Source organism: Salvelinus fontinalis, chromosome 12 (genome assembly GCF_029448725.1).
Source record: "Salvelinus fontinalis isolate EN_2023a chromosome 12, ASM2944872v1, whole genome shotgun sequence".
In the NCBI taxonomy this organism is placed as follows: domain Eukaryota; kingdom Metazoa; phylum Chordata; class Actinopteri; order Salmoniformes; family Salmonidae; genus Salvelinus; species Salvelinus fontinalis.
The window spans coordinates 20,238,748-20,362,846 of NC_074676.1; the positions used below are offsets into that span (position 1 = coordinate 20,238,748).

At 43.5% G+C, this 124,099-nt stretch overlaps 2 protein-coding genes across 3 annotated transcripts; one reads left to right on the forward strand and one right to left on the reverse strand.

Moving 5' to 3' along the window:
* The first annotated feature begins 5,865 nt into the window (after positions 1–5,865).
* LOC129866948 (ubiquitin-conjugating enzyme E2 H-like) lies at positions 5,866–30,807 on the forward strand. Its single transcript, XM_055940005.1, has 7 exons — positions 5,866–6,157; positions 25,315–25,391; positions 25,542–25,616; positions 25,750–25,789; positions 25,956–26,008; positions 26,808–26,936; positions 27,021–30,807. Exons 1-7 carry the CDS (start codon positions 6,105–6,107, stop codon positions 27,140–27,142), a joined length of 549 nt encoding a protein of 182 aa, XP_055795980.1. The 5' UTR covers positions 5,866–6,104; the 3' UTR covers positions 27,143–30,807.
* Positions 30,808–33,780: 2,973 nt separating this feature from the next.
* Positions 33,781–70,950, reverse strand: LOC129866932 (genetic suppressor element 1-like). 2 transcript variants are annotated; one of them, XM_055939978.1, is made up of 15 exons: positions 70,788–70,950; positions 50,701–50,877; positions 48,608–48,810; positions 43,844–44,016; positions 43,413–43,607; positions 39,251–39,412; positions 38,357–38,586; positions 37,860–38,136; positions 37,024–37,655; positions 36,791–36,903; positions 36,416–36,698; positions 36,057–36,170; positions 35,361–35,963; positions 35,025–35,128; positions 33,781–34,753 (listed from the first exon to the last, which is right to left on the reverse strand). In XM_055939978.1, exons 2-15 carry the CDS (start codon positions 50,873–50,875, stop codon positions 34,430–34,432), a joined length of 3,588 nt encoding a protein of 1,195 aa, XP_055795953.1. In that variant the 5' UTR covers positions 50,876–50,877; positions 70,788–70,950; the 3' UTR covers positions 33,781–34,429. The 2 variants fall into 2 exon arrangements, with proteins under 2 accessions (XP_055795953.1, XP_055795952.1); XM_055939977.1 differs by lacking the exon at positions 70,788–70,950 and adding an exon at positions 51,761–51,976.
* Positions 70,951–124,099: the final 53,149 nt, after the last annotated feature.

Genomic DNA, 124,099 nt, shown 5'->3' on the forward strand with positions numbered 1-124,099 from the left:
GGCTGCACTGAAATCTAACAGTACAACTATCTCAATCTTCTTATCAATTTCCTTCAGCCAATCATCAGTAATTTGTGCCAGTGCAGTGCGTTGAGTGCCCTTCTATATAAGCATGCTGAAAGTCTGTTGTTCATTTGTTTACAGAGAAATAGCATTGTATTTGGTCAAACACTATTTTTTCAAGTTTGCTAAGAGCTGGCAGCAAGCTGTAACCACGGTGAGGGTTCGCTGCTTCCCCAATAAAAGCCCCGTATTAACACAGAGGTTGGCACTAAACTAAAGGACAGGGCTACCGCACACAGAGCTATCGTAGACAATCCTGAGGCTACGGCCGAGGACAGGAATAAGTACAAGAAGTCCCGCTATGACCTTCCCAGAGTCATCAAACGAGCAAGAGGATAGTATAGGAATAAGGTTGAATCCTACTACACAGGGTCTGACGCCCGCAATATGTGGCAGGGGCTACAGTCCATTACGGATTACAAAGGAAGACTCAACCGTGATCTGCCCAACGATGCTTCTCTACCAGATGAACTCAATGCATTTTATGCACGCTTTGACAACAACAACATCGTGCCGGGTGTGAGTGCCATCACCAACCCAGAGGATTGAGTGATCTCGCTCTCCAAGGCCAACGTGAAAAAGGTCTTTAATCAGGTCAATACCCTCAAGGCCGCAGGGCCAGACAGAATTCCAGGGCACGTTCTCAGAGTATGAGCAGAACAGCTGGCAGGCATGTTCACGGTAATTGTCAACCTCTCCTTGTCCCAGTCTGTAATACCCACATGTTTTAAGATGACCACCATAATTCCTGTCCCCAACAACTCTAAGGCTTCATGCTACAATGACTACCGCCCTGTAGCACTCACTTCTGTAATCAGGAAGTGCTTTTGAGAGGCTGGTTATGGCACACATTAGATCCATAGATGACGCAATCTCAATCGCTCTTCACACTGCCCTCACCCACCTAGATAAGAGCAATACCTATGTGAGAATGCTGTTCACTGACTACAGCTCAGCGTTCAATACACTTGTCCTCTCCAAGCTCGTCACCAAGCTTAGGACTCTGGGTCTGAACACCTTCCTGGACTTCCTGATGGGCCGACCCCAGGGGGTGAGGGTAGGCAACATCGCTTCCGCCACACTGACCCTCAACACAGGGGCCCCCAGAGGTGTGTGCTTAGTCCCCTCCTGTACTCCCTGTTCACCCACGACTGCATGGCCATGCACGAATCCAACAAATTCATCACGTTTGCTGACGACGGTGGTAGGCCTGATCACCGGTGATGATGAGTCAGCCTACTGGGAGGAGGTCAGTGGCCTGGCAGTGTTGTGCCAGAACAACAACCTCTCCCTCAACGTAAATAAGACCAAGGAGCTGATCATGGACTACAGGAAATGGGAGGGCGAGCACGCCCCCATCCACATCGACGGACCGCAGTGGATCAGGTCGAGAACTTCAAGTTCCTCGGTGTCCAAATCACTAAAGAATTAAAATGGTCCAAACACACACACAGTTGTGAAGAAGGCACAATAGCGCCTCTTCCCACTCAGGAGGTTGAAAAAGATTGGCATGGGCCCTCAAATCCTCAAACAGTTCTACAGCTGTGGCTCTACAGAGGGTGGTGCGGACAACCCAGTACATCACTGGGGCCAAGCTCCCTGCCATCCAGAACATCTACAGTGCATTCTGTAGATGTATTCAAAGGTCTAAATACTTTAATGCACTGTATTTCAGGTAGTGGAATAGGAAGGCCCGGAAAATCGTTAAAGACTCCAACCACACTTGCCATACACTATTCTCTCTGATTCCGCATGGCAAGCGGTACTGGTGCATCAAGTCTGGCACCAACAAGCTCTTGAACAGTTTCTATCCCCAAGCAATAAGACTGATAAATAGTTAACAAAATAGCTACACAGACTGAGTTCTGTATCCTCATTGACCTTTTTATTTTTGTCTCTATGCACACTCACTGGGCCCTACACACTCACTCCATCATCTCCTCACTCACACTATCACGACTCAGGATATGACCCAGATGCAGATAGTTTGATTCTCAGAATATTTATTATAACAAAGGGACAGGCAGAGGACAGCTCAAGGGCAGACAGAGGTTCGTAATCCAAGGCAGAGTCAATCAGTGACAGAACGGCAGGCAGGCTTAGGGTCAGGACAGGCAGAAAGGTCGGAACCGGGAAGACTACAAAACAAAACTTTAGAACAGGAGAAACTGGAAAAAACGCTGGTAAGACCTGACATAACAAGACGAATTGGCAATAGACAAACAGAAAACGCAGGTAAAAATACACAGGGGGTAATGGGGAAAAAATAGGAGACACCTGGTGGGGATTTGGAAACGAGCACAAGACAGGTGAAACAGATCAGGGTGTGACACACATAACATGCACACATTTATACTGAATCTACCCACAAGCACACCCACTCACATTCAAGCTGCTGCTACTCTGTTTATCTTATATCCTGATGCCTAGTCACCTTACCCCAATACATATCTACCTCCATCACCCCAGTATCTCTGTACATTGTAAATATGGTATTGGAACTGGCCCTGTATATAATATGCTTACTTAATTATTGTGTTCTTCATATTTCTTTTTATTTCTCATGTGTTTTTTTCTAGTATTACATTGTTATTGATTATTGCATTGTTGGGTTTTGAGTTTGCAAGAAAGGCATTTCACTGTACTTGTGCATGGGACATTAAAACTGTCAACTTTAAACTGTTAGAACCAGTAAAGGCTGCTTTACCATTCATGGGTAGTGGAATGATTTTGGCTTCCCTCCAGGCCTGAGCACAAAGACTTTCCTACAGTTGTGGCCAAAAGTTTAGAGAATGACACAAATATACATTTTCACAAAGTCTGCTGCCTCAGTGTCTTTAGATATTTTTGTCAGATGTTACTATGGAATAATGAAGTATAATTACAAGCATTTCATAAGTGTCAAAGGCTTTTATTGACAATTACATGAAGTTGATGCAAAGAGTTAATATTTGCCGTGTTGACCCTTCTTTTTCAAGACCTCTGCAATCCGCCCTGGCATGCTGTCAATTAACTTCTGGGCCACATCCTGACTGGTGGCAGCCGATTCCTGCATAATCAATACTTGGACTTTGTCAGAATTTGTGGGTTTTTGTTTGTCCACCCACCTTTTGAGGATTGACCACAAGTTCTCAATGGGATTAAGGTCTGGGGAGTTTCCTGGCCATGGACCCAAAATATCAATGTTTTGTTCCCCGAGCCACTTAGTTATCACTTTTGCCTTATGGGAAGGTGCTCCATTATGCTGGAAAAGTCATTGTTCGTCACCAAAATGTTCCTGGATGGTTGGGAGAAGTTGCTCTCGGAGGATGTGTTGGTACCATTCTTTATTCATGGTTATGTTCTTAGGCAAAATTGTGAGGGAGCCCACTCCCTTGGCTGAGAAGCAACCCCACACATGAATGGTCTCAAGATGCTTTATTGTTGGCATGACAGGACTGATGGTAGCGCTCACCTTGTCTTTTGCCAGACAATCTTTTTTCCGGATGCCCCAAACAATCGGAAAGGGGATTCATCAGAGAAAATGACTTAACCCCAGTCCTCAGCAGTCCAATCCCTGTACCTTTTGCAGAATATCAGTCTGTCCCTGATGTTTTTCCTGGAGAGAAGTGGCTTCTTTGCTGCCCTTCTTGACACCAGGCCATCCTCCAAAAGTCTTCGCCTCACTTTGCATGCAGATGCATTCACACCTCCCTGCTGCCATTCCTGAGCAAGCTCCGTACTGGTGGTGCCCCGATCCCGCAGCTGAATCAACTTTAGGAGACGGTCCTGGCACTTGCTGGACTTTCTTGGGCGCCCTGAAGCCTTCTTCACAACAATTGAACCGCTCTCCTTGAAGTTCTTGATGATCCGATAAATGGTTGATTTAGGTGCAATCTTACTGGCAGCAATATCCTTGCCTGTGAAGCTCTTTTTGTGCAAAGCAATGATGACTGCACGAGTTTCCTTGCAGTTAACCATGATTGACAGAGGAAGAAGAATGATTCCAAGCACCACCCTCCTTTTGAAGCTTCCAGTCTGTTATTCAAACTCAATCAGCAGGACAGAGTGATCTCCAGCCTTGTCCTCGTCAACACTCATACCTGTGTTAACGAGAGAATCACTGACATGGTCCTTTTGTGGCAGAGCTGAAATGGAGTGGAAATGTTTTCTGGGGGATTCAGTTCATTTGCATGGCAAAGAGGGACTTTGCAATTAATTGCAATTCATCTGATCACTCTTCATAACATTCTGGAGTATATGCAAATTGCCATCATACAAACTGAGGCAGCAGACTTTGTAAAAATGTATATTTGTGTCATTCTCAAAACTTTTGGCCACGACTGTATAGGCTCAGATTAAAGATATGACAGATAGGAGTGGCTATACCATCAGCTACCATCCTTAGTAGCTTTCCATCAGTTATCAATGCCAGGAGGTTTTTCCATTATTGATCAATAACAAACAAAAAATATTGTTAGGTCTCTTAATAGCAAAGTAAACAAAAGAAACATGTATTTGAAAGAGTGGAACGGTGGACACATGGGCCACATCCAAAAAACCTTATGGTATCGCAGTGCTGTTAGTGAAGGTCACTGTTCTCCAGAACCCCACATTGTGATCAATCTTACCTGTATAGCTGTTGTTTTTTAGGCCAACACTTCTCTGTTAGTACCCTTATATGTCAACAGAAGGCTTGTGGAAGAGTAGCCATAGCTGTCATGCCCATGCCCATTGAAAATTAAAAGGCATATGTCCCCTTAGTTTTGGAAACACACAAAAAGTATAGCATATTTTACCATCATTATAACATATTTTATCAGGTGTGGATATAGATTGTCGCGCCCCAGGGTCCTTGGGTCACACTTTACCTTTAATGAATGTCATATATATCTATACAACGTTAACCACACTGCTACAGGCTACAGGAAACCCCATTTAAAGAGCTTGCAGTAGGCCAACAAACAGCCAGCTGCATCATTTTTTAAATTTAACCAGGCAAGTCAGTTAAGAACAAATTCTTATTTATAATGACGGCCTACCCCGGCCAAAACCTAATCCGGACGACGCTGGGACAAATGTGCGCTGCCCTATGGGACTCCCAATCACAGCTGGTTGTGATACAGCCTGGAATCAAACCAGGGTCTGTAGCGACCCCCTTAACACTGAGATGGAGTGTCTTAGAACGCTGCACCACTTGGGAGCCCAGAGTTAATGAGTATTTTGTTTTATGATGTGTTTTCACCCGGTGCCGTGGTTCATAAGCATTATTTATCATAGTAATTTTCATTCGCCTGTGTAGAAATTCTCCTTTGCATCTGTGGGAAGAAACCGATGTCGATGGTTGTACTGTCTATTAAGTCTATTTCTATGTTCCAATGCCGCTTTCAAGTGATTTTTGGAACTAGGAAACTCGGAAATAGCTAACTGTTTGTAGTTATATACATGCGGCTTTTTACAAATCAGCAAGTCGATCATTTCTGAGTTTCCTAGTTCCGAATAGTATATGAACACGACACAAGCTCTCCTCTCTCGTCACTGAATGTTGCTTAGTTGGGAATGATGTCACTGGCGGAGGGATAGTTTTATTCAGGACAGACATTTGTACAGAATTAGGCAGAGAGAGAGAGTAGACCTGATGTGCGCTCAGTTCGCTGAACGTTTGCTACGTTGCGGAACGGTTTGAACTGAACGACACGTTCCACAAAATGTTATTGTACGTTCTTGAACAGACTGAGGTACATTTGCTCCGGTTATGTGGGTGTGGCTTGAACCAACGAGTGACGTATTTGAAGGGCAGTGGGCAAGCTGACAGCGCCCCCCTTCCCGTTTTCAACTGGTCGTTCAGTACAGTACTGTTTCCGTTCAATTGAACGTTCCAGAACGTAAAAGCGTAGTTACTGAACGCAGCCCTGCAGACATTTGCTAGTGTTGTTGAGAGAAAGCGAGGAATGTTGAAATATTTCGTTCGATGGACAAACTGAAAAGGCAGAAGATATAGTTAGAATAGCTTGCCTCATCGAAGTAAAGTATCGAGCTAGCCAAGGAATAACGTTACAAAAATGTCTTCGCCAAGTCCAGGCAAGAGGCGAATGGATACCGACGTGGTGAAACTGTATCCTTTTCTGAGCAAAAACAACAGAGACAGGCAAAACAATCTTTGTCGTCGTTAGCTAATCATAAATTGTAGTGACAACTATCTACAACTATTGTAATTACATGTATTGGTTACTGATGACAACAAATAACTAGATAACACAGAATGTTGTGTAAGCGAACAATAACGGCTGTTGTTGGGTTTTCTGACAAAAGTAGGAAACATTTAGTTTTGATCAGGCATCACACGATTCGTTTGTTAGCCATAGCTGGGTCAGATCTAGGCTAAATATTTCACCCTCAATAATATCTGCTATATAGTTGTGTTTGCTCAGATCAGAAAACTTCCCAAATGTCGTCCAATACCTGTAGTTATCATTTATCAAGCTAATTAGCTTGCTTAATGTTAGTGATGCTCTCATCAACCCTTGGTTGTTTTCCACAAACCCTGATTTATTTTATGCAACACATAGCTAGCTAGCTGTATCTCTTGAACGACGAGGACTAGAAAAGCTAAACAATGACGATGGCCTTGTAGGCACCATTTTCTGCGTGCAATCGGTCGTCCGTCCTTTTACTGGCCTTTCTTTCCTATCTAAGCTATTTCGCTTGCTATTATATATCGACCTTGTGAAGTCATTCATGCTGACAGTTCTGCTGTTATAACGTTAGCTGCATGATTAACAATCAGTAATATTGCATCGCTCTCTTGTTTACAAATCGTTTACATGTCCCCTGCTGTGTCAAGTTTGCCAGTATTTTTGTTTTTAACCAGCTTGATTTTCCACCCTTGAGTCATGTGGAAATGATGTACTATAATAATGGTAAAATGTTTGCGTTAAATGTATTCCCATCCTAAAGTAGTAAATGTTGTAACTTAGTGGATAATGTTTTGCATTTCCCCAACGCTAACTATGATGCAAGTTGAATTCCGAATTTTATCAAAGTTCTAATTGATGCTAGTTCTTAACGTTTATTGTATTTTTTTTATTTAACAAATTCTTATTTATAATGACGGCCTTGTTCCGGGGCAGAACGACAGATTTTTACCTTGTCAGCTCGGGGATTCGATATAACAACCTTTCGGTTACTGGCTCAACGCTCTAACCACTAGGCTACCTGCCACCCCAAATTGTAGCCCATTTTACCAAATTATCAGAAGGTAGATGGATTTTTTTTTTTTAATCTAGCGCTTAGTTTTTGAAAATTGCCTGAAAGGTTAGGTTTAGACCGCGTGAGTTGAATTGTTTTGTTTTTGTGCTCCTGCAGCGACAGCTAGCGCCTTGATTGGTCAGCCTGTTACTATCCGGAAACTGGTAGGGGGCGGGACTAGATAAACAGCTGCTCGAGTGACAACAAATGGGTGGTGCTATCGGGGCTCCTTGCCCCCCCCCCCCCTCCTCCCATTGACGTTGACAATTAAAATGGTTCAAATAAAATTAGATTTGTCACGTACACGTTTTTAGCAGATACTTGTGCTTCTTGTTCAGACAGAGCAGCAATATCTAACAATTTCACAACAAATACCTAATACACACAAGTCTAAGTAAAGGAATGGAATTAAGAATAAATAAATATATGGATGAGGAATGTCATAGATTGAGATACAGTAGATAGAATAGAATACAGTATATACATCAAATGTATTTGTCACATGTGCCGAATGCAACAGGTGTAGACCTTACAGTGAAATGCCCTTAAGCCCTTAACCAACAATGCAGTTTTAAGAAAATACCTAAAAAAATATTTTAAAAAGTAAGATAAGAATAACAAATAATTAAAGAGCAGCAGTAAATAACAATAGCATATACATGGGGTACCGTGTGGTGAAGATGTGGTGAGATGAGTAATGCAAGATTTGTAAACATTTTTAAAGTGACTAGTGTTCCATTTATTAAAGTGGCCAATGATTTCAAGTCTGTGTATGTAGGCTGCAGCCTCTCTGTGCTGGTAATGGCTATTTAACAGTCTGTTGGCCTTGAGATAGAAGCTGTTTTTCAGTCTCTCGGTCCCAGCTTTGATGCACCTGTACAGTCGTGGCCAAAAGTTTTGAGATGACACAAATATACATTTTCACAAAGTCTGCTGCCTCAGTTTGTATGATGGCAATTTGCATATACTCCAGAATATTATGAAGAGTGATCAGATGAATTGCAATTCATTGCAAAGTCCCTCTTTGCCATGCAAATGAACTGAATCCCCCAGAAAACATGTCCACTGCATTTCAGCCCTGCCACAAAAGGACCAGCTGACATCATGTCAGTGATTCTCTCGTTAACACAGGTGTGAGTGTTGACGAGGACAAGGCTCACTCTGTCGTGCTGATTGAGTTCGAATAACAGACTGGAAGCTTCAAAACGAGGGTGGTGCTTGGAATCATTGTTCTTCTTCTGTCAACCATGGTTACCTGGAAGGAAACATGTGCCGTCATCATTGCTTTGCACAAAAAGGGCTTCACAGGCAAGGATATTGCTGCCAGTAAGATTGCACCTAAATCAACCATTTATCGTATCATCAAGAACTTCAAGGAGAGCGGTTCAATTGTTGTGAAGAAGGCTTCAGGGCGCCCAAGAAAGTCCAGCAAGTGCCAGGACCGTCTCCTAAAGTTGATTCAGCTGCAGGATCGGGGCACCACCAGTACAGAGCTTGCTCAGGAATGGCAGCAGGCAGGTGTGAATGCATCTGCACGCACAGTGAGGCTTAGACTTTTGGAGGATGGCCTGGTGTCAAGAAGGGCAGCAAAGAAGCCACTTCTCTCCAGGAAAAACATCAGGGACAGACTGATATTTTGCAAAAGGTACAGGGATTGGACTGCTGAGGACTGGGGTAAAGTCATTTTCTCTGATGAATCCTCTTTCCGATTGTTTGGGGCATCTGGAAAAAAGCTTGTCCGGAGAAGACAAGGTGAGCGCTACTATCAGTCCTGTGTCATGCCAACAGTAAAGCATCCTGAGACCATTCATGTGTGGGGGAGTGGGCTCCCTCACAATTTTGCCTAAGAACACAGCCATGAATAAAGAATGGTACCAACATATCCTCAGAGAGCAACTTCTCCCAACCATCCAGGAACATTTTGGTGACGAACAATGCCTTTTCCAGCATGATGGAGCACCTTGCCATAAGGCAAAAGTGATAACTAAGTGGCTCGGGGAACAAAACATTTGATATTTTGGGTCCATGGCCAGGAAACTCCCCAGACCTTAATCCCATTGAGAACTTGTGGTCAATCCTCAAGAGGCGGGTGGACAAACAAAAACCCACAAACTCCAAGCATTGATTATGTAAGAATTGGCTGCCATCAGTCAGGATGTGGCCCAGAAGTTAATTGACAGCATGCCAGGGCGGATTGCAGAGGTCATGTAATTGTCAATTAAAGCCTTTGGTGCTTATGAAATGCTTGTAATTATACTTCAATATTCCATTGTAACATCTGACAATTATGTCTAAAGACACTGAAGCAGCAAACTTCATGAAAATTAATATTTGTCATTCTCAAAACTTTTGCCCACGACTGACCTTGCCTTCTGGATGATAGTGGGGTGAACAGGCAGTGGCTCGGGTGGTTGTTGTCCTTGATGATATTTTTGGCCTTCCTGTGACATCCGGTGCTGTAGGTGTCCTGGAGGGCAGGAAGTTTGTCCCCGGTGATGCGTTGTGCAGACCGCACTACCCTCTGGAGAGCCCTGCGGTTGTGGGCGGTGCAGTTTCCGTACCAGGCGGTGATACAGCCCGACAGGATGTTTTCAAATGTGCATCTATAAAAGTTTGGGAGGGTTTCACCACACTGTGTGGGTGGAGCATTTCAGTTTGACTGTGACATGTATGCCGAGGAAATTTCCACCTTCTCCACTGGTGTCCCGTCGATGTGGATCTGGGGTTGCTCCCTCTGCTGTTTCCTGAAGTCCACGATCATCTCCTTTGTTTTGTTGAGTGAGAGGTTATTTTCCCGACACCACACTCCCAGAGCCCTCACCTCCTCCCTGTAGGCGGTCTCATCGTTGTTGGTAATCAAGCCTACTATTGTTGTGTCGTCTGCACACTTGATAATTTGGAGGTGTGCATGGCCACGCAGTCATGGGTGAACAGGGAGTACAGGAGGGGGCTGAGCACGCACCCTTGTGGGGCCCCAGTGTTGAGGATCAGCGAAGTGGAGGTGTTGTTTCCTTCCTTCACCAGCTGGGGGCGGCACGTCAGGAAGTCCAGGACCCAATTGCATAGGGCAAGGTTCAGACCCAGGGCCTCGAGCTTAATGATGAGCTTGGAGGGTACTATGGTGTTGAATGCTGAGCTATAGTCAATGAACAGCATTCTTACATAGGTATTCCTCTTGTCCAGATGGGATAGGGCAGTGTGATGGCGATTGCATCGTCTGTGGATATATTGGGGCGGTAAGTAAATTGGAGTGGGTCTAGGGTGACAGGTAAGGTGGAGGTGATATGATCCTTGACTAGTCTCTCAAAGCACTTCATGATGACAGAAGTGAGTGCTACGTGGCGATAGTCATTTAGTTCAGTTACCTTTCCATTCTTGGGAACAGGAACAATGGTTAAGGTATAGGTTTAGGGTATCGGCGTCCGAAGGACCTCGGATAGCACTGACCTACACTAAACCCTGCTTGCACAGGGAGCGGATGGGGGCCTGGGAATAGACAGGCCTAGCTACTGACTTGTTAGTTCCATCTATCAGGCCATAAGCTGAGGCCCACCTGCCATTATGAAATCAATCCATTAGAGATGATTCAGTGTGCATGTCATATTTTTGGAGAAAACATTAGATTTTGTTGTTGTTAACGGTTGTTGTCTTTTGGATGATAGCACTGTAGGGTTTACAAATATCTAGTAACGTAATCTCTGATGACGGTGTGTGTGTTTTCTGATGTCTACTCACTCTATAGGTCAGGATTGACTACTTTCTAAATACACCTGGGAAAACATGCACAATGAGATTTCCCCTCTGGCCTTGAGGTCTTTAGTAAAGCTATTACGTCCTCCTTCTCCCCTCCCCCTATCCACCTTCTCTTTTTCAGGCTAGTTCTTCATTGTATATACATACTGTCTGGTTTGAAATCAATGCATGGATATCATGAGTAATTAGCTGCCTTCCTGGGCAGTTCTCTCAAGACATGAATATAAATGGCATAACATTCATCCACTGGATAAATAATGAACAGTACAGTAGGCTAAACATAAAATGAGCAGTGGCCTATTGCGTGTGCCAGAGGTCTGTCTGGGGGGGGGTCTGTAGATGCAGCAGACTGGCTGATCTAACGTGCAGCTGCCATCGCTGTGAGGAACATGAATGTGTTGGAGAGGGAGAGATACTCTCATGATTGTGTGTCATCTTGAGATGTTTGTTTTTTGTCTTAGCATGTTTTGTGTTTGTGTGTGCGCGCATGCAGGTATGTACTTGTGGGTGGGGGTTTGGGTATTGTGGTAAATCTTTCTTTTCTTTGTGCCTGCCAAATCAGCATAGTCTGTTGTCTCTGGCACTGGATCTTGTATGTTAGTATGTGAAGCCTCTGCTCTCTTATCTGATAAGAGAACATTGTAAAGCCTGGTAGAAAAACCTGTACACTGTAAATCCAGTGTTTTTAGCCCAGTACCAGTGGAGAAATGTGGGATGTGCATGATACACTATATACACAAAAGTATGTGGACGCCCCTTCAAATGACTGGATTTGGCTATTTCAGCCACACCTATTGCTGACAAGTGTATCAAATTGAGCACACAGCCATGCAATCTCCATAGACAAGCATTGGCAGTAGAATGGCCTTACTGAAGAGCTCAGTGACTTTCAACGTGATACCGTCATAGGATGCCACCTTTCCAACAAGTCAATTCGTCAAATTTCTGCCCTGCTAGAGCTGCCTCGGTCAACTGTAAGTGCTGTTATTGTGAAGTGGAAACATGTAGGAGCAACAACGGCTCAGTTGCTTAGTGCTCACAGAATGGGACCGCCGAGTGTTGTAACGCGTAGAAATGGACTGTCCTCGTTTGCAACACTCACTACCAAGTTCCAAACTGCCTCTGGAAGCAACGTCAGCACAATAATTGTTCGTCGGGAGTTTCATGAAATGTGTTTTCCATGGTCGCGCAGCCGCACACAAGCTTACAGTCACTATGCACAGTACCAAGCGTTGGCTGGAGTGGTGTAAAGCTCACTGTCTTTGGACTCTGAAGCAGTGGAAACTCGTTCTCACGCTTCACCATCTGGCAGTCCGATGGACAAATCTGAGTTTGGCGGATGCCAGAAGAATGCTACCTGCTCGAATTCATAGTGCCAACTGTAAAGTTTTGTGGAGGAGGAATAATAGTCTGGGCATGTTTTTCATCGTTCTGGCTAAGCCCCTTCGTTCCAGTGAAGGCAAATCTTAACATTACAGCATACAACGATATTCTAGATGATTCTGTGCTTCCAACTTTGTGGCAACAGTTTGGGGAAGGCCTTTTCCTGTTACAGCATAACAATGCCCTGTGCACAAAGCAAGGTCCATACAGAAATGTTTTGTTGAGATCGGTGTGGAAGAACTTGACTGGCCTCCACAGAACCCCATCGAACACCTTTGGGATGAATTGGAACGCCGACTGCGAGCCAGGCCTAATCTCCCGACATCAGTGCCTGACCTCACTAATGCTTTTGTGGCTGAATGGAAGCAAGTCCCCGCAGCAATGTTCCAACATCTAGTGGAAAGCATTCCCAGAAGAGTGGAGGGTGTTATAGCAGCAAAAGGGGGGACCAACTCCACATTAATGCCCATGAATATGTAATGAGATGTTTGACGAGCAAGTGTCCACATACACAGCCACTCAGTGTGAGGGCATGTCTGGTGTTTACTCCAGGCAGCAGAGGAACAGGTGAATGTAGAGCATGTTCAATGTAGAACGCTGACTGTTTGTCATGTTGACCTCTGGAACACTGGGGCCTGGTTCCATTTCAGGCCTTAGTCCCTTCCCTTTGTACCTACTGACTCTTTCAGTGTTTGGTATTGTCTGCGTGTGTGTGTGTACGCAACAGGCCTGGGGCCTATATCTCTCAAGGCAACCCCCTGGGGAAAGACAAGACAGAGATGCACCATTCCACAAGGCATTGTAGCCAGCCTTATTTATTGGTCCTGTCTGTTGTAGGTCACAGTCACTGCTGCCTGCCCTGCTCCCATCCTTTAGTCTAGGCCAGTGTTCTTCAATCCTGCTCCTGTTCAGTTGTTCCTAAACCCAATAAAAAACACATTCTCTTGATGTTGGGACTTAAGCTTAGCTGGAAACCAAGACAGACTGAAGATCATAGATAGATAAACCAATAAATACATGGCTGACAGCTGCATAGGAGCGACTCTGACATTGGGGGGGACAGTTTTTGCTACCGGGGTCCGAGAGCATGCCCCCAGATTTTTTGTTGTTGAAAAACAGGTTTTAAATGCTAATTTCTAGTGACTTGAGTAAAGGATATTGACAAATCCGGAATTAGCCTTGTAAAGTTGCCCATTTGTAAGGGGGGCCTTGCAGAGGGGTACTTACTCTGGTACAGTCCAATCAGTCTTAGGGCCATGTCCATTCATACTGTACTGAATACCAGTGTGACTGTTAATGTGGATATATTTAATTAAACAATCTCCAAAATGTTTTGAGTGGACAGGTAGTCGTTGATGCAAAAAGAGAAGAATAAGATCAGGGTTGAGGGACATCAGGGATAGAAAACCTACAAGGGGTGGCCAAAAATGCAAACAAATAATGGAAAAGAAGATGACAATTGGGTGACTAATCATGCACTTTCAGGTGAGGGCATTGTTGTCTTTCATTCATCCAGGTTCAGCCATTGTTTAGGTCTACCACCTGTACCTTTTTAACACACAGTAGAGAGGGAGATTTGAAGCGGTCTTCAGATAGGCTTTAGGAAGACAAGTTGGACTAATTAACAAGAATAGCAGAACAGCAAATCAGCTTTCAGAGAATTTATTGAAAGTTGTTTGCGTTAGGGCATGGCTGTGCATGCTTCTTATCCACAGAGGGCCAGTGTGGGTGCAGGGTTGTGTTCTAACCAAGCATTAACACCTGATTCAACTAATCATTTCTTGATTGAAGTCGATGATTAGTTGATTTAGTAGAGTCAGGTGGAAGAAAAGAAATGATTCATATAATGCTAAATTCACAATCGACAAGAATATAAAATGTATAAATACATAGCATGTTTCATCAGTCGGCAAGTTGGCAAGAACAATAGCCAAAGTCCAAATTTCTCTGGATACGATTAGACACCCCGCTGTTATGAGTGCTACATCTGTGATGAATAGCAATGATCAGTTTATTTTAACTTTTGGGGAGATAATATGATCAAATATTACATAAGAAATGTCAGTTTAGAAGTTTGGAAATTAATTAAAATGTATTATTTAAGAGGTGGACTTATTTGGAACACCCAGGGGCCTTTAAAGGGTACACTTGGTACCCATTAAGCCCACTCCAGACTTTTCACACATTTTATCAAATATTTGTATGTCTTTTTAAACAAAATTGTATGGAAAGTCAACTTCACATGAGATATTATTCTTTCATTTGCTTTCCACTTTCCTTACAAACATTAGGGCAGTATATGTTAGAAATGTCTAAACCTATATTTAGTTGGGTTTACCCTACTGGTGCTCTACATACTGTATGGTTTAATGTCTAAACCTATATTTTGTTGGGTTTACCCTACTGGTGCTCTACATACTGTATGGTTTAATGTCTAAACCTATATTTAGTTGGGTTTACCCTACTGGTGCTCTACATACTGTATGATTTAATGTCTAAACCTATATTTAGTTGGGTTTACCCTACTGGTGCTCTACATACTGTATGGTTTAATGTCTAAACCTATATTTAGTTGGGTTTACCCTACTGGTGCTCTACATACTGTATGGTTTGAAACTTAATGTAATATTTCCAACTTATAATAGTTGTCATACTGTAATAATAACCAGCAACAAACTGTTTTAATTTGAAAGAAGTTAGGCATGAAACAGAAATTATTCAGTCTCCACTCAACACAAAATAAAATAATGGCTGCCACTCTCCTGCATGAAGCTAACACATGCAATACACCCTCTAGACTTAAGATGCTAGAGCATGCTGATGAAATGATTCATCAGAGATCAGATTGATTGACACTATGACTAATCATCCGTCTCTGAACTCTATGAGCTTGAAGAGGTACTTCTCACTATCTGCCTGTCTGTCGGTTCATGGCTGTCACTATCCTGCCATGACCCTATGATGGAGACTAAGATAGTAATTGCATAAGTAATTATGTAGCTAGCAAGTATTCTTGGCTTCAAAACTTTCACTATCAGTTTATCACACAGCCAGAACTATCCAAACCAAATAGTATTTGTCACATGCTTCGTAAACAACAGGAGTTGACTAGCAGTGAAATGCTTAATTTCGAGCCCTTCCCAACAATGCACAGAGAAAAATATTTTTTTATTGCTCAATCTAATTCATGCTGATACATTTTTTCATAATCTATACGCCTAATGGACACATGCTCAAACTTGCACACTTTCGATAGACTTAAAGACTACTGTACGACCAATAAAATTTGATTTGATTTGAAGGGGAAAGCTGTAGTTGTACCTTTATTAATGTAAAGATATAAATTAATCGTATTATTGTATGTAGTAGAAGCGGTGGGTTACGAGAAGCCTACATAACCAACCCATAAAGTGACATTTTACATTCATATATGGCCAGCTATGTAAACTGTAACATTGATTTATCCTGCAATAGATGTCGTTAAATTGGTAACATACATTTTGTTCTTCTAATCTAAAAGTCTAACCGAATGTAATCAGATTACGTTAATGAGTTTGGTTAATCCAAAAGTTACATTAGTGATTACAATTTTGGACAGGTAACTAGTAACTTTAACGGATAACATTTAGAAAGTTACCTACCCAACCCTGGTGATGAGTCAAAAGAGTTAATGCAAAAGGTGGTTGATGCTGATAGTCCGGGTAGCTATTTGGTTAAATATTTAGCAGTCTTATGGCTTGGGGGTAGAAGCTGTTCAGGGTCCTGTTGGTTCCAGACTTTGGTACCGCTTACTGTGTGGTAGCAGAGAGAACCGTCTATGACTTGGGTGGCTGGAGTCTTTAAAATGTTTTCATGGCCTTCCTCTGACACAGCCTGCTATAGAGGTCCTGGATGGCAGGGAGCTTGGCCTGACGCATTGCCATACCAAGTGGTGAAGCTTCCTGCCATCCAGGACCTCTATACCAGACGGTGTCAGAGAAAGGCCCTAAAAATTGTCAAAGACTCCAGCCACCCTAGTCATAGACTGTTCTCTCTGCTACCGCACGGCAAGCGGTACCGGAGCGCCAAGTCTAGGTCTATGAGGTTTCTAAATAGCTTCTACCCCCAAGCCATAAGACTCCTGAACACCTAATCAAATGGCTACCCAGACTATTTGCATTGCCCCCCCCCCCTTTTACACAGCTGCTACTCTCTGTTGTTATCTATGCATAGTCACTTTAATAACTACCTACATGTACACATTACCTCAACTAACCGGTTCCCACTGCACATTGACTCTGTACCGGTACCCCCCTGTATATAGTCTCGCTATTGTTATTTTACTGCTGCTCTTTAATTACTTGTTACTTTTATTTCTTATTCATATCTGTATTTTTTTTACTGCATTGTTGGTTAAGGGCTCGTAAGTAAGCATTTAACTGGAAGGTCTACTACACCTGTTGTATTCGGTGCATGTGACTAATACATTTTGATTTGATGCAGCCAGTCAAGACGGTCTATGTTACAGCTATAAAACTTCTTGAGGTTCTGAGGGCCCGTGCCAAATCTTTTCAGCATCTTGAGGGGCAACAGAAGTTGTATTGCCTTCTTCACAACTGTGTTGGTGTGCGAGGACATGTTAATTCCTTAGTGATGTGGACACCAAGGATCTTGAAGCTCTCGACCCGCTCCACTACAGCCCTGTGGATGGGGTCGTGCTCGGCCCTCCTTTTCCTGTAGTCCACGATCAGCTCCTTTGTCTTGCTGACATGGAAGGAAAGGTTTTTGTCCTGGCACCACACTGCCAGGTCACTGACCTCTTCCCTATGTCTCATCTTCATTGGTGATCAGGCCTATCACTGTTGTGTCATCAGAAAACTTAATGATCGTGTTGGAGTTGTGTGCGGCCACGGAGTTGTGGGTGAACAGAAAGTACAGGGGACTAAGCATGCACTCCTGATGGCCCCCCGTGTCATTTAGACAGGTTACCTTGGCGTTCTTGGGCTCATGGACTATGGTGGTCTGCTTGAAACATGTTACAGACTGGGTCAGGGCAAATGTTAGTGAAGACACTTGCCAGCTGGTCAGCGCTTGCTCTGAGTACCCGTCCTGGTAATGCCCCGCTGCCTTGTGAAAGTTAACCTGTTTAATGGTCTTAGTCACATCGACTACGTCTGGAAAAGTTGGTGCGCTCATGCACGGATCAGTGTTGCTTGCATTCTATGCTCGCTTCGATGCATTTAGCTCATCTGGTAGGCTTGCGTCACTGGGCAGCTTGCAGCTGGGTTTCCCTTTTGTAATCCGTGAGAGTTTGCAAACCCTGCCACATCTGACAAGTGTCAGACGGGGTTCGCACAAGGTGCTTAAAGTACTTGAATTTGGCACTCTAAAATTAAAGTACTGGTATACCTTGAAAATCAGACATTTTCTCAAGTTGGTACAATAAAAATACTTGAAATAAAATGAGAGGAGAACAGATAATGATCAAATATGTTTATGAAAACGTATTGGTCTTGCAAATTTAATTTCTAGGCAGACAACAGAGTTTTATTTCCTTACGTGTTTCGCACTGTGGTTTCCAGGCAAGCTCGCTTATTCCACCCACACTGCCACTCAGCCAGGCAGGTATAGAACTGACTGATTAGGTGCTGCCAAACGTCACATCAATAGTTAAAATGTAGATTCAATCCTGCCTTTTGTACATTTTTAATTAAAAATATATATTTTACTTCAGTTCATGAAACATGATTGCGTTCTATATTTTTGTTCAGTATAGTTTACCCACCTTTTACCACTACATTATTGGACCCAACCAACCCACACCGTGTAAGGTGCAGAAAATGCATCAGACTTTGACATTGCGAGCATGGGTGAATCGGCCCTGAAGAGCCACATGAAAGGGGAAAGACACAGCGCTGCATCCTGCGCTGGCGGCAGTTCTACATTGTGACTTTTTTCTCTGCAGCAAACTCCCAGAGTTTTTTTTTTTTTTTGCCAATCGCCTCAAGGAGCGCAAACGATATTCCGCTTTATCAAGCAGCAGCCATGCTCCTGCTGTTCTGGTGGCCGTTCACATGCTGTTTTCCTCACACAGCCCACCTGCCCTTCTCCCTTAAGCTGCCAGTGGGAAGCAAGACACTTTTTTTGTAGCTATTGAATAGTAGATTCCTAAATGCCAGATTTTAAAAACAGTCATTAAGCTGGAATTGTGTAGTAATGCTAATATGAAATGTGTTCACCAGAAGGCATGTACAAAAACTCTGCTCATCACTACTCAAATTACAACATCATCAGTACTGACTTACCACTCATGTATGTAGTAAAACAATGTATTATTGAGTAGAACTTGTCAGGTAGTGTTGAATACTAAGTTGTTTTTTTCATGAGGTTGTGGCAATATACTGGCATCTGGTGGCGACTAGAAACAATTGCATAATATGAACTATTACAAATCGATAGTCCTTCAAAGTAAATATTAGTGTTTGAAAAAGTACTTGAAAGTCCTTGAATTTGACTTGCCACTGTTTGTACGAACCCTGGTCAGAGACGGTGTAGTAGGATTCGCTCTTAGTCCTGTACTGGTGCTTTGCCTGTTTGATGGCTCGTCGGAGGTTGTAGCGGGATTGCTTATAAACGTCCAGATTAGTATCCCGGTCCTTGAAAGCAGCAGCTCTAGCCTTGAGCTCAGTTTTTATTTTAATTTTTTTACACCTTTATTTAACCAGGTAGGCCAGTTGAAAACAAGTTCTCATTTACAACTGTGACCTGGCCAAGATAAAGCAAAGCAGTTGACAAAAACAACACAGAGTTACACATGGGATAAACAAACATACAGTCAATAACACAATAGAAAAATCTATATACAGTGTGTGCAAATGTAGTAGGATTCGGGAGGTAAGGCAATCAATAGGCCATAGTGCCGAAATAATTACAATTTAGCATTAACACTAGAGTGGTAGATGTGCAGATGATGATGTGCAAGTAGAGATACTGGGGTGCAAAAGAGCAAAAACAAAATTACAGTATGGGTATTAGGTAGGGTGGGCTATTTATTATTGATTCTGTCTCTTCGCAACAAAATCTACAGAGCTGAGATTGTTGTATGCCCCATATACAGTGGGGAGAACAAGTATTTGATACACTGCCGATTTTGCAGGTTTTCCTACTTACAAAGCATGTAGAGGTCTGTAATTTTTTATCATAGGTACACTTCAACTGTGAGAGACGGAATCTAAAACAAAAATCCAGAAAATCACATTGTATGATTTTTAAGTAATTAATTTGCATTTTATTGCATGACATAAGTATTTGATCACCTACTAACCAGTAAGAATTCCGGCTCTCACAGACCTGTTAGTTTCTCTTTAAGAAGCCCTCCTGTTCTCCACTCATTACCTGTATTAACTGCACCTGTTTGAACTCGTACCTGTATAAAAGACACCTGTCCACACACTCAATCAAACAGACTCCAACCTCTCCACAATGGCCAAGACCAGAGAGCTGTGTAAGGACATCAGGGATAAAATTGTAGACCTGCACAAGGCTGGGATGGGCTACAGGACAATAGGCAAGTAGCTTGGTGAGAAGGCAACAACTGTTGGCGCAATTATTAGAAAATGGAAGAAGTTCAAGATGACGGTCAATCACCCTCGGTCTGGGGCTCCATGCAAGATCTCACCTCGTGGGGCATCAATGATCATGTGGAAGGTGAGGGATCAGCCCAGAACTACACGGCAGGACCTGGTCAATGACCTGAAGAGAGCTGGGACCACAGTCTCAAAGAGAACCATTAGTAACACACTACGCCGTCATGGATTAAAATCCTGCAGCGCACACAGGTCCCCCTGCTCAAGCCAGCGCATGTCCAGGTCCGTCTGAAGTTTGCCAGTGACCATCTGGATGATCCAGAGGAGGAATGGGAGACGGTCGTGTGGTCTGATGAGACAAAAATATAGCTTTTTGGTCTAAACTCCACTCACTGTGTTTGGAGGAAGAAGAAGGATGAGTACAACCCCAAGAACACCATCCCAACCGTGAAGCATGGAGGTGGAAATATCATTCTTTGGGGATGCTTTTCTGCAAAGGGGACAGGACGACTGCACCGTATTGAGGGGAGGATGGATGGGACCATGTATCGCGAGATCTTGGCCAACAACTTCCTTCCCTCAGTAAGAGCATTGAAGATGGGTCGTGGCTGGGTCTTCCAGCATGACAACGACCCGAAACACACAGCCAGGGCAACTAAGGAGTGGCTCCGTAAGTAGCATTTCAAGGTCCTGGAGTGGCCTAGCCAGTCTCCAGACCTGAACCCAATAGAAAATCTTTGGAGGGAGCTGAAAGTCCGTATTGCCCAGCGACAGCCCCGAAACCTGAAGGATCTGGAGAAGGTCTGTATGGAGGAGTGGGCCAAAATCCCTGCTGCAGTGTGTGCAAACCTGGTCAAGAACTACAGGAAACGTATGATCTCTGTAATTACAAACAAAGGTTTCTGTACCAAATATTACGTTATGCTTTTCTGATGTATCAAATACTTATGTCATGCAATAAAATGCAAATTAATTACTTAAAAATCATACAATGTGATTGGGTGTTTCTCAATATGAGACATTGGGTGTTTCTCAATATGTAGACTAGAATTAATTTGAGAAGCAATCACACTTCCCCTACTGTATTACCTCACACTGCACCTCCCATTCACTAAACCTTCTTTTAGCCAGGACAATGGCAACAATGGAGAAGAAACAAGATATACACCAGGGGTGTCAAACTCATTCCACGGAGGGCCTAGTGTCTGCAGGTTTTTGGTTTTTCCTTTCAATAAAGCCCTAGACAACCAGGTGTGGGGAGTTCCTAACTAATTAGTGATGTTAATTCATCAATCAAGTACAAGGGAGGAGCGAAAACCCGCAGACACTCGGCCCTCCGTGGAATGAGTTTGACACCTGTGATATACACAAAGCAAACGTTTTACTTTGTAACTATCAGCTAGCTACATGTGAATAATAATCTAGCTAGCCAGCTTGTTAAACAGGCTAAAATGACCTAAAACTAATGTTATGCAAGGTTGATGTCAATTTTCCGTGTGTAGCTAGCTAGAAATTTAGCCCTATTGACATACTATGGACTTACCCATTCACTAAACCTTCCATCTCGTAATTGAGGTTAGCTCGGTCTTCTCTCAAACCTTGGCCCTCTCGTTATCGAGGTAAGCTGGTCTGGTGATAGAAAACCCGGGTGGGGATTTTATTCGGAAGAGCAGAAAAGGCTGTCAAGTGACGCCAGGTCCTGGCTGTGCCCCTGGGGGCGTGCCAATGACTTAGTGAAACTTTTTAGGGAATTGGAGTTTCCTTCATTAAACAGTCCCCAGGGGCACAGTTAACACAGTTGGTCCTCCACGGCTCCTATGCCCTTGGTGGGTGATACAGAAATTAATGAGATTTAAATAAAAACCTGAAGTTAAATCTTCTTGATGTGGACTGGAGTGGTGAGTTAGATCTCTAAACATATCATGTTATCTCGCTATCTCTATGGTCCTATTCCCACTACGAGATATGAAGGAGAGGAGCGGAGTGGCAAAAGAGAATTCTACTTTTTAATTCGCATTACATCCTTGCCTTTCGTTGTCACCACAAGATTCTTGTTCTGCAGCTCAAATTAACCGTAAATATCACAGTAGGCACTAGCCAGCACAAACTATTCAACAATGACAAACTTTTCTTCTAAAACATATTACATTATTAAATAATGCAACCAAACCATATTACGCTATTGAATAATGCAACAATTCACAAGCCTGTATGTGCAGTCAATTAAAGGGTTTATCTTCTCATATGTTGGCTACACTCATTACATTTTAGCTTCAAGACAAAAGCACAGAGTTGCTGTAACAGCATGGCTTCATCAAGTCACGTCAGCCTATCAAAAATGACAGATTAACCCTTTGACTTGCATGTAAAAGTACAGCAGGCCTACTTTACAACATTACAACAAACCAGGCTTCATTTTTATCAATATCATGCAAATCATTACGTGGTAAAAGCAAAATTCGACTGAAAATGTGCATATAAGGGAATTCACCGCGACCAAACTTTTTAATTTGTAAGCCCATACCCACCCAATTTATTTATTTTTACTAAAATGCTACTTGATTTGTCAACATGCACAATTAGTCTGTGCTTCAGTCTGATCAACTGTAGCCTACTGATAACATCCACAGCTGCAGGTAGCCTAGAGAAGCCTATGCGCTCTGATCCCATCTGGGCCTGGGGAAACATAATGTCATGTTTTTGTAGCCTAAGCTATGAATTTATAGCCTAAAATAAGCACATTTATTTTTGTTCTGAAAATTTGAATTTGATCAAATTTTATGTATATTCACACTTCAGGTGGCTAGGCTACCTACAGCTATATATAAAAAATGATTGACTGGAATTAATACACTGCTCAAAAAAATAAAGGGAACACTTAAACAACACAATGTAACTCCAAGTCAACCACACTTCTGTGAAATCAAACTGTCCACTTAGGAAGCAACACTGATTGACAATACATTTCACATGCTGTTGTGCAAATGGAATAGACAACAGGTGGAAATTATAGGCAATTAGCAAGACACCCCCAATAAAGGAGTGATTCTGCAGGTGGTGACCACAGACCACTTCTCAGTTCCTATGCTTCCTGGCTGATGTTTTGGTCACTTTTGAATACTGGCGGTGCTTTCACTCTAGTGGTAGCATGAGACGGAGTCTACAACCCACACAAGTGGCTCAGGTAGTGCAGCTCATCCAGGATGGCACATCAATGCGAGCTGTGGCAAGAAGGTTTGCTGTGTCTGTCAGCGTAGTGTCCAGAGCATGGAGGCGCTACCAGGAGACAGGCCAGTACATCAGGAGACTTGGAGGAGGCCGTAGGAGGGCAACAACCCAGCAGCAGGACCGCTACCTCCGCCTTTGTGCAAGGAGTAGCACTGCCAGAGCCCTGCAAAATAACCTCCAGCAGGCCACAAATGTGCATGTGTCAGCATATGGTCTCACAAGGGGTCTGAGGATCTCATCTCGGTACCTAATGGCCGTCAGGCTACCTCTGGCCTGCACATGGTTAGGTTAGCCTGCTACCCCATCAAGGAAAATTGGGCCCCAGGAAAACAATTCAAACACTCCAGGACCTGTGGTGCCACATCTGAAATCACCAAACAATGTTATAAAACATATCCTGTTTTACATGTTTTTGGTGGTGGGGATGGGCTTCCATAGTTTTACATGGCTCAGTGCATCTGGCAGCTACTGCGACAATTTCAGAATGTAACTGTGTGTGAGAACTTCATGTTGTTAGACCCAACTGACCCAGGTGGAATTGAAACAGACTACTAGAGCCATAGTAGTTTCTCATCTCTGACAACCCTAACACACACAGCATGACACGCTGTTGTTGCTCTGGATGAGAGAACCACAGAGATGAACTACTATCAACCCAGGAGCTGTCTGTCACTAAACAAACTCCCACCTATCAACCCAGGAGCTGTCTGTCACTAAACAAACTCCCACTGTTGTCCACCAGACGCTCCGTTAGCCCTCCTCCTCTCCGTTTTAGGAAAGTGTTTCATTCTCTAAGCATCCTTTTGTACCTTGTGGCATGATCCAGAAGTTACGTTGTGTAGTGCTTTGTTGAGCTTATTTGCTGTAGAAATATAGAAAAGACACCTCGTGTGATGGATGGGTTTCTATCTAGATGTCAGCGGTGTCCAGTCGTTAACACACTGAGGGCCAGTGCATCTGGCAGCTACTGCGACAATTTCAGAATGTAACACACTGTTGCTGCAATTTCAGGTAAAAACTCAATAAAACAAGTCTGAAATATTAGGAAAATGTCTACATTTCAGCTCTGCTATTACTATTTATACTACAGGAGTCTTTGCTCAATGAGACAATTGTGTTTGCCCTGATTCAAGGGGGGAAACTGTCAGGTGAATGTTGTGCGCTGCCCCCGGAAGTAGGGGTTGAGAAGTAGCAAGTAAGCAAGTTTACATTTGAGTAATAAGTGTAGCCGTCTGTATTTTTACGAAACGTTTAGTAAGTTTGAAGAGTCTCAGTCTCTTTATTTTCTTCTCCCATTCTTTTCCCTCCCTCAGCCTCATCTCTTTCACCCAGGTGAACTTGAACACTGGCCAACTGAACTGTCTCAATTCATTGGTCAAAACAATACATGGCACAGGTGTCAGAATGTGGAAGGTGTTTCCATCCATAGACCCTGGTGACTGATGCCCAGCATGTAGCTCCACAGTGGGGGTCCTCATCAGGCCAGAGCATCGTCTCCCAGAGGCCTAGACTAGTTGATGGGACACTGGTGCTTCCCTATTGTTTCGGTTCCTATTCTCCCAAGAAGAGAAGCTGATACCCGCAGTTGGTTAGTTCTGGGTAGAGCCTGAGGGTGTTGGTTCGTTCTGGTTATTGTGTGAAGTTAGGCTATTTCTGGTTATAATATGACATTGTTTGTTGTAAGAGAGTGAGGTAAAGTATTAGTTATTTGTGTGGTTAGTTTTGCTTAGGGTAAGTGTTTTGTGTGTAAGCTGAGCTGTGTGTGTTGGCTGAGTCTGATCACTACATTATTGATCAGACACCATGGCTGGCGTTATCGATCCTATGTTTGACCTTAGCCCAGAGTATTTCTCTCTCACACACACACTGGTTCTACTGACCTCAGACTAGGGCTGAGTCCCAAATGGCACTCTATTTATTGCACTACTTTTGATCAGTACCGTTTGGAATGGAGCCCAGTTCACCCAACTAGTTGGATTCTGATTGTGGCTCATTTTAATTGGCTTGTTTACTTTCATTTAAAATGTGTGTTGTTTGTACTGTAGCCTTCTCGTTAGTCACGTTCAGTCGTGTCTTTTCCTTAACAAGTGCTCAGCATCGAGAGCAAGCATGAGGTAACCATCCTCAGCGGACTCAATGAGTTTGTGGTCAAGTTCTACGGCCCACAAGGAAGTAAGTGTTTTCATAAACAGCCTAATGACTTCCGCTGGCTTCTCACTGGGCTCATTGTGTCTATGCAAAGATCTGTATGGTAGGCTATATGGAGGCAATCTTCCTCCCTGTGTGTGTTTGTGTTTCTAATCAAATGTTGTTGTGTTTTAGCACCGTATGAAGGAGGTGTATGGAAGGTGCGAGTAGACCTACCAGACAAATACCCCTTCAAGTCTCCATCTATAGGTACAGTATCAAAATGCATCTGTCACAACAATCTCTATGTAATAGAAACTAATAACATAACTGGTTAAAGCATTGTGGAAATTACAATAACACAGGTTTTCTATGAAAACTAACTTTATTGTTCTCCTCACAGGATTCATTAATAAAATCTTTCATCCCAACATTGATGAAGCGTAAGTTCATTTTGATGATATCGTTTTAGTAGTTTGCAACTAATGTACGGTATGTTGACGTATAGGCCTGGACAATCTTATCAGTTATACATCATGTTTGTTATATCACAAAATGCTGCTCACAATTCTGTTTATTTTCTGCTCTCTCATCTCCCCTCTCCTTCAGGTCAGGGACGGTGTGTCTAGATGTCATCAACCAGACGTGGACAGCCCTGTATGGTGAGTAACAGCTCAGAATTTATTTCAAAATGGACACAATGGACATGCTACCACTTCAGTTTGGAAATGTTTGAAACTCACTGAATGGTTTGTTCCATGACATGGGTACACACTGTACCCTTTCTCTATGATCATGTCTGGGCTGGTGGCTGCTGGGAGCAGCTGTGAGGAGCTGACATAAGAGCAACCGAATAGGAAAACAGGTCAACAATGTCTCAACTTAAGTAGCTCTCAACTTAGTGTTTATAAGGCTTTTATATGGCTCACCTTGTGAATAGCTGAGCATGATTGCCATACAGAAGTTCCTATCATTGAAAACTGACCTAGCAAGTTAACCGTACAAGGAATTTACCTTATTACTGTGATTTGTACTCTTGTTTCAACGATTAGGAACACTGTGTCAGTGGGACATACCAGACGTGGCATTATAATATGTATTTTTTGGCAGGGTCGATCGGTTTTAACATGACTGAAACAGATCACCCGTTCTGGTTTGAGTTGTTGGCCCATTCACTGCTTGTAGCAGATAGGCTGTTGTATTGATGATGAGCGCTGAACAGAGACTTAGTAGTCATTTGTCATGACAGGACTGGATATGAAATGCAAAACTGTGAAGCCAACTAACCCCCAAATGAAATACTTGTGATGTGGCATTTTTTTTGCAGTCCAACTTGTACGGTTCTACTAATTGTGCAATTAGTACAGCTCATTGAGTGTTTACCTTGAGTCAAAGGTTGCACATTAGCACCTCTTTAACCCATATAATGTAAAACACTGCTCCTCCCTCCTCCCCTTGCAGACCTGACCAACATCTTTGAGTCATTCCTGCCCCAGTTGTTAGCCTACCCCAACCCCATCGACCCTCTCAACGGAGACGCTGCCGCCATGTACCTGCACCGGCCAGAGGACTACAAACACAAGATCAAAGGTGAGGCACACACATATACATACTGTATATACATACACACACACACGATCGACTGTCTGACTCTTTTCCTTCTCTCTGTTCCAGAGTATCTCCAAAAGTATGCGACAGAGGAGGCTCTAAAGGAGCAGGAGGAGGGAGGTGACTCCTCATCTGAGAGTTCCATGTCTGACTTCTCTGAGGATGAGGCTCAGGACATGGAGTTGTAGTGAAGGGCTGGCAACCGCCCTCCCCTCACCCACACGGACTATCATTTCCTAAAGAGCAGAAGCAAACTATTATATTCATATTTAAACAAGGCAATTGTTTTATTACTAAACAAACAATGATTTTTATGGATTATATTTATGAGAAGTGGCGGTGTGAAATGTCAGTCTCCCCCTCGTCTAGATATTCTTTATTACTTACTCATAGCCCTCTACCAACACCACCCCACCCACATTATTACCCCCTTCTACCCAGAAAGGAGTGCAGCATTCCCAGGATCCTAGATGCCCTCCTGCGGTCTGGGTGATATTCTGATTAACCTTTGACCCAACCATGATGGAACCGACGATGGGGCGAGAGCAGAGCATCATGGGAATACGAGACTGTCAGACTTTCGCTGTCATGACGGAGACAGGGATGGAATGTTTACTCAGTACCCCCCCCCCCCCCCCCTCCCCACCACATTTAATATTTTTAATTCTCAGAATTATTCTGTATTTGGTGAGTGAAACACTGTTTCAACAGTTACAGCTTTTTTCCCCCTCCCCATGCTCTACCAGAAGCTCTCTGTCTCTAGTGCATGGCCCCCTCTCTCTGGAGTTATTACCACAATAAGGAATTACACAATTTTGAAAGTAATTTTCTGCCTTCCTTTGGATGGGGTTGGAAGCTACCATCAGGAACAGGATCACTCCTTCCTGAGGATCAGTTGGTGGTTTTCATCCAGATCCACCTATCCAATATGGCTGTTGTTGACCCATCTTTCAGGCCTTGCCCCAGAGGCCAGTATGCAAGCCTATCAACCCACCACACCCTGGTTGTCATAGAAACTGTTCTGTAAACATGCCTTTCACCCCGTAGACAGGAGCACCAGCTCACCAACCAAAGACAACCTACCACACCACTTAACACCTGAGAGGGGGGATGTGTGTGTGTGTGTGTGAGAGAGAGTGAGAGAACCTCATGTTGTTAGACCCAACTGACCCAGGTGGAATTGAAACAGACTACTAGAGCCATAGTAGTTTCTCATCTCTGACAACCCTAACACACACAGCATGACACGCTGTTGTTGCTCTGGATGAGAGAACCACAGAGATGAACTACTATCAACCCAGGAGCTGTCTGTCACTAAACAAACTCCCACTGTTGTCCACCAGACGCTCCGTTAGCCCTCCTCCTCTCCGTTTTAGGAAAGTGTTTCATTCTCTAAGCATCCTTTTGTACCTTGTGGCATGATCCAGAAGTTACGTTGTGTAGTGCTTTGTTGAGCTTATTTGCTGTAGAAATATAGAAAAAACACCTCGTGTGATGGATGGGTTTCTATCTAGATGTCAGCGGTGTCCAGTCGTATTTTTTATTTTATTTTATTTTACCTTTATTTAACTAGGCAAGTCAGTTAAGAACAAATTCTTATTTTCAATGACGGCCTAGGAACAGTGGGTTAACTGCCTGTTCAGGGGCAGAACGACAGATTTGTACCTTGTCAGCTCGGGGATTTGAACTTGCAAACTTTCGGTTACTAGTCCAACGCTCTAACCACTAGGCTACCCTGCCGCCGTATCCACACTGAGGGCCAGTGCATGGCCAGGCTTCATTCCATCCAAGCACTAACACACCTGTTTGGACTTCTCAGTGTTTATGGAAGACTATGATTAGTTGAATCAGGTGTGTTGGTTGATACAGGAGCCACAACACTGGCCCTCTGTAGATAAAACGGGACTGCCCTGATCTAGGGGTTGGATTGGGTTGTTGTGTGGGACTGGGATGGGAGGTGTTGAGGAGTATCTGGGGACTTGTGGGGTGTAGAGGAATTTTGCCTATTGCTTGTGTTCAACTATAATAGGTATTTGACTTGCGTAGTGCTAGTTAATGTGCCAGATGGTGAATCCTATTATAATCTATGGTTTTATTCCTTCTATAGCAAGCTAGTTTCAAAGCGAATTGTCCTGTAAAGGTGAAGCATTTAGTTTTAATTAGATTTGTTTTTTTCTTCTCCTGATTTGAATCTGATCCTCCCCAAAGGCATGTTGCATCTCTTTATCCTTTCTCTTATGCAAATGGTCTCTTCTGTCTGCATTGTCAGTGTGCAAGTGAACTTATCTAGCCTGGGTGTCTGGCTGTTTCTGCTGTGGCCAACTCCTTTGTTCACTGTTGTGACATCATGTTGGGCTAAAGCAGAAACACACTGCCTGGCACCCAGGCTAGGTGAGTACAGCTACATACCCAGACTGGCAAGCAGTGTTTTGGGTTTTTCAAACTTTGTGATCTCTAACTCAGCAGCACCACATTGGGAGTGCTCCAGGATTCTCAAATCCTACTATTGTGTTCATGGAGAGGTTGGTCAAGGCTCATCAACCTACACAGGGTGTCCCATTCATGCCACAGTACATGGGCCCAATCATATCCCCAGATTGGTGTGCTTAATCCTATGATATTCTATAGGGCACATTCTATATGAGACTTTCAGATAGAAATGTAATGTGAATGGGTGTATGTTCCACACAATAGAGGATATTGTCCATTCTGTACATGACAGATTTACCTATGATTTCTAAACATTGTGCATCAATTCAATATGCTACTAGTGACATGTACAGTAACTGAAAAAGGTTGAGGTCCTAAACTTTAGGAGCCGGGTGTATATTACTGCCAAAATAATGTGGACTCTTTGCTCAAAGCAGATGTCATCATGCTTCAAAACACTGCCGTAAAGCCTGTTACAGGGGGGTGTGCTGGCCTCTTGTCCCAGGTCACATAAGATGAGATGTCATCTGTATTTCTTTAAGAAAACTCATCATAGCTTCCATTGGGGACATCCTAGTCGTACACATAAGAATTGAATCACAATTTATTTAATCCCTTTGTTTTCATAATAATATAGTTAACATCATTTTAAGTATTAGGGTGCAGGGTGAAGGTACAGATGACATGACAGAACAGGCCCCACACCGCAGTACCTACCACATGATGGTGAAGCTATTGTTGATATTTGTCTTTTGCCTCCATTAAACTAAGGACAGGAGAGTTAATGAGACAGGAAAATGACATTTCTTTGAGAAATAATATTGCATTGAAAAACATGCACTGTCAGTACTGACATGGGAAAGCCCCAGCATTGAGATGGTTCGAGTTAGCATTAGCATCCTAATACATTATGAGTGTAGTTTTAGCATAATGCTAACTGTGTCTCAATAACATGGGCACCAGACACTGTGGTGTATTGTAATGGTTTCCTCAAGAGAACAGCCATAGTGTGTAACTATGTTGGCTATTAGCAAATTGAGCATAATTTGAGGAAAAACATGTATTCTACACATTCAACTTGGCACAAAAGCAGAACAACAATGAACATCTGAAGAAAATACTTAGTCTGCTCTCACTGTTTGATGAGTTGCAAGCTTGTTGGAAGCAACAATCAGTGACAGGACGCTTTCCCTATGGCTATTTAGCGTCAGGACACATGAGTCTACAGTATGTGTTAACTCCCTTTCAATAATGAGATATATATATATATACTGTATTTGGAACGTTTTTGTTTGATTTGTTTTAATCCTTTAAGGATGTAGAAGACCAGAAATTCCCAAATTTTTAAAGGCAAATAAGTTAATGAATTAGTGTGCTTCCCTTGTAACTTTAATAAAGAAATAAACAAAAATATGAAAACACACTCTTAAAATCGTCTGTTTTACTACTGGTTTGTGGTCTGATTATCTCCACTTTCCCTGGAGTGTACAAATGCTCACTCCCCCTTGTGAGTTTTAAAGCATTTTGATTGGTATAACTATGGGCTGGATGGATTTTTCATCATATTTCTAAAAGACTGAGCAGCACCAGAATCAGAGGGACGACAGGTAGCCTAGCAGTTAGAGGCAAGCCAGCAACCGGAGGTTTGCCAGTTCTCCGGAAAAAATCCTGGAGGAAGTGAGCTGGCAACCGTTGCGTTGCTAGCATCAAATCCTAGATGCCATTGTCTGGCGTTGTGCCCTTGAGCAAGGCACATAACCCCCCACAACAACAGTTCCCCGGTCCCCAATGTGGCAGCCCCTCGCACCTCTCCAAAACCTGTATGTATGCGTGTGTGTCTTTCGGAGAAGTAACATTTTGGTTGGACACCAATAGTGTCATACCAGGTCTGGCCAGCAGAGGGCGTAAATACTTGAAGCTTTTCTACCGTTCTTCTGTAGTTCAATGTCCTTTACTCTCGTTGGTCAGACATATTCTCAGATATTACAGTCTACATAGTGCAGTGGTTTCATTTCCTTGTCTCCTCTCCCTCATCTGCACTGATCTAAAAAATACAATAAAAACACGCCAGTTCAGAGTAGATGGACAGGAGATGTAGCCTAGCTGAGGAGTAAAATGTTGTCAAAAATGACTCCAATTTAAACATTTTTTTATTGATCAAAATGATTATACAGGTAAGTCCCATTGACATTGATCTAGACAAGTTCTAAATGATACAAACATTTTATTTGCATTTTCATCCGAAATATTTTCATAAATAGCTATATATATTACATTATAGGCCTACAAGAAAAATATTAACTAGAGCAGGTAGAAACATGATTTCACAGAATATGTGTCTTTGTTTTTCATTTGTTGTGGGGGGAAGGAGGGGGGCAGATAGTGGTCGTGTACTGTAGGTAGGCTAGGTTAGGCGTGAGGTAGAGCGGGGTGGACTGAGTATCTGCAATGGAAGGGCTGAGTTCCTCTAAAGTCAATAGGGCGTAGAGAGATGACCCGTCATTACTAAAATGTGCAGTAGGTCTCTGTGGTAAACCTGTGTCAGCATGGGGACCATCTGTTTGCAATTGGCTGGGTGACTTTTATTTGTCATTTCTGTCCTGTGGCAGAAGATAGCTCAATGACAAACAGGTTATGAGGTGATTGTGGCTGGGACTCAGTTTAAAAGAAGATAAAATAGCTATCATTATCGAAATATTACCCTTTCTGTCCCCCGCCTCCAGCGTACAGCCATCTGTCCACTCATTAGGCGGGATTAGGCAAGATTGACGAGGGCGGCAACAATACATAAAACCTCACATAATTCTGCCCCAAAACAATGACAATTTATCTCAACCAGTGGCATATGGGCTTTTTAGGTGATCTGATGCCGCCCTGTGATAAGCAGTGCCCACTTTGTCAAAGGCGCAAAATATTTTGTTTGTCCCTTCCCAGCGTGCCTCTCCAGGGTGCTGTTGGAGAGATGCATTGCTGCGGCGCTACACCAACGTTCCGTTAAAAAAGAATCTAACATAAATCATGTAGCAGATACAGGATATGGTAGATAGGGTATGTAGCATTTTCTGTAGACCAAAGAATGGAGATAAAATGTATGACAATGTAATGAGACGGACACTTTTTACATCATGCCGGTTTCTCCTATCAAATACCCTAACTAACCTAAATGGTGCTAATAAAATGTGCTGTCATGTTAACACATTCTAAAAAAAGGACAGGTGAAACAAAGTAAAATGGACAATATGGAATGGACAATCACAACTGTTGTCCAGGAGTTTCACCTTTGTCATGATCAGTATTTTTAAGTTTGTATCTACATTTTTGAAAAGCTGATCATAGTGAAAAAGAAAATACTTCTGCTTTTCCCGCTGTGTAAACACATTGCAAATAGGCTCACGATAACTCCTGATAAAGTTGGTTAGCTGATATACAGAACTTAAATATCCAAATTGATTAGTCACAGGTATCAGAACTAATTAAACCAATGCATCGGCCTGTTTTACAAACGGCGGGCCTACCACATGAATGGGCATTTATAAAATTCCACTTTGGCTGACATGGTAGGCTACACCCCAGTAAACACGAGCCAACGTCATTTGGAAGTCTTTTTTCATTCGATTTTTTTTAAGGGTAGGTTTACCACAGATGGACATTCATAAAATTAAATTTCAGACAACACTGTAGGCTACACCTCAGTAAGCAATGACCGACGGCGACGCCTTTTGGACATCTTTTTTTGGTGCAATCATAGATGTCTATGTTTGGTTCAGATTTGATTTCAACGTCCACAGACATAGATTTCTGGACCAGCCTTGATTTGAGCCAAACAGACGTCTATAAATTACTTATTTTCAACTTTCATTTAAGAACCAAAAATGTACCTGATTTCAACGTCCGGAAAGTACATATTTTTCCTACGTCCAGAAAATACGCTTTTTCAACATCCTGGAAAATATGTGTTTTAAAGATACGAAAAATAAATTTTCACTTTTCATTCAAAACCTACATTTACCCTAACTTCAACGTCTTGAAAATTCGTATTTTCAATGTCATTTTGCTTACGGGGATTATTCTAGTTTTGTAGGGGGCAGCATTGTTTGGTCTCACCTAGGGCGACAGAACCGCAAGGACCTTCTCCAGGGTATTTCTTTCTCACCTCAATAAAATGTTTAAAGTGGGAGGCGGGATCAGATCGACATGGCATTGTCCAATGAGGTTGTAGAGTAAGCCCAAGCACGTGCATGTCTTTGTGCACAGCTGCAGGGCTCAAGGGCAATTACGTGATGACATAGTACACTACTTTTATGGAGAACCTTTAACATACAGCGCTTCTAAAATGTTTACTTCTCTTTAAATATTTCATACTGGCCAGCAACAGCACAAAATTATTCCAAGCGTCTTGTTTTTACCCCAAATGTTTATTCTAAAGCAGGCTTTTAAATAACAATAATTAAAACAATAAAAACATACAACATTCTGGCTTAATAGGTAGGCTATTTACATTATCAATGGCATAATTATTAAAAACATAACTGAGACTTCTAAATCCTATAAAGATTTATTTAACCTTATTTAAAAAAACAAAAAACATTTCAAAACCTCCAGTTATTTCCTTATAGAAACACTGTCTTAAATATTCTACACCTGTGTTTTTGCTAGTCCATGAACCCAAGTGAAAAAAGCTCCAGAATAGTAAAAGCTCTACAACACAGTGTTTAGTTCTAGGTAGTTTCAACAGTACTGTCACTAGTATGATCACTAGTAGCTCTTCTAGGTCTTTAAGTGCATCTTGGCTGATTCAAGTCCTTTCAGTTCAGTGGTTGGTTGGCTGGCTATTGGTTGCTTCCAAACCCTTCCAGACCATAGAGGGAAAAGGGAGGACATATGACTGCTCACTGTATTCATCCCAAAGTCTACAATTGGTTAAAAAGTGTCCCAATATTATGCCATACCCTTATGTAGCTATGTCCTCTAGCTTTTAGACTACCAGTCTTTCACCAGTGGTGAGTCTGACTACAATACAAAGTCTAGGAGAGTGGCATGTGAGGTTACAGGGCCTGTCCTCCTTTTCTCCCTCCTCCCTTTCTTTCATCCTGTCTTCCTTCCCAGTCCAGCGCTCTCTTCCCCCTCTGCCTCTGACTGGGAACCAATTCAGTGTCTTCTCTCTCTCCATCGTTCATCGGTCGTTGGTCTGTCTGTCTGTCTGTCTGTCGGTCTGCAGCAGGACAGGGGGTCACCGGGGAGGGGCGACCTTTGACCTGCCCCTTGCCCCAGTGCACGTTGGGAATGGTCAGACACTTCCTGAAGTGTTCCAGCTGAGCCTGCAGCCTCTCTCTCTCATCTCTCACCCTCTGTCTCTGACTCACCAGCTCCTAGAGAGAGAAAGACAGGGATGGGAGCAAGAGAGAGATAAAGAGCGAGAGCGTCACTAAAAGTGAGAGTGGGGGTGAACAAAGCACATCAGTGTAGACAGAAACAGACAGACTGTCAGTCAGAGTGCTGATCAAGCTTTACTTTCCACTTTTAGATCATAATAAATAAGATTGTATGGACAGATCCTATATCAGCACTCCTACTCTGAGACACTGTGTATATGTGGACTTTGAGGACACTTTGTGCATATATGGGCCTTGAGGTTCTTACCGCCATGCTGTGTGAGAGTTGTTCAGCTGTCAGACTGAGAGTGTAGTTCTGAGTCTCCAGCCTCCGGCACTGACTGTGAAGAACCTGTCTCTCCATACCCCGCTCTGAGAGAGAGAGATATAGAGAGAGCGACAGGAGGGTAAAGGGAGACATGGGGTCATAGAGGGAGAGAGAGGAAGACCGATAGAGAGAGCGGCATAGAGGGTGAGAAAGTGAGTGTGGGGGGGGGGGAGAGACAGCAAGTGAGACAAAAACATAAAATACAAACATATTTGTAGATGAAACAGGTGTATTTTTATTTGACTCATCCCAAATAAAGCCCAAAGGTAAACTCACCATCCACATACTCCTGATACGCCTCAAAGACTGACTCTATGCCCCTCCACTTCCTAGGGGCTTCTCCCTCCTCCTCCTCCTCATCCTCTTCCTCTGACAGCTCATCACGTACGCCAAGGGGTACATGGTGGGGTGGAGAGGGGTAAGGGTGATGCCCGTTGGTGGGGTATAGGGATGTGTTGAGGAGGGCTGGTCTCTTCAGTGGGGGGATGTTGTAGGGCACTGAGGGCTCAGACTTTATACTGGACTCTGGAACGCAGGTGGAGCCACTCAGTGTCTTGTGGGTAGACTGCAACACAGACTGGTGGAAGTCCTTCGGGATGAATCTTTCCCAGGGTTTGTTCTGCCCGTTCTGCACAGCCAGGGGCACCTTCTGTTGAGGATGATGGCCAGGGTGGCCTGCTCCATTCTGGAGGCACTGGAGCCTCTTAGCTGGGTGACCTCCACCCAGTCCTTTCGTGTTGGGGTCGGGGGCCAGGGGAGGCGGTTGGCTGGGTGGAGGGGTGGATGGTTTTAGTGGGTCTGTGTGGAGGTTGTTGGGGTGGTGGGGGTAGGAGGGCGAGGGGCTTGGGGAGTCTGGGTAGTGGAGTCCGTTTGATTCGCCTGATAACATAAACATAAACGCAGTATAAGGATCTCATGGGTGTTACCCTTTGTGTGTGTGTGTGTGTGTGTGTGTGTGTGTGTTTGTCTTACCAGTTGGGGAAACAGGGGGGCTTCTACAGAGGGGTAATGGGTTGTATCTGATGGTGTCCAACGTTACACTCTTCAGCTTTATAGCCTTCAACAACCCTTCCATCTTCTCCTTATCTATAGAGAGAGGGGGTGTGTGGGGGACGGGGGTGGACGGGGGAGGGTGAGAATGAGACTGATTTAGACCTGGGATACCAATTAATTATCAGGTAGAAAAGAAAACCAGCGGTACTCTTGACCTCTTCGAGCAAGATTTGAATACCCCTGGGATATAGCATTACAGTACACTAGAGTGTAGTGGTTAGGGGTTGGAGAATAAGAGCTAGGGTGTAGTGTATAGGGGTTAGTGTAGTGTATGTTACCTCTCCTCTGCTGGTTGGTCACATGGGACAGGCTGAACATGTTGAGAAAGTGTTTCTTGTCGTCCAGGTGAGGGGAGCAGTTCATCTCCTCTGGGGTGAGAGTGGTGCTAAGGGGGGGAGCGGGTGCCACAGGAGGCGGAGAGGTCTTCCTCTTGCCTCGTACTGCTGGAGGGGAGATGCTGCGCTCTCTCAACATCCTCCTCCTCTTCCTCCTCTTCTGATGAAGCAGCTGGTCACGATGGGCCAGCGTGGTCAGGCCACACACACGCAGGAAACACATCTTCTACAAAAAAACAGATTACAGAGAACGAACAATCACACAACGTTATAGTAAGAGGACGTGGCGATTCTTAAGTGTGCGTGCATGGCAGTTACCTCTGAGGATGTGTCCAGTTTTAACGGGGGCTGCTCTGCTACCCTTCTGAGGTGGGCCCTCACTTCCTCCTCATCACTGTCATCATACCACTCATCTAGATCATAGTCATACCCTGGTGAGAGAGCACCGACAATATTTATGTTAAAGACCACACCAGATCTCGTCTCATACACTCTGAAAAACCCCTCTCCTCACCTCCCCCTCTCTTACATCCCGCCCCCTCTCTTTTTACCTCCTTCCCTGGCCTCTCTCCTCCTGCTCTCCTCCAGGTCCAGCTTGCTGACCAGCCTGCGGTGCTGCTGGAGGATCTCATCGTACACCACTGGGTTCTGAGGCTCCTGGCCTGGCCGTTCAGACCTCTGGAGGTCCATGGAGAGAGATGGGGAGCTGGCGTGGTGCTGGACCCCCAGGTTGGAGCTGGGGCTGGGGGAGGAAACGGACAGCGAACCACTCTGGTGGAGGTGGTTATGGTGGTGGTTATGGTGGTGGTGGTGGAGACTGTGAGTGGATCTTTCAAGCTCAGCCCAGCCCCAGAGGCCAGGCTCCTGCAGAATGGGTCCCCTGACAGACGAGAACCTCTCTGCGTCCTTCCCCCTCTTCCTGCGCCCATCCTCCCCCCTCTCCCAGCTGGGGGACCGCTCGGCTCTGGTCAGGTCAGGAGGGGAGCGAGATGGAGGAACAGGGGAGTCGAACCTGAAACGGGGGTCTGGGGGCGTCTCAGTGAGGGAGGCAGGGTTCCAGAGGGTGGTGGAAGGGGCAGGGGGGTGGGGGAGGAGGTGAGGTTTGGGTGAGATGAGTGGAGGTGGGGCTCCCAGGTGAGGTTGAGATTCTCTGTTGCCTGTGTCACGTTGGCTGGCGTTGGATCTGTGAAGACAACAAACACAATGTAGTCACAAACACACACTGGGTTTTATCAAAGTTGACCTTGATGATGCAGCCAATCTAAAAGTAAATGTCAGCAGAGTAGAGAGATTATGACTCGGCGGATACTGTAGTGTTATCAAACAAACGCACACACCCAGGTCAACACCACCTTACTGCTTGTTCCTTGTCTGATTAAACACTGACCTGTAGCTGTCTCTCCTAGGCTCCACCCCTTCCCCAGGTGGCCACACCTCCCTCTCCTGCCCCTGCCGGCGTTGACGTGCCAACATGCGCTGCTCCCCATTGGCCTGTTGGAGCATCATGGCAGAGACCAGTGTTCCATGGAGCCCCCCGGAAGAGGCTGAGGCAGTGTGTGTGTTCCCCATCTGAGAGGGCACCAGGCTGGGCATGAGGTGAGGGGCTGACTGGAGGCCTGGCTGTAGAGGTTTAGGTAATGGGAGGGCAGGGAGGGTGGGCTTACCTGGGGAAAATAGATGAGGTATTACAATGAATGCTTAATTTCATTTTAAGAACACACTTTGAAATACATTATGGTTGTTATAATGCATGATATTGATGGCAATCAGGCTCTACTTAAAAGAGAAATTTCTGGTCCATAATTAACGGGAAATCAACCAATCAATGTGTGTGTATTGCGTCTATACTGTGTGTGTGTATGTATCTGTGTGTGTACACCGTACCCAGTCTGTTAGGTGTCAGCCTCTCCCCAGGTCTGACCCTGTCCTCCGGCAGAGCCGTGAGAGCCTTCAGCCCAGCAAGGTACTGGCTCTTCACCACTCTCACCATCTGTCTCTCCCTTTCTCTCTCCCGCTCCCTCTCTCTCTCCCGTTCAAGCTCATGCTCCCTCTGTTTCTCTCGTTCACGCTCTCGCTCCCTCTCTCGTTGGCGAAGCTCTTCCTCCATCTGTATTCTGTGGGGGAGGTAAAAAAATACACACACACACACACACACACACACACACACACACACACACACACACACACACACACACACACACACACACACACACACACACACACACACACACACACACACACACAAAGGGGAGAGAGGGTGAGAGATGCAACACCCACCATGGGGCAGATTAACCACACACTGTTTAACACACACACCTATGCACACACATGCCCAAGCATACACACACACACACGCACGCACGCACGCACGCACGCACGCACGCACGCACACACACACACACACACACACACACACACACACACACACACACACACACACACACACACACACACACACTATATTAGACATACACAGCATGAGTGAGCAAGAGCAGATGAACAATTAATAGGTAACCACAGGATTAACACACACACACTGATGTGTGTATTGGTGTGTGTTTGTGATGTGTGTATGGTAGCATGGTGGGGTGTGTTCTAAAAATATAACAGTCAGCAACCTGTGCCTTTCCTGCAGAGAGATGTGTGTGTTGTGTGCATGTAAAAACTGTGTGTGTTTGTGTGCATGTATGAGTGTAACACCTTTCAGCCAATGTGATGTGTGGGAAGGTGCAGGTGTGTGTGTGTGTGTCTTATACGTGTGTGTGTGTGTTACTGTACCTCTCAGCCAGTGCACTGTGTGTGTGGCTGAACTCCCCAGGGTAGCGTGCCCCAGGCAGGTGCATGTGGAGGGCAGAGGGGTGGAGGTGAGGGAAGGCCCCCCCTGCTGGTACAGAGTAGAACTGAGACCGTAGTGCAGAAAGACACAAAGACTCCTCCATCCTGGAACACACAGGGACAAGTGGAAAAGAAGGAGGGAGAAAACGAAAACAAAGAAAAGAAAAGGAGGGAAAGAGTCAAAGAGAGAGGGAGCAATGTTTTCAACTTATATTTTTTTTTACAATAAGGCACACTTTGGGGTTCAGTGGCGTTTATACATCTCATCCTGGAAACACAAACACACAGGCTGCTGCAAACCTCGTCTCCCTGTCTGTCTCTCTGTGTCCCTGTCTGTCTTTTCATCTTCCTGTCTGCCTGGCTATGGGTCTCTGTCTCCATATCTGCAAAAAACTGACTCTGATAACTGCAGAGCCAGACTGAAGTAGGCAGGGTGGTCTGTAGACTGACTGTGTAGGTGGTGTAGGCAGGCAGGATGGTATATAGACTTACCTGTGGAGGTTGTGGAGGGAAACAGGGTGGTCTATAGACTGACCTGCGTAGATGGTGGAGGTAGGCAGGGTAGTCTATAGACTGACTTGTGTAGGTGGTGTTGGCAGGGTGGTCTATAGACTGGCCTGCATATGTGTTTGAGGTAGCCAGGTTGGTCTATAGACTGACCTATGTAGATAGTGGAGGAAGGCAGGGTAGTCTATCGACTGACTTGTGTAGATGGTGGAGGAAGGCAGGGTAGTCTATCGACTGACTTGTGTAGGCAGGGTGGTCTATAGATTGACCTGTGTAGGTGGTTGAGGTAGGCAGAATGATGTATAGACTGTCCTGTGTAGATGTCAGGGTAGTCTATATACTGACCTCTGTAGGTGGAAGAGGTAGGTATTGTGGTCTATAAACTGATCTGTGGAGGTGGTGGAGGTAGGCACGATGGTATAGACTGACCTGTGTATGTGGTGGAGGTAGGCACGATGGTATAGACTGACCTGTGTATGTGGTGGAGGAAGGCAGGGTGGTCTACAGACTGACCTGTGTATGTGATTGAGGTAGGCAGGGTGGTATATATACTGACTACTGTAGATGGTAGAGGTAGCCAGTGTGGTCTATAGACTGACCTGTGTAGGTGGTGGAGGTAGGCAGGGTGGTCTTTAGACTGACCTATGTATGTGGTTGAGGTAGGCAGGGTTCTATAGACTGACCTATGTAGGTGGTGGAGGTAGGCAGGGTTGTCTATAGAGTGACCTGTGTAGGTGGTTGAGGCAGGCAGGGTGGTCTATAAACTGACATGTGTAGATGATGTAGACAGAGTGGTCTATAGACTGACTTGTGTATGTGGTGGAGGTAGGCAGACTGGTCTATAGACTGGCCTGTGTATGTGGTAGAGGTAGGCAGGGTGGTCGATAGACTGACCTATTGCGGTAGGCATGGGAGTCTATAAAGTGTGTAGGTGGTGGACATAGGCAGGGTGGTATAGACTGACCCGTGTATGTGGTAGAGGTAGGCAGGGTTGTCTATAGACTGACCTGTGTAGGTGGTAGAGGTAGGCAGGATGGTCTATGGAATGACCTGTGTAGGTGGTTGAGGCAGGCAGGGTGGTCTATAAACTGACATGTGTAGATGATGTAGACAGAGTGGTCTATAGACTGACATGTGTAGGTGGTAGAGGCAGGGTGGACTATAGACTGACTTGTGTATGTGGTGGAGGTAGGCAGACTTGTCTATAGACTGACCTGTGTAGGTGGTGGAGTTAGGAAGGATGGTCTATAGACTGACATGTGTAGGTGGTGGACATAGGCAGGGTGGTATAGACTGACCGTGTATGGGTAGAGGTAGGCAGGGTTGTCTATGGACTGACCTGTGTAGGTGGTTGAGGTGGGTAGGGTGGTCTAATGACTGACCTGTGTCAGTGGTGGAGGTAGACAGGGTGGTCTATAGACTGACCTGTGTAGGTGGTGGAGGTAGACAGGGTGGTCTATAGACTGACCTGTGTAGGTGGTGTATGCAGGGTGGTATAGACTGACCTGTGTAGGTGGTGGAGGTAGAGTAATCTATAGACTGACCTGTATAGATGATGTACACAGGGTGGTCTATAGACTGTCCTGTGTAGGTGGTAGAGACAGGGTGGACTAAAGACTGGCCTGTGTAGGTGGTAGAGGTAGGCATGGTGGTCTATAGACTGAGCTGTGTAGCTGGTGTAGGCAGGGTGGTCTATAGACTGACCTGCTGAGGTAGGCAGGATAGTCTATAGACTGACATGTGTAGGTGGTGGAGTTAGGCAGGGTGGTATATAGACTGACTTGTGGAGGTAGGCATGGCAGTCTATAGAGTGACCTGTGTAGGTGGTATAGGTAGGGTTGTCTATAGACTGACCTGAGTAGGTGATGTAGGCAGTGTGGTCTATAAACGTACCTGTATAGCTGGTGTAGGTAGGCAGGGTGGTCTATAGACTGACCAGTGTAGGTGGTGGATGTAGGTATGCTGGTCTATAGGCTGACCTGTTTAGGTGTTTGAGGTACGCAGGATGGTATAAACTGAGTTGTGTATGTGGTGGAGGTTGGCAGGGTAGTCTATCGACAGACCTTCGTTGGTGGTTGATGTAGGCAGGGTGGTCTATAAACTGACCTGTGTAGGTGGTGGATGTAGGTATGCTAGTCTATAGACTGTCCTGTTCAGGTGGTAGAGGTAGGCAGGGTGGTCTTTAGACTGACTAGTGTAGGTGGTGGAGGTAGGCAGAGTGGTCTATAGACTGACCTGTGTAGGTGGTGTAGTTCAGGATGGTCTATAGACTGACCAGTGTAGGTGGTTGTAGGCAGGGTAGTCTATAGACTGACCTGCTGCGGTAGGCAGGGTAGTCTATAGTCTGCATTTTGTAGGCGGTGGAGTTAGGCAGGGTGGTATATAGACTGACTTTTGGAGGTAGGCATTGTAGTCTATAGAGTGAACTGAGTAGGGGGTATTGGCAGGGTTGTCTATAGACTGACCTGTGTTGGTGGTTGAGGTAGGCAGGGTGGTCTATAGACTGACCTGTGTAGGTGGTGGATGTAGGTATGCTGGTCTATAGGCTGACCTGTTTAGGTGGTGGAGGTAGGTATGGTGGTCTATAGACGGACCTGTGTAGGTGATCGAGGTAGGCAGGGTAGTCTATAGACTGACCTGTGTAGGTGTTGGAGGTAGCCAGGATGGTATAGACTGAGCTGTGTATGTGGTGGAGGTTGGCAGGGTTGTCTGTAAACTGACCTGTGTAGGTGGTGGAGGTAGGCAGGATAGTCTATAGACTGAGTTGTGGTGGAGGTAGGCAGGCTGGTCTATAGACTGAGTTGTGTAGGTGGTGGAGGTAGGCAGGCTGGTCTATAGACTGAGTTGTGTAGGTGGTGGAGGTAGGCAGGCTGGTCTATAGACTGAGTTGTGTAGGTGGTGGAGGTAGGCAGGCTGGTCTATAGACTGAGTTGTGTAGGTGGTGGAGGTAGGCAGGCTGGTCTATAGACTGAGTTGTGTAGGTGGTGGAGGTAGGCAGGCTGGTCTTTAGACTGACCTGTGTATGTGGTTGAGGTAGACAGGGTTCTATAGACTGACCTATGTAGGTTGTAGAGGTAGGCAGGGTGGTCTATTGACTGACCTGTGTAGGTGGTATAGGCAGGGTTGTCTCTAGACTGACCTGTGTAGGTGATGGTTGTAGGCAGGGTGATCTATAGACTGAGTAGTGTAGGTGGTGAAGGTAGACAGGGTAGTCTACAGACGTACCTGTGTAGGTGGTGGAGGTAGACAGGGCAGTCTATAGACGGACCTGTGTAGTTGGTGTAGGCAGGGTAGTCTATAGACTGACCTGTGTAGTTGGTGTAGGCAGGGTAGTCTATAGACTGACCTGTGTAGGTGGAGGTAGGCAGGGTGGTATCGATTGACCTGTGTATGTCTTGGAGGTAGGCAGGGTGGTCCATAGACTGACTGTGTAGAAGGTGGGGGTAGTCAGGGTTGTCTATAGACTGACCTTTGTAGGTGGTGGAGGTAGGCAGGGTGGTCTATAGAATGACCTGTGTAGGTGGTGGGGGTGGGCAGGGTGGTCTTTAGACTGACCTGTGTAGGTGGTGGGGATAGGTAGGGTGGTCTATAGACTGACCTGTGTAGGTGGTGGAGGTAGGCAGGGTGGTAGTAGGCAGCAGCAGCAGTAACGTGGGCAGCAGTGGTGGGGTCGAGCCCCAGGGGCAGCGAGCGCAGGCGGAGGTCATCTGAGGTGGCGAAGGGGCGGAGTCCTCTTAGGTACTCCTCTTGGACCGCCCCTGAGTGAACTGCAGGTTGTACCTGACCAGGTAGACTACAGGAGGGGGAGGTGTTGGGGATCAGATTGCAAATTGGAGTCTGCTGTCATGGAGTTAAAGGAGGTGTATGTGTTTTAAGGTTTAAGCAAGTATAGAGACTTATATGATGGGTTTGTGTGTGTGTGTGTGTGTGTGTGTGTGTGTGTGTGTGTGTGTGTGTGCGTGCGTGCGTGCGTGCGTGCGTGCGTGTGTGTGTAGGCATTCACAAGATGAGGATGATAGAGTGGCTCACCTGAGGCCCTGTAGTCGCCGGTCCTGCATGACAGAGCTGGGGGTGAGGCTGAAGGGGTAGGATGGGTGAGCCAGGATGTGAGGAGAGAGGACAGGATGAGCCCCTTTCTCCTGGGAAAGGCTGAGCTCAGACTCCACAAGCTCCCTACTCACCCCCCGAACACCCAACTCAGCCTGACAGAGAGAGAGGGAGAGACAGCAGGAGAGAGAGACAGAAAGACAATCTTTGTTAGGCAAAAAGTTCCTACTCACAACATGTGGAACTTCCATTTATGGACATTTTCGAAGTCAGGATTTGTCCCTTAATGTTGATCTATCCATAGCATGTTAACACTGTCACATCCTAGCTAATCCAACCACCCACTCTGTTTTCAGCACGCATCACTGACTCCCATGCCAGTAATGCTCTCATCATTACTTTGGCACCCCTGTCATGTCTGTTCGCTATTCACACACACACACACACGCACACACACACACACACACACACACACACACACACACACACACACACACACACACACACACACACACACACACACACACACACACACACACACACACACACACACACACACACACACACACACACACACACACACACACACACACACACACACACAACCTTCTTGGTCAAGGTAAGAGACTCACGTTAATAGCTCTAAGAGCCTTGAGGCAGAGAGGGAGAGCGAGAGGAGAAAGGATGGAGAGTAGGGTAGAGGAAGGAGAGTAGGGTAGAGGTAGGAGAGTAGGGTAGAGGAAGGAGAGCAGGGTAGAGGAGGAGAGTAGGGTAGAGGAAGGAGAGCAGGGTAGAGGAGGAGAGTAGGGTAGAGGAAGGAGAGCAGGGTAGAGGAAGGAGAGCAGGGTAGAGGAGGAGAGTAGGGTAGAGGAGGAGAGTAGGGTAGAGGTAGGAGAGTAGGGTAGAGGAGGAGAGTAGGGTAGAGGTAGGAGAGTAGGGTAGAGGAAGGAGAGTAGGGTAGAGGAAGGAGAGTAGGGTAGAGGAAGGAGAGCAGGGTAGAGGAAGGAGAGCAGGGTAGACGAAGGAGAGTAGGGTAGAGGAAGAGGAGCAGGGTACACGAAGGAGAGTAGGGTAGAGGAAGGAGAGCAGGGTAGAGGAAGGAGAGTGGGGTAGAGGAAGGAGAGCAGGGTAGAGGAAGGAGAGCAGGGTAGAGGTAGGAGAGTAGGGTAGAGGAAGGAGAGCAGGGTAGAGGAGGGAGAGCAGGGTAGAGGAAGGAGAGCAGGGTAGAGGAAGGAGAGTAGGGTAGAGGAAGGAGAGCAGGGTACACGAAGGAGAGTAGGGTAGAGGAAGGAGAGCAGGGTAGAGGAAGGAGAGTGGGGTAGAGGAAGGAGAGCAGGGTAGAGGAAGGAGAGCAGGGTTGAGGTAGGAGAGTAGGGTAGAGGAAGGAGAGCAGGGTAGAGGAAGGAGAGTAGGGTAGAGGAAGGAGAGCAGGGTAGAGGAAGGAGAGCAGGGTAGAGGAAGGAGAGCAGGGTAGAGGAAGCAGAGTAGGGTAGAGGAAGGAGAGCAGGGTAGAGGAAGGAGAGTAGGGTAGAGGAAGGAGAGAAGAGGGGGAAAGGGAGGGGAGATGACCTCTCAGCTGCGAGCTAAAAGCCCACCCGGGTGGAGAAGTGCTTCTGATATGTCAGAGGAAGTCAAGATCAGGGCATGAGGGGACATCCTAAAACTCATCCTCCCTATACTACACCCTTCATCTTTCTCTGCTGGCTACCTCTCTCCATAACGAATAAACATTCTAGAGGTCGACTGATTAATCGGAATGCCGGATTAATTAGGGCCGATTTCAAGTTTTCATAATAATCGGAAATCGGTATTCTTGGGCGCCGATTTGCCGATTTTTTTGTTTTATTTTATTATTATTATTTTATTTTATACCTTTATTTAACTAGGCAAGTCAGTTAAGAACACATTCTTATTTTCAATGACGGCCTAGGAACGAACGGTGGGTTAACTGCCTTGTTCAGGGGCAGAACGACAGATTTTCACCTTGTCAACTCGTTGGTTCCAATCTTGCAAATTTACAGTTAACTAGTCCAATGCAATAACGACCTGCCTCTCTCTCGTTGCACTCCACAAGGAGACTGCCTGTTACGCGAATGCAGTAAGCTTACCAGGGTAAGTTGCTAGCTAGCTTTAAACTTATCTTATAAAAAACAATCAATCATAACCACTAGTTAACTACACATGGTTGATGATATTACTAGATATTATCTAGCGTGTCCTGTGTTGCATATAATCTGACTGAGAATAAAAGCATACAAGTATCTAAGTATCTGACTGAGCGGTGGTAGGCAGAAGCAGGCGAGTAAACAGTCATTCAAACAGCACTTTCGTGCGTTTGCCAGCAGCTCTTCGTTGTGCGTCAAGCATTGAGCTGTTTATGACTTCAAGCCTATCAACTCCTGAGATGAGGCTGGTGTAACCGAAGTGAAATGGCTAGCTAGTTAGCGCGCGCTAATAGCGTTTCAAACGTCACTCGCTCTGAGCCTTCTAGTAGTTGTTCCCCTTGCTCTGCATGGGTAGCGCTGCTTCGATGGTGGCTGTTGTCGTTGTGTTGCTGGTTCAGGCCCAGGGAGGAGCGAGGAGAGAGACGGAAGTTATACTGTTACACTTGCAATACTAAAGTACCTCTAAGAACATCCAATAGTCAAAGGTTAATGAAATACAAATGGTATAGAGGGAAATAGTCCTATAATTCCTATAATAACTACAACCTAAAACTTCTTACCTGGGAATATTGAAGACTCATGTTAAAAGGAACCACCAGCTTTCATATGTAGTCATGTTCTGAGCAAGGAACTTAAACGTTAGCTTTCTTACATGGCACATATTGCACTTTTACTTTCTTCTCCAACACTTTGTTTTTGCATTATTTAAACCAAATTGAACATGTTTCATTATTTACTTGAGGCTAAATTGATTTTATTGATATATTATATTAAGTTAAAATAAGTGTTCATTAGGTATTGTTGTAATTGTCATTATTACAAATAAATAAATAAATAAATAAAATTGGCCGATTAATCGGTATCGGCTTTTTTTTTGGTCCTCCAATAATCTGTATCTGCGTTGAAAAATCATAATCGGTCGACCTCTAAAACATTCACTCACTTATTCACTCACTCACTCCACCAAACTACTCCCACACACGAGTAACCTTGAGGACTTGTATTAGCTCCCAGTGCTAATGCCTAGTGTTGGATAATAAAGTCTAGGTTCACTCCAACAACCAGGGTTTCTGGCTGCAGCAGTGAAATCTCTGTGCTTTGAATATCTTTGAATATCTCTCTCAGGGAAATCAGATTCACACCAGGCTTTCCAATAATGATCAAACACACTCCAGTCTCTCTCTGGTCTCTCTTTGGTCTTTGGTCTGTGATCTCTGATCTCTCTCTCTGATCTCTCTCCCTAGTCATTATCGCCTCTTTCTGGTCTCCATCCACCGTTGTAAAGAGGAGGATTAAGGGACAAAACAAAGCATGCGTGTGTCTGCATGCGTATATATGTATGTGTGCACGTGTATGTGTGTGTTGGGGTTATCCAGGGCAGAAGAAATTGCAGCAGCTCCCAGAACACACCTTGACCCCTGGCCTTACAGACACAGGACATGCTGTCCTTATTGGTTGAACTGGATGTACTCTGACTGAATGTGAAGCACCTGCTACATCAATGTACCGGAAGTCAAAACATCACATCCTTTCAATCTTTAACTTCCTTCATACTCCCCTTTATTCATCCCCTCTCCCCCTTTCTTTTTCAGTCTGTCCCACTTCCCCTCTCTCTCTCTGTCTCACTTCCCCTCTCTCTCTCTCTCTCTCTCTCTCTCTCTCTCTCTCTCTCTCTCTCTCTCTGTACCCCTTCCCCCATACTCTTTCTCTCTCTCCCCAACTTTCTCCCTCTCTCTCTCTCTCTCTCTCTCTCTCTCTCTCTCTCTCTCTCCCACTTCCCCTCTCTCTCTCTCTCTCTCTGTACCCCTTCCCCCCCACTCTTTCTCTCTCTCTCCCCAACTTTCTCTCTCTCTCTCTGTCCCACTTCCCCTCTCTCTCTCTCTCTCTCTCTCTCTTTCTCTCTCTGTACCCCTTCCCCCCCACTCTTTCTCTCTCTCTCCCCAACTTTCTCTCTCTCCCCCACTCTCTCTCAATCCCCCCCCACTCGCTCTCTTTCTCTCTCCCCCACTCTCTCTCCCCCACTCTGTCCATTTCTCTGCCTCTTTAACCCTCGCTCTCCTTGCTCTCTCTTTCTCTCTTCCGCTGACCCCTCTCTGAATAGGAGCCCCAGGGTAGGAAGCCGAGCCAGACAGACTGGTCTTTGTGAGGGGGAGAAAGGCTGCTCAGGGGGCTAACCCCTGGATTGTTTAGGGGGCTTGGTTCCTCACTCCAGCTTAAATACAAACACACATACACCGAGGGGTCTTGGGACAAAAGCAAATGTACACAAAGCTCCCTCAAACTACACACACACACCACACACACACAATCCGGAAATATAACAATTGGAGACAGCGTCTACAGCTACCGCTTTTTCTCTCCAGTATGGGTCCACTGGGTGACTCCCTCTTTACCCTCTCTCTCAGAGAGAAACAGAGATGGAGACAGAAATAGAGATGAGAGGGACGGGTGATTCTGACACATTGACTTGGATAAACGTTGGGACTATATCTTTAATGGTGGAAGTGGTAGCAGGAGGGGTGGGGGACAGACAGAAAAAGAGAGAGAAGAGTACTAAGGTTCTGTGTGTGTTTCTTCTTACCTGGCGCGCTTCTCCTCTCCAGAGAATGCTGCCGGTCTTGGTGGGAGTGGGGGCGATAGTGACTACAGATGGGGTGGAGGGAAGGCTGTGTCCCCGAATTGGGGTCTGGAGTGGTCCTGAAAACCCCCTCTTAGGAGTGTTGACTGGAGAACTGAGACTGGTGGCTGGAGAGGAGACTGGAGACTCACTATTGGGAGAAGAACCTAGGAGAGAGAGAAAGAGAGAGAGAGATAGAGAGAGAGAGAGAGAGAGAGAGAGAGAGAGAGAGAGAGAGAGAGAGAGAATTTCACAACAAAGAGGCCATCAGAAAGCCATTACTGTAAAAATTAGATGTCTCACTAATCAACACACACACAAAAGCAGCTAATGGGGCTCATCCAAGAGGGATGTGACAGAGAGAGAAAGAGAGAGGAAGAGGGAGAGAGAATTGGCGGAGGAGAGGGATGCCAGAAAAACAAATGGAAGAGATGAGTGAAAGAGAGAGGGATCGTATAAAGGAGATAGTATAAGGGATAGGCAGGGAGAGAACGAGAGAGTGAGTGGGAGTGGGAGAGAAGGAAAGTGAGGGCTAGAGAGTGAGTGGGAGTGAGAGAGATGAGTGAAAGAGAGGGTGAGCGGGAGTGAGAGAGAGGGACAGAGAGGGCAAGAGAGTGAGTGCGAGTGAGAGAGAAGGAAAGAGGGGGTGAGAGAGTGAGTGGGAGTGAGAGAGATGGAAAGAGAGGGCGAGAGAGTGAGTGGGAGTGAGAGAGAGGGAAAGAGAGGGCAAGAGAGTGAGTGCGAGTGAGAGAGAAGGAAAGAGAGGGTGAGTGGGAGTGAGAGAGAGGGACAGAGAGGGCAAGAGAGTGAGTGCAAGTGAGAGAGAAGGAAAGAGGGGGTGAGAGAGTGAGTGGGAGTGAGAGAGAGGGAAAGAGAGGGCGAGAGAGTGAGTGGGAGTGAGAGAGAGAAGGAAAGAGAGAGCAAGAGAGTGAGTGCGAGTGAGAGAGAAGGAAAGAGAGGGTGAGAGAGTGAGTGGGAGTGAGAGAGAGAGGGAAAGAGAGGGTGAGAGAGTGAGTGGGAGAGAGAGAGAAGGAAAGAGAGGGTGAGTGGGAGTGAGCGAGAGGGACAGAGAGGGCAAGAGAGTGAGTGCGAGTGAGAGAGAAGGAAAGAGGGGGTGAGAGAGTGAGTGGGAGTGAAAGAGAGGGAAAGAGAGGGCGAGAGAGTGAGTGGGAGTGAGAGAGAGGGAAAGAGAGGGCAAGAGAGTGAGAAGGACTTTCCTTCTCTCTTGCCCTCTCTTTCCCTCTCTCTCACCCCCACTCACTCTCTTGCCCTCTCTTGCCCTCTCTTTGAGTGGGTGTGAGAGAGAGGGAAAGAGAGGGCAAGAGAGTGAGTGGGAGTGAGAGAGAGGGAAAGAGAGGGCAAGAGAGTGAGTGGGGGTGAGAGAGAAGGAAAGAGAGGGTGAGAGAGTGAGTGGGAGTGAGAGGGAAAGAGAGGGCAAGAGAGTGAGTGCGAGTGAGAGAGAAGGAAAGAGAGGGTGAGAGAGTGAGTGGGAGTGAGAGAGAGGGAAAGAGAGGGCGGGAGAGTGAGTGGGAGTGAGAGAGAGGGAAAGAGAGGGCGAGAGAGTGAGTGGGAGTGAGAGAGAGGGAAAGAGAGGGTGAGTGGGAGGGAAAGAGAGGGCAAGAGAGTGAGTGCAAAGTGAGAGAGAGAGAAGGAAAAAGGGGGTGAGAGAGTGAGTGTGAGTGAGAGAGGGAAAGAGAGGGCGAGAGAGTGAGTGTGAGTGAGAGAGGGAAAGCGAGGGCAAGAGAGTGAGTGGGAGTGAGAGAGAAGGAAAGAGAGGGTGAGAGGGAGTGAGAGAGAGGGAAAGAGAGGGCAAGAGAGTGAGTGCAGTGAGAGAGAAGGAAATAGGGGGTGAGAGAGTGAGTGGGAGTGAGAGAGAGGGAAAGACAGGGCGAGAGAGTTGGTGGGAGTGAGAGAGAAGGAAAGAGAGTGTGAGAAGGAGTATGTAATAGCAGGTAATTACCTGCATTAGGAGCTAACACACAAACACGGATGGATGGATTTTGTATAGATGATATTGTCTGTCCTGAGGTAAAAGGAGGCGGGGTCCCTGTGCTAACCTCTGGGGTCTTCAGCCTGTTTGGCCAGTTGACGGAGAGCGGCAGCGAATCCGGAGTGAGCAGACTGAGCAGCCACACTCCCGTTGGCTAGCGGGGTAAGAGGGCTGACCGTCGCCGTGGTGCGAGTTGCCGTGGAGATCATTCCTAATGACCACGACTTTGACTCATGGTTCATACCTGGAAAGATAGAGGGAGAAGGGGAGGAATATGAGGAATATTTAGCCTTTTTTGGATTCTCTCTATCATAATAGAACAGTGTGTGTGTAACGGCTCTGAGAGATGGGGAAGGAGCTGAGGTCAAGTATAAGGTCAGAGGTCAGGTTAGTCTGTCAGAGCCGTGACAATGACACACACACACACACACACACACACACACACACACACACACACACACACACACACACACACACACACACACACACACACACACACACACACACACACACACAGGCAAGCAGACACACACACACATAGGCGCACACACACAGACACACACTAACATTATTAGTGTTCCCCCACTGCCCTCCCAGTGACCCACATACAGCTATTAGCACTGAATTTAACCCAAGCATCATACACTCTACCGCCCCACCCCCCCACCACTTCGACAGACAGAGAGACAGACACACACACTCAGATCCTTACAGCTACGTGTGTGTTGAGACATCACCACATCCTCTCTCTCTCCTATTCCCATTCCTTTAGCCCCCTTTCTCTCTGTTTCTCTCTCTCTCTCTATTTCTCTGTTTCTCCCTGTTTCTCTCTCTCTCTCTCTCTGTTACTCCCTGTTTTTCTCTTTCTCTCTCTGTTTCTTTCTCTCTCTGTTTCTCTCTCTCTCTGTTTCTCTAACATGCTCTTGAGCTTATTTAGCATAACTCACACAAACATGAATGCACACTCTGCCTCCATATTTCCCCCTTCCATGCTCGCTTTGGTTTGTTCATCTTTTCTCTCTCTCACTCACTGGGTCTCCTTCTCTCTCACAAAAATACATACACACTGATACACATGCTCACCACACCAGGCAAACATACACTAGGACATAACAAACAACACTCACCGGCACCCTGTTCTTCCTGCTGGCATTATCTTTTCTCTCACGCTCTCTTTCCCTTTCACACTCTCCCTCTTTCTTCTTCACGCTCCGTCTCTCTCTCATTCCCTCTCTCTCGCCGCCCCTCTCTGTCTTGCTCTCTCTATCTCTCCTTCTCTCTCATTCTCTCTGTCTTGTTCTCGCTCCTCCAGGAACAGCCCTCTCAGTCATGCAGCTGCTACACGATCACGTGATTCCCTCACTGTCCCCCTCCCTTCTCTTTCACCCTCTCTCCCTTTCTATCCCCATACCCTTATTTCTCCCCTCCATCCTTCTCCCCCTTCCTGTCTACCCCCTCCCTCTCACACCTCCAGCCACCTCTTCTCTTCTCCCTCTCTCCTCCCCCACTCTTAAGAATGAGGAGAAGCAAGAGGATGAGGATGGAGGGAGGAGCAGGGGTAGACTTCATCCATCACTCTGTCTCCACACATCAGCCCTGTCTGCTGCAGGGACCCTGACAGTGACATCTCTCCCCTGACCCCTGAGTCTATGCTTGGTCAGGGGGACAGGGACTGACGAGGGATGGTGGAGTGTTTAGAGTGGACAACATGACAGCCCAGCACTTACACACACATATAAACAAAAAATAACTCAGCCCTCTGTCTCTCTTACACACACACACACACACACACACACACACACACACACACACACACACACACACACACACACACACACACACACACACACACACACACACACACACACACACACAGTGTGGCAGGGGACCTGCTCTGACCTTTGTGTGTGTGTGGCAGGTTAGCGTTTTTCGTCATGAATATTGTTCTGGAGGCAGCTCTGCAGAGTGGTAACTCGCTGGCACAGGCACAAAGTCATAAAATCTTTTAAACATAACCTTAACTCTAACCACACTGCTAACTCTAATGCCTAAACTTAACCGTAAATGAACACCAAAAGCTCATTTTTGTTTTCCTGAATTTTTACAACATAGCCAATTTTGACATTGCAGCTGTGCTATCTAGTGGAAATTGCTCAGTTCTGCCGCAAGAACAAGACTCAATAAACGTCAACCTGTGTGTGTGTGTGTGTGTGTGTGTGTGTGTGTGTGTGTGTGTGTGTGTGTGTGTGTGTGTGTGTGTGTGTGTGTGTGTGTGTGTGTGTGTGTGTGTGTGTGTGTGTGTGTGTGTGTGACATTAGGATTGGTAAACAAGCATTTACACTGCCCATGCTCATTAACCCTGAGAGTATGTGTGTGTGTTATTTCCTGCTCTGTCATTACACCACGGAAGAGAATGGAACACACACACTGTAAACACCGCTCCCTCCTACCCTTTCAATTTTATACAGTAGCTGGCAGAGGATTTTATGTTCTACTGACACGGAAAGTAGGGTCAGAGCCAAATGTTTACAATCCTCGTAATCATGGCTGTAATATAAATTATGAGTGCAATGTGTGTGTGCATGAGGAATTGTAATCTCTCAAATTAACAGCCTCAATCACACAACATTATGACGTCAGTTACTGGCATCTAACAACACACATACACACACACAAAGTCACACACACACTATCTGCTGACTCAGTATTTGTGCATCATGCGTCACACATAGTATGGCCCTAAACATCTAATCTCCAGGGACAAGATTGCCAGCTAGCATCTTCAGCCCTGAGAAGCTAGGGAAATGGAAGGTACATGTACAGTAGTAATTACTGTACTGTAACTCATTACTAGATAACTATTTTATAGTGCAAACAATACAGTACATACAGTGCAACATTGAAAACACACATATGTATAAAGTTGAAGTCAGAGGTTTACATACACCTTAGCCAAAAAACATCTAAACTCAAATTTTCACAATTCCTGACATTTAATCCTGGTAAAAAATTCCCTGTCAGTTAGGATCACCACTTTATTTTAAGAATGTGAAATGTCAGAATAATAGTAGAGAGAATTATTTCAGCTTTTATTTCTTTCATCACATTCCCAGTGGGTCAGAAGTTTAAATTGTTTAACTTCGGTCAAATGTTTCGGGTAGCCTTCCACAAACTTCCCACAATAAGTTGGGTGAATTTTGGCCCAATCCTCCTGACAGAGCGGGTGTAACTGAGTCAGGTTTGTAGACCTTATTGCTCGCGCACGCTTTTTCAGTTCTGCCCACAAATTTTCTATAGGATTGAGGTCAGGGCTTTGTGATGGCCACTCCACTACCTTGACTTTGCTGTCCTTAAGCCATTTTGCCACAACTTTGGAAGTATGCTTGGGGTCATTGTCCATTTGGAAGACCCATTTGCGACCAAGCTTTAACTTCCTGACTGATGTCTTGGGATGTTGCTTCAATATATCCACATAATTTTCCTCCCTCATGATGCCATCTATTTTGTGAAGTGCACCAGTCCCTCCTGCAGCAAAGCACCCCCACAACATGATGCTGCCACCCCCGTGCTTCACGTTTGGGATGGTGTTCTTCGGCTTGTAAGCGTCACCCTTTTTCCTTCAAACATAACGATGGTCATTATGTTCAAACTGTTCTATTTTTGTTTCATCAGACCAGAGGACATTTCTTGAAAAAGTATGATCTTTGTCCCCATGTGCAGTTGCAAACCGTAGTCTGGCTTTTTATGGCGGTTTTGGAGGAGTGGCTTCTTCCTTGCTGAGCGGACTTTCAGGTTATGTCGATATAGGACTCGTTTTACTGTGGATATAGTTACTTTGTACCCGTTTCCTCCAGCATCTTCACAAGGTCCTTTGCTGTTGTTCTGGGATTGATTTGCACTTTTCGCACCAAAGTACGTTCATCTCTAGGATACAGAATGTGCCTCCTTCTTGAGCGGTATGACGGCTGCGTGGTCTCATGGTGTTTATACTTGCGTACTATTGTTTTTACAGATGAACGTGGTACCTTCAGACATTTGGAAATTGCTCCCAAGGATGAACCAGACTTGTAGAGGTCTACAATTTTTATTCTGACATCTTGGCTGATTTCTTTTGATTTTCCCATTATGTCAAGCAAAGAGGCCCTGAGTTTAAATGTAGGCCTTGAAATACATCCACAGGTACACCTCCAATTGACTCAAATGATGTCAATTAGCCTATCAGAAGCTTCTAAAGCCATGACATCATTTTCTGGAATTTTCCAAGCTGTTTAAAGGCACAGTCAACTTAGTGTATGTCAACTTCTGACCCACTGGAATTGTGATACAGTGAATCATAAGTGAAATTATCAGTCTGTAAACAATTGTTGGAAAAATTACTTGTGTTATGCACAAAGTAGATGTCCTAATCGACTTGCCAAAACTATAGTTTGTTAACAATACATTTGTGGAGTGGTTGAAAAACGAGTTTTAATGACTCCATCCTAAGTGTATGTAAACTTCTCACTTCAACTGTATATTTACTGCACAGACATACAACTATTTTAAAGGTACAAACAAAACATAGCAAAAAACATTTAAAAAATGAAATAGAGCTTAATTATAAATAAGACAGTAATGGTAATATTTCAACAAAAATGATTGTTAAACTCAAATATACAAATTGATTTAAAAAAAACAATATATATTTTTTAAATTAAAGTATAATTTTTGTAAATAATATCATAAATAGGACTGGTGGACTTATGTCACACATGCAGCTAACAAAATTATATGGAAAATTGCTGCTCTACTCTAAATTACAACCAACTAATTGCAGCATTGCCACAAAAATGGAAGAGACAAGTGGAATGGGGAGAAAGTAAAACCTTGTCTGTTGGCCCTGCCTTAAAGACCTAAATTGGCTAAATAAACTTATGATAAATAAAGAAGTATATCAGTTTCATTTAAGGACCAAATAAATTGACAGCTGTGCCATATAGATAGCAAATTAGTTGGGAAGAGATTTTTGATGTACCGATTCCATGGAAATGGTTTATGAACTAATACACAAAACGATGCTGGATTCAAAATGTAGAGTTTTTCAATTGAAATTATGACACAAAATTCTTGCAACCAATAGAATGCTATATATATGGGGATTACAACCATCCCAGCTCTGCAGATTTTGCCGTGTTTGTTTTGGTATTGTCATATGTAGCTTGTTTTTAGTCACAGGTTTTGGAATGGCTAAAGAATTGAACATTTACCTGGAACTGACTCTGCAAATACCACTGCTAGGTGATTTTAAAAATCATAGTAAATCGATCAATGATCTAATAATACTCTTGGCAAAAAAAAACATCTTTAATTTATAGTAAGTTGGATCTATAAGAATATAAAGGTTCAGAACTTTTGTGAAACTTCACTGCACAGTTGAAAAATATATTGCAAATAGAAATCAAAACTGGATGGTGTTCAGAGATAGACGGGAGGGGTTGAGGGTAGCTGAAGGATGGGAGTGAAAACAAACAAAAGATAAATATTGTAAAATATACTGTGTCCGTAAAATGTATATGTATAGGCAGGAAGTAGGAGCCTAAGTGTTGTTGTCCATTAGTGTACTCCATTTAGAAGGGGGGGGGGGGGCAGCCAACAATTGCTCAGCATTAGTGGGAACTGCTTCAAGAATGTTGGAAAAAGCATTCCAGGTGACGCTGGTTGAGAGAATGCCAAGAGTGTGCAAAGCTGTCATCAAGGCAAAGGGTGGCTACTTTGAAGAATCTCATATATAAAATATATTTTGATTTGTTTAACACTTTGGTTACTACATAATTCCATATGTGTTATTTCATAGTGTTGATGTCTTCACTATTATTCTACAATGTAGAAAATAGTGAAAAACCTTGGCTAGGTGTGTCCAAACTTTTGACTGGTACTGTATACATTTACACAAAAAAATATGGGGAATTGAAATTATGCAGACAATAACATTGATGGAAGCCAACATCTATCTGCAATATTATAGCTGATCTACCCCCAAATAAAACCCTGTAACCCTGTAATAGCCTGTAGCCAATACGACTCTTTTAACTGCTGTAGACTTCATGGAAACAGTTTACTACCACAATACAGGCTACTATCCTGTTAGGAGAGAGGAGAGGAAGGAAAGAGAGAGAGGAGAGAGAGAGAGAGGAGAGAGAGAGAGAGAGAGAGAGAGAGAGAAGGAGAGAGAGATAGGAGAGAGGAGAGAGAGGAGAGAGAGGAGAGAGAGAGATCAAAATATCACAGTAGACCCTAGCCAGTAAGCACAAACTATTCAACAATTCAACTTGGGAGTGAGAGAGAGGGAAAGACAGGGCGAGAGAGTTGGTGGGAGTGAGAGAGAAGGAAAGAGAGGGTGAGAGGGAGTATGTAATAGCAGGTAATTACCTTCAACTTTTCTTCTAAAACATATTACAATACTGAATAATGCAAACAAACCATATTACACTCTTGAATAATGCAACAATCCACAAGCATGTGCAGACAATTCAAGGGTTTATTTTCTCGTCCTTACACATTCAATTAGCTGACATTACACAGCTAACTCCTGCTAGGTAGCTAGTTAACTAACAACATGCTTCATGTTCAAGTAATGTTAGCATATCAATAATTAATGTTTACCCCTTCTATACGAATATAAAAGTACAGCAATGTTATCATACAGTGTCATTCATATTATAATATAGGCTACACATCTAGGTTATGTTAGCTAGCTAGCTAAACAAAGTCATTTCTGCATCCTCACATAAATCTCACATGAATGCTGACATTTAGCTGAACCTTAGCTAGACAGGAGCTCTTAGGCTTACACTAGCTACTGTATCATATTAAAGTTATCTTAGAACAAACCAGCCTTCATTTGATCAATTTCATGGAAGTTATTATGGGGTTAAAGCAAATTGTGACTGAAAACGTTGATAATTCCCTGGGGCCTAGTGTAAATTTCACACTAAATTTCTGTGTGCACCATTTCTGAAAAGTCTGCAAACTTATCATAAAACTGTGTGTGTGAACCAGAATTGAAAACATTTTTTTACATTTTTTATTTCAATTTTATTTAACCAGGTAGGCTAGTTGAGAACAAGTTCTCGTTGACAACTGCGACCTGGCCAAGATAAAGGAAAGCAGTGCGACACAAACAACAACACAGAGTTACACATGGAATAAACAAACATAACACAATAGAAAAAATGTATATAAAGGAGTAAGATAAGGGAAGTAAGGCAATAAATAGGCCATAGTGGCAAAATAATTCCAATTTAGCAATTAAACACTGCAGTGATAGATGTGCAGAAGATGAATGTGCAAGTAGAGATACTGGGGTGCAAAGGAGAAGAAAAAAAAGAACAGTATGGGGATGAGGTAGTTGGATGGGCTATTTACAAGATGGGCCATGTACAGGTGTAGTGATCTGTGAGCTGCTCTGACAGCTGGTGCTTAAAGTTAGTGAGGGAGTTATGAGTCTCCAGCTTCAGTGATTTTTGCAATTTGTTCCAGTCATTGGCAGCAGAGAACTGGAAGGAAAGGCGGCCAAAGGGGGAATTGGCTTTGGGGTGACCAGTGAAATATACCTGCTGGAGCGCGTGCTACGGGTGGGTGCTGCTATGGTGACCAGTGAGCTGAGATAAGGCGGGGCTTTACCTAGCAAAGACTTATAGATGACCTGGAGCCAGTGGGTTTGGCGACGAATATGAAGCGAGGGCCAGCCAACGAGAGCATACAGGTCGCAGTGGTGGGTAGCATATGGGGCTTTGGTGACAAAACGGATGGCACTGTGATAGACTGCATCCAATTTGCTGAGTAGAGTGTTGGAGGCTATTATGTAAATTACATCGCCGAAGTCAAGGATCGGTAGGATAGTCAGTTTAACGAGGGTATGTTTGGCAGCATGAGTGAAGGATGCTTTGTTGCAAAACAGGAAGTCGATTCTAGATATAATTTTGGATTGGAGATGCTTAATGTGAGTCTTGAAAGAGAGTTTACAGTCTAACCAGACACCTATGTATTTGTAGATGTCCACATATTCTAAGTCAGAACTGTTCAGAGGAGTGAAGCTGGACGGGCGGGCAGGTGCTGGTAGCGATCGGTTGAAGAGCATGGATTTGGTTTTACTTGCATTTAAGAGCAGTTGGAGGCCACGGAAGGAGAGTTGTATGGTATTGAAGCTCATCTGGAGGTTTGTTAACACAGTGTCCAAAGAAGGGCCAGAAGTATACAGAATGGTATTGTCTGCATAGAGGTGAATCAAAGAATCACCAGCAGCAAGAATGACATCATTGATGTATACAGAGAAAAGAGTCGGCCCGAGAATTGAATCCTGTGGCACTCCCATAGACACTGCCAGAGGTCCGGACACCAGGCCCTCCGATTTGACACACTGAACTCTGTCTGAGAAGTAGTTGGTGAACCAGGCGAGGCAGTCATTTGAGAAACCAAGGCTGTTGAGTCTGTCGATAAGAATGTGGTGATTGACAGAATCGAAAGCCTTGGCCAGGTCGATGAATACGGCTGCACAGTAATGTCTTTCATCGATGGCGGTTATGATATCGTTTAGGATATTGAGCTTGGCTGAGGTGCACTCATGACCAGCTCGGAAACCAGATTGCATAGCGGAGAAGGTGCAGTGGGATTCGAAATGGTTGGTGATCTGTTTGTTAACTTGGCTTTCGAAGACCTTAAAAAAGTCAGAGTAGGATAGATATAGGTCTGTAGCAGTTTGGGTCTAGAGTGTCTCCCCCTTTGAAGAGGGGGATGACCGCGGCAGCTTTCCAATCTTAGGGAATCTCAGACAATACGAAAGAGAGGTTGAACAGGGGGAGAAATGGGGGCGGCTTAGGCAAGTTGCTGTGGGGGGGTGCAGGGCTGTTGACCAGGGTAGGGGTGGCCAGGTGGAAAGCATGGCCAGCCGTAGAAAAATGCTTATTGAAATTCTCAATTATCGTGGATTTATCGGTGGTGACACTGTTTCCTAGCCTCAGTCCAGTGGGCAGCTGGGAGGAGGTGCTCTTATTCTCCATGGACTTTACAGTGTCCCAGAACTTTTTGGAGTTCTGCAGGATGTACATTTCTGTTTGAAAAAGCTGGCCTTTGCTTTCCTAACTGTCTGTGTATATTGTTTCCTAACTTCCCTGAAAAGTTGCATGTCGCGGGGGCTATTCGATGCTAACTCAGTATGCCACAGGATGTCTTTGTGCTGGTCATGGTCAGTCAGGTCTGGAGTGAACCACGGGCTATATCTGTTCCTGGTTCTAAATTTTTTTAATGGGGCAAGCTTATTTAAGATTGTGAGGAAAGCACTTTTAAAGAATAACGAGGCATCTTCTACTGACGGAATGAGGTCAATATCCTTCCAGGATACCCGGCCCAGGTCGATTAGAAAGGCCTGCTCACTGAAGGGTTTTAGGGACAGTGATGGGTGTTCGTTTGACCGCAGACCCATTACGGACGCAAGCATTGAGGCAGTGATCGCTGAGATCCTGGTTGAAGACAGCAGAGGTGTATTTGGAGGGCAGGTTGGTTAGGATGATATCTATGAGGGTGCCTGTGTTTACGGATTTGGGGTTGTACCTGGTAGGTTCATTGATAATTTGTGTGAGATTGAGGGCATCAAGCTTAGATTGTAGGATGGCCGGGATGTTAAGCATGTCCCAGTTTAGGTCACCTAACAGCATGAGCTCTGAAGATAGATGGGGGGAAATCAATTCACATATGGTGTCCAGGGCACAGCTGGGTGCAAAAGGTGGTCTATAGCAAGCGGCAACGGTGAGAGACTTGTTTCTGGAAAGGTGGATTTTTAAAAGTAGAAGCTCAAATTGTTTGGGTACAGACCTGGATAGTAAGACAAAACTCTGCATGCTATCTCTGCAGTAGATTGCAACTCCGCCCCCTTTGGCAGTTCTATCTTGTTGGAAAATGTTATAGTTAGGGATGGAAATTTCTGGGTTTTTGGTGGTCTTCCTAAGCCAGGATTCAGACATGGCTAGGATATCCGGGTTTGCAGAGCCTGCTAAAGCACTGAATAAAACAAACTTAGGGAGGAGGGTTCTAATGTTAACATGCATGAAACCAAGGCTTTTACGGTTACAGAAGTCAACAAATGAGAGGGGAATGGGAGTGGAGCTAGGCACTGCAGGGCCTGGATTAACCTCTACATCACCAGAGGAGGAGTAGGATAAGGGTACGGCTAAAGGCTATAAAAACTGGTCGTCTAGTATGTTCGGAACAGAGAGTAAAAGGAGCAGGTTTCTGTGCGCGGTAGAATAGATTCAATGCATAATGTACAGACAAAGGTATGGTAGGATGTGAATACAGTGGAAGTAAACCTAGGCATTGAGTGACGATGAGAGAGGTATTGTCTCTAGAGACATCAATTAAGCCAGGAGAGGTCACCGCATGTGTGGGAGATGGGACAAGAGGGTTAGCTGAGTCATATTGAGCAGCGCTGGAGGCTCTACAGTGAAATAAGACAATAGTCACTAACCAAAACAGCAATGGACAAGGCATATTGACATTAGGGAGAGGTATGCGTAGCCGAGTGATCATAGGATTCAGTGAGTAGCTGGGCGGGCTGGAGACACGGCGATTCAGACAGCTAGCGGGCCGGGGAGTGCAGGCTAGCAGAAGGGCCTTAGAGGGATATCGCGATGGAAGAAGTCTGTTGTAGCCCCCTCGTGCGGTTACGTCGGCAGACCAAGTCGTGATGGATCAGCAGGGGTCCATGTAGTAAAAGCTTCCAGGCCAATTGGCAAAATAGGTATAGTAGCCCAAGAAATTGGTTGATGGACCTCTTCAGCTAACAGTCCGATATGCTCTAGACAGCTAGCGGGCTGCGGCTAGCAGATGGGCATTCAGGGGACGTCGCGACATAGGAGCCTGTTGAAAAACCCCCTCGGGTGGATTACGTCGGTAGTCCAGTCGTGATGGATCGGCGGGGCTCCGTATAGGCAATTAAAGGGGTCCAGGCCAATTGGCAAAATAGGTATTGTAGCCCAAGGAGTGGCTGATGGACCTCTTCAGCTAGCCGGGAGATGGGCCTAGCAAAGGCTAGCTCCAGGCTAATTGGTGCTTACTTCAGGACAGAGACGTTAGTCATGAGAAGCCAATCGGATAGCAGCTAGCTAGCTGCAATGATCCAGGTGAAGAGGTTCAAAGCTTGGGGTAGGAATCCGGAGATATGGAGTTATTCTGTCTCTCACTGTTCAAATAAACCTACCATTAAAATTATAGACTGATCATTTCTTTGTCAGTGGGCAAATGTACAAAATCAGCAGGGGATCAAATACTTTTTTCCCTCACTGTATATATATATATACGTATATTGTTTTCAGTAAAAAAAATATATAAATGATAACGCAATTAAATAAATGATTCCCTCTTTTCTGCAATTTTCCCTATCTTTGGTTATGTTACCCTGGCCTTGCTGCCTTTTTTACAATTGCAAGTTTTGGCACATTCATTCCAGCAACATAGCATCCTGCATCCCACTGCTGGTTCACTTTTGAAGCTAAGCAGTGTTGGTCCCTGGATCGGAAACCAGATGTAATGAAAATAATAATGTATACAAATAAATGTGAAAAAAATATCACGTGGGGAGTTTTTTCTTCACGAGGGAAAAACGTGAAAAATGTTTGTGAAACTTCACACGTGTCCGAAAACCACGTTTTTCACGTGAAATTGTTCACATGCTTTTTTCACATGATTTTTTGGGGTCATGGCCTCTTTCCTTCACAATCTTCTCTTCTGTTTTGAACACTGATCTGTAAGGACTACACACTTAGAAAACAAGGTGCTATATAGAACCTAAAAGGGTTCTTCGGCTGTCCCCATAGGAGAACCCTTTGAAAAACTATTTTTGATTACAGGTAGAACCATTTTGGTTCCAGGAAGAACCCTTTTGGGTTACATTTAGAACCCTTTCCACAGAGGGTTCTACCTGGAACCCAAAAGGGTTCTACCTGGAACAAAAAAGGGTTATCCTATGGGGACAGCCGAAGAACCCTTTCGGAACCATTTTCTCTAAGAGTGCAGATAGGTGAAAGCTTTACTTCTGTACACCTATCCAGTCCTTTCACCTAGGATCAAGTAATGAAAGAAAGCTAGGAAACCAGGAGAAGAAAGAGCAATAAAGGGAAAGAGAGGGGGGGGGGGGGTTGTAGAATTGGGACTGCGCCTATACCGGTTCTGTTCCTGGAGTCTCCCATTGGAGAACAATAATAGAACCATTCTATGGGCAGTTTGTCAGCATAATCACACTGTAATCACTGTTTCTGTGATAAGAGCTGCTTATCATTGTCTCTAGGATTAGGAGAGCTCTCATGAAACAGTGTTATATTCTCTCTCTCTCAATTTAGTTCAATTCAAATGGGCTTTATTGGCATGGGAAACGTGTACATTGCCAAAGCAAACAACATCCACAAAAAACAACATCAAAACATTAAAGTAAATATTGCACTCATAAAGGTTTTAAAAGAATAGATGTTTCAAATCAGCTATGTACAGTGTTTTTAACAATGTATAACTAGTTGTAGTACGAATAGTAGGGGAAGATAAGTAAACAGATCAATATTGGTGGTATTTACAATGTTCTTTGTGCTCCACTTGTTGCACAGTTTTCATGGCAACGGGCCACGAATCTTGCTGCTGTGATTGCACATTGCAGTATTTTGCCTAACAGTTATGTGAGTTTATCAATGTTCGGTTTGTTTTCAAATTATTTTGGGGTTTGTGTGATCTGTGGGAAATATGTGTCTCTAATATGGTCATACCTTTGGCAGGAGGTAAGGAAGTGCATCTCAGTTTCCACGTCATTTTGTGAGTAGTGTGCACATAGCCTTTCTTCTCTCAAGAGCCAAGTCTGCCTATGGCAACCTCTCTCAATAACAAGGCTATGCTCATTGGGTCTGTACATAGTAAAGGATTTTCTTTGTTTAGGGCCAGATAACATTCCAGTTTGCTCTGTTTTTTGGTTGATTCCCTCCAGTGTGTCAAATAGTTCTCTTTTTGTTTTCTCACAATTTGTTTGGGTATAATTGTGTTGCTGTCCTGGGGCTCTGTTGGGTCTGTTTGTGTATGTGAACAGAGATCCAGGACCAGCTGGCTGAGGGGACTCTTCTCTAGGTTAATATCGCTGTGGGTAAGGGCTTTGTGGTGGAATGTGTGGACATCGCTTACTTTTAGGTGGTTGTAGAATTGAACAGATCTTTTCAGGATTTGGATATTTAGTAGGTATATTCTTAATTCTGCTCTGCATGCATTGTTTGGAGTTTTGCAATGAACATGAAGGATATTTTTGCATGAGTCTCAATTGGGTGTTTGTCCCATTTTGTGAATGCTTGGTTGGTGAGTAGACCCCAGACCTCACAACCATAGAGAGAAATGGGTTCTATAACTGATTGAAGTATTTTTAGCCAGATCCTAATTGGGATGTCGAGTTCTATGTTCCTTTTGATGGCATGGAAAGTATTATTTGCCTTGTCTATTAAATCGTTCAGAGTTTTGTGGAAGTTACCTCTGGTGTTGATGTTTAGGCCGAGGTAGCACAGGAGGTTGGTGGCAACTTAATTGGGGAGGACGGGCACGTAGTAATGGCTAGAGCCGAATGAGTGGAATGTATCAAATACATCAAACACATTTTTCCCATGTGTTTGATGCCATTCCATTTGCTCCAGACATTTTTATTATCCGTCCTCCCCTCAGCAGAGGTAGGTATAATTACTTGTGTGCTCTAGGGCTATGGTATCTAGATAGTATTTGTATTTGTTGTCCTGGCAACTGGACCTTTTTTTGGAACACCATTATTTATGTCTTAATGAGATTTACTGTCAGGGCCCAGGTCTGACAGAATCTGTGCAGAAGAGCTAGGTGTTGCTGTTGGCCCTCCTTGGTTGGGGACAGAAGCACCAGATCATCTGCAAACAATAAACATTTGACTTCAGAGTCTAGTAGGGTGAGGCCAGATGCTGCAGACTGTTCAAATGCCCTCACCAATGGGGCTCAAGCTGCATCCCTGTCTCACCCCTTGGCTCTGAGGAAAGAAATATGTGTACAAGGATTGTATAATATATCATGTTCTCCCCCAACACTGCTTTCCATCAATTTGTATAGCAGACACTCATGCCAAATTGAGTCAAAAGCTTTTTTGAAATCAACAAACCATGAAAAGATTTTGCTTTTGTTTTGGTATGTTTTTTGTTGTCAATTAGGGTGTGCAAGATGTATATATGTGGGGTCTGCTGTTGATGATACTGCAGAGGATTTCTCCGAGGTTACTGTTGACGCAGATTCGAGAGCTGAGGACAATGTTGAAGAGTTTAAGAATAGCTCATTTGAATTTGTGATCTGTATATTTTATAATTTTGCTTACCATCAACACCACAGTCCTTTTTGGGTTGGAGGGTTTGTATTTTGGCTCATCCAATGTAATTGGAGAATTCAGTTGGTTCTGGTAGTGTTTAATAGCTGATTCGCAAATGATCGTGTATATGTGTTTGCTCTTGGTTCTTTGTTATATGGCAGAAAAGGCTGGAGAAGTGGTTTATCCATACATCTCAATTCTGGATAGATAGATCTTCATGTTGTTGTTTGTTTAGTTTGTTCAAATTTCCCAGAAGTGATTTGATTCTATGGATTCTTCAATCACAATGAGCTGTTTTCTGACATTCTGACATTCCTTCTTTTTTCTTATTGTATTTCTGTGTTGTTTTAGTGTTTCCCCATAGTGAAGGCGTAGGTTCAGGTTTTCTGGGTCTCTGTGTTTTTGGTTGGATAGGTTTCACAATTTCTTGGTTTTTGCATTCTTCATCAAACCATTTATTTTTGTTGTTCGTTTTCTTAGGTTTTCTGCTAGAATTGTTTTAATTTGATATGTTAGCTGATAAGTCAAATATACTGTCCATTGCATCTATACTATGCTTCTTGCAGGATGACAATGTCTGTATTTCTGATTTATTTTGTGAAGTCTGGGTTACTGCTCTTTAGGCCAAAGGCAGATTAACTCTCAGACCGTGCATATTCCAGGATGAGATAGTAAAATCTGGTGCCTGGTGGTGCTGTGGTCTTGATTTAGGTTCTCTCGGCGTGGGTCCTCTCAACGTGGGTCCTCTAGGTGCAGGTTCATGTGGAACCCTCGCAGGTCTGGGCGGGGTGTCCATTGCTCTGTTGCTCTTGTGTTAGGTGCTGGAGCTGCAGCAGAGGACGATGTCTTTCAGGGTCCTTGCAAAAGTAGGGACTGTTGCTTTGTATCGGTGGACCTGGTCATAAAGACTGTTGAAGTCCAGGTTAGAGTGGTGGGCCAGGTAAACATTTTTTTTAAGCACAGTCACAGGAAATTCTTGCTTTTACCCTGCTGTATGGTAGCAGGGTGAACGTATTTTTACTGTAACAGGGTGGAGATAACCACTTCTGAGTTGGAAAAAGTGGAAGAAGCTTTTTCAATCACTGCCTTGAGTTCTGTGGCCACCCTTTCCTGCTGTGCTCTCAGGTCGTCTGCGCCTTTGTGAATTATTATGTGGCTGGGTGACCCTAGTTGTTCTTCAGATAGCAGGTCTAGGTCACACTGGGTGTTTGGGCACCAGAGTTTAGACACTGTGTGCCTCTCTCTCTTCCTCGCCCCTTCTTTCTCTATGTGTCACACTTGGTCCTCAATACCAACAAGACCAAAGAGATGTGCATAGACTTCAGGAAGCGTACAACACCTACCTCTGCAACATCTATCAGAGGCCAGAATATAGAAATTGTAGAGGAATATAAATATCTGGGTGTCTTTTTGGACAGTAAGCTTCAGTGGAGTAAATGTACAGACCAGATCTACAAAAAGAGCCAACAGAGACTGTACTTTCTAAAAAAGTTGGGTTCTTTTAACATAGACTGTACTATATTGACTCTGTTTTACAAATCCTTTATTGAGAGTATTTTAACTTTTTGTATTGTTTGTTGGTTTGGCAATGCCACTGTCAGTCAGAGAAACATTCTGAGAAGGATAATTACCACAGCAAGTAAGGTACTTGGAGTCAAACAGACAGGCCTGGATGAGATCTTTAAGGTCAGGGCCCTCCGTAAGGCTCACAAAATCATTTTAGACCCAAGTCACCCCCTGTACCTGGACTTTGAATTACTCCCCTCTGGGCGCAGGTATAGGGCACCCCTCAGCAGGAAAAATAGAACAAGACAATCATTTGTGCCAGGTGTGATATCCCTCTTAAATAGCTCGGGCAAATGTTCCCATTGACCCCGTAAGGCCAGCAGGTTAGTCTTTTCTTCTTCTTTTTTTCTTTTTTTAAATTATTTTTTTTCTTTTTAATTTTTAATTTTTTGTATTTAAATGTTTTTAACATTTTTTTAATGTTTTAAATGTTTTATTTCTTATTTCTTACTATTATTATTATTATTTTTTTATTGGTGCGTGACTGTTATTGAAAGTTGTATTGTCAATCTTGTTTTGTATTTAACGCCACTTTAAATGTGTACATGACACTGCAACAAAATTCCCCATGGGGACAATAAAGTAAGTAAGTAAGATAGTAAGTATGTGTGTTGTGTTTGCTAAGGAGGCTGTGGTCTAAATCCATTTGGTTGACACCTGGTTACCCAGCCTTAGGGCCTTGGGCTAACTGTCTGTGAGGAACAGACTGTCTGTATCTCAGTGGTCTACAGCAGAATCATACTCATCTCTCTTCTCCACGCATGCACACAAACACACACACACACACACACAAACACACACACACACACACACACACACACACACACACACACACACACACACACACACACACACACACACACACACACACACACACACACACACACACACACACAACACCCAAACCGCTCCTCACAGACAGGTGTTTAATACAGAGTACCAAGAGGGAAAGTAAGTTGGTGCATTCAAACATTAAGTCATATAACTGAGTAACTTCAGGATGTTTTTAGCATAAATACCTGGAACAATGTATTAGATGGTATGATTATAATCTGCTTATAAACCATTATTGGTTCATTTGTTTACCGTTTGTAAATTGTTTGTAAATCATTATCATACCGAATCAAAATGCAGAGTTAAGAATTAAAATAGAATAGGCCCATACAGTTTTGTAAAGTGAAGTGAACGGTAGAGCACCCAGCCAGGTCTGTTAAAGATTGACTTTGAAATTGGATGTCTATCCATGTCCTGAGGACGTTGGGAACTGCCTTCAAAACCAGACACTAGGGGCAACAGTGAGCGCTATTACAATCAAGTAGGTACAGTTGAAGTCGGAAGTTTACATACACCTTAGCCAAATACATTTAAACTCAGTTTTTCACAATTCCTGACATTTAATCCTTGCAAAAATTCCCTGTCTTAGGTCAGTTAGGATCACCACTTTATTTTTAGAATGTGAAATGTAGAGATAGTAGAGTAGTAATAGAGAGAATGATTTATTTCAGCTTTTATTTCTTTCATCACATTCCCAGTGGGTCAGAAGTTTACTTACACTCAATTAGTATTTGGTAGCATTGCCCTTAAATTGTTTAACTTGGGTCAAACATTTTGTGTAGCCTTCCACAAGCCTCCCACAATAAGTTGGGTGAATTGTGGCCCATTCATCCTGACAGAGCTGGTGTAACTGAGTCAGGTTTGTAGGCCTCCTTGCTCACACATGCTTTTTCATTTCTGCCCACACATTTTCTATAGGATTGAGGTGAGGGCTTTGTGATGGCCACTCCAATACCTTGACTTTGTTGTCATTAAGCCATTTTGCCACAAATTTGGAAGTATGCTTGGGGTCATTGTCCATTTGGAAGACCCATTTGCGACCAAACTTTAACTTCCTGACTGATGTCTTGAGATGTTGCTTCAATATATCCACATAATTGTCCGTCCTCATGATGAGATCTATTTTGTGAAGTTCACCAGTCACTCCTGCAGCAAAGCACCCCCACAACATGATGCTGGAGGACATTTCTCCAAAAAGTATGATCTTTGTCACCATGTGCAATTGCAAACCGTAGTCTGGCTTTTTATGGAGGTTTTGGAGCAGTGGCTTCATCCTTGCTGAGCGGACTTTCAGGTTATGTCGATATAGGACTCGTTTTACTGTGGATATAGATACTTTTGTACCGGTTTTCTCCAGCATCTTCACAAGGTCCTTTGCTGTTGTTCTGGGATTGATTTGCACTTTTCGCACCAAAGTACGTTCATCTCTAGGAGACAGAAAGCGTATCCTTCCTGAGCGGTGTGACGGCTGCGTGGTCCCATGGTGTTTATACTTGCGTACTATTGTTTGTACAGATGAACGTGGTACCTTCAGGCATTTGGAAATTGCTCCCAAGGATGAACCAGACTTGTGGAGGTCTACTATTTTTTTCTGAGGTCTTGGCTGATTTCTTTTGATTTTCCCATGATGTCAAGCAAAGAGGCACTGAGTTTGAAGGTAGGCCTTGAAATACATCCAAAGGTACACTTCCAATTGACTCAAATGATGTCAATTAGCCTATCAGAAGCTTCTAAAGCCATGACATAATTTTCTGGAATTTTCCAAGCTGTTTAAAGACTGTCAACTTAGTGTATGTCAACTTCTGGCCCACTGGAATTGTGATACCGTGAATTCTAAGTGAAATAATCTGTCTGTAACAATTGTTGGTAAAATTACTTGTGTCATGCACAAAGTAGATGTCCTAACAGACTAGCCAAAACTATAGTTTGTTAACCATACATTTGTGGAGTGGTTGAAAAACAAGTTTTAATGACTCCAGCCAAAGTGTATGTAAACTTCCGACTTCAACTGTAAGTAAGTAATCCTATGACTCTGGATCTGAAGTGTCTTGGATCCCAGTCGTGGACACTGTTTTTTTTATTTTTTTTATTTGAACCTTATCCAAAACCTTAACCATTTGGAATGAGTGCGTAAACTTAACCCTTAACTTTTACATTTTACATTAAGGAGAAATGGAACAACACAGAGTAGCAATAGCAACCAAAACTCTTTGAAATTTGACGTTGGGAGCAACTTCGAAATTTGACGTTTGGAGAACGTGGTTGAACGTCTAATTCTACAGTGAGATTGTGAGAGCTTGTTGAATGCACCTGTGCAGTCCGGGCAGACGGCAGGTAGCCTAGCAGCCACCTAAGTGAAAAATCTGTTGATGTGCTCTTCAACAAGGCACTTAACCCTAATTGCTCCTGTAAGTTCCTCTGGATAAGAATGTTTGCTAAAACACATTTTTTTCCTGAAGCCTATAGGAGAGGAGACTTGTTGGTTTAGTGTAGGCTACTCTACCCCTGCTGAACAGCTGCTCTACCACAGGTCAGCTGCACATTGTGTGTGTGTGTGTGTGTGTGTGTGTGTGTGTGTGTGTGTGTGTGTGTGTGTGTGTGTGTGTGTGTGTGTGTGTGTGTGTGTGTGTGTGTGTGTGTGTGTGTGTGTGTGTGTGTGTGTGTGTGCGTGAAATGGCTTATCTCCTCTGCTGCTCAACACCTGCTACAGCTCGTGTATCTACCCGTCTGTGGGAAAGTGTGTGTGTATGTGTTTGTTTGGCCTACTCTACCTGCTGGGAGTGTAGCCTACACACAAAGCGTATCTGATCCATTTGAATGCAGAGCAATGAGGCCGGCGGCATTAAAGTAGATAAACATGATGGTGCTGTTAAAGGTCCGTCTACCTACAGAGGAACTTATGTAACATACACCCTCATGAGTAGCTACTCTTCATGGAGTAATGACTTTCCAACCACACAGCTAAACAAGACGACTTGCTTGGCCCTCTGTTTGACTAAGGACTAGTTTGCCAGCTACTGAACTTCCACAGCAAACATTGACACAAGCTGTTATTGACTAGGCTACGCTTCAATTCTATAATACAAAAAACATAAATGGGTATTAAATTAATCATATAACACATACCACAAGAAAGAGAGAAAGAGAGCGAGAGATCCATCCTCACTACAGACATACTGTACCACACAGCGGTAGCCTACATGGAGAGCGCAGAGACGAAGACGGCCGCGGCATCAGTAGTGCGTATCTTTCCCTCTATCTGATTCAATCAACTTCTGGAGCGATAACACACATTTCACACGTAGGCTAACCACATAAATTAACGAGGTACACGAGCACTAAACGCCCATATACTACTTCAACTAGTTTAGGCTACTTACCTCGTAAACAGAGAAGGTTAAATCTTCTGTTTTGCGTTAATCCCAGTATAAAAGAATAACCATCGGCTACCGCTGTTCCTTGGCATAGACTCAGATGAAATAGCGAGGCTCTCGCGCGCGAGCTTTCTCTCTCTCTCTCTCTCTCTCTCTCTCTCTCTCTCTCTCTCTCTCTCTCTCTCTCTCTCTCTCTCTGTCTCTCGCGCGTGAGCTCTCTCTCTCTCTCTCTCTCTCTCTCTCTCTCTCTCTCTCTCTCTCTCTCTCTCTCGCGCGCGAGCTTTCTCTCTCTCTCTCTCTCTCTCTCTCTCTCTCTCTCTCCCTCTCTCTCTCGCGCGTGAGCTTTCTTTCTCTCTCTCTCTCTCGCGCGCGAGCTTTCTTTCTCTCTCTCTCTCTCTCTCTCTCTCTCTCTCTCTCTCTCTCTGTCTCTCTCTCTCTGTCTCTCTCTCCCTGTCTCTCTCTCGCGCGCGAGCTTTCTCTCTCTCTTTGCCTCTCTCTCGCGCGCGAGCTTTCTCTCTCTCTCTATCTCAATTCAAGTGCATTTATTGGCATGGGAAACATATGTTTGCCAAAGGAAGTGAAATAAACAAAAGTAAAATGAACAATCAGAAATGAACAGTGAACGTTACACTCACAAAAGTTTCAAAAGAATAGAGACATTTAAAATGTTATACAGTATATACAGTATATCCTCTCTCTCTCAATTCAATTTAAGGGCTTTATTGGCATGGGAAACATATGTTTACATTGGCAAAGCAATTGATAAACAAAAGTGAACTAAACTCTCTCTCTTTCTCTCTTCTCAGAGGGCAAGCACCTGCTCAAACAGACACCCCCCCTAGAGACACGGCCACAGACATCGAAGACATTATATTACTGAAAGTCTATGGGCGATGTCCACTGTTAGGAAGAAATCATCAGTATTTTCTTGTCCTATGTTGTCATCATCAGTCATCACCATGCAGTCACCACTGTAATTTAAAAAATAAATAAAATACAAACGTGTAGACTGAAGAGGCTATTTCTACAAGTGAAAACAAAGTAACTTACATAAAGTGTCTTATACATGCAGTCAGTCATCATATAGGCTAAAGAGGCAGGCCCATTGCTTCATACAGGGTATGCCTAAGGCTAGGCTACAGTGTATGACTGCACCTCATCCATATTTTTTAAATTTAACTAGGCAAGTCAGTTATGAACAAATTCATATTTACAATGACTGCCTACCGGGGAACAGTGGGTTAACTGCCTTGTTCAGGGGCAGAACGACAGATTTGACCTTGTCAGCTTGGGGATTCAATTCAGCAACCTTTCAGTTACTGGCCCAGCGCTGTAACCACTAAGCTACCTGCCACCCTGGCAGAGAGAGGCAGAGAGCAATAGGAGAGAGAGGCAGGGAATAATAAAGTTTTACAACCCTGTGCAGAGCCCAAATGTCTGGCTGTAATGTGTGCCAGGTCTACAAGGCCCATGTGTGTTTTAGGGTAGTTGTAATACTTCTGTAATAGCATGGCCAGACAGTAACTATCTGGTAAGACTCAGCACATTCACACCCAGAACATGTATCACTTATCTCTACTGTGTCACAGGTAAGAGACAGCTAATAGGGAGGGACTATTAACTGATAGGGAGGGACTATGCATCAGTTACAGTATTAGATTAAAGTTGAAGTTTAAAGTTTACATACATTTTAGCCAAATACATTTAAACTCAGTTTTTCACAAATCCTGACATTTAATCATTGCAAAAATTCCCTGTCTTAGATCAGTTAGGATCACCACTTTATTTTAAGAATGTGAAATGTCAGAATAATAGGAGAGATAATGATTTATTTCAGCTTTTCTTTCTTTCATCACATTCCCAGTGGGTCAGAAGTTTACATACACTCAATTAGTATTTGATAGCATTGCCCTTAAATTGTTTAACTTGGGTCAAACATTTCAGGTAGCCTTCCACAAGCTTCCCACAATAAGTTGGGTGAATTTTGGCCCATTCATCTTGACAGAGCTGGTGTAACTGAGTCAGGTTTGTAGGCCTCCTTGCTCACACATGCTTTTTCATTTCTGCCCACACATTTTCTATAGGGTTGAGGTGAGGGCTTTGTGATGGCCACTCCAATACCCTGACTTTGTTGCCCTTAAGCCATTTTGCCACAACTTTCGAAGTATGCTTGGGGTCATTGTCCATTTGGAAGACCCATTTGCGACCAAGCTTTAACTTCCTGACTGATATCTTGAGATGTTGCTGCAATATATCCACTTTCTCATGATGCCATCCATTTTGTGAAGTGCACCAGTCCCTTCTGCAGCGAAGGACCCCCACAACATGATGCTGCCACCCCCGTGCTTCACGGTTGGGATGGTGTTCTTCGGCTTGGAAGCCTCCCCCTTTTTCCTCCAAAGATAACGATGGTCATTATGGCCAAACAGTTCCATTTTTGTTTCATCAGACCAGAGGACATTTCTCAAAAAAGTATGATCTTTGTCCCCATGTGCAGTTGCAAACCGTAGTCTGGCCTTTTATGGAGGTTTTGGAGCAGTGGCTTCTTCCTTGCTGAGCGGCCTTTCAGGTTATGTCGATATAGGACTCGTTTTACTGTGGATATAGATACTTTTGTACCGGTTTCCTCCAGCATCTTCACAAGGTCCTTTGCTGTTGTTCTGGGATTGATTTGCACTTTTCGCACCAAAGTATGTTCATCTCTAGGATACAGAATGTGTCTCCTTCCTGAGCGGTATGACGGCTGCGTGGTCCCATGGCGTTTATACTTGTGTACTATTGTTTGTACAGATGAACGTGGTACCTTCAGGCATTTGGAAATTGCTCCCAAGGATGAACCAGACTTGTGGCGATCTACAATTTTTATTCTGACATCTTGGCTGATTTCTTTTGATTTTCCCATGATATCAAGCAAAGAGGCCCTGAGTTTAAAGGTAGGCCTTGAAATACATCCACATGTACACCTCCAATTGACTCAAATTATGTCAATTAGCCTATCAGAAGCTTCTAAAGCCACAACATCATTTTCTGGAATTTTCCAAGCTGTTTAAAGGCACAGTCAACTTAGTGTATGTTAACTTCTGAACCACTGGATTTGTGATACAGTGAATTCTAAGTGAAATAATCTGTCTGTAAATAATTGTTGGAAAAATTACTTGTGTCATGCACAAAGTAGATGTCGTAACCGACTTGCCAAAACTATCTTTTTTTAACAAGAAGTTTGTGGAGTGGTTGAAAAACGAGTTTTAATGACTCCGACCTAACTGTATGTAAACTCCGACTTGAACTGTATATACTGTATTCTATTCTACTGTATCTTAGTCTATGCCGCTCTGACATAGCTCGTCCAAATATTTATATATTCTTAATTCCATTCCTTCACTTTAGATTGTGTTTAAACAATTTTTATTTAATTTAACTAGGAAAGTCAGTTGAGAACAAATTATTATTTACACTGACGGCCTACCAAAAGGCCTCCTGCGGGGATGGGGGCTGGGATATTTATTTTTACAAAAATTAATAAAAATATAGGACAAAACAGACATCACGACAAGAGAGAAAACACAACACTACACAAAGAGAGACCTAAGACAACAACATAGCAAGGCAGCAACACATGACAACATAGCATGGTAGTAACTCAACATAACAACAACATGGTAGCAACACAACATGGCAGCAGCACAAAACATGGTACAAACATTATTGGGCACAAACAACAGCACAAAGGGCAAGAAGGTAGAGACAACAACGTTTCACGCAAAACAGCCACAACTGTCAGTAAGTGTCCATGATTGAGTCTTTGAATGAAGAAGTTGAGATAAAACTGTCCAGTTTGAGTGTTTGTTGCAGCTCGTTCCAGTCGCTAGCTGCAGCGACCTGAAAAGACGAGCGACACAGGGATGTGTGTGCTTTGGGGACCTTTGACAGAATGTGACTGGCGGAACGGGTGTTGAATGTGGATGACGATGGCTGCAGTAGGTATCTCAGATAGGGGGCAGTGAGGTAAAAGAGGGTTTTATAAATAAGCATCAACCAGTGGGTCTTGCGATGGGTATACAGAGATGACCAGTTTACAGAGTATAGAGTGCAGTGATGTGTCCTATAAGGAGCATTGGTGGCAAATCTGATGGCCGAATGGTAAAGACCATCTAGCCGCTCGAGAGCACCCTTGCTTGCCTCCATAATCTAGCATGGGTAGGATGGTCATCTGAATCAGGGTTAGTTTGGCAACTGGGGTGAAAGAGGAGTGATTACGATAGAGGAAACCAAGTCTAGATTTAACTTTAGCCTGCAGCTTTAATATGTGCTGAGAGAAGGACAGTGCACCATCTAGCCATACTCCCAAGTACTTGTAGGAGATGACTACCTCAAGCACTAAACCCTCAGAGGTAGTGATCACACCTGTGGGGAGAGGGGCATTCTTCTTACCAAACCACATGACCTTTGTTTTGGAGGTGTTCAGAACAAGGTTAAGGGCAGAGAAAGCTTGTTGGACACAAAGAAAGCTTTGTTGTAGAACTTTTAACATAAATTCCAGGGAGGGACCAGCTTAGTATAAGAATGTATCATCTGCATATAAATGGATGAGAGAGCTTCCTACTGCCTGAGCTATGCTGTTGATGGAAATTGAGAAGAGCGTGGGTCCTAGGATCGAGCCTTGGAGTACACCCTTGTTGCTGCATTGTTGGAGCTAGAAACACAAGAATTTCGCTACACCCGCAATAACATCTACTAAACACGTGATGATTTGATTTGATCCCACCTCGTACACCTAACCATGATCCACACTTCATAACCTGCCTCACCTATTATCTCCTCAATCTCTCCTAGAGATATCTGCCAACTACCATCTCTCTCTCTCTCTCTCTCTCTCTCTCTCTCTCTCTCTCTCTCTCTCTCTCTCTCTCTCTCTCTCTCTCTCTCTCTCTCCCTCTCTCCCTCCCTCCCTCCCTCCCTCCCTCCCTCCCTCCCTCCCTCCCTCCCTCAGTCTGTCCGTTGCGTTCGGTCTATCCATTTCTCTCTCCTGTACCTATCCCCTCTCCCCTACCTTCCCTTCACATGTCCCACCCTCCCTCCCTCCTTTTCTCCATCCTTCCATCACCCTCTGTCTCCTGAGCAGCTGCTCCACTTCACAGCTATTTAACAGCTGTTTTGCATATATTTCCCTTCATAAATGCAGTTTTCTCCCCTTCCTGTCATCTTCTTCTTCTCTCTCTCTCTCTCTCTCTCTCTCTCTCTCTCTCTCTCTCTCTCTCTCTCTCTCTCTCTCTCTCTCTCTCTCTCTCTCTCTCTCTCTCTCTCTCTCTCTCTCTCTCTCTCTCTCTCTCTCTCTCTCTCTCTCTCTCTCTCTCTCTCTCTCTCGCTCCTACCTACCTCCCTCCCCCCTCTCTATCTTCCCTTCCTGTTGAACCATAGAATAAGATATTCCACACACAGTAAGATTATCCCTCACTCTCTCTCTTCTCCGACTGAACAAAATGCTTCCTTCAGTTCTGTTCCTGAAATCCCCTCATTGCTGGAAGACACACGCACACACATACAAACACATACAAACACACAAACAAACACTGCTCAGAGCCCCCCCCCCCCCCCCATTCTCCCTTTGTAAAAATAAAAAGTAGCAAGCCTGAGAGGAGAGAAGAAAAAAAGAAAGAGAAAAGGGGGATGTTCAGCCCACCATCACCCCGCTTTCATTTGCTAAATTCTCCTCTCCTTCACAAAGACACACACACACACACGTTCCACCAATTCGGTGCATTTTGAGAAGTGTAACTTGGTAAAAAAAAAAAAATATTTCACCTAATTTTTTACATTCAATCGTAAAGATCACATTTTCAACTTCATTAAAAACATGTTTTCCCCATCTCAAGAGGTTAAATACAAAAATTACTATAGTAAGTGCCAATTAAGTGCCAAATAAAGTAACAGGGTTGACTATAACAGGGTTGACCGTAACAGGGTTGACGAGTTCTTCTTAAATCAGCCATAAATCCCCTTTTTACAGGGGGAATGGAAGCTTGTTGTGCGTAACTGGTGGTTGGCAATTGAATGCAAGCTTCACACATTTGTTTTACATTGTTAAACATTTCTAGCCTGTCTTTCTTGATAACAGGGTTGACGTGTTATGCTCGACCGCTCAGTTTTCCACCACAAAACACCAGTAAATGTCCAAAAAGAGTAGAACCAGCTCACCTGCTTTTACATTATGATTGAACTATTAGATGTTCGATGTTTCTTTTTAGAAAAACATTTTAAAATAAATAGTTTCACCATATTAAAACAAAAGTTCAGTTCATGATACAGGGTTTTAACTTAAAACGAGTGACAGACATAAATGAATCACTAATCACATTGCATAAATAATAATATTCAGAAATGACTTTAGAAAGCAACAAAATAACTAGGACTTTACTATGATGGTGAAACTTGGAGTAGGTTTGGGGATATAGTGGGTTAAAATCTTCCTAGAAGTGACACAGGGTTGACAGAGAAACACGTCAAAATGCTGAATTTTGGCACATTAGCAAGACTCTATTCATGTAAAAAAATCTGATTTATTGAATTCTCTATGTGGTTTATATAAAAGGGCACTTAATTTAATATAACAGGCTTTTAATATTCAATATTGGCGCACAATGTCTACTTAAAATATCAAAGGCACTGATTTCATGGAACGACCCAAAGTGAAAAAGAGAGAGAGAAAAGCATCTGCATAGTAGGACCTGCCATAGAACAGGGACAGAACAAGTATGTGTGTGTGTTTGTTTGCTTGTGTGCATGGGTTTGTGTGCCTGCCCACAGAGAATAGCAACCAAGATGATTAATGGTGTAGCTGGGCAGGCAGACACTCTCTGGGGTTCTAACCTTCTCTACTCCGCTTTGACCTTCTACACACAGGAATCACAGGGTGTGTGTGTGTGTGTGCAGACGTTTAAGAGGTGTGTAACTGAGGCCACTATAATGTGTAGATCTACAGTGGTAATAATAACAGTAACAGTTTTACTGCTGCTGGAGACCCAGTCATCAGTCTACTTCACCCATAAACCCCCCTCATAAACCTGTCTCACACACATATACACTCACACACTGACAAGCACACACAAGGATATGCACACATATGTATGAGGGGTGAAATGGGGACTAAATCGAGTCTAATGTAGCTGCTGATACGTCTCACCAAGTCATGTGTAACTTACCGCCTAAGAAACCGTCTTGAATTAACCTGGACTGTCAATGAAGACACATTTATTTTTCTTAGGCTTTCACACGCATGTTCACGTGTTCATTCACACGTGCTTTCACACATTGACACCTGTGAATGTGTCAATGGATCTGTGAACACACATGTGAAAGCGAATCAATAAAAACATATTTCTGCAAGAATTGCCTCTGCCTTGTGCCTCATGTCCCAGTTATCAGGGGATGGTTATAGTAGAGGGCATTTTTCATGCTGTGGGCAGGAGCAGTTGGTCAGGCAGACAACTTCAGAATATAAAAAATTACTATATAATAAAGGCATTTAGACGTATTTTTGTTAGAATGGAGATTTTTGGAGTAAAAGTTAATTTAACTGCTCTACAAAAGCAACAAAGGCAAAAACATAATAAAAAAAAAATAATGAAGGCATATATGCATGTAGGTTTGCTGCATGCAAAGACCAATTGAACCACTATTTTTATTTAACCAGGTTAATTATTTATTATTTAACCTGGTATTTCACCTTTATTCAACCAGATCGGTCTAATTGAGATATACAACTCTATCATCATGCAATAGATAGAGCAAAACAGTTCATCCCATGCAGGCAACCTATAGATAACCTATAGACAACCTATAGGCAACAGAAATAAACCACGGGTGATTTTTGCTGCACGCCGGCTGCAAACACAATGGCTCTTGTTTCATTAAACTATAGTTTTTATTTCCATGATAGTGTAAAACTTTGTTCCTTAAAATTAAAGGCCTACAAAACAATAGATCTCAAACGACACATAGCATAGCCTAAAGTTGCTCCCGACATGATTTTTATCATAGCAACGTTTTTGACCCCCAAGTTGCATCTGCTGAAGGTGCTGGAGGAAACTGCACGAGAGGAGATTATGCAGGCAAACCGAAGAGCTCATTATGTCTTAGGGCCTTGAGAGCGGAGCCGGAGCCATAGGTCCCCCCACTGATGAAGAGCCAGGACCCTCACAGCCAAAGAGACCAGCAGTCCCATACCGCAAGTTCTCCAACTGGGAGGATGGAGCAGATACCATAACGCCTGAGTCAAGACCATGGGAAAACTAAATAAAAGAATATGTGGCAGTCAAACTCTACCTCAGTCGAACAAGCAGACCCGGCGCTGTTCTATTGTGGTGGCAGGCAGATATTTCAGTTCCCTGCACTCAGCAACCTTGCTTGCCACGTCCTCAGCATCCTGGCTTCCAGTGCCCCCTCTGAGCGGGCATTCAGTGTGTGTGGCCCAATTTTAGAGGAGAGACGCTCCATGCTCAAGCCCTCCTCTGTGAGCGACATCCTCTTTCTCCACGGGCATTTAAAGTGATGGATAAAAGGCATATGACCTATGGACTGCGTTCGTTTCATTAAAAAGGGCCTTTGTGGTTAGCTCTGTTAGGCTTTATACTGCATGAGATATTTTGTTCTGTTTTAACGAACATGGTTTTGATATAACATGAAAATAAATAATATGGTTTCATTAAACAAGACCCATTGTGTTTTATATAAATAAATAAATAAAACGTAAATCCAATTATATGAATGGTCTCTGTGTGCGGCAACATGCGCTTTTATTATTATTGCCTTCAATTATATTATTTATTGTTTTATTTAATATTTTCAAAAAATATTTTGTTTAAATGTCTTTATTCTGCATGCATTTAGCAAAAAAGTGAAGGTGTCTGTCTGCCTCTGTTATTGCCATATTGGCATATCCATTCCAAATGTCTTTTTAACTACGCTGAATATAAACACAATATGTTAAGTGTAAAGTGTTGGTCCCATGTTTCATGAGCTGAAATAAAAAATCCCAGAAATTATCCATATGCACAAACATCTTATTTCTCTCAAATTATGAGCACAAATTTCCATACATCCCTGTTAGTGATCAGTTCTCCTTTGCCAAGATAATCCATCCAACTGACAGGTATGGCATATCAAGAAGCTGATTAAACAGCATGATCATTACACAGGTGCACCTTGTGCTGGGGACTATAAAAGGCCACTTTAAAATGTGCATTTTTGTCACAGAACACAATGCCATAGATGTCTCAAGTTTGAGGGAGCGTGCAATTGGCATGCTGACTGCAGACATGGCCACCAGAGCTCTTGCCAGAGAATCCCACCAGAGATACTTGTCGCAGTTCATTTCCAGTGCTGCAGCCTACTTTATCCTCTGCTTTTCTCCTCTAATATTTGTTTAAAAAATGTCTCTAAATAAGTGAATAAAAATGGTATTGTTATTCCTGTGACTCGCATTGAGCTATAGGCTACTCGTTCAGTACAAAGCTATTAAGAATAGAGAGAGAAGAGGGGAAGCAAGAGAGGCCAGTGGAGCTGATGCCAGCAGAGATGTGTGAATTGTGCAAGATGGGAACAGTGAAGACAGAGATACAGTATGTGTTAATGAGAAATTAATAATATATTCATCTATCATTCATAGGACTATGCTGCCATACCACCTGAACATGTGCTATGCAAGACAGAGACAAAAAATATCCACCGGTGACAGATTTAAATAGGCCTATCATATACACAAATGAAAATGTGGTGTCAGCAATCAGCATAACCACACTAAAACGTTGAATGGTTGTACAGTTCATCTTCATCATATGTCTAGTATTGCATAGATGTCTCGCTATCCACCTTCAAACCTTCCTTGTCAATTCATTTGATAGGCTACGTTGTTTTAGCATGATCCTATAGGCCTATATAGGTTTTTAATAGCTGACATTCTTAGGAAAGGAGAAATGTGATTTGTTGTTTTGCGTTTGAGGTGCGCTGGTGGCTTTGATTAATGGGTCCTTTTGACAGGTGTGAGTGTGTGAGTTTGCTAATTCTTTCAATATCTGTTCAGAACATTTCCGAAAGAAAATTCATCCGTTTCTGTTGTTGCATTGAGATGAGACTGTCACGTTATCTATTTGGCCGAGCGCTTGGCCGTTGGTCATGGTCCTGATATTGTCACTCCCGCCACAGAGACGCACAAAACAGCCCAGAGCTTCGTCTGGATAACACAAATTAGCCTATTTCTGTCTCTATTTTACCTGGGCTTCTCCCAATTATTTATAACATGCCACTCCTGTGTTCTGAATGAAGTACTTTTTCGACCACAGTTGGTTAAAGACGTTCTTGCCCTGGGCTCCATAGTTGGTTAGTCTGAACCAAATAAATGGCTCTGGTCCGGTGTATATCGGAACAATGTTAATGCTTTGCTTATTGGTTATGTGCTGCATTGGCATGAACATAAACCTGTTAGTGGACTATTCAATGCATATATTTTATATACAGTGCATTCAGAAAGTATTCAGACCCCTTGACTTTTTCCATTTTCTGTTACATTGCAGCCTTATTCTAAAATCTCTGAAATAGTTATTTTTTTCCAATCTACACACAAAACCCCATAATGACAAAGCAAAAACAGCTTTTTAAACAAGCAGTGTGTCAAGAAGCAGTACGGCTTGGCAGGGTCATGTTTCGGAAGGACACATGGCTCTCAACCTTTGCCTCTCCCGAGTCCGTACCGGAGTGGCAGCGATGGGATAAGACTGTAATTACCATTTTCTATACATCAATGATGTCGCTCTTGCTGCTGGTGATTCTCTGATCCATCTCTACGCAGACGACACTATTCTGTATACTTCTGGCCCTTCTTTTGACACTGTGTTAACAACCCTCCAGGCGAGCTTCAATGCCATACAACTCTCCTTCTGTGGCCTCCATTTGCTCTTAAATACAAGTAAAACTAAATGCATGCTCTTCAACCGATCGCTGCCTGCACCTGCCCGCCTGTCCAACATCACTACTCTGGATGGCTCTGACTTAGAATATGTGGACAACTACAAATACCTAGGTGTCTGGTTAGACTGTAAACTCTCCTTCCAGACTCACATCAAACATCTCCAATCCAAAGTTAAATCTAGAATTGGCTTCCTATTTCGCAACAAAGCATCCTTCACTCATGCTGCCAAACATACCCTTGTAAAACTGACCATCCTACCAATCCTCGACTTCGGTGATGTCATTTACAAAATAGCCTCCAAAACCCTACTCAATAAATTGGATGCAGTCTATCACAGTGCCATCCGTTTTGTCACCAAAGCCCCATATACTACCCACCACTGCGACCTGTACACTCTCGTTGGCTGGCCCTCGCTTCATACTCGTCGTCAAACCCACTGGCTCCAGGTCATCTACAAGACCCTGCTAGGTAAAGTCCCCCCTTATCTCAGCTCGCTGGTCACCATAGCAGCACCTACCTGTAGCACGCGCTCCAGCAGGTATATCTCTCTGGTCACCCCCAAAACCAATTCTTCCTTTGGCCGCCTCTCCTTCCAGTTCTCTGCTGCCAATGACTGGAACGAACTACAAAAATCTCTGAAACTGGAAACACTTATCTCCCTCACTAGCTTTAAGCACCAGCTGTCAGAGCAGCTCATAGATTACTGCACCTGTACATAGCCCATCTATAATTTAGCCCAAACAACTACCTCTTTACCTACTGTATTTATTTATTTATTTATTTTGCTCCTTTGCACCCCATTATTTCTATCTCTACTTTTTTCTATCTCTACTATCTCTACTTTTTAAACTTTTTTTTACTTGCTATATTGTATTTACTTCGCCACCATGGCCTTTTATATTAACTATGTAACTATGTGTTGTTGTATGTGTCAAACTGCTTTGCTTTATCTTGGCCAGGTCGCAATTGTAAATGAGAACGTGTTCTCAATTTGCCTACCTGGTTAAATAAAGGTGAAATAAAATAAATAAAAATTTCGATATGTAAAACAAGTATATATACTGTATATATCCACTACCATTCAAAAGTTTGGGGTCACTTAGAAATGTCCTTGTTTTTGAAAGAAAAGCTAATTTTTTGTCCATTAAAATAACATAAAATTGATTAGAAATACAGTGTAGACATTGTTAATGTAGTAAATGACTATTGTATTTGAAAACTACTGATTTGTTATGGAATATCTACATAAGTGTACAGAGGCCCATTATCAGCAACCATTACTCATGTGTTCTAATGGGACATTGTGTTAGCTAATCCAAGTTTATAATTTTAAAAGGCTAATTGATCATTAGAAAACCATTTTGCAATTATGTTAGCACTGTTGTTTTGATTAAAGAAGCAATTAAACTGGCCTTCTGTAGGCTAGTTGAGTATCTGGAGCATCAGCATTTGTGGGTTCGATTACAGGCTCAAAATGGCCAGAAGCAAATAACTTTCTTCTGAAACGCGTCAGTCTATTCTTGTTCTGATAAATGTAGGCTATTCCATGCGAGAAATTGCCAAGAAACTGAATATCTCGTACAATGCTGTGTACTACTTCCTTCATAGAACAGGGCAAACTGTTTCTAACCAGAATAGAAAGAGGAGTGGGAGGCCCCAGTGCACAACTGAGCAAGAGGACAAGTACATTAGAGTGTCTAGTTTGAGAAACAGACCCTTCACAAGACCTCAACTGGCAGCGCCATTACATAGTACCCACAAAACACATGCTGGCCTTCTAGGCAAAGTTGCAAAAAAATATAATCTCAGACTGGCCAATAAAAATAAAAGATTAAGATGGGCAAAAGAACACAGACACTAGACATAGGATCTCTGCCTAGAAGACCAGCATTCCGAAGTCGCCTCTTCACTGTTGACATTAAGACTGGTGTTTGGAATCAATCTTTGTTTCATCAGACCAGAGAATCATGCTTCTCATGATCCGAGAGTCTTTAGGTGCCTTTTGGCAAACTCCAAGCGGGCTGTCATGCCTTTTACTGAGGAATGGCTTCCGTCTGGCCAATCTGCCATAAAGGCCTGATTGGTGGAGTGCTGTAGAGATGGTTGTCTTTCTGGAAGGTTCTCCCATCTCCACATAGCAACTCTGGAGCTCTGTCAGAGTGACCATCGGGTTCTTGGTAACACCCCTGACCAAGGCCCTTCTCCACTGATTGCTCAGTGTGGCAGGGCGGCCAACTCTAGGAAGAGTCTTGGTGGTTCAAAACATCTTCCATTTAAAAATTATGGAGGCCACTGTGTTCTTGGGGACCTCCTATGATGCAGAATTTTTTGGATACCCTTCCCCAGATTTGTGCCTCGATACAATCCTATCTCGGAGCTCTACGAACAATTCCTTCGACCTCATGGCTTGGTTTTTGCTCTGACGTAAACTGTCAACTGTGGGACCTTATATAGACAGGTGTGTGCCTTTCCAAATTATGTCCCATCAATTGAATTTGTAGAAACATCTCAAGGATGATCATTGAAAGCAGGATGCACCTGAGCTCAATTTCAAGTGTCATAGAAAAGTGTCTGAATACTTATGTAGATAAGGTTTTTCTGTTATTTATTTTTTATACATTTGCAAACATTGTTATTTAAGTATTTGTTTGTATTGTAGCCACTTTTTCTCCCCAATTTCGATCTTGTCTCATTACTGCAACTCCCCAATGGGTTCAGGAGGCGAAGGTCGAATCATGCATCCTCCAAAACATGACCCGCCAAACCACGCTTCTTAACATCTGCCACCACACCAATGTGTCAGAGGAAACTGGCCAGGTCGCAGTTGTAAGTGAGAACTTGTTATCAACTGGCCTTCCTGGTTAAATAAAGGTGAAATAAAATAAAAATAGTATTCAACTGACGACAAGGTCAGCCTGCAGGCGCCCAGCCCGCTACAAGCAGTCGCTAGAGCACAATGAGCCAAGTAATCCCCACCCGGCCAAACCCTCCCCAACCTGGGCCAATTGTGCGCTGCCCGATCACAGCCGGTTGTGATACAGCCCGCGATCGAACCCGGGTCTCTAGTGATACCTCTAGCACTATGATGCAGTGCCTTAGACCACCTTGCCACTAGGGAGGCCCCTGCACACATTTCTATAAACCTGTTTTGGCTTTGTCATTCTGGGTATTGCATGTACATTTCTGAAGAAAATGTTTTATTTAATATTTAATACAAAGTACTTTCCCAATGCACTGTATCTATAAATAAGGCATCAAAAAGAGTGCCCTCCTGCCTCCTTGGGAAAACTATTCTCCCAAGCTGATCATAGTCGGCAACAGCTCTGAGGCTAGGGAACTACAAAGGCCAAATAATAAATGTGCTAAAAATATTACATTATTATTGCAAAATACACAGTTTAATTTATAAAAACAACTGAAACAACTGGTAGGCTTGGCTACCAACAGCCCTAAACATTACTGAATGATCAGTCCAGAATAAGATAAGTGAAAACATGACTGAGACTCTCCGGTGTCCCTCGTCTGATTCCAAATCTTGCTGCGCACACACACACACACACACACACACACACACACACACACACACACACACACACACACACACACACACACACACACACACACACACACACACACACACACACACACACACACACACACACACACACACACACACACACCTTCACTTTTTTTCTATACATTTATTGAAATTGTAAAAGATTCGATATAAAAATATACAAATAATGACACGTTCACGCATACCCGCATTCAAGTGTGAACGTGTAACTGTAATAATACATTTAAAAAATAATTTAAATATGCGTTCAGGCGTTCACGAGTTCAAAATGGTTTTAGTAAGATGTTCAGTCGCCCCCTTTGGTTCATTTATGGCCTTTATCACCCCTCATACATACAGACATGCACAAATATGGACACAGACACAGTAACCTAGCCCACAGCAGGGGAGGAAAATACACTACATCATTGATTTGGAAAATTACATCAAGCACTGTCACAAAAGCTCTCTATTTTTCTCTCTCTCTCTCTAATCTAACTTTATTTCTGTCCATTCTCTATTCCTCTCCTTTTTCTCTCCTTTCTCTGTTTTTCAGTCATCATTCAACACTGGCAGCTGCGACATGTTGTGAGAGACAGAGACAAAAAAAGAGAGATGGAGGAAAGACAGACAGAGAGAGAGGGAGAGGGAGAGGAACGAGAGACAGAGAGAGATAGAGGAAAGAGAGCCAGAGAGTGGGACAGAGAAAAGAGAGACAGAGAGAGAGTAGTGTGACCTTTAGAGAGAGATGAAAGAAAACAAGAAAGGGATGTCATGTTAGGGTGTTGAGATGCAGTCTAACTAAGCCAGCCAAGAACAGAGAAATGCCTGAGCCACTGTAACAATTACTAAGGGAAACCATGCAGAGAGAGATCGAGAGAGAGAGGTGCTTGTGCTGTTTATCTTCAGCCAACACACACACTGCCACACACACTGCTGTTAGATGAGCTATAATCCTGTTTATTACCCTGCCTCCACCCCCCCACCCCCACCCCCAGGGAGGAGAAAGGGGAGGAGTGTGTGTGTTTGCTCTGCTTTTGAAGTGTACTGTTCGTGTCCTATATAGAGAGAATTACCTTTCTTTGTTTGCGTGAAAGGGTTACTTACCTCTGCCATCTGTGTAGCAGATACAGTGGCAGTGTCACACACACTCATTCACATACAGGCACAGGCACACGCACACACACATACACACATATAGAGATAGAGGGAATGAAGGAGTGTGGGTGAGATGAAGGAGAGAGAGAGAGATAAATTAAGTAAGTTAGATGAAGAGGGAGAGAGATGGAGAACATTGATCCCTGTATTATATAGTCTTCATACACATAGAGGTTTCTGCATGACAACAGCAGAACATTAGAGAGATCTATTCTATTCTCTTCACCTCCTCTCTCATCTTGTCTCCTTTCTCTATCCCCCTCCTTCCCCATGTCCTTTCCTTCTTCCCTTCCCTACCTACCTCCCCCTCTCCCTTCCTCTTTCCCTCCCCTCCTGTCTCATCCTCTCTCACTTCTCCTCCCTTTCCCCCTCTTCATCCTCCTCCCCCCTCCCTGCTCCATCCCACCCTTCCTCCTCCTCTCCAGATGGGAGGTAGATGTAGAGGAGCAGCTTGTTATGTTCAGGCCAATTAGTGTGATTCATTATCATCTCCTACTAAACCACATGATCTCCTATACCTGGCCACGGCCAATTACAGCCAGGCTCATTATGCAGATTATGCAAATGAAGTCAGAAGCGGAAAGATGTGGTGAGAGATCACACATGAGCGTGCTCACACAAACACAAACACACACACACACACACACACACACACACACACACACACACACACACACACACACACACACACACACACACACACACACACACTGCAAACCTGCACCCGACACACGTTGTGTAAGGGCTTACTCCTGAGTGTATAAGTAGAACAGTAACCTCTTGCATGCTGTGGCCAGGTGGCAGGCAGAGCCATGCCCGAGGCCACTCAACAGGCTGAATATTGAAGCAACATGGTGTGTGTGTGTGTGTGTTTGTTTTTATGTGTATCATTTTGTTTCAAATAAAAATGTATTTGTCACATGCACCAAAGACAACAAGTGTAGACTTTACTGTGAAATGCTTACTTACAAGCCTTTCCCCAACAATAGAGAGTAAATGAGTATGAAAAATTTGTAGAAAGAAAAAAAGAAATTGTAACACAATAAAATAACAATAACGAGGCTATACAATGAGTACTGGTACCGAGTCAATGTGCAGAGGTACAAGGTAGTTGAGGTAATTGAGGTGATATGTACATGTAGGTAGGGGTAACAGTGACTAGGCAATTAGGATAGATAGTGTGAAAGTGTGTATATGTGAGTGTCTGTGTGTTTTGTGTGTGTGGGTAGAGTCCAGTGCAAGAAAGTCAGTGGAAATAAAAAGGGGGTCAATGTAAATAGTCTGGGGGCCATTTGATGAACTGTTCAGCTGTCTAATGGCTTGGGGGTAGAAGCTGTTATGGAGCTTTTTGGTCCCAGACTTGGCGCTCCGGTACCACTTGCCGTGAGGTAGCAGAGAGAACAGTCTATGACTCGGGTGGCTGGAGTCTTTGACAATTTTTAGGTCCTTTCTCAATCACAACCTGGTATTATCGGCCCCGGTGGGCAGGGAGCTCGGCCCCGGTGGGCAGGGAGCTCGGCCCCGGTGATGTTTTGTGTGCAACCTCAGTTGGCGTTGCTGTTGACTAACTTAAGGTAAACACCCCAAGCAGGGGATGGAAGAGAGAGTGAGAGTGTGTGTGCGCATTTGTGTGTGTGTTTGTGCTTGTGTGTGCTGAGTGAAAGTGCAGTTAATTAACAGCTCGTTAGAGACAGCAGTTCCTTTGACCAATTAGGGCTGCTCATTGGATGTTTGTTTTCCGGCCCCAAGACCTTACCGAAACGCACTTGTTTATCCCTCCCCCTTTATTATTCATCCCCCTCTTCTGTTCATCCCCCTCTTCTGTTCATTCCCCTCTTCTGTTTATCCCCCCTTCTGTTCATCCCCCTCTTCTGTTCATCCCCCTCTTCTGTTCATCCCCCTCTTCTGTTCATCCCCCTCTTCTGTTCATCCTTCTTTCCATCTCTGAAGGATAGAGAGGGTGAGGATTCTTTATTTTTCTTATTTATGTTGTTTCATTTTCATCTTGGCGAGAGACAGTGTCCTGTTCTTACATGATTGGGGAGCAGTGTTTGTGTGTGTGTTTTCTGTACACAAAAGCTGTTGACATAAAGCTGTTGACATAAAGCTGTTGACATTAAGCTGTTGTCATAAGCTGTTGTCATGGTCTCCCATATAAGCACTGGTTGGCTGCTAGTTAGCCCTGGCACGCACTGGCCTCACTGTCAGGTAGCACTTTGCTAAGTGACATATTGTGTCACTGGTGACATTAACAGCAAGATAACCCATTATGTGTGTGTGTGACATCACCCATTAATCAAAGCTCTTGGTGTCCTTGTAGCTCTCACACGTCATAGAAATCAATGCAGAGGTCAAGTCATACACAGCCGACCAGCTCCTAAAAATGCCCCAACAGCTAATAAATATGGCCGACTAATACACACGTCAACCACGCTGTTTTTTAACCTTATTGACTCATGCTCAATTATCTAAGGTGTATGTGTGTGTGAATGTGAATGAGTGAGAGAGTGTGTTTTGAACAGTCAAACCACCACCACTGGGTATAGTGTGTAAAGGTCACATAGAGCTCTGGGATGATTGACCGAGGAGAGTTCCCTATGTGCACACATATCTCCTCTCCTCTCCTTTCCTCTCCTCTCTTTATCTTCTCTTCACCTCTCCTGTCCTCTTTTCCTCTCCCCTCCACCCTGTTGTCCAATAATCATTGTAGAGCTACTGTAGATGTGGCTGACACACTGTCTCCACGGCAACCACACTTAGACCAGGAGGGGGGCTGGGAGACCATTAACTCTGTGGACAAGGAGAGAAACACACACACAGACACGTACAGAGAAACACACATGTAGACAAAAAACGCATGCACGCGGCGCACGCGGCGCACGCGGCGCACACACACACACACACACACACACACCACAGGGAGATGTGTAGAAATGTACTAAACAGAAAAAAGGAGGATGAAAGAGAGAGAGGAGAGGGGGTAGTTTTTATCCTGAGGAGGAAGAGAAATTGTCTCATCGCTCTCCACCTATACCCCATCCATCTCTATGGATAACCCCCACACAGCAGACACACACAGAAGACACACACACACACACACACACACACACACACACACACACACACACACACACACACACACACACACACACACACACACACACACACACACACACACACACACACACACACACACACACACACACACACACACACACACATACACACACACACACACACACACACACACACACACACACAATGACAAAGCATCACATAATCACTTTGGTTCAATCATTTATGAAAGCAGATGTATAATTCAATAACCAGCATGAAAGATTCAGGAGGTAATAAGCATTGTTTAATCTGGCTCTACCCTCCCTCACTTGAGTTCTTACCTGGTTGATAGAATCGTGGATTTATTAACCCAAACAAAGTTCTCAATCACTCATCTGTAGATAATGCTATGAAAGATCCTCCAGGAAAGGTGGGAAGAGGGGTACTCTGGCTGTTTGTGGGGAGCACCGTGTTGGGGGTGAGTTATTAGACTGGTCTCTGCTCTGTCTTGAAGCCTGGAGGTGGGCATGTGTTACCCCCCTTGATTGCTCTCACACAGAGGGAGATCAGACAAGCAGAAGAATGAGGGATCATGAAAACAGATGAAAAGAGAGAGGGTTACTCTGCCATACTAGGCTGAGAATGAGTGTGTGTGTCATCCTATGTTCATGGGATCCTCAGAGAGAGAGAGAGAGAAAAGCTGATTTGTTCCGCTTTCCTTCTCTCTTCTTTTAATTCTTAGCTTTGTACTCCTTTGCTTTTATTCTTCCATTAGACACGTCTTCTGTTTTTTAATCCTACATTCTCTTTCTCTGTCTGTTCTCCCCCTTCATCGTCCTCAACACCTCTGTCCCATTCACTGCACTGCTCATCCGAACACTGAAGAGGAGAGAGAGAGAGGAGAGAGAGAGAGATGTGAGGAGAAGAGAAAAATGAGACAGATAAAGGAGAGAAAGTGTAATGTGTTTTGTGAGAAGATAGAGAGGGCGCGAAGAGAGATGGGTGAGAGAATTTGAGACAAAGACTTCTAGAAGAAGAATTGAGCTGAACTGAATTGAGACGAGGAGGATGGAGAGAGAAGGATAATGTAGGACATTAACAGTAGATTGGACTGCTGCCTGACTGACAGCTGATTCATCATCACCCTGACTGATGCGGGGGAGGGGGGGGGGTGAATAGGACTATTTACAAAAAAGGGACGGAAAAAGATAGGCATAATATAGAGCCCCCACACACTCATACACACACACACACACACTCCTCACGCACAGGCCTGCCATCTACCACAGCTGCGCTCGTCGACCTGAGGTTGCATCCTTATGGGCCAGAGGTCAACAGAGGTCAAGAGGTCAGCCACAGGCCAATGAACACGCCGCATGATCTGTGATGATTACAGGCAGCAGCCAATAACGATTGATGATCTCTGGCCTCATCACCGTGGATACGTGATGGAATGCTTTGGGATTATAGGATAATTCAATCTACCCCTGACACACAAACACACACACAATTACGATATTCCTCTCTCTCTCTCCTCCCTGTGAGGTCAGTGACCCTCTCTCCGTCCTTCTCTACCATCTGTACATCTGTCTGTCCAAATGTGTGAGCAGAGCCACAGTCATACTGAGTGTGAAATAAGCCTGCTGTGTGTGTGTCTTTGGCCCCACTCTGTCTGTCCAGATGGTGGATCACTGCAGTGGCCAATGGCCATCTTACTCTTTCTCTTTCTCTCCTTCTCTCTCTATTTCCCTCCATCTCTCACCCTGTCAGTCAGTTGAAGTAGGTCCTGCCCTGTCACTGCCAGAATAACGTGACACGTCAACAACTCTCCCCAAGTGGCTTTTGAACTTAACTCAGAACAGTGACCACTGATCTCTAACCCTTGATCTGAGCCTGTGACCTCTGACCTCTCCCATCTGTCCCTGGAGATACATTAATCACATCACTTTCAGAGATATAGAGAGAGGATAGAGAGTGAGGGAGGAAGGAAGGAAGGAGAGAGAGTGAGGAAAGAGAGAGGGAGAGAGAGATTGATGACAATGTCAGACCTCTTCTCCCAGACAGGGTAGAATGACACTGCAGGAACGGAATGATACAGAAACTCCTACACCACTAACACTAGCTCAAGGCCTCATTTATCTGCAGGATTTTGTTTTTCTAGCTCTATTTCATAGAACTCAATCAATGTCTATTTGTGTAAAAACAAACATATTCTGTCAGAAACTTCTTGAGTAATAACATCAACAGTTTTTGTAGTCAGTCTGTCAGGCTGTCAGTCCGTCCATCTGTAGTCAGTCAGTCAGTCAGTAAGCCAGCCAGTTAGCCAGCCAGTCAGACAGCCAGTCAGTCTAACCTGCGTTGGTCCTGATCCATTATTGAATGTGAAGATACTGTACTGTGCCTGTCAGTCATTCTTCTGACTTAATTCTCTAATTTCAGTTATTACCTGGGGGGTCTCATCCTGCACGCTACTCTCAATTAATCAGCCAGCAGAACAGATGTCAGGGACAATGGAAAGATCTGGAAGCCTGGGGGGAGAGGGGTAGCTAAAGGAGAAGGGATGAGGGGGAGGAAGGAAACATGGGGGAGGGTGGTTAGTGGGAGTAGGCGTGTGGGGTGGAGTGATGGGGGATGGAGGGAAAGAGAGGGGAGGGTAAATGAAAAAGAAGGAGTTGGTTTGATGTAGCTGTCAATGGTCTGTTGTGTATACTGTACACTGTAGAGGTGTATAATGCCTGGGGAGGGTGGGGGCTGTACGAACACACACACAAGCAGACACACACCCGCCCCAATTCCACTGGGGGTTCTAGCCTGACCTCGTTAACAACTTCCTCAGCATCTGTCTTAGGCGCTGCAGCTAATCGCTAATGAAGGAGGCAAGAATGTGTCGTGTCTGGACTGTCATTACTTGTGAAGACTGTATATTATCAAATCAATTTTCCAGGTTGAATTATTACGTGATTAAACTAATCATGTAAACATTAATGAACTAGGAAGTCGGAGCACCACGGGAAAATGTTTAGCGTTACAGGGTTATAATTTCCCGAATATAACTCCTCAGAGTTTTTAATATCTTATCAATTAGTCTTCCATTATTGATTATTAATTACCTCATCAGTTCTCGTTACTGAACGTCGCAAACACTTGGATATCTGCAGGAACCCCAGATAAAAACATGAAGCAGCGATATACAAATTGGCTTAATTATTGATTTACTAACTAACTAAATAATCACACAGAATTACATAAACAAACAGTAGATATTGGTTACTAACAATGATAGAAAAGTCCCTAGTGGGCTAAGCCAAAATGACGGCTTGGTAGACAAAGGAAAGGGGTGGACTGAGAAAGAGCGGGAAAAACAAAATGGATTCACTACACACAGTCTATAATTATATTCATTGAAATGCTAATCCTTTGCACATGAACGGCCGCTCATTCGAGAATAATTGCAATGTATATATTTACGACCGTATGCCGTTGTTGTCTCTCCGTTGAAAACAATAGATCGTCCTGTAGAGTTCATCAGAGTCTCTGGTTAATTTCCCCTGAAGTCACAATGTCTTTTGTGATTGTAGGTGGTTAGAATGGATTCTTCAGAGTACCATTCGGAAGTTTTCTCATAGAATAGACGCTTTGGCGGTTGTCGGTGTTCTCGTTTTAGACTTACATAATTTCTAGCTGCAGACTAGTAATTATACGTCTAAGATTTGCTATTATTCTGTAGTGATCAGAGTTGAACCATTTCCAGCCATGTAGCCAAACTACAGCTGTATGGTCTCCGTGGCCTATAGAATTGTAGCCATTCCAGCGTGGGGACGACATCCTGGCGTTCTCTGACTTAATGTATATTTTGTAGGATGGTGTTTATACTTGTGGAAGAAGGGACGGTTCTATGATGCCTAATGTGATGTCTGGGCTCACTGGGGTGTGACCACTGACTAGTTCATCTTTATATGAAAATCCATACTCTCATTTAGAATTTTAACATCACATTACATATTTTCACAAATAGTTTCATGTTTAATCACATACGTTTCACAATATTTAGATAAACCTGACAGCTGGGAAATGTACACTTTAAGAGATACCTATATGTATGTGTGTTTCCTGTCCTTCATGAGATCACCAAATGAAACACACTCGTCATGACTGTCCCTTAAGTGTCCATGGACAAACCCACTTTCTCAAAAGTATAAATATTGTTTAGTTCTCCCACTTTGGAGATTAGGAGTTTTGAACTAAGAGAAGCACTTTGTTCTGGTAGACTCTCTCCCTCAATACTGCATGGCAGTTTCTACCGGGTATTTAGGACCTGTAGTAAAGTCATAAAACTGTAGAGAGAGAGGGGGGGGGAGGCTATGATCCTCCCCCCTGGGCATGTCATGACAAATGGAAGAGTGAAATAAACCAGCCACTCACTAAATCCACCACACCATGCTCCATAAACATGCTCTGATACCTATAGATATGTCCTATACAGTCGTGGCCAAAAATTTTGAGATTGACACAAATATTAATTTCCACAAAGTTTGCTGCTTCAGTGTCTTTAGATATTTTTGTCAGATGTTACTATGGAATACTGAAGTATAATTACAAGCATTTCATAAGTGTCAAAGGCTTTTATTGACAATTACATGAAGTTGATGCAAAGAGTCAATATTTGCAGTGTTGACCCTTCTTTTTCAAGACCTCTGCAATCCACCTTAGTATGATTGTTTGGTTGTTTGTTCCCCGATGTTTTGTTCCCCGAGCCACTTAGTTATCACTTTTTCCTCATGGCAAGGTGCCCCATCATGCTGCAAAAGGCATTGTTCGTCACCAAACTGTTCCTGGATGGTTGGGAGAAGTTGCTCTCGGAAGATGTGTTGGTACCATTCTTTATTCATGGCTGTGTTCTTAGGCAAAATTGTGAGTGAGCCCACTCCCTTGGCTGAGAAGCAACCCCACACATGAATGGTCTCAGGATGCTTTACTTTTGGCATGACACAGGAGTGATGGTAGCGCTCACCTTGTCTTCTCCGGACAAGCTTTAATCTGGATGCCCCAAACAATCGGAAAGGGGATTCATCAGAGAAAATGACTTTACCCCAGTCCGCAGCAGTCCAATCCCTGTACCTTTTGCAGAATATCAGTCTGTCCCTGATGTTTTTCCTGGAGAGAAGTGGCTTCTTTGCTGCCCTTCTTGACACCAGGCCATCCTCCAAAAGTCTTCGCCTCACTGCGTGCAGATGCACTCACACCTGCCTGCTGCCATTCCTGAGCAAGCTCTGTACTGGTGGTGCCCCGATCCCGCAGCTGAATCAACTTTAGGAGACGGTCCTGGCACTTGCTGGACTTTCTTGGGCGCCCTGAAGCCTTCTTCACAACAGTTGAACCGCTCTCCTTGAAGTTCTTGATGATCCGATAAATGGTTGATTTAGGTGCAATCTTACTGGCAGCAATATCCTTGCCTGTGAAGCCCTTTTTGTGCAAAGCAATGATGACGGCACGAGTTTCCTTGCAGTGAACCATGATTGACAGAGGAAGAAGAATGATTCCAAGCACCACCCTCCTTTTGAAGCTTCCAGTCTGTTATTCGAACTCAATCAGCATGACAGACTGATCTCCAGCCTTGTCAACACTCACACCTGTGTTAACGAGAGAATCACTGACATGATGTCAGCTGGTCCTTTTGTGGCAGGGCTGAAATGGAGTGGAAATGTTTTGGGGGGATTCAGTTCATTTGTATGGCAAAGAGGGACTTTGCAATTAATTGCAATTCATCTGATCACTCTTCATAACATTCTGGAGTATATGCAAATTGCCATCATACAAACTGTGGCAGCAGACTTTGCGAAAATGTATATTTGTGTCATTCTCAAAACGTTTGGCCACGACTGTAGCAGCATGGTGTAGAATAGGAGACTAACAGACACACATTATCTAGCACACAGGTACAGTTACTCCAATACTAATATGAGTAATCAAGCCAAAATCATTCCTTTACTCTCTGCCATCATCATAACAAAAAATTATCCAGTTTTGCTCATAATGAGGCTACCAAGACTAATAATCTAGCTAGCTATAGCGTTAGACTAAAGTACATTTTAGGTATAGCAAACAAAAACCCTTGATTATCTTGGCTTGTAGTGGTTATACCAAGCACTCTTATTGGCTGAATAGATCACAACTTGTACTGTACTGAACAACACTGCCTCAGTTAAAAGAGAGCATATATTGCTAGCTAGCTACCGACAGCAAAATGACCTACTCGTTTGTCATTACCATTCTGTCCTGGTCCAGCTGGTCTAGACTGGCTACCGCTGCTTGCTGGTCTTGCAATTATCTTTCTCGCCGTCCACCCTTCAGTGTATTCAGCCTCAAATAAATAGGGCTGTATGTTCCTATGTAAAAGAACATCAAAAAGTGTTTTCTAGCCCAGCTCCTTTAGAAAAGAGGAATCAGCAGAATCAGCCAGTAACCACGTTTCCATCTTGTAACACGTTCCTCCTCCTCTTCATCCGAAAAGGAGGAGTAGTGATTCGACCAAAATGCAGCGTTGTAGTTCGACATATTATTTATTAAACAAAACAGAAAACACGACGAACACTTGAATAATTACAAAACAATAAACGACGTAGACAGACCTGGACGACGAACTTACATGAAACACGAAGAACGCAATAACAGGAAAACTGACTACATAAAAAACGAACGAACAAACAAAACCGAAAACAGTCCCATGTGGCGTAACATACAGACACTGACACAGGAGACAACCACCCACCAACAAACAGTGTGAAAACAACTCAATCTAGCCCTACCAGTGCGGGGAGGTGGAATAACCCGCACCGGGCTATGAACACGTACAGGAGACACCGTGCACTCTACTGCGTAACACGGTGTCTGCCCGTACTCCCGCTCTCCACGGTTAGCCTGGGAAGTGGGCGCAGGTCTCCTACCTGCCCTTGGCCCACTACCTCTTAGCCTCCCCCCAAGAAATCTTTGGGGTTTCTTCACGGGCTTCTGTGCTAGCCGCGTACCTACATAACTCCTGTTCCTCTCTCCGGTTGCCTCTGCTCTCCTAATCGCCTCCAGCTGTTCCCATGGGAGGCGATCTCTTCCAGCTCGGATCTCCTCCCATGTGTAGCAACCCTTGCCGTCCAAAACATCCTCCCATGTCCACGAGTCCTGGTTTCTTTGCCACTGTGGTTGGTTCCTCTCACGCTGCTTGATCGTATTATGGTGGGTGGTTCTGTAACTGCGTTCCTCCTCCTCTTCATCCGAAAAGGAGGAGTAGTGATTCGACCAAAATGCAACGTTGTAGTTCGACATATTATTTATTAAACAAAACAGAAAACACGACGAACACTTGAATAATTACAAAACAATAAACGACGTAGACAGACCTGGACGACGAACTTACATGAAACACGAAGAACGCAATAACAGGAAAACTGACTACATAAAAACGAACGAACAAACAAAACCGAAAACAGTCCCGTGTGGCGTAACATACAGACACTGACACAGGAGATAACCACCCACCAACAAACAGTGTGAAAACACCTACCTTAATATGGCTCTCAATCAGAGGAAATGAAAACCACCTGCCTCTAATTGAGAGCCATATCAGGTCACCCTTAACAAACATAGAAACACACAACATAGACTACCCACCCAAAACTCACGCCCTGACCGTCAAACACATACACAATAACAGAAAACCGGTCAGGAACGTGACACATCCACAGTTTTATTCGGAGTAAAGTCATAACATGTCAAAATAAATCATGACAGCTGTGATGGAAACAAGAAGTTTCGGTACAATTATTAAATGCAGATAGATCATTTGTTTTTTCGAGATGGTGAGATCTTTTTGTGTCTGTAAAATTAATTATGCAAGAAATGGTGGTGTAAATGCCTTTATGCGCAAATATTGATATAATAACCATCAAATCGAATTAAGATTGAAGTCGAACGATGAGTAGCCTAGTGGTTCGAGCGTTGGACTAGTAACCGAAAGGTTGCAAGATCAAATCCCCAGCTGACAAGGTACAAAATCTGTCGTTCTGCCCCTGAACAAGGCAGTTAACCCATTGTTCCTAGGCCGTCATTGAAAATATGAATTTGTTCTTAACTGACTTGTCTAGTTAAATAAAGGTAAAATAAATATTGTGTGTGGTCCACCCACTATGACTCAGGAAACCATGCTGTTTATTAGGCTACAAAGGAAATAACTTATGATAAACTGTTTTTGTGACAAAACTATCGGTAGAGTTGAAAATCCAATGGAAACACGTTGAAGTTTAGATTCTTATTCCGTACATCAAAACTTTATCGAAAACATATATTTTGTGTTTACTACGTCCTCCTTTAGGGATTTTATCCATAACAGGTCAGTTTGGTGGATTCACACTACTACTGTTGGGAAAATGCACATATTTTTTTATGCGTTTTTAAAAATATTTGCATGAAAATCTGTCGCCAATTGGATGAAAACCTAGGTAATTGTTTAGCAGTCTCGGATAGACAGGGCACGGCAATAGACCTCCTGTGAACCTGTGAACTAGTTCTGCCCCGTTTTGTAAAGCCTGCATTCTATGGAACGCCGTTTGGGTCTTAAAGCAATAGCCTTCGAGGGTGGGAACAAGGAAGTATGAGAGATAGGAACATTGTTGAGACAAGTCCAAAAGCTCTATTGAACAAGGACAACCATATCTACTCACTGCTAGCGTGATCGTGCAATCTGCAAAACACAAAGGACACAATAATTGCTAAAAAACATGACTCCATTCATTTTTAGATCAGACAGCAGCCTCAATCAACCAATGGCGTCAAAAATACAGGTATAGTGCATAGTTATGTCTGAAACACCCTCTCATCACTCATCGTTATGTAGGGAGACTTGAAAAACACCCCAAATAGTGTCTAGTGGTGAAGTTTTATTTTAAGTGCCAATTTCAGTTCAATGAAGGCTTTCTGCAGGGCAATACATTCTGACACAGCCTGGTCAACTGTGGGGGCAATAGCATACACCACAGTATAGTATCATCTGCATACAGGTGGAAGTAATTATTATTATTTTTTGACAGATAAACCAATATTGTACAAATATTGAAAAGAACCAGGCCAAAAATGGATCCTTATGGGACACCCTTTGTTATGTCCTGAAAACCAGATTTAACACCATCAGTAAATGCAAACTGTCATTTCAAGTGATCCAATGTCCTTTAAATAATCTTCAAACCAGCTACACACAATCTTGTCCTGGCCTTGTTGATGAAAGCATCTGAATAAGTAATGAATGATCCACAGTGTTGAAGGCTTTAGATAAGTCAGTAAAAAGGCAGCACAGTGTTTATTCTTATCCAAACAATTTAGAACCTAATTGATGGTGCTATGACCTGGTCTGAGGCTGACTGGTGTACATTTAGTATTTCAAAATAATGTAAATTGAGTATTTACCAAGGATTCTAGAATTTTTGCTAGGCAAGAGAGTTTGGAAATTGGGCGATAATTATTTAGGTCACACGGATCACCACCTTTGTGAAGGAGGAATATATGGGCCGCTTTCCAGACCATGGGGATGGTACCATAAATGATATAAGGAGACTGAATATATGTTTAGGATTCTGCTATCAGAGGACCAGAAACCTGCATCAAGAAAGGATCAAGCAAATCAGCCCCAGTTTTTTACATTAAACTTGTGCAAGGCGTCAAGCACATCACAAGTAGAAAGTTGTTGAAATGAAAACAAAGTTGCACTAGAAGTTGAACTTCTATAGGGCCAATTACCGTAGAGGCTGGGAGTGAGGCAGGAAGTTGACTGGCTGACTAGGGTCAGTTAAACGACCATTTCTTTCAAAGAAAAAGCCTTCCAAGATAAAATGTTGATTAAAAGCATCACTTATCTATTTTTTCTCAGTAATGATGCTTATGATGATGGCGCCGACAGAGATGGTCGCCTCGCTTTGCGTTCTTAGGAAACTATGCAGTATTTTTTTTATTTTATATATTATATATATTAATTCTTACATTGGAACGCCAGGACATCTTAAGTATTATTACATACAGCCAGGAAGAACTATTGGATATAAGAGCAACGTCAACTTACCAACATTACGACCAGGAATACGACTTTCCCGAAGGGGATCCTCTGTTCAGACCACCACCCAGGACAATGGATCTGATCCCAGTAGGCGACCCAAAACAAGAGCGACACAGAAGGGTCAGACGTAGCGGTCTACTGGTCAGGTTCCGTAGACGGGCACATCTCTCACCGCTCCCAAGTATATGACTCGCCAACGTCCAGTTTCTTGACAACAAGGTAGACAAAATTCAAGCAAAGTTTGCCTTTCAGAGAGACATCAGAGATTGTAACATTCTCTATTTCACAGAAACATGGCTCACTCTGGATATGTTATCAGAGTTGGTACAGCCATCCGGTTTCTTCATGCATCGCGCAGCAGAAACAAACAAACATCTCTCTGGTAAGAAGAAAGGCGGGGGTGTATGCCTTATGATTAACGACTCGTGGTGTAATCATAACAACATACAAGAACTCAAGTCCTTTTGTTCACCTGACCTAGAATTTCTTAGAATCAAATGCCGACCGCATTATCTACCAAGAGAATTATCTTCGATTATAATCACAGCCGTGTATATCCCCCTCAAGCAGACACCTTGACGGCCCTGAAAGAACTTCACTGGACTCTATGTAAACTGGAAACCATATACCCTGAGACTGCATTTATTGTAGCTGGGGATTTGAACAAAGCTAATCTGAAAACATGGCTCACTGAATTTTATCAGCATATCGAATGTGTGACTCGAGCTGGCAGCATTCTAGATCATTGCTACTCTAACTTCCGCGATGCATATAAAGCCCTCCCCCGCCCACCTTTTGGCAAATCTGACCACGACTCCATTTTGTTGCTCCCAGCATATAGACAGCAACTAAAACAGGAAACGCCTGTGCTCAGGTCTGTTCAACGCTGGTCCGACCAATCGGATTCCAGCTTCAAGATTGCTTCGATCACGTGGACTGGGATATGTTCCAGATAGCCTCAGACAACAACATTGATGTATATTCTGACTCGGTGAGCGAGTTTATTAGCAAGTGCATCGGTGATGTTGTACCCACGGTGACTATTAAAACCTTCCCTGACCAGAAACTCTGTATTGATCGCAGCATTCGCGCAAAACTGAAAGCACAAACCACTGCTTTTATTCATGGCAAGGCGACCGGAAACATGACCGAATACAAACAGTGTAGCTATTCCCTCCGCAATGCAATCAAACAAGCTAAGTGTCAGTATAGAGACAAAGTAGAGTCGCAATTCAATGGCTTAAACACGAGACGTATGTGGCAGGGTCTACAGTCAATCACGGATTACAAAAAGAAAACCAGCCTCATCGCAGACACCGGCGTCTTGCTCCCAGACAAATTAAACTAATTATTTGCTCGCTTTGAGGACAATACAGTGCAACTGACACGGCCCGCTACCAAAGTCTGTGGGCTCTCCTTCACCGTGGCCAACTTGAGTAAAATATTTAAGCGTGTTAACCCTCGCAAGACTGCTGGCCTAGACGGCATCCCTAGCTGCGTCCTCAGAGCATGCCAGACCAGCTGGCTGGTGTGTTTACGGACATATTCAATCAATCCCTATCCCAGTCTGCTGTTCCCACATGCTTCAAGTGGGCCACCATTGTTCCTGTCCCCAAGAAAGCTAAGGTAACTGAGCTAAACGACTATCGCCCCATAGCACTCACTTCTGTCATCATGAAGTGCTTTGAGAGACTAGTCAAGGATCATATCACCTCCACCCTACCTGATACCCTAGACCCACTTCAATTTGCCTACCGCCCCAATAGGTCCACAGTCGACACAATCACAATCACACTGCACACTGCCTTGTCCCATTTGGACAAGAGGAATACCTATGTGAGAATGGTGTTCATTGACTACAGCTCAGCATTTAACACCATATTGCCCTCCAAACTTGTCGTTAAGCTCGAGACCTTGGGTCTCGACCCCGCCCTCTGAAACTGGGTCCCGGACTTTCTCTCAGGCCGCCCCCAAGTAGAAAGGGTAGGAAACAACATTTCCACCCCGCTGATCCTCAACACTGGGGCCCCACAAGGATGCGTGCTCAGCCCTCTCATGTACTCCCTGTTCACCCATGACTGGGTGGCCATGCATGCCTCCAACTCAATCATCAAGTTTGCAGACCACACTACAGTGGTAGGCTTGATTACCAACAACGACGAGACAGCCTACAGGGAGGAGGTGAGGGCCCTCGGAGTGTGGTGTCAGGAAAATAACCTCACACTCAAAGTCAACAAAACAAAGGAGATGATCGTGGACTCCAGGAAACAGCAGAGGGAGCACCCCCCTATCCACATCAACGGGACCTCAGTGGAGAAGGTGGAAAGTTTTAAGTTCCTCTGCGTACACATCACGGACAAACTGAAATGGTCCACCCACACAGACAGTGTGGTGAAAAGGCGCAACAGCACCTCTTCAACCTCAGGAGGCTGAAGAAATTTGGCTTGTCACCGAAAACACTCAAACTTTTACAGATGCACAATTGAGAGCATCCTGTCGAGCTGTATCACCACATGGTATGGCAACTGCACCGCCCTCAACCGCAAGGCTCTCCAGAGGGTGGTGCGGTCTGCACAACGCATCACCGGGGGCAAACTACCTGCCCTCCAGGACACCTACAGCACCCGATGTCACAGGAAGGCCAAAATGATCATCAAGGACAACAACCACCCGAGCCACTGCCTGTTCACCCCGCTATCATCCAGAAGGCGAGGTCAGTACAGGTGCATCAAAGCTAGGACTGAGAGACTGAAAAACAGCTTCTATCTCAAGGCCATTAGACTGTTAAACAGCCATCACTAACATTGAGTGGCTGCTGCCAACATACTGACTCAACTCTAGCCACTTTAATAATTCATAATTGGATGTAATAAATGTATCACTAGTCACTTTAAACAATGCCACTTTATATAATGATTACATACCCTACATTACTCATCTCATGTATATACTGTACTCTATACCATCTACTGCATCTTGCCTATGCCGCACGGCCATCGCTCATCCATATATTTATATGGACATATTCTTATTCATCCCTTTACACTTGTGTGTATAAAGTAGTTGTTGTGAAATTGTTAGATTACTTGTTAGATATTACTGCACTGTCGGAACAAGAAGCACAAGCATTTTGCTACACTCGCATTAACATCTGCTAACCATGTGTATGTGACCAATAAAAAAATTGATTTGAGAGTCTGACAACTAGCTTAGGCAGGGGAGAGACATTTCCATGATTCAGAGCATTAACTGTTTTCCAAACTTTTGACAGATCATCAGCAGAGTCTGAGATAGAACTTAGAAAGTAGCTAGATTTAGCTTTCTTGATTGAGGAAGTGCATCTATTTCTCAATTGCTTGAAAACTGCCAATCAGCTGCAGAGTCAGTTTATCTAGCCTTGGACCAGGCTTGATTTGTCATCATAAGAAGATCTGAAAGTTCTGTAGAGAGCCAAGGATTTGTTTTATTTTTTACTCTAAGGCGTTTAAGGGGAGCGTGTTTATCTGCCAGAGAGATACAGCTAGATGAGAACAATTCTAGAACTAATTCAGAGTCAGGCATGCAGCTGATAGAGGAGAAGTCAGAGTAATACATATTATGAAGAAAAGCTTGTGGGGAAATTTCTTAAATTATAATTAAACGAGGGTCATTGTTAATCTGTTTGGGATCTCTAGTACATGTAATAGGATAGTGATCTCTGAGATCATTAGAAAATACATCACTAGACAAGCACTTGTCAGAATTAGGTCAATCAGTGAGGAGTTTGCTGGATTTTTTACATTAATCCGTGTGGGTTTTGCAATCAGTTGAGTCAGGTTCAAGTCAAGACAAATATTCTTAAAATGGGGTGGTAAATCCTTGCAACATATACATGTGTATTTTGGCTTATGGCCACATTAACCAAAAGCTAACATTTTGGGGGGATAGTGATATTTAGAGAACATGATAACACAAGAGTTGATTTCACATATATAGCTAGCAACCAAAATGTCCAGGCTCGTGTCATGCACCCAGATATCAAGAAGGTACATCTTTGACATCAAACTTCATAGGTAGATATGGAACAGCCCAAATCGATTTGAAAACAGTGGGAGTATCCATTTGATGCTATAATAGCACTGGATGAGCTTACCACAGTGTGTTTCCCGAATGGGCTAACAGGAACAGAGCGAACAGTGGAATTCAATTTTATGGTTACAAGATTATTACTGACAATACCGCAGGGAATATGGTTATTTGGAGCAAACCGATGATAACACCGTGAAATAGTGGGAATGGGAAAAAGTTACCTCACCATGGGTTGGGCAATGTTTTACAAGAGCCTTCTCGATATAGGCTGAGATAAATTTTGCCCCTTTATATTTGGATGCAAGCCATTCCTCTTGTAAAACTGGGCCCTCTCCTAAAAGTGGTCAAAATTGTCAATGTTCTCCAAATCGATTGAGGAACAGTAGGATGTAAGCCAGTAGTGTAGCCAGTAGATGACAAAAGCATTCCATTCCGAGACTTTTTGTAGGTAGAGGACCGGAAATGAGAATCCATTTGTCTGTTTCCTTTAGTTTGCTTATAGACAATCTGAAGTCAACCTTTAATTTACAAAGATTGTAGTCGATTGAACCAACATGAATGACTACTGTGTGAGCATTTGGGGGCTTCTCCATCACAGCGGGGACCTGGGGATATGTTAATAATATAAAAACAACTTCTAAACTGTCCATCCACTGTTAGTGTAAAACAGATAAATAACATTCTGTTATGAGACAGAATCGTGTCTTATTCACTAGAGCAAACATACACATATCATAGGTTTGGAATAAGTTGCACATAGGCCTACTTGTAGAAAGAGAGAGGGAGGGAGAGAGAGTTGTGGGGGAGAGGAAAGGAAATGGAAGAGGGAGGAAAGGAAACGGAAGAGTTAGGGAAAGAAATGGAAAAGGGATGTTTCCATGCTGTTCCAATGTGTAGTATCTGTTCAGATTGTGGGCTGTTTTCTATCTAGACCATAATGTACATAACGTGCTGTCCTTTATAGAAATAGGTACACATTAACCGCATCCTTTAACCGACTCCGTTGCATGCTCAGTTTAGATACAATCACTTACACACACATCTGTGTGCATGAGTGTGTGAATATATGTGTGTGTTGAGCTGTCAGAGAAAATCAGGTGTTAGTGGGGTAATCAGTGTTAAGTCCCCATCTGTCTGATAGCCAGCAGACCTGGGTCGTTAGTAGAGACCAGTACAGACACAGGGGAGACTCATACTCTCTTTCTCTATCTCTCTCTCACACTCTCTATCCTCTCTTTTTCTGCCTACGTATATTGTTTTCCCCCTGCTCTCCTCTCCTTCTCACTCTCTTGGTAATGCTCCCTCTCTCCCTCCTCCACTCCCTCTCTCTCTTTTTAGAATGAATCACGAAGATTAGCAGCCACAGGCGATGACTCTGAGAAGATGATTTGCTATCTGTTTGTAATGAAAAGATACTCCAACATTCTGATGATCTTAATGCTCCTCAGATTGAATGATTTTATACCAATGTTTCAGTATCAATAAAGCATCATCAGGGTTTCTCTCTGGTTGTGACAGACAACATATGCCCTCTGCTGGCCAGGCACTGTCTGATATCGGAGTTCACACAGAACCGGTTTCGACAACCTAGCCCACGAATTAAAGTTTGCAAAGTAGGTGCACAGGACAAGATAAAATGTTGAGTAATGAATGTGACAGACAGTGACACATTCAATACCGCCTTGCACACTCTTGCCTGCATCTAGCTTATCTAGGGTGTATCATTAGTCCAAAATTTGCAAATGAGAGTTTCTAGTGGACAAATTGAGGTGTGTTTATTCCTATTTCGTTCTGTTTGCTTCCGTTTAAGAAAAGTTTTTCAACAGAATCGACGTAATGAATACACACCTGATCACATAAAAAAAGGATGCTCACTTTGCTCGTTGTATATGTCCTTCTGGCATCTACGCTCCCCCTCATCTCACCTTTTCCATTTGCTTGTGGATTTCAGTGCACAATACAACAGCTGTCTGAACAGCCGAAAAAACCTTTCCAAGCCAAACCTTTATACCATAACCGCTAACTGCTATACTCAGCCTACATCGTTGTCACCATATTAGCTAGTCATAGTCAACATACAGTGCATTCAGAAAGTATTCAGACCCCTTCACCTTTTCCACATTTTGTTACGTTACAGCCTTATTCTAAAATGGATTAAATAGCTACACACAATACCCCATAATGATGAAGTAAAAACAGGTTTTTAGAATTTTTTGCAAATTTATTACATATAAAAAACTGTGAAAACGTGACAATTAAAACGTGAAAATTCAAAACGCAATAAAGCTAGCTCTCTCTCTTTTGTTCAAATCTGTTCAACTATTGTCATTCTCTCTCTTTGAGTCAACTACTCACCATATTTTATGCACTGCAGTGCTAGCTAGCTTTAGCTTATGCTTTCAGTACTAGATTAATTCTCTGATCCTTTGATTGGGTGGACAAAATGTCAGTTCATACTGCAAGAGCGCTGATAGGTTGGAGGACGTCTTTGGGAAATTATAATATTAACGGTGTAAGTGTATGGAATGGCTGAGAACCATGAGCTGCCTAGGTTTTGTATTGAAGTCAATGTACCCAGAGGAGGATGGAAACTAGCTGTCCTCCGGCTACACCATGGTGTTACCCCAGAGAGTGCTGTTGAGGCTACTGCAGACCTTCATTGACAATTAGTGTGTTTTAGTAAATTATTTGGTGACGTGAATATATTTAGTATAGTTTTATCTAAAAAGGATAACTTTAATGTTTTACTATTTTTATGAAATTCACTGAGGAGGATGGTCCTCTCCTTCCTCTTCTGATGAGCCTCCACTGCCCAATACCTTTTGAGGATAAACACTCTACTTACTGAATTAGTGGAAAAACTGATGAAGACAGGACTCCAAAGTGCTCCTCCCCTTCACTGTTGTGCTGGACCTTTAGGTGTGGGGTGTGACATCTGCAGTGGGAGAAAACTCATACCTGTCAAGTCATGTCTGATGTGTCTGGCCTCTTACTGTGAGACTCACCTGAAACTTCATAATGCACTCAGCCCAGGAAAAAAATAACACATGCTGATTGATGCCACTGGACAACTAGAGGAGAAGATCCCCTCTCATCATGCCGTACCGACCAGCAGTGTATCTGTCTGCTGTGTGTGATGGATAAACATATAGGCCATGATACAGTTTCAGTTGCAGCTGAAAGGACTGAGAAACGGGTAAAGATGGGAACATTCAAATTTTACACATCTAGCTACATATTAACATTAGTTGTTTTTATTTTAGCCTGACATCGAGACAAGTGACTGAGAATAGTGTAATAAGAAGAGTAGAGACTCACACGTAGTTCCTTAACTAGCAAAAACAGTCTGATAGTGCCCATTTTTGTTACATAGCCTGTTGATAACTTTGTGCTACCTCATGTTCCATCTGATATGCAGAACCAGAGGTATCAACCTACAAAACAGAGAATGATAGGTTCAATTTGAAAAGGGGTCATCCAACTAGTGTAAAGTCCAACCCATTTTAGCTGACAGACTGTTCAGTCATATCACAAATTGTAATGAAAAAGCAAGCTTTCTCACATAGAGAAAAAAAAAACTGTCCGATTATATTATTTTATTAGGATTTCTTTTAGTCCTCAGTTGGACTAATCTTCCAAGAGTCCTTAAACATTAAAATACAATTCATATTACAATCACAATTTCACATATCAAAACTATTACAAGCAACATGCTTAATACACTGCCATATTTTTTTATTTTTATTTTTTATAAATTTTATCCCCTTTTCCCCCCAATTTTCGTGGTATCCAATCGCTAGTAATTACTATCTTGTCTCATCGTTACAACTCCCGTACGGGCTCGGGAGAGACGAAGGTCGAAAGCCATGCGTCCTCCGAAGCACAACCCAACCAAGCGCACTGCTTCTTTAACACAGCGCGCCTCCAACCCGGAAGCCAGCCGCACCAATGTGTCGGAGGAAACACCGTGCACCTGGCCTCCCTTGATTAGCACGCACTGCGCCCAGCCCGCCACAGGAGTCGCTGGAGCGCGATGAGACAAGGAAATCCCTACCGGCCAAACCCTCCCTAACCCGGACGACGCTGGCCCAATTGTGCGTCGCCCCACGGACCTCCCGGTCGCGGCCGGCTGCGACAGAGCCTGGGGGCGAACCCAGAGACTCTGGTGGCGCAGTTAGCACTGCGATGCAAATACACTGCCATATTGACCAGATAAATACTAACAGTCTGAAAAGATTGGATTCTTCACCTACCATAGTCCTACACAACCTTCCAATTCATTATATTTAAATGGTTCTTAAATGGCTAGGGGGCTTCCTCTCTAACAATATTTGGTAAGGTTAGGAACTCCAATGGCAAGGCAGAGGGAGAAGATGGAGCAAGATGAAACTGAGTCAAAACATTCAGATACTTCCCACTCGGCCAAACTGGTTGAATCAATGCTGTTTCAATGTAATGTGACGTAGAATCTATGTGTAAAATACATTGGATTTGAAAAAAGTCAACTGTTATTTTGAGGGTGAAATTTAAACCACAGGATTATGTAATCAAGGTAACTACATTTCAACATGGACTAACCTTGTACGAAATACAGTTGAAGTCAGAAGTTTACATACACCTTAGCCAAATATATTTAAACTCAGTTTCACAATTCCTGACATTTAATCCTTGCAAAAATTCCCTGTCTTAGGTCAGTTAGGATCACCACTTTATTTTAAGAACGTGAAATGTCAGAATAATAGGAGAAAATTATTTACTTCAGTCTTTATTTCTTTCATCTCATTCCCAGTGGGTCAGACGATTACATACACTCAATTAGAATTTTGTAGCATTTCCTTTAAATTGTTTAAAACTTCTTATGGCTGCAAGGGGCATTATTGAGTAGCCAGTTAAATCGTGCCCATTTCAAACGGCCTCGTACTCAATTCTTGCTCGTACAATATGCATATTATTATTACTATTGGATAGAAAACACTCTCTAGTTTCTAAAACCGATTTCTCTGAGTGAAACAGAACTCATTCTGCAGCACATTTCCTGACCAGGAAGTGGAATGTCAGAAATCGATGCTCTGTTCAACTTCATGCCTATACATGGGCAATGAACGTAAGAGTCTACGTACACTTCATACACCTTCCCCTGGTTGTCAAGAGGCGGTGAGAGAAGAAATTTTGTGTTTATCTTGGTCTGAGGTGGGATTAAAGCTCTTTGTATGACGTGACCGTCCATTTCCTGTTTCTGGAGCGCGCGAAAGAGGACATGGATTTGCCTTCTGTTTAATTGTTAACACACGTTTGCTAAAACTACATCTCAGATACTCAAAACACAAAACAGTTTGACAGTTGCAAGTTCTTCGGCTTGCAAGAAACCACCAGGGGACCATGACACAACATTCTAAGAACTGGTTAAAAACATTATTGGGGACCTGCCTGGAACAAACCGGGAAATAGACCAAACCTGCAGGGGACCATGACTGTTTAAAATTAATTAATTTCAGTTATGTCTTTCAAAGTAAAATATTCTAAACGAGATCTCACGTGTTCACATGAACTTCATGTGGTTTTTCTGTAAGGGATGTTGATATTTGGTTGCGTTAACAACCACAAACAATTTATCACTTTCGAGATACAATAAATAACCTGTTAACAATTTTGTTGGATTCACGCCTACAACTCAGCTAAAAATAAGTTACATTTTCCCAATTGTTAACACACGTTTGCTAAAACTACATCTCAGATACTCAAAACACAAAACAGTTTGACAATTTCTCCAAACCCCACAGACTTCTTTTTTTTCTTATTTTTTTTCCTATAAATTTTATCCCCTTTTCTCCCCAATTTTTGTGGTATCCAATCGCTAGTAATTACTATCTTGTCTCATCGCTACAACTCCCGTACGGGCTCGGGAGAGACGAAGGTCGAAAGCCATGTGTCCCCCGAAGCACAACCCAACCAAGCCGCACTGCTTCTTAACACAGCGCGCCTCCAACCCGGAAGCCAGCCGCACCAATGTGTCGGAGGAAACACCGTGCACCCGCCCCCCTCGGTTAGCGCGCACTGCGCCCGGGCCGCCACAGGAGTCGCTGGAGCGCGATGAGACAAGGATATCCCTACCGGCCAAACCCTCCCTAACCCGGACGACGCTAAGCCAATTGTGCGTCGCCCCACGGACCTCCCGGTTGCGGCCGGCTGCGACAGAGCCTGGGCGCGAACCCAGAGACTCTGGTGGCGCAGCTAGCACTGCGATGCAGTGCCCTAGACCACTGCGCCCCCCGGGAGGCCCCCCCCCCCACAGACATCTTACAAAATGAAACACAATCAATCAAAATCACTCCCTGCTCAAAATGAAATTGCAAACAAATGAGACACACACACCTCAAATTAATCTAACTTAGTGACAACCTGGATCACACTAATGTGACATTCAAAACACTACTATCAGAACCTATTTCAGTGTAAAAACTAAGATTTTGTTATTACACTGTACAGTACATTGTTTGTCTGTACTCAAACAAGGAACACGAATGCAAAAATTATTTTCATCAACATCACAGGCGATATTCTCCTTGGCCAGACAGTGTGGGAAATATCTTCTGGCATGACGCATCCATTTTTGCCCATTCTTCAAGGCACAACTGCTCCAGCTCATTCAAGTTGGATGGGTTCCGCTGGTGTACAGCAATCTTTAAGTCATACCACAGATTCTCAGTTGGATTGAGGTCTGGACTTTGACTAGGCCATTCCAAGACATTTTCCCCTTAAACCACTCTAGTGTTGCTTTAGCATTATGCTTAGGGTCATTGTTCTGCTGGAAGGTGAACTACCTTTCCAGTCTCAAATCTCTGGAAGACTGAAACAGGTTTTCCTCAAGAATTTCCCTGTATTTATCGCCATTCCTTCAATTCTGACCAGCTTCCCAGTCCCTGCCGATGAAAAACACCTTCACTGTGGGGATGGTGTTCTCGGGGTGATGAGAGGTGTTTCCCCTTAACATAGACATAGCATTTTTCTTGATGGCCAAAACGATCAATTTTAGTCTCATCTGACCAGAGTACCTTCTTCCATATGTTTGTGGAGTCTCCCACATGCCTTTTGGCGAGCACCAAACATGCTTGCTCATTTTTTTCTAGAAGCAATGGCTTTTTCTAGACACTCTTCCTTAAAGCCCAGCTCTGTGGAGTGTACAGCTTAAAGTGGTCCTTATGGGCTGTCATGACTTTGCCCTGTTGGGTGAGGCTGTGACGGAGAAGTCCGTCACTGGCCGCGGGTAGCATTTGGTACACTAACACACACACACACACATTCATCACGCCTCCCTGCTCCGTTATCAGCTACGTTAACAAGGTGGGTCAACACACAAGTTAACGTCCCTATCTTAGTACATACATTTCACACTTACCTCCCGTCAGTAACAGGTTATGGTATAAGGAATATACAGACAAGTGTTCATGTTTTATTTAAGCAACATTTATTATACTTATCAATGTTAGGGATGAGCCCGTTGTTTGTTTGGTTCTGTTCCTCTCTCCATCTCTGCAGCTTCCGGGTATGCTGGGATAAGGACCAGAGCTAAGGGAATCGGGCTGACTTTGTAGTGCCTGTCCCGAATGGCTCGTTAATGTAAATGGTCATATTGAAAGACACCATGTCAGTAGTGATGTGGTCTTGTAAATGTTATATTGGTATATTGAGTCATGGAAAACGTGTTGCAATGTATATACTTTAGTATGTTTAGCTGAATGGAAAATGTAGGCTTTGAATAGGTAATTGCTTATTTAATTAGTGCTGATTATGTTCTGATGGGAGGGGCTTCTCTCACAAAAGGAGCCTCTCTTTCAGTTCAAAGGGAAGCCATTTTGGGATTGAGCTGTTGATGGGGCAGCATTGTTTTTAAGCTGTCCCCATAATGGATACTTTGGATGGCAGAAACTGTTGTTTTTCTTCCGGATTCACTTTGTAAATAAACACCCTTGCAGAGAAGTACTTTTGCGGCTTCGCCATCTTTTTATTTGATAGAGGTTAGGTTTTTTTTGCCTTCTGACTGTAGCTGCAATGTAAACTATGATTTATACCTGAAATATGCACATTTTTCTAACAAAACATATGCTACACAATAAATATGTTATCAGACTGTCATCTGATGAAGTTGTTTCTTGGTTAGTGGCTATTTATATCTTTATTTGGTCGAATTTGTGATAGCTACTGATGGAGTAAAAAACTGATGGAGTAAAAAAAGTGGTGTCTTTTGCTAACGTGGTTAGCTAATAGATTTACATATTGTGTCTTCCCTGTAAAACATTTTAAAAATCGGACATGTTGGCTTGATTCACAAGATGTGTACCTTTCACATGCTGTGTTGGACTTGTTAATGTGTGAAAGTTAAATATTTAAAAAAAATATCTTTTGAATTTCGCGCCCTGCACTTGAGCTGGATGTTGTCATAAGTGTACCGACGTCGGGCTGCAGCCAAAACAGGTTAACTTGGGTCAAATGTTTCAGGTAGCCTTCCACAAGCTTCCCACAATAAGTTGGGTGAATTGTGGCCCATTCCTCCTGACAGAGCTGGTGTAACTGAGTCAGGTTTGTAGGCCTCCTTGCTCGCACACGCTTTTTCAGTTCTGCCCACAAATTTTCTATAGGATTGAGGTCAGGGCTTTGTGATGGACACTCCAATACCTTGACTTTGTTGTCCTTAAGCCATTTTGCCACAACTTTCGAAGTATGCTTGGGGTCATTGTCCATTTGGAAGACCCATTTGCAACCAAGCTTTAACTTCCTGACTGATGTCTTGAGATGTTGCTTCAATATATCCACATAATTGTCCATCCTCGTGATGCCATCTATTTTGTGAAGTGCACCAGTCCCTCCTGCAGCAAAGCACCCCCACAACATGATGCTGCCAGTGCTTCACGGTTGGGATGGTGTTCTTCGGCTTGCAAGAAACCACCAGGGGACCATGACACAACATTCTAAGAACTGGTTAAAAACATTATTGGGGACCTGCCTGGAACAAACCGGGAAATAGACCAAACCTGCAGGGGACCATGACTGTTTAAAATTAATTAATTTCAGTTATGTCTTTCAAAGTAAAATATTCTAAACGAGATCTCACGTGTTCACATGAACTTCATGTGGTTTTTCTGTAAGGGATGTTGATATTTGGTTGCGTTAACAACCACAAACAATTTATCACTTTCGAGATACAATAAATAACCTGTTAACAATTTTGTTGGATTCACGCCTACAACTCAGCTAAAAATAAGTTACATTTTCCCAATTGTTAACACACGTTTGCTAAAACTACATCTCAGATACTCAAAACACAAAACAGTTTGACAATTTCTCCAAACCCCACAGACTTCTTTTTTTTCTTATTTTTTTTCCTATAAATTTTATCCCCTTTTCTCCCCAATTTTTGTGGTATCCAATCGCTAGTAATTACTATCTTGTCTCATCGCTACAACTCCCGTACGGGCTCGGGAGAGACGAAGGTCGAAAGCCATGTGTCCCCCGAAGCACAACCCAACCAAGCCGCACTGCTTCTTAACACAGCGCGCCTCCAACCCGGAAGCCAGCCGCACCAATGTGTCGGAGGAAACACCGTGCACCCGCCCCCCTCGGTTAGCGCGCACTGCGCCCGGGCCGCCACAGGAGTCGCTGGAGCGCGATGAGACAAGGATATCCCTACCGGCCAAACCCTCCCTAACCCGGACGACGCTAAGCCAATTGTGCGTCGCCCCACGGACCTCCCGGTTGCGGCCGGCTGCGACAGAGCCTGGGCGCGAACCCAGAGACTCTGGTGGCGCAGCTAGCACTGCGATGCAGTGCCCTAGACCACTGCGCCCCCCGGGAGGCCCTCCCCCCCACAGACATCTTACAAAATGAAACACAATCAATCAAAATCACTCCCTGCTCAAAATGAAATTGCAAACAAATGAGACACACACACCTCAAATTAATCTAACTTAGTGACAACCTGGATCACACTAATGTGACATTCAAAACACTACTATCAGAACCTATTTCAGTGTAAAAACTAAGATTTTGTTATTACACTGTACAGTACATTGTTTGTCTGTACTCAAACAAGGAACACGAATGCAAAAATTATTTTCATCAACATCACAGGCGATATTCTCCTTGGCTAGACAGTGTGGGAAATATCTTCTGGCATGACGCATCCATTTTTGCCCATTCTTCAAGGCACAACTGCTCCAGCTCATTCAAGTTGGATGGGTTCCGCTGGTGTACAGCAATCTTTAAGTCATACCACAGATTCTCAGTTGGATTGAGGTCTGGACTTTGACTAGGCCATTCCAAGACATTTTCCCCTTAAACCACTCTAGTGTTGCTTTAGCATTATGCTTAGGGTCATTGTTCTGCTGGAAGGTGAACTACCTTTCCAGTCTCAAATCTCTGGAAGACTGAAACAGGTTTTCCTCAAGAATTTCCCTGTATTTATCGCCATTCCTTCAATTCTGACCAGCTTCCCAGTCCCTGCCGATGAAAAACACCTTCACTGTGGGGATGGTGTTCTCGGGGTGATGAGAGGTGTTTCCCCTTAACATAGACATAGCATTTTTCTTGATGGCCAAAACGATCAATTTTAGTCTCATCTGACCAGAGTACCTTCTTCCATATGTTTGTGGAGTCTCCCACATGCCTTTTGGCGAGCACCAAACATGCTTGCTCATTTTTTTCTAGAAGCAATGGCTTTTTCTAGACACTCTTCCTTAAAGCCCAGCTCTGTGGAGTGTACAGCTTAAAGTGGTCCTTATGGGCTGTCATGACTTTGCCCTGTTGGGTGAGGCTGTGACGGAGAAGTCCGTCACTGGCCGCGGGTAGCATTTGGTACACTAACACACACACACACACATTCATCACGCCTCCCTGCTCCGTTATCAGCTACGTTAACAAGGTGGGTCAACACACAAGTTAACGTCCCTATCTTAGTACATACATTTCACACTTACCTCCCGTCAGTAACAGGTTATGGTATAAGGAATATACAGACAAGTGTTCATGTTTTATTTAAGCAACATTTATTATACTTATCAATGTTAGGGATGAGCCCGTTGTTTGTTTGGTTCTGTTCCTCTCTCCATCTCTGCAGCTTCCGGGTATGCTGGGATAAGGACCAGAGCTAAGGGAATCGGGCTGACTTTGTAGTGCCTGTCCCGAATGGCTCGTTAATGTAAATGGTCATATTGAAAGACACCATGTCAGTAGTGATGTGGTCTTGTAAATGTTATATTGGTATATTGAGTCATGGAAAACGTGTTGCAATGTATATACTTTAGTATGTTTAGCTGAATGGAAAATGTAGGCTTTGAATAGGTAATTGCTTATTTAATTAGTGCTGATTATGTTCTGATGGGAGGGGCTTCTCTCACAAAAGGAGCCTCTCTTTCAGTTCAAAGGGAAGCCATTTTGGGATTGAGCTGTTGATGGGGCAGCATTGTTTTTAAGCTGTCCCCATAATGGATACTTTGGATGGCAGAAACTGTTGTTTTTCTTCCGGATTCACTTTGTAAATAAACACCCTTGCAGAGAAGTACTTTTGCGGCTTCGCCATCTTTTTATTTGATAGAGGTTAGGTTTTTTTTGCCTTCTGGCCTACTCTTTGTTACAGAGGGTTTACAACCCCCCCACCCCACCACTGGTTTATGACCTATCATAAATACTGAAACTCTCTCTCCACTCTACAGAATGGACTTTTGGAAAGCCCTTTTGTTACCACAGAGAAAGACTCTACGGGATGCTAACGTCAGAAAGTTGAACAATGAGACAATATTCCTGTAATGGAAGGGTCCGTTAGTACTTAAAGAATATGATGTCAGATCAGTCATTGTTACTGATGATAGGACGACAGAATTGTATCTTTGAAAGTCTACATATTCTAGTTATCAGATTTACATCAAAATGTAACAAAACTTGTGTTTAAACATGAAACTATTTGTGAGAAGATAAAATGTGATTTTAGCCTTTAAATGGGAGAATTGTTTCATAAGTAAACTTATGCTCAATCAGTAACCCCACCCACGGGAGCACAGACATTGGTTAGAAGGATGAAACACGCCCCTTCTCCTCTCCAGTACAAAAGCCCCCGTAACGCTCATTAACATTTAATTCCAGAAATGTGAGGACTGCTGTCCGAACGTTTAGAAGGGCGAATTTCAACATGGTGACGATCACCACACTGGAATGGTGAATTTCGACCAGACCAGCCTGAATACAGCACGAGCTGATTATGACAACTTGGTATGAACTTTGAACTATTATTCACTAAAGAAGAAGTGTTACATCCTAAACGTCGAGTTATCAGCTGCAGCTGGAAACATACGTGGCCTAGGAAAGGACAGACAATCTCAGAAGAACGACAGGGTACTTTAACGTATCCGCTCTACAACACTACGACCAGAAATATTATTCAAAGGACAATGGCAATCTCTGCTGGGCAAACCAGTCTTCCATCTTCGACCCATCTATCGAAGCGCAGCTCAGAGTAAATATATATCTTGCATTTTCCTTTACCGAATGGGTGGTTATTAGACTGCATACGTTTCTGTATTTACTGTAGCATAGCTAGATAGAGACCCAATTCCTTTGTCCCTCAGTCTTCCCGCTCTTTCATTCAAACCCAACCCCCTTCCTTTGTGTAACCAGCCATCATATCGGGTTAGTCCACTAGGGACTTTTCTGACATGATTAGTAATCGATTGTCACGCCCTGGCCTTAGTTATCTTTGTTTTCTTTATTATTTTAGTTAGGTCAGTGTGTGACATGGGGGATGTAGGTGTTTTTGTCATGTCTAGGGGTTTTGTGTGTTTATGGGGTTTTGTCTAGTCTAGGTGTTTGTATGTCTATGGCTGTCTAGATTGGTTCTCAATTAGAGCCAGCTGTTTATCATTGTCTCTGATTGGGAACCATATTTAGGCAGCCATATTCATTGGGTATGTCGTGGGTGATTGTCTATGTGTAAGTTGCCTGTGTCTGCACTTGTTTAAATTATAGCTTCACGTTCGTTTGTTGTTTTTTGTAAGTCTGTTTAAATATTCTTTGTTACGTTATAATAAATTAGAAGAATGTATTTATATCACGCTGCGCCTTGGTCCTCTCTTCAATGTTACGACGAACGTGACATCGATGTATGATCTATCCTGTATATATATATATATATGTGTAATTCTGTGTTATTTAGGTATTTAGTAAATAAATAAATACTAAGCCAATTTGTGTATTGCTGATTCAACTTGTTAGCCAGGGTTCGTACAGATAACCAAGTACTTTACGACAATCAGAATGAGACTGAATAAGGTGACGATTAATGCTTGACTGCTATTGATATAAAAGATCTTCAAGAGTTTTTTTCGGAAGACAGCAGCTCTATAAACACTCTTCCTTGGTGCCCCAGGTTATTAATGAGTTAATTGTTGCATGGTTTAATTCAATCACGTAATAAATTAAACATTAGGTAAACGATTTGATAAAACAGCCTGTCATCTCATTTAATCATAGTCAGAGACACGACAGGACAGATACTCCAATCTCCGCTGTGGAGCTTTGCAGTTCCTTCAGGGTTATCTTTGTTATTTTTTGTTGCCTCTGATGAATGTCCTCCTTGCCTGGTCTCTGAGATTTGGTGGGCGGCCCTTGGCCGGTTTGTTGTGGTGCCATATTCTTTCCATTTTTTAATAATGGATTTAATGGTGCTCCGTGGGATGTTCAAAGTTTCAGATATTTATAACTCAACCCTGATCTGTACTTCTCCACAACTTTGTCCCTGACCTGTTTGGCGAGCTCATTGGTCTTCATGGTGCCCCTTGCAGACTCTGGGCCTTTCAGAACAGGTGTGTGCATATATATACACTGAGATCACGTGACAGATCATGTGACACTTAGATTGCACACAGGTGGACTTTGACTAATTATATGACTTCTGAAGGTAATTGGTTGCACCAGATCATATTTAGGGGCTTCCTAGCAAAGGGGGTGAATACATATGCACCCACCCCTTTTCTGTTTTTTTTAAACACGTTTTTTTATTTTTTTATTTCACTTCACCAATTTGGACTATTTTGTGTATGTGCATTACATGAAATCCAAATAAAAATCTATTTAAATTACAGGTTGTAATGCAACAAAATAGGAAAACGCGAAGGGGGATGAATACTTTTGCAAGGCACTGTACGTTGATGGGGTTTGCGATCATACACCTTCCACCCCCATGCTGAAAACAACTTCTCAATGGGGTTGAGAAATGGGGAATATGGTGTGAGATAGAGAATTGTAAACCTGGGATGGTCATGGGAAGCATTTGCGGACCTGAGCAGCCCAACGGAAACTCACGTTGTCCCAAATCAAAATTAATACATACATTTTCTGCTCAGGATCGCCTGGCCCTCTCTGCTCTGGCTGAAAAAGATTGTCATGTAAGGCATTCAGGAAATTAAGGAGATGGGCAGGGTTGTATGGTCCAAGGATGGTGTGGCAGTGGAGGACCCCATTGTGGCTCATAGCTGCACACATGGTGTCATTACCCAGGTACCTCAATGATGGCGCGTTGACCAATGATGTTCCTTCCTCTCCTCCTCGTTTTTGCTAAATCAAATCCAGCCTCATCTATGAATGTGAGTTCCTGGGGGATAGGACTTGCATCCAACTCCATGATTCTCTGAAATTACAGTAAATACTGTAATTGCTGTATAGTACAGTTCACTGGCAACATCAATAAGTCTAATGTTTAAAGAGTGTAATAATACTACATTGCTTACTTGCACATATTCGTACTTTCACTCTTTGGGAATTCCTTTCAAATGGGACTCTGTAGATTTGCTTCATCCGGAGTTGGTGTTTCTTAAGGATGCGGGCTATGGTTGATAAGCTCACTCTGTTATAGCAGGGTTTTCATTAACTTCAAGGGGATCATTGGGACGCTACCGTCCCACCTGGCCAACATCCGGTGAAATTGCAGAGCGCCAAATTCAAATGACAAAAATCGTAATATTAAACATTCATGAAAATACAAGTGTTATTCATCAGTTAAAAGCTTAGCTTTTTGTTAATCCAGACGCTTTGTCAGATTTCAAAAAGGCTTTACTGCAAAAGCACACCATGCGATTACCTGAGGACAGCACCCCACACACAAAAGCATTACATACATTTCCAACCAAGCAGAGGCGTCACGAAAGTCAGAAATAGTGATAAAGTAAATTACTTACCTTTGAAGATCTTCATCTGGTTGCAATCACAAGGGTCCCAGCCACATAACAAATGGTCCTTTTGTTCGATAAAGTCCTTCTTTATATCCCCAAAAAGTATGTTTCATTGGCGTGGTTGACTTAGTAATCCACCGGTTTCCCTCGTTCAAAATGCATACAAATGAATCCCGTAAGTTACCAATAAACTTCTTCCAAACATATCAAACAATGTCCCTAATCAATCCTCACGTACTCTAATATGTAAATAAACGATATAATTTAAGACAGAGAATACCGGAGACCATTACCGGAGATAAATAACGAAGTGCACGCCCTCACCGGAATGCGCAACAAACACTACAGACAAAATGGGAGCCACTTAGAAAAACTACACATTTTTGCACATTTTTCAAAAAACAAGCCTGAAGCTCTTTCTAAAGACTGTTGACATCTAGTGGAAGCCCTAGGAACTGCAATCTGGGAGGTCTTCCTTTTATATTCCCATTCCCAGCCATTGTAATCAGTAGTGAACTGCAAAGAAAATTCTGGATGGATTGTCCTCGGGTTTTCGCCTGCCATATCAGTTCTGTTATACTCACATACATTATTTTAACACTTTTGGAAACTTTAGAGTGTCTTACATCCAATACTACCAATTATATGCATATCCTAGCTTCTGGACCTGAGTAACAGGCAGTTTACTTTGGGCACCTCATTCATCCAAACTTCCGATTACTGCCCCCTAGCACGAAGACGTTAATCTGTTGGATTTCCCTCAGTCTTATGGTATTATTTTCAACTACGATTTGCACAATAGCAGCCTCCTGTTCGTCTGTAAATAGACACATTCTACCACGTACGTGGTGATCGTCTTTCAGTTCTACAAAAACAAAATAGCATGCAATACAGTAAACACTACAGTATACAAGATAAACATATTACAAAGTTGTCTAGCTCCAAATATCATACATACAGTAATACATGAAACATTTACTTTTTCGCCTTACAGTCTGTTTTGGAAACTACGTTATGTTTTATGTTGTACTACTGTCAAGTAGTAAAAGTAGTACATGGGTCCAATGTCTGCAGTACAAACCTATTCTCATTTTGGAATGTCCGGATGATGATGAATGCTACGGTAAAGTGGCTCAGATTGGGCAGAAATCTCTGCCCAGCCTCAAGGTCAAACCATGGTTGACCACATGGTCCACCACAGTCGCCCCAAATTTCATCAGAGATGACTCTCTACTTGATCTTGCTCTACCACCTCAACTTCTACCTCTACCTCTCTCTGCCAAGTTTGCTTCCATTGTTCTCCAAACACAGGAGTACTCACTTGTGGACTTTTTATCCATACCAAAGGTCTGATTGCAAAGTGAACATTTATGCAATTAGTGTTTGCACATGCGAAGAGAAAGTGATCAATTGGTAATTCAGTTTATCTTGTTGAACAGTGTTGCTTTTCATTTGCACACAAGAGATTTTAGTTGTGAAGGTTGTACCAAAGGTAGATAATTGTGTGTTGTGTTTTTGCCAAAAGTTTGTTATAGAATTGCAATCTGAGTGTGAAGCAAAACATGTGCCAGTAGTATTGCAGATTTGTTGTCTGGTTGTACTAAATGAGTTACAGGTTTGGGTCATTGGGCCTCATGGGCCAGTTTTAGTGTGTAAACAATTGGGGAAAAACTGTAAAGAATGGAAGCCAGTGGCTCAGATGGAACTATCCAATGATGGTATTTGGTTACATGGTGAGCCAAACACAATTCAATATGACTTGTGTAATACAGTAAAAGTTCAAGCTAGAGTCCTTAATTGAAAAAAGAACAAACTTCCCCCACCTCTGCTTTGGTTAAACTGAGGGATCAGCCTTCAGAAATGTAACCACTCTCCAACTCATAGACATAGCTATGGATGCAAGGACTGACTATCCGTGATAACAACATTTAAAGTTAACTATGTTTTGAGGCTAGAGTTTGTTTACATTTCCATTGCCGTTAAACAAGCTGTTGGGTTCTGATGAGATACGACAGTTGAACTAAGCTCATGAGGTTTATATTATTTATGTTCTTCGAGTATCCATGGGTATATAACATTTAATTTATAAGTCCAAAAATGGGTGTAGCCTTAAAGCTAGAATGGTTAGTTGCTATCTTACAAACTAATGTAGCGTTCAACCTTAAAATGAGTAACAGATCCATGGTCACATTTTGAGGTTACTGTAACTATACATTTCTTCTTATGTAATAATAGCAATGCAAAAAGTGTGCGTGTTCAAGATAGGATGTGCATAGATCGTCGCAGGTCTGTATAGATCCTCACAATTGTTGTAATAATCTGCACGGAATCTCGGCATTGATCACCTGCACCGTTATACTTTTAATGGAGTCTTAACTGCAATCCAGGTTATTTGGTTTTGCTATTAGAAGAAGCACAGTGACAACGCATTAATCTGTATAAATAAATAAAAAATAATCTAAACTTGTATTCCCATTTCACAGTGAGACATTTGGGTGACAACGAAATCAAAAATCAGTTTTTCCATTGGAATTTGGTTGTGCTTTTAGATGATTGAAAGCGTAATGATAACTAACTTTTGGCTGTCTTTTTGAGTGGGTGAATATAGGTTGTGTTCTCATTGGTCAATGTCTCAATCAAAAATTACCCAATTATGCACTTTGAAATGACCTTGTTGGATGCACAGCAAGCCTGCCTGATAATCAGCACTTTAATCGTCTTATGCGTATGATACATTTCTCTGCAGAAGCAGTTGGAGGAGAAGCAGCAGAAATCCCATCAGAAAAACCAGGAGAGAGAGGAGATGCAGGAGCCGACACAGGAGGTGGTCTCTCTGAAGGTTAATGTTTTCCCTATACCCATCATGAGGTTGATACAGCTTATGAATGAAAGTGGGTCGAGAGAATTTGAGTAATCAAGTTGACAGACCATGACACAGTCAATACCGTCTTGCACACTCTTGCATGCATCTAGATGATCTATAGCGTAATCATTAGTCCAACAGTTGCAAAGGAGAGTTTATATTGGACCAATTCAGGTATGTTTATCACCTTTTCATTCTGTTTGCCACTGTTTTAGAAATGTTTTTCAACAGAATCGGCAGAATGAATACATCCCTTATTACAAGCAAACACAGTTCACTTTCATAGCAGCCACATACAAAGAGCATGATCACTTTGCTCGTTGTATAATTCCTTTTCACATCTACGCCCTCTCCACATCTCACCTTTTCCCTTCAGTTGTGGACTTCAGTGCACAACACATCAGCCATCTGTGACCAGGCAAAAAAAGAACCGCTAACCACTACCCACAGCCTACATCGCTGTCACCATATTAGCTAACGTCATAGTCAACATAGCTACTGGAACTAACGTGACAGTAAACCCGCTACAATCATGCAGTACAGTGTAATGTCAGCAAGCAGTTTAGCAGTTACACCGGCGGGCCCTGGTGGCAATAAATGTAAGATGCACTATGCAGAAATCGCTCTGCCATTTCCTGGTTAATAAAATTCCAATAGATCGCCTTATTTCAGTTTGTGACAAAACAAGCAAGTATAGTGTAGATAATCATTGTACCATCTGAACCACTGTGAAATACATTTACCATAACCAAAATATATTTTCAGCTGTTTGAAGCTGGTGTACAAAGACGAAAGTAAGACACTAAAACACAACTTAAGACCAGGAAGCATAGAAATAGCACACATAGAACAGATATACCTGTCACGACTTCCGCCGAAGTCGGCTCCTCTCCTTGTTCGGGCGGTGTTCGGCGATCGACAACACCGGCTTTCTAGCCATCGCCGCTCCATTTCTCATACAGTATATGCATTTGTTTAGTCTTGTTTCATACACATCTGGTTTTCATTCCATAATCACACTGCATGTATTTAGTCCTCTGTTCCCCTCCATGTCTTTGTGTGTAATTGTTTATTGTTACGTGGACATTTGTCAGGCGCTGCACTTTTGTTATGTACCGTGTTTTTGGCACTAGTATGTTTTATGTGCTGTCGTTGTTGACTAGTATTAAAGTGCGCCTGTTTACTATAATCCGCTCTCCTGCACTTGACTTCGCCTCCCATATACACACCTAACAATACCGCTTAGACTTGCTTTTGATGAGAATGACAGATCTATAACTTCCATTTATATGTACATTTGGTCGGGTCGTCCAAAAAGTTACATATTGCAGCTTTAATAAAACCACAAGCTTCCCCCTAACATCAGGACAGCGGAGTTCCTGCCCATCTTCTGAAAACTTCTGACAACCGATCTCTTTAAAGATGATCTTAAATAAACACCACGTCGCACGCCCCACCCCCTGCCCCGTGATTACCTGCATTTGTCTTTTCCTACTAGCACTGACTTTGCTGATAACTTCTTTATTGAGGGAAAATGTACTTACTACGACATGTGATATATGGTTGTCTCACTTACCTATCTTAAAATTAATACACTAACTCGGGATGGAGTGAAATGACTAAATTACTAAAATGTAATGTACTACTCGTGTCTACTCTACTGGACAAAACTCTACCATACCATATTGTACTCTACTCTACTGTGATGTGATGTCCAAACTTGTGAAACATAGACGTCTATGATTGGTTCAGACTTGGACCAGGAAGGACCAACCGATTTGGGTTGTGTTCCCCTGCTCAGACGTTGCATGCATCAACCAATGGTTGCATGCAACATCATCGACAGTACCGTCTGGCACCAGATTGCTATAACATAAATGTATGATGTGATTAGCTGAAACGTAAAGTTCCTATCCAGGTGTTGTAAGATCTGGCATGTGTCAGCAACGTCTGAGCAAGGGGACACGATCTGTCTTGTTTGGGGCGGTGCTCATTATAACAATACCCACCCAGTGTGCTTTGCAAGTGTTCATTTTTTAAATTTAAATGTTGGGCTTTTATCCAGAGCGATTTACAGTCTGTTTATTCAACTAAGGTAGATAAACAACCAAATAACTCTCATAGCAAGAAAAATATTTCTGTAACTGCTAGTGTGAGACAACAGGACGTATGGTCCATCTCTAAAGGTATAGAGGCATGCATGCAGGTCAAAACCAAACAGAAGTATAAAAGCTTAGCAAACATTATACAAACACTACTCACTGTTGAATGGACTCACACATCACTCATCAACTTGACTAGGCCATCTCTAATGCTGAAGTCTATACCCATTATTTCCTACTCTCTTT

Excerpts from the sequence above, each read along its gene's own strand:
- LOC129866932 (XM_055939978.1), bottom strand. The coding sequence starts at position 50,875 with ATGAACCATGAGTCAAAGTCGTGGTCATTAGGAATGATCTCCACGGCA. Across the intron at positions 48,811-50,700 it reads ACAGGCTGAAGACCCCAGAG|GTTCTTCTCCCAATAGTGAG; the intron begins GTTAGCACAGGG and ends TCTCTCTCCTAG. Across the intron at positions 37,656-37,859 it reads CCTAGGAGAGACAGCTACAG|ATCCAACGCCAGCCAACGTG; the intron begins GTCAGTGTTTAA and ends TTGTCTTCACAG.
- LOC129866948 (XM_055940005.1), top strand. The coding sequence starts at position 6,105 with ATGTCTTCGCCAAGTCCAGGCAAGAGGCGAATGGATACCGACGTGGTG. Across the intron at positions 25,790-25,955 it reads CATCCCAACATTGATGAAGC|GTCAGGGACGGTGTGTCTAG; the intron begins GTAAGTTCATTT and ends CCTCTCCTTCAG. Across the intron at positions 26,009-26,807 it reads GACGTGGACAGCCCTGTATG|ACCTGACCAACATCTTTGAG; the intron begins GTGAGTAACAGC and ends CTCCCCTTGCAG.